Genomic DNA, 131,838 nt, shown 5'->3' on the forward strand with positions numbered 1-131,838 from the left:
CACCACAGTGAAATGGACACTACATCCCCACTGTGCTGTGAAGCTACAAGTATCAGTGAAGGCAGTGGGGAAAGGCTTCAGCAGCACTTTCAGTGCTAGAATAAAGGGTTCTGGCAGAGAGGGCAGCACCGCAAGCTTTGCCACACTGCCTTCTCCAGGCCAGAGCCTTTCCCTGATGCCAAATTCGGGGTCTCTCCTTGTTGTGCAGAGGTGCTCCAGCAGCAGGGAACTGGCAGAGGCTTTCCCTGCTAAAAATAGAAGTGTAGATGGGGAGCCACAGTTTGGGTAAACAGAGAGCTGTGTAAGATATGTATTCAGGTATCAGCCATATACCTATATCACCCTTCAGGTGTTTCTTTACTCCATGTGCCTAAGCCTTGCCTTATTATCTGCTCTGTTATTTATAGCTATACTGGGGATGCTATGTGTGTATGTACACTACATGCTGCAGAAAGAAAGGTGCTGTGTAGATGCATCCATAGTTGGAACATCCTCTGTATCAGAAGGGGGAACAGGGCGGCTCTCCTCCTCCTCTGCACTGCATTTACCTGTGAAGTGTGAAAGTGATTTCAAAGGCTCCTGGCTGATGCTGGTTGTAGCTGATCTCCTGTGATCCCTGCTGGTGCATGGAGGGGCATACACAGAGAGATGTATTCAGTTGAATACAGAACTCAATGATAGTTATCAGTCAGACATCAATCTGGTCCCTCTATTGTACAGAAATATACTGAAATTAAATTAGGAATAAGCTTGGTGTTACTTCATTTCCTATGTCAATGCCAACCAGTGATATTGTGAAACAATGCTGCTTTTTCCTCATTCAAATACTCACATTCTGTGTCAGAAACATCATATTATTAAAAGGTTTCACAGAATCAGTATTTATCAAGTGGTTGAAAACTTTTTTTGATCGAAAACATACAGATAAGATGGCCCCTCAAACAGTAAACAGCACTTCTTGCTCCCCTCAAATTATATATCAGTATAAATTGTTATGGATTTTATATAAGTTAATAATATGAGATGTCAAATAACAAGGCTCAATCAACTTTTATTCATCAAAAATATTAAGGAAAGATTAATACAGCAATATACAGCAAGGAAAAGTCAATTTGTTCCCAACCCATCCTGAAGACATTAGTGTAGCTGGTTAAACTTTCTCAAGATTGTATGCATACCCCACCTCTATTTATACCTGACTTGAAGATTGGTTATACAATTAGCACAGATATACTGGTATAATATAGAATTTTATTTGCTCACTCTTAGCTGCTAATACATGTAATCCAGATAACCTAGTAGTTAGCAATGAAAAAAATTATACTCCTAGTTAAAAGTTCTGTTTGTGAGAGCTCAATTTGATAGATTCCATTCAATTTCTTATATGGGGAGCCACCCCTGAAGCATTAGCACTGTATGTAACTATAATTTCACTGGCAATTTTTTCCCAGTTCACCTTTCTTCTGGCTGCAAAGCATTCTGTTACTTTCATTCAGTTGGGTCAACAGTGCCATGATGTATCATGGCGCTTTGGATTAGTTTGGTTAACAAAACTAAGCATCACTACCATTTTAAAATTATGAACAAATTCCCATTGTTGTTTCTTTCTGTGAATTTTTAAAGAATGGATAAAGGTCTACTGGGACTGACAAATCATTAAATGTGAACATCACAGACATGTCATTTACATTGAAAAAGGTCACCTCCCGCTGCTGGTAATTAAGGTAAACTCCAATTATCTTGGGCTTTTTCTGCACCATGACCCGGGTCCATGGATCAGTTTTTGCCCAGTAATCTTTACCACTCAGACCCAGAGCCCAGACTCCCTCTTTAGGGGACAAGGAAAGTTTTCCTTTTCTCTGTATGGATTTTCTGGCCACTCCCAGGTCCCAGTCAGTGCTACTCCCAACATCCACCTCCCAGTAGTGCTCTCCAGAGGAGAATCCTTCAGAGCCCAACACACAGACAGTTGAATCGAACCTCTGTGGATTTGTTGGAACTTGCCGAGGTTGGGCTTCATGTTTAAAACTCTTCTTATCCCCAGCAATGGAGAGATTGGGGTGGGCTGTTCCTGCATCAAGAGTGATGACATCTGCAAAGAAAGATTGGGTTTTCAAAAGCACTGGTGTAATGCCAATCTGAGCTGGGATAGGAAAAAGTTTACAGGGTGGCCCCCCATCCTGCACTCCTTTCTCAGGTGGGAGTTTTGCCTGATTGAATCCTGCTTGACAATGTTTCTGTTGTATCAAAATATTTCAGATATATGACAGTTGTTTCAGGTTAACACAAAAGTGAAAGTGATTCTGATTATTTGAGTGGCACTCACAAGGGGGCTATAACCACATAAGTCCAACATTTAGATGACACTGGCATTCACAAAACCCTTGCTCAGCTGCTACTGTGCAGGCTCATAAATTCTCTAGGCACCTAGGTTTCAAAAATTAAAGTTCCCAAGATGCCTAAACTTTGGCAGCTGGGCCTGCACTCAGCCACCTGAGTCTTGACATTGCCCAGCAGCTTTGCACCTAACTCATTCCCATACCCCAGCAGGATTCACAAACTAGGTGCTCCCCTGCCTAGTGTGCCTTTGGGGCCAGATTCAATAGATCTGCTCAGATGAGGCAGTGCCCCTCTTAAATAAGCTTAAAGTTTAGCCCTTGCTTAAGTACCCTTCTGAACTGGGGTCTTGGAAATCACCAAACAGAGACTCAGATTGTAGAAAAGAAAATTATTGCACCTGTCTGGTTTCATCACCATCTTAATGATCATCTCTAAGTACCGTATTCATTTTTTCCACCATCACCAAAATCAGCATTAATCACAAGTCAACACCACCACCACCAGAACTAACTTTTCACCACTGTCTTCATCATATCAAATGCCATCACGATCACACACATTTTACTCTTGACCACAACTACCCACCATCATAACCCCTGTCATCATTTCTCTCACTACTATAATCAGTGGAATCACCATCACTGCCACCACCTCTACTGTATTTTTATCCTGCTCCAAATCCTGAGGCCCCGACTTAGCATTTTCCTCAGTCCTTACTCAGATCTAATTCCCATTGTGGGCTGATTCTGATCTTACTTTGTGTAAATTAGGAGTGACTTCACATAGATCCATGAAATTACACTGTTGTGAAACTGATATGAAGTCAGATCAGATCCTGATATACATGCATGTTTTGCCTAAGTAAAAACTGTAAAAACTGAGCATGGCTCTCAGGATTTGTTCTCAGGAAAACAGTGTTCTATGGTATGTTTCTAGTTTGGTTACTGCATTAACACAGTGATTTCTTAATACCTGAAAAAATGTGTATTCTATTACCTCTTTTACAGCAAGCCTTTCTCCATGCTGAATCGGAGAGAGAAATAACAGACATTGAATTAAAAGAGGCTCATACTAAAGAGCTTCCTTCCTCTGGTAGTAGGATAAAATACACACAAAATTTACCTAAAATGCATGTACACATGGATGTAGTACACCATACCTACATGTGGTCTTTGCTGAACTCCTGTAATTTGAACCTGATCAGGGGTCTTAGTCAACATAAGAACTGCTTTGTCTGTCTCACTCCTCAAGCCAATACCTCATGTCATATGCTCTATTTTGGGCGTGGTATGTTTTTAACTTTATCTTACATAAACCAAACTCTCTCACACTTCCCCTTATCCATACACACACTCTGTCAAACCATTGGAGACTCTGTAAACAACAGTTCAGACCCTACTATTATTATTTACTTTGGTAGTGTGGCAGAGGCAGTACACCTCAAATGAGATAAGGAGTAGGTCCCAAAGCCACAAAACTACTTGGACATTGCAGTACTAAGCATTTCAGCATCTAACTTTTAGGCACCAAGCCACCTGATGGAATTCACAAGCCTGAGTTATGTTCCCACTATGCACTATCTTTGATTGTGTGCAGGAGGGGTTAGTGGGTTACAAATCCTTATAATAAGCCATAAATCCAGTGTCTATTCAAACCATAATTTTTAGTGTTTAGCAAAGTTATGAATTTAAGATCCCAGGATCTTATTTTGAAACTGTTGCACTGTTCCTTTGAGGATGAGGACTGAGAGGTCAGATATGGAGTGATCACTTTGTGAAAGGTCTTCACCCACAGATGATATGTAATTTTTTACTTTTACCATTTTCCTGTGTGAGTTCATCCATGAGCATAGTGGGTGTCTGACCAGAACACACCAACTAAAAGCAGCACCAGACCCAGCCAGAACAACAAATGCAAAACCTACAGAAATATCTACACTGCTACAATGATCAAGACACCCTCTCCCTCACACCTTTTAAGATCCAGAGGTCCTACACATGCCTATCACAGCATGTGATATCTGTGATAGCCTATCACAGGCTTTTGCGAACAGGGGCTGCTAACAGGGAGTTTCGCAAGGGAGTTTGGAGGGGGAGTGGGAAGGGGGCGAGGGTCCCTTGCCGGTTCTATCTGTTTTCCTTTTATTCCCCTTAAAACCTAAAAACCAACGACATTCAAAAATTCTTGCTTAAACAACCCTTTCAGCAGACAGGGGGCTGCAGATGGGAGTTTGAAAGGGAGTTTGACAGAGGGAGGCTTACGATGGTTAGGAAGACCCACAACACCTGTGCCAGCACTGCTTCTGTCTCCTCTACCTGTGCCTGTAGCCAGACAGAGTGCGTGAGCATGGATGCTTCTACCCAGAGCCTGGTGTGGTTTTGCAGAGACGGTAACTTGCAATTTCCACTTACTGATATCCAGGCTGGGGGGAAATCCAAAGTGAAAGGTGCCTGCTGGTGGAATCTCTCAGGCAGCAGGTGGGAGAGCTACAAGAGGAGGTGGCTAGGTTGAGGAGCATCCGAATCCACGAGCAATTCCTGGACAGTGTCCATGTGGAGACAGCTGAGGTAGCTGTCCCAGTACACAGGACTGCTGATACACCACTGGTGGAGGAGGAGATGGCTCAGGGTGGACACTGGCAGCTGGTTACTTCTGGCAGCAGGCAGGGCTCCACCCCTGCTCCGAACCCTCCCGCCATGGTAATAGGTAACCGTTATGCTCTTCTTGATACAGGAAAGAAGGAATCACCCCCTACAGTAAAGGAGGAGAAGCCTCGTACCCCTAAGGCTGGGAGGTCTGCTGCCACCACTGCGAATAGGAAACGTAGGGTAGTGGTGGTAGGAGACTCTCTGCTGAGGGGGACGGAGGCACCCATCTGTCGCCCTGACATTTCATTTCGGGAGGTATGCTGCCTGCCGGGAGCCCGTATCCAAAATGTTACGGAGGCATTGTCGAGGATTATCCAGCCCTCTGACTACTACCCCATGCTATTCATCCATGTGGGCACAAATGATACTGCGCGGTGTGACACTGAACGGATCAAGAGTGACTACAGGGCTCTGGGAGTACGCGTGAAGGAGTTTGGAGCACAGGTGGTATTCTCTTCGATTCTTCCTGTCAAAGGTAGGGGTCCGGGCAGAGACAGATGCATCATGGAGGTGAATGCCTGGCTGCAAAGATGGTGTCACCAGGGGGGCTTTGGCTTCCTAGACCATGGGATGCTATTCGAGGAAGGACTCCTAGGCAGAGATGGCGTTCACCTTTCGAGGAGTGGAAAGACCCTATTTGGACACAGACTGGCTAACCTAGTGAGGAGGACTTTAAACTAGGTTAGACTGGGACAGGTAAGCAAAGCCCACAGGTAAGTGGGGAACATGGAGACCTGGGAGATGGGTCGGAAACGAGAGGGAGTGTGGGCTATATTGGCAGAGAGAAAGGAGGGTCAGGACAAAACTGGGAGGAAAGATCAAACCAGTATCTTAGATCGCATACAAATGCGAGAAGTATGGGTAATAAGCAGGAAGAACTGGAAGTGCTAATAAATAAATACAACTATGACATTGTTGGCATCACTGAAACTTGGTGGGATAATACACATGATTGGAATGTTGGTGTGGATGGGTACAGCTTGCTCAGGAAGGATAGACAGGGGAAAAAGGGAGGAGGTGTTGCCTTATATATTAAAAATGTACACACTTGGACTGAGGTAGAGATGGACATAGGAGACGGAAGTGTTGAGAGCCTCTGGGTTAGGCTAAAAGGGGTAAAAAACAAGGGTGATGTCATGCTAGGAGTCTACTACAGGCTACCTAACCAGGTGGAAGAGGTGGATGAGGCTTTTTTTAAACAACTAACAAAATCATCCAAAGTCCAAGATTTGGTGGTGATGGGGGACTTCAACTATCCGGATATATGTTGGGAAAATAACACAGCGGGGCACAGACTATCCAACAAATTCTTGGACTGCATTGCAGACAACTTTTTATTTCAGAAGATTGAAAAAGCTACTAGGGGGAAGCTGTTCTAGACTTGATTTTAACAAATAGGGAGGAACTCGTTGAGAATTTGAAAGTAAAAGGCAGCTTGGGTGAAAGTGATCATGAAATCATAGAGTTTGCAATTCTAAGGAAGGGTAGAAGGGAGAACAGCAAAATAGAGACAATGGATTTCAGGAAGGCGGATTTTGGTAAGCTCAGAGAGCTGATAGGTAAGGTCCCATGGGAATCAAGACTGAGGGGAAAAACAACTGAGGAGAGTTGGCAGTTTTTCAAAGGGACACTATTAAGGGCCCAAAAGCAAGCTATTCCGCTGGTTAGGAAAGATAGAAAATGTGGCAAAAGACCACCTTGGCTTAACCATGAGATCTTGCATGATTTAAAAAATAAAAAAGGAGTCATATAAAAAATGGAAACTAGGACAGATTACAAAGGATGAATATAGGCAAACAACCAGGGCCGGCTCCAGGGTTTTGGCCGCCCCAAGCAGCCAAAAAAAAAAAAAAAAAGCCGCGATCGCGATCTGCGGTGGCAATTTGGCGGAAGGTCCTTTGCTCCCAGTGGGAGTGAAGGACCGTCCGCCGAATTGCCGCCGAATACCTGGACGTGTCACCCCTCTCTGGAGGGGCCGCCCCAAGCACCTGCTTGCCAGGCTGGTGCCTGGAGTCGGCCCTGCAAACAACACAGGAATGCAGGGGCAAGATTAGAAAGGCAAAGGCACAAAATAAGCTCAAACTAGCGACAGGAATAAAGGGAAACAAGAAGACTTTTTATCAATACATTAGAAGCAAGAGGAAGACCAAAGACAGGGTAGGCCCACTGCTTAATGAAGAGGGAGAAACAGTAACAGGAAACTTGGAAATGGCAGAGATGCTTAATGACTTCTTTGTTTCAGTCTTCACCGAGAAGTCTGAAGGAATGCCTAACATAGTGAATGCTAATAGGAAGGGGGTAGGTTTAGCAGATAAAATAAAAAAAGAACAAGTTAAAAATCACTTAGAAAGGTTAGATGCCTGCAAGTCACCAGGGCCTGATGAAATGCATCCTAGAATAGTCAAGGAGCTAATAGACGAGGTATCTGAGCCTCTAACTATTATCTTTGGAAAATCATGGGAGACGGGAGAGATTCCAGAAGACTGGAAAAGGGCAAATATAGCGCCCATCTATAAAAAGGGAAATAAAAACAACCCAGGAAACTACAGACCAGTTAGTTTAACTTCTGTGCCAGGGAAGATAATGGAGCAAGTAATTAAGGAAATCATCTGCAAACACTTGGAAGGTGGTAAGGTGATAGGGAACAACCAGCATGGATTTGTAAACAACAAATCATGCCAAACCAATCTGATAGCTTTCTTTGATAAGATAACAAGTCTTGTGGATAAGGGAGAAGCTGTGGATGTGGTATACCTAGACTTCAGTAAGGCATTTGATACGGTCTCGCATGATATTCTTATTGATATACTAGGCAAATACAATTTAGATGGGGCTACTATAACGTGGGTGCATAACTGGCTGGATAACCGTACTCAGAGAGTTGTTATTAATGGTTCCCAATCCTTCTGGAAAGGCGTAACAAGTGGGGTACCGCAGGGGTCTGTTTTGGGACCAGTGCTGTTCAATATCTTCATCAACGACTTAGATATTGGCATAGAAAGTACGCTTATTAAGTTTGCGGATGATACCAAACTGGGAGGGATTGCAACTACTTTGGAGGACAGGGTCATAATTCAAAATGATCTGGACAAATTGGAGAAATGGTCTGAGTTAAACAGGATGAAGTTTAACAAAGACAAATGCAAAGTGCTCCACTTAGGAAGAAAAAAATCAGTTTCACACATACAGAATGGGAAGAGACTGTCTAGGGAGGAGTATGGCAGAAAGGGATCTAGGGGTTATAGTGGACCACAAGCTAAATATGAGTCAATAGTGTGATGCTGTTGCAAAAAAAGCAAACATGATTCTGGGATGTATTAACAGGTGTGTTGTGAGCAAGATACGAGAAGTCATTCTTCCGCTCTACTCTGCTCTGGTTAGGCCTCAGCTGGAGTATTGTGTCCAGTTCTGGGCACCGCATTTCAAGAAAGATATGGAGAAATTGGAAAGGGTCCAGAGAAGAGCAACAAGAATGATTAAAGGTCTTGAGAACATGACCTATGAAGGAAGGCTGAAAGAATTGGGTTTGTTTAGTTTGAAAAGAGAAGACTGAGAGGGGACATGATAGCAGTTTTCAGGTATCTAAAAGGGTGTCATAAGGAGGAGGGAGAAAACTTGTTCACCTTAGCCTCTAAGGATAGAACAAGAAGCAATGGGCTTAAACTGCAGCAAGGGAGGTCTAGGTTGGACATTAAGAAAAAGTTCCTAACTGTCAGGGTGGTAAAACACTGGCATAAATTGCCTAGGGAGGTTGTGGAATCTCCATCTCTGGAGATATTTAAGAGTAGGTTAGATAAATGTCTATCAGGGATGGTCTAGACAGTATTTGGTCCTGCCATGCGGGCAGGGGACTGGACTCGATGACCTCTCAAGGTCCCTTCCAGTCCTAGAATCTATGAATCTATGTGGTGTACCTCATCCTGTACCCTAAATGCCCCAACAGTTATGTGGGGGAAACCAGACAAACACCATGCTCTAAAATGAAAAGCTGAGTGCTGCAGTTATACTGATGTGACCCCTGCTGTAGACAGCACTATGACGGGCTTCTCCAGTAGATACAGGTACTGCCTCTTGTGAAGGTGGAGCATCTATGCTGACAGGAGAAGCCCTCCCATCAGCATAGGTAGTATCTTCACTGAAGTGCTGTCGCAGTGCAACTGCACTGGTAGAGTTGTGCTGCTGCAGCAATTAAGTCTAGTTCTACCCTTGGCCTCAGGCTTAAGGAGGCTTGACAGAAGTAGGTAATCTAGGAATAGCCCTGTGCCAGGAAAGATACAAGATTACTGAAAAGAATGTACCAATAGATGAGGTTCAAGAAAATATGCCATAATGGACCCATCTAGACCCCAGGTTCTGTTCTGACTGCTGGTTACCATGGGGACATGATTATGTAAATGTTAATAAGATGCTAATAAGAATAAAGGGAACTAAGAAACAACCTCTGAGAAACAGGACCCCTCAAAATGTATGGTGTGTTGAAGTACTGATAAGGAAGAGGAGTTGGAACCCTCATGCATATGGATACGATGCTAGGTGTGGTCAAAATTCAGTGGTATGAATAAGAGCCCATTGGAAGACCCTAGCAGGTAAGAGCCTAGCAGGAATCATCCCTCTATTGATGACAACACATTGAGAGATCTACCAGACTCTGGAATATCTTTGGGGATTTGGGGATTTGCTTGGGCTCTCTCAGGTTTTACCTATTTGTTTGAGATTGTAACTTTAATCCCCTGCTTAGAAACTTAACATGCAGACAAGTTTCTTTACTTGTGACTGTATTTGTAGCCATGTCCTGGTTCTCCATGTGTTCCTAGAGACTGCCAACCTAAGAAAATCAATAACGGTAATTTTCACCCTGATGATCTTAAAACTGTAGCAACAGAGGAGACGGACTAACAACATAGAAATATCAATCAATTTAAATAAAGGCTATGATCAAATAAACGGAAGAGGACACATGGTACTATTGATTGTCTATCCTATACAGAGATACTTAAAATTAGACCATTAATTTTAGAGCAGACAAAAAGGTAATGGACACATTTCCTGTGAGAAAAAAGTCATTCACAGATCTGTTATGGGGTGAAAAGTAAAATGGATGGGTAAGAAACTCTCTTTGGATTGAGGAAAGACAATGAAATAAAGAAACATCTGTTTCCAGTTAAGTACATTCTTCTTACGAGTAGTAGCAGATGAGAAATTAAAAGAGAATTTACCATATTCCCTCCGGAGATTCTCTGCAAAAGAAGAGTGGGATTTCAATTAGAGTTTGGGTGAACAGGTCTTATCTTATCTCACTGAAGGAACTCTGCCTACAGACGTCACCAATCTCAGCTGCTAGTTTTGCGATTTGTCCCTTCTCCTACACACCGAATCTGATTCCTCACCCAGATTCAGTAACAACTCCGAATCTTGTGTTCCATAGCTAAAGAAAGTAAATGCCTGTGAACACACAAAACTGGAGACCCAGCCCACACCCTACAGACTCCTGCTTACAAATGTCCTTCTCTTAACCACCCATCACCGTAATTATCTTATTGACAGTGCCTTGAGATGTCCGTCTGTTGAAGGACCCCTACTAATCCCCACAACCTACAAGTCATTTGAGCTCAACCTGATTAGCATTAAACTCAAAATTCAAAGTATACCTACCATTCTCTTTCTCAAGCTTCTCTGAAAAAACATGGAAAAAATGAATTCAAACTAATGCAAGTCTTTCAATATGCAATACAGTAGACAAATTTAAAGTAATGGACTGATTCACTGCCTTGTTCCAGTTCCTTCATGACACTCACGGTATATTAACCCAGCAGCTGGGAGATGTGAATGACAGCTGGGTGGAGGTACATTCAACAGCTCTGCTCAAACTTGTACCCAACACAGGAGTGTGGTGGTAGTGGTCAGTGGCAAGGATTTGGACCAAGCACCTCCCCAAGGAGTCAACTGGTGATGTACTTGGGTGTCTAACTGAAGTTGCCACCTCTATCTCTACACTGCTCTTTTTAGGGTGGCAAAAGAAATAACTGGATACATGAACCGGCTCTCTGGGTTGTATGGGACATCTCAATAAAAGCCTTTTTTTTTTTGAAGGGCAGTAAGATGAATATATTAATGGCTCTCAGTTTGACACACAGCATGCTTCTGGCTGACTTCACAAATCAATCCTGACTTTCTCATTTTCTCAGGGAGTTCACAAATGTGAGAATCAAATCAGCCATGTTAAAAAATTCAAGTCATTTTAGCTCAATCTGATTAACACTGCACTGAAAAATTTAAGTAAACTTACAGTTCTGTAACCCAAGCTTGTGAACATACAAAACTGGGGTACCAGCCCACACCCCACCAACTCCTCAAACACACATCACCATAATTAACTTATTGACATGTGTTTCACAATAATGCAAGTCTTCCAATATTCACTATATTCTCCATATTTAAAGTCATGGACAGATTCCCTGCTTTGTGACTCTCAGGCTATGCCTACAGACAAGCTGGGACTTGTGAGTCCCAGATTGGGTAGATGTACCTGACACACCTGCTCATTGGGAGTGATGCTCTCTTCCCCTCTAGCTTTGGTTAGGACAACTAGAGACCGATGTGCTCAATCTGATTAGCGCTAAACTCAAAAATCAAAGTATACCTACCATTCTCTTTCTCAAGTGTCTCTGAAAAAACATGAAAATAAAATTTAATTCAAACTAATGCAAGTCTCCGGGAGATCACAAATGTTAGAATCAATCAGCCATATTAAAAAATTCAACTAAAAGTGACTAATGACACTCTTTTGTGGCGTGTGAATACTGTTACTGAGCAGTTAATAGTCAGGTGTGAGAAGTTCAAAGCCCAAATGTAACTTGATGTAACTTTCCAGGCAGCACTAGGAAATCCAGCATTAAGGCAAGCATTTAAGGCGCGACAAGGGCCCGTTTCAATAGTGCAGCTCTGCCGCTGCGGCCTTTAAGTGTAGGCCAACCCTAAGGCAAGTGTTTGAGGCATGACACAGGACTAAGTGCACCAATGATTCAACCTGAGATGGAAGGGAGTTATATTAAAATACATAAACATTGTAAAAATGAGAAGGTAACACTGAAAATGGATTTCATCCAGATGTTTACACTTCATTCCTTTTTTATGAGAAGTTTAAACCAAAAACATGGAGAGAGAGACTGTGGCACATTAATTAAAGGGAAATGATGAAGAAAATATTGTAATGTGAGAAACAATGGTATAAAAAGGCTTTTGCAAAAACATTTACAGAATTATCAAAGCTTACTTAAATGGAAAGGTCTTTGCCGAGCCTAAGCTGAGTTCCCCTCTATGTTTGCCTACCTAGGACATAATTTTTCAATAGTGACCAGTCATTTTCAGAGAGTAATTTGAGACCTCCTGTGGCCAGAGAACCTGTCTCTCCCGTTGACATATTTGCAGATGTGAGAGATCAACCATTCACCAGGTTAAGGGGAATCCCCTGCTGCTTATCTCAAGTCCTTTTTTTTTGGAGGGAGGGGAATTTCTACATTCAGAGACTCCTGAAGAAATGGCAGTGTCTCGTAGAGTATGAAACACAGTGTTGACTTTTATTTCTTAAATAAAAACTGGGACTATTTTCACAGCAGTGTACAACATTTAAAATACATATTATTTTGATCTTCTCGAAAGGATTTCCCCAATTTACAATAGAGATCATATCATGAAAAAATAACTCAACAGGAAAAAACAAAACAGCATATAACTCTTATGCTAGCTTCTGCATATACACAAAGGTAAAATTAATGTAAGAGTGGGCCTGGCATTATAGAATGCCTATACCGCATGGTGTTGTATGCCGTGCTGTTTTAGCTGTGTTGGTCCCAGGATACCAGAGAGACAAGGATGGGGAGGTAATATCTTTTATTGGACCAAATTCTTTTGAAGAGAGAGACAAGCTTTCAAGCTTACACAGGTCTGAAGAGAAGCTCTGTGTAAACTCAAAAGGTTGTCTCTCCAACAAGAGAAGTTGCTCCAATAAAAGATATTACCTCACCTAGGTTTTCTCTGTGCACTGCTCCGCGATACTTAAAATCAGTACTTCTGTTTAAGACCTGAGAGACAATAAGTAGAAAACCTGTACAGTAATGGCTCAACTTGCTGTAAGAGAAAGTCCTGTTGGGTACCAAACTCTCCTTGGATTTTGGAAAGGAAGAAATATCTCTTTTCATTCAAGAACATTTTCTTCGAGGGTAGCCGCAGTTGAGAAATAAAAAGAGAACTTGCCTTTTTCATTCTTGAATTGGTCTGCAAAACGAACAGTGGGATTTCTCTAAGAAATTGGGTAAATAGGCCTTATCTTACCTCACTGAACAAACTGTCCCTACAGAACTCCCCAATCATCAGCTGCCAGTTCTCTGATTCACCCCTTTTCCTACACACTGCATCAAATTCCGCACCCAGATTCAGTAACAACTCTGAATCTTGCATTCCATAGATTAAGAAAGCAGAAGCCTGTGAACACACAAAACTGGAGAACCAGCCCACACCCCAACGACTCCAGTTTACAAATGTCATTCTCTCAACCACACATCACCGTAATTAACTTATTGACAGTGGCTTGACTCCTCAGTCTGTTGAAGGACCCCTAGGAATCCCCACAGCCTACAACTCATTTGATCTCAATCTGATTAACACTATACTGAAAAATATAAGTAAACTTACCGTTCTGTAACCCAAGCTTGACTGAAAAATATAAAAATAACATGTGTTTCACAATAATGCAAGTCTTCTAATATTCACTACATTCTCCATATTTAAAGTCATGGACAGATTCCCTGCTTTGTGACTCTCAGGCTATTCCTACAGAGAAGCTGGGAGTTGTGAGTCCCAGATTGGGTAGATGTACCTGACACACCTGCTCATTGGGAGTGATGCTCTCTTCCCCTCTAGCTTTGGTTAGGCCAGCTAGAGACCGATGAGCCATCTGCAGCCGTGGCTACCAGAGACCTGTCTGGTCTTTTAGCTCATGCATTTAGTTCCAGAGGTCCCATGTACGATCCAGACTGCTAAAGCCCCCTTGTGGGCCAGCGTTACAAGGGGTGGCCCGTAGCAGGAATTCAGGCAATTCAACTGGGAATGTCTCGGAAGCTCGGGCACTTACATCGCTGCCCAGGGTGAGTATGGAAGCCCAGTTTGCTGGGAGTGCCACTCTGTTCCCCGCTAGGGGGGCTAGGCCCAACAGAGATTGATGAGCCATCTACAGCCTTAGCTAAGTAGGGGAGACAGAGTGCCACTCCCAGCAAGCAGGGGTTATGTACACATGACTGCTCTGCTCGAGCTTGTGCCTATAGATACCAATGCGGTGGCAGCGAAAACAGGCGGTGGTTTGGGCTATCTGCCCAAGTAAGTACCCAGCGGTTCAGGTGGCACTGTTCTTGTAAACCTACCGTTCTCTTTCTCCAGCTTGTCTGAAAAATATAACAATACATTTTATTTCATAATTACCTAAGTCTTTCCATGTGCAAAATTCACAGTAACATCCCAATTTAAAGTAATGGACAAAATTCCTTCGGGACACCCAGGGTGGGTCTACACAGCAGCTGGGAGGTGTGATCCTCAGCTTGTGTGGATGACATGTTACAGCTCTGCTTGAGCTTGTCTCGAAGAGTAGCAGTGTCCCTGGCGGAGACTTGCTCTATCTGCCCAAGTACGTACCCAGGGGTTTGGGTGGCTTTGCACTTTGGTGACGAGCCCAAGCCCCTGCCGCTGCATTTGTGTCCACATTGCTATTCGAGAGACAAGGAGGGGGAGGTAATATAATTTATTGGACCAAATTCTTTTGAAGAGAGAGACATGCTTTCCAGGTTACACGGGTCTGAAGAAGAGCTCCGTGCAAACTAGAAAGCTTGTCTCTCCAACAGGAGAACTTGGCCCAATAAAAGATATTACCTCAACCACCTTCTCTCTGTCTACTGCTCAGTGATCTTAAAATCAGTACTTCAGTTTTAGACGAGAGACAAAACATACAAATACACTAGGGTAATGACGAAATTTGCTGTGAGAGAAAGTCCTCAACAGTTCTGTTGTGGCTGAAATAGCAATCTGTTTGGTATTGAACTCTCCTTGTATTTCGGAAAGTAAGAAATAGCTCAGTTCATTGAAGAACATTTTCCTCAAAGATAGCAGCAGTTGAGAAATAAAAGAGAACTTACCTTTTTCATTCTTGAGTTGCTCTGCAAAAGAACAGTGGGATTTCAATTAGAAAGTGGGTTAACTGGTGTCGCCTTTCCTCACTGAAGGAACTGTCCCTACAGACCTCCCCAGTCATCAGTGGCCACTTTTCTCATTCATCCCATTCCCTACACACCACACCTAATTTATCACCTGAGAGAGAAAATAAATAAATATACTCTAAGGTAGCAAACCAATTTCCTGTCTGAGAACATCCTCCACACTTCCGTTATGGAGTTTAAAAAATCTGTGCTCAATCTGATTAGCGCTAAACTCAAAAATCAAAGTATACCTACCATTCTCTTTCTCAAGTGTCTCTAAAAAAACATGAAAATAAAATTTAATTCAAACTAATGCAAGTCTCCGGGAGATCACAAATGTTAGAATCAATCAGCCATATTAAAAAATTCAACTGAAAGTGACTAATGACACTCTTTTGTGGCGTGTGAATACTGTTACTGAACAGTGAATAGTCAGGTGTGAGAAGTTCAAAGCCCAAATGTAAGTTGATGTAACTTTCCAGGCAGCACTAGGAAATCCAGCATTAAGGCAAGCGTTTAAGGCGCGACAAGGGCCCGTTTCAATAGTGTGGCTCTGCCGCTGCGGCCTTTTAAGTAAGTAAACTTACCGTTCTGTAACCCAAGCTTGACTGAAAAATATAAAAATAACATGTGTTTCACAATAATGCAAGTCTTCTAATATTCACTATATTCTCCATATTTAAAGTCATGGACAGATTCCCTGCTTTGTGACTCTCAGGCTATTCCTACAGAGAAGCTGGGAGTTGTGAGTCCCAGATTGGGTAGATGTACCTGACACTTCTGATCATTGGGAGTGATGCTCTCTTCCCCTCTAGCTTTGGTTAGGCCAGCTAGAGACCGATGAGCCATCTGCAGCCGTGGCTACCAGAGACCTGTCTGGTCTTTTAGCTCATGCATTTAGTTCCAGAGGTCCCATGTACGATCCAGACTGCTAAAGCCCCCTTGTGGGCCAGCGTTACAAGGGGTGGCCCGTAGCAGGATTTCAGGCAATTCAACTGGGAATGTCTCGGAAGCTCGGGCACTTACATCGCTGCCCAGGGTGAGTATGGAAGCCCAGCTTGCTGGGAGTGCCACTCTGTTCCCCGCTAGGGGGGCTAGGCCCAACAGAGATTGATGAGCCATCTACAGCCTTAGCTAAGTAGGGGAGACAGAGTGCCACTCCCAGCAAGCAGGGGTTATGTACACATGACTGCTCTGCTCGAGCTTGTGCCTATAAATACCAATGCGGTGGCAGCGAAAACAGGCGGTGGTTTGGGCTATCTGCCCAAGAAAGTACCCAGCGGTTCAGGTGGCACTGTTCTTGTAAACCTACCGTTCTCTTTCTCCAGCTTGTCTGAAAAATATAACAATACATTTTATTTCAAAATTACCTAAGTCTTTCCATGTGCAAAATTCACAGTAACATCCCAATTTAAAGTAATGGACAAAATTCCTTCGGGACACCCAGGGTGGGTCTACACAGCAGCTGGGAGGTGTGATCCTCAGCTTGTGGGGATGACATTTTACAGCTCTGCTTGAGCTTGTCTCGAAGAGTAGCAGTGTCCCTGACGGAGACTTGCTCTATCTGCCCAAGTACGTACCCAGGGGTTTGGGTGGCTTTGCACATTGGTGACGAGCCAAGCCCCTGCCGCTGCACTTGTGTCCACATTGCTATTCGAGAGACAAGGAGGGGGAGGTAATATAATTTATTGGACCAAATTCTTTTGAAGAGAGAGACATGCTTTCCAGGTTACACGGGTCTGAAGAAGAGCTCCGTGCAAACTAGAAAGCTTGTCTCTCCAACAGGAGAACTTGGCCCAATAAAAGATATTACCTCAACCACCTTCTCTCTGTCTACTGCTCAGTGATCTTAAAATCAGTACTTCAGTTTTAGACGAGAGACAAAACATACAAATACACTAGGGTAATGACGAAATTTGCTGTGAGAGAAAGTCCTCAACAGTTCTGTTGTGGCTGAAATAGCAATCTGTTTGGTATTGAACTCTCCTTGGATTTCGGAAAGTAAGTAATATCTCAGTTCATTGAAGAACATTTTCCTCAAAGATAGCAGCAGTTGAGAAATAAAAGAGAACTTACCTTTTTCATTCTTGAGTTGCTCTGCAAAAGAACAGTGGGATTTGAATTAGAAAGTGGGTTAACTGGTGTCACCTTTCCTCACTGAAGGAACTGTCCCTAAAGACCTCCCCAGTCATCAGTGGCCACTTTTCTCATTCATCCCATTCCCTACACACCACACCTAATTTATCACCTGAGAGAGAAAATAAATAAATATACTCTAAGGTAGCAAACCAATTTCCTGTCTGAGAACATCCTCCACACTTCCGTTATGGAGTTTAAAAAATCTGTGCTCAATCTGATTAGCGCTAAACTCAAAAATCAAAGTATACCTATCATTCTCTTCTCAAGCTCCTCTGAAAAATATGGGACAAAATTAATTCAGTATGCAAGTCTGTCAATATACCATACAGTGTACAATTTTAAAGTAATGGACCGATTCCTTGCCTTGCTCCTATTCCTTTGTGACACTCATGGTACGTTAAGCCAGCGGCTGGGAGATGTGAATGACAGCTGGATGGAGGTACACTCAACAGCTCTGCTCAAACTTGTATCCAACACAGGACTGTCGTAGCAGTGGTCAATGGCAGGGGTTTGGACCAAGCACCTCCCCAAGGAGTCAACTGGTGATGTACTTGGGTATCTAACTGAAGTTGCCACCTCTATCTCTACACTGCTCTTTTTAGAGTGGAACCTCGAGCAAGAGAAATCATTTGATACATGAACCCCCTCTGTGGGTTGTATGAGACATCTCATTAAAAGCCTGTTTTTTGAAGGGTAGTAAGATGAATATATTAATGGCTTTCAGTTTGACACACAGTCTGCTTCTGAGTGACTTCACAAATCAATCCTAACTTTCTCATTTTCTCCGGGAGATCACAAATGTTAAGCCTGGTCTACACTACGGGTTTAGGTTGACTTTAGCAGCATTAAATCGAATTAAGCCTGGACACGTCCACACAACGAAGCCCTTTCTTTCGACTTAAAGGGCCCTTTAAACCATTTTTTTTATACCACCTTCGACGAGGGAATTAGCGATAAAATCGGCCTTTGCGGGTCGGAATTGGGGTAGTGTGGACGGAATTAGACGTTATTGGCCTCCGGGAGCTATCCCACAGTGCTTCATTGTGACCGCTCTGGAGAGCACTCTCAACTCAGATGCACTGACCAGGTAGACAGGAAAAGCCCCGCGAACTTTTGAATTTCATTTCCCGTTTGCCCAGCGTGTAGAGCACAGGTGACCACGCAGAGCTCATCAGCACAAGTAACCGTGATGGAGTCCCAGGATCGCAAAAGAGCTCCAGCATGGACCGAATGGGAGGTACGGGATCTGCTCGCCATATGGGGAGATGAATCAGTGCTAGCTGAACTCCGTAGCAGTAAAAGAAATGGCAAAGTATTAGAAAAGATCTCCAAGGCCATGAAGGACCGGGGCCATAACAGGGACACACAGCAGTGCCGCGTGAAAGTTAAGGAGCTACGGCAAGCCTACCACAAAGCCAGAGAAGCAAATGGAAAGTCCGGGGCAGAGCCGCAAACTTGCTGCTTCTACGCGGAGCTGCATGCCATTCTAGGGGGTGCAGCCACCACTACCCCAACCGCGTGCTATGACTCCGTCAATGGAGAAACACACAGGGAAGATGGTTCGGGGAACGAGGAAGATGAGGATGGAGGTACTGTAGGTAGCTCACAGCATCAAGGAAGCGGAGAAACCGGTTTCCCCAACAGCCAGGATCTGTTTGTGACCCTGGACCTGGAACCAGTAACCCCCGAACTCACCCAAGACCCTCAGGGCACACAGAAGACCTCTAGTGAGTGTACCTTTGTAAATATTTGTAAATATTACACATGGTTTAAAAGCAAGCATGTTTAATGATTAATTTGCCCTGGCAATCGCGGCCAGTACATCTACTGGAAAAGTCTGTTAACGGGTATGGGGATGGAGCGGAAATCGTCCAGGGACATCTCCAGAAAGCTCTCCTTCATGTACTCCCAAAGCCTTTGCAAAATTTTTCTGGGGAGGGCTGCCTTATCCCGTCCGCCATGGTAGGACACTTTACCATGCCAGGCCAGTAGCACGTAGTCTGGAATCATTGCATAACAAAGCATGGCAGCGTATGGTCCCAGTGTTTGCTGGCATGCAGACAACATCCATTCCTTATCTCTCTTTGTTATCCTCAGGAGAGTGATATCATTCATGGTCACCTGGTTGAAATGGGGTGATTTTATTAAGGGGACATTCAGAGGTGCCCGTTCCTGCTCTTCTGAACAGAAATGTTCCCCACTGTTAACCACGCGGTGGGGGGAGGGGTGAAGTGATCATCCCAGAGAATCGGGTGTGTGGGGGGGGGGCAGAGAATCGGGTGTGTGTGTGGGGGGGTGGTTTACTTGGGTTTGTGCCGCATGTTAACCCGGAAACCGCAGCCCCTCCTTTTACATTGAAAACCCATTTTAAATGGCCAACCCAATTCATCCTTGATATGGGAAATGCGCTGCTGTTTGAAACCTTTCCCGCATGTTAAGAAGGTTGAAAAAGCCAAAAGACTGTGGCTTACCATGGCTGCCTGCAAGCCGAAATATGTTGCCTTGGGCACTGCGTGAGTGATCTCTCATACCAAACCGGCAGGCAGAGGAAAAATGCGACCTTGTAATGAAAGAGTGTACCCATTGTTCTCTAAAATGTGTCTTTTTTAACCACCTCTCCCTTCTCCTCCAACAGCTGCAAATGTTTCTCCTTCGCAGAGGCTAGTGAACATTAGAAAGAGAAAACGGAGGACGCGGGACGATATGTTCACGGAGCTCCAGATGTCCTCCCACGCTGATAGAGCACAGCAGAATGCGTGGAAGCAGTCAATGTCAGACATGAGAAAAGCACAATATGAATGAGAGGAGAGGTGGCGGGCTGAATGGTGGGATGAAAAGAGTAAGTGGCAGGCTGAAGATGATAGGTGGCATCAGCTTGCAGGCAGATGGCAAGAGTCAATGTTCCGTCTGCTGGAGCATCAAACTGATATGCTCCAGTGTATGGTTGAGCTGCAGGAAAGGCAGCAGGAGCAGAGACTGCTGCTACAGCCCCTGTTTAACCAACAGCCCTCCTCCCCAAGTTCCATAGCCTCCTCACCCAGATGCCCAAGAACACGGTGGGGGGGCCTCCGGCCACCCAGTCACTCCACCCCAGATGATCGCCCAAGCATCAGAAGGCTGGCCTTCAATAAGAGTTAAAGTTTTAAAATACAGTCTGTCCTTTTCCATCCCTCCTCCCCCACCCATCCCAGGCCACCGTGGCAATTATCCCTCTACTTCTGTGAGGAATTAATAAAGAATGCATGAATGTGAAAAAACAATGACTTTATTGCCTCTGCAAGCGGTGCTCGAAGTGGGGAGGGGAGGGTGGGGTGGGGTGGTTGGTTTACAGGGAAGTAGAGTGAACCGGGTCGGGGGGGGGGTTGGAGGGTTCATCAAGGAGAAACAAACAGAAGTTTCACACAGTAGCCTGGCCAGTCACAAAACTCGTTTTCAAAGCTTCTCTGATGCGCACCGCGCCCTGCTGTGCTCCTCTAACCGCCCTGGTGTCTGGCTGCGCGTAATCAGCGGCCAGGCGAGTTGCCTCAACCTCCCACCCCGCCATAAATGTCTCCCCCTTACTCTCACAGAGAGCAATAAAAATGGGGATATTCTTTTCGCTGAGGTCTGAGCGAGTCAGTAAGCTGCGCCAGCGCGCTTTTAAACGTCCAAATGCACATTCCACCACCATTCGGCACTTGCTCAGCCTATAGTTGAACAGGTCCTGACTACTGTCCAGGCTGCCTGTGTACGGCTTCATGAACCATGGCATTAAGGGGTAGGCTGGGTCCCCAAGGATCACGATAGGCATTTCAACATCCCCAACGGTTACTTTCTGGTCTGGGAAGAAAGTCCCTTCCTCCAGCTTTCGAAACAGACCAGAGTTCCTGAAGACGCGAGCATCATGTACCTTTCCCGGCCATCCCATGTTGATGTTGGTGAAACGTCCCTTGTGATCCACCAGGGCTTGCAGCAGCATTGAAAATACCCCTTGCGGTTTATGTAGTCTGTGGCTTGGTGCTCCGGTGACAAGATAGGGATATGGGTTCCGTCTATGGCCCCACCAGTTTGGGAATCCCATTTCAGCAAAACCATCCACTATTGTCTGCACATTGCCCAGAGTCACTACCCTTGATATCACCAGATCTTTCATTGCCCTGGCAACTTGGATCACAGCAGCCCCCACCGTAGATTTGCCCACTCCAAATTGATTCCCGACTGACCGGTAGCTGTCTGGCGTTGCAAGCTTCCACAGGGCTATCGCCACTCGCTTCTCAACTGTGAGGGCTGCTCTCATCCTGGTATCCTGGCATTTCAGGGCAGGGGAAAGCAAGTCACAAATTTCCATGAAAGTGCCCTTACGTATGCGAAAGTTTCGCAGCCACTGGGAATCGTCCCACACCTGCAGCACGATGCGGTCCCACCAGTCTGTGCTTGTTTCCCGGGCCCAGAATCGGCGTTCCACGCCATGAACCTGCCCCAGTGACACCATGATTTCCACATTGCTGGGGCCTGTGCCTTGTGAGAGGTCTATGTCCATGTCAATTTCCTCATCACTCTCTTCGCCGTGCTGCAATCGCCTCCTCGGCTGGTCTGAGTTTCGCCTTGGCATGTCCTGGCTCTTCATATACTCCAGGACAATGCGCGTGGTGTTCATAGTGCTCATAATTGCCGCGGTGATCTGAGCGGGCTCCATGATCCCAGTGCTAGCTATGGCGCCTGGTCTGAAAAAAGGCACGAAACTAGTATCTGACGGACCAGGGGAAGGAGGGAGGGCGGGAGGGAGGGCGGGCCGAGTGACGACATGTCGTACAGGTACAGGGAATTAAAATCAAGAATGGTGGCTGTGCATCAGGGAGAAACACAAACAACTGTCACACAGAATGGTCCCCCCAAAGATTAAACTGAAAACCCTGCATTTGGCAGGCCGTTGATTTCACAGAGGGAGGGAGAAGCAAATGAATACAGAGCAAATCTATTTTTTACATCTTAAGACGATGGTGCAGCGTGACTGATAGCCCTCAGCATCTTTCTGGGTGCTTGGCAGCAAATACTGGGCGCTTGGTAGTTAGTGTATTACAATGGCCTTCAGGCCTATTACACAATCTGCTGCTCAGGGAAGATTCTGCTAATGTGCGATGATCCAACTTGTAATAGGACGGTTACCAGTCGTAATACACCATCTACTGCCAAAAGGCAAGGGGCTGGTGCAATGCAGCCCCATGGCTGCCAGCCCCACAGCTGCCAGCACCCAGATCGCTGATGAAGGCTACCAGTCTACTGCACCGTCTACCGCCAAAAGGCCGTTAGCTGCTGCTGCTGTGTAGCAATGCAGTCCCACATCTGCCGGCACCCAGATGACATATGGTGACGGTGAGCTGAGCGGGCTCCAGGCTTGCCGTGGTATGTTGTCTGCACAGGTAACCCAGGTAAAAAGGCGCGAATCTATTGTCTGCCGTTGCTGTGACGGAGGGGGAGGGGCCTGACGACATGTACCCAGAACCTCCCGCGACACTGTTTTGCATCATCCGGGCATTGGGATCTCAACCCAGAATTCCAATGGGCGGCGGAGACTGCGGGAACTGTGGGATAGCTGTGGGATAGCTACCCATAGTGCAATGCTCCGGAAGTCGACGCTAGCCTCGGTACTGTGGACGCGGTCCGCCGACTAGAGCACTTAGAGAATTTTATGTGGGGACACACACAATCGGCTGTATACAACCGATTTCTATAAAACCGGCTTCTATAAATTCGAACTAATTTCGTAGTGTAGACATACCCTTAGAATCAATCAGCCATATTAAAAAATTCAACTGAAAGTGACTAATGACACTCTTTTGTGGCGTGTGTGAATACTGTTACTGAGCAGTTAATAGTCAGGTGTGAGAAGTTTAAAGCCAAATTTAACTTGATGTAACTTTCCAGGCAGCACTAGGAAATCCAGCATTAAGGCAAGTATTTAAGGAACGACAAGGGCCCGTTTCAGTAGTGCAGCTCTACCGCTGCGGCCTTTTAAGTGTAGGCCAACCCTAAGGCAAGTGTTTGAGGCATAACACAGGACAAAGGGAACCAATGATTCAACCTGAGATGGAAGGGAGTTATATTAAAATACATAAACATTATAAAACTGAGAAGGTAACACTGAAAATGGATTCCATCCAGATGTTTACACTTCATTCCTTTTTTATGAGAAGTTTAAACCAGAAACATGGAGAGAGAGACTGTGGCACATTAATTAAAGGGAAATGATGAAGAAAATATTGTAATGTGAGAAACAATGGTATAAAAAGGCTTTTGCAAAAACATTTACAGAATTATCAAAGCTTACTTAAATGGAAAGGTCTTTGCCAAGCCTAAGCTGAGTTTCCCTCTATGTTTGCCTACCTAGGACATAATTTTTCAATAGTGACCAGTCATTTTCAGAGAGTAATTTGAGACCTCCTGTGGCCAGAGAACCTGTCTCTCCCGTTGACATATTTGCAGATGTGAGAGATCAACCATTCACCAGGTTAAGGGGAATCCCCTGCTGCTTATCTCAAGTCCTTTTTTTGGAGGGAGGGGAATTTCTACATTCAGAGACTCCTGAAGAAATGGCAGTGTATCGTAGAATATGAAACACAGTGTTGACTTTTATTTCTTAAATAAAAACTGGGACTATTTTCACAGCAGTGTACAACATTTAAAATACATATTATTTTGATCTTCTCAAGAGGATTTCCCCAATTTACAATAGAGATCATATCATGAAAAAATAACACAAAAGGAAAAAACAAAACAGCATATAACTCTTATGCTAGCTTCTGCATATACACAAAGGTAAAATTAACGGACGAGGGGGCCTGGCATTATTGAATGCCTATACTACACAGTGTTGTATGCAGGGATGTTGTAAGTGTGTTGGTCCCAGGATATTAGAGAGACAATGTGGGGGAGGTAATATCTTTTATTGGACCAAATTGTTTTGAAGGCAGAGACAAGCTTTCAAGCTTATGCAGATCTGATGAAGTGCTTTGTGTAAACTCGAAAGCTTGTCTCTCCCACCAAGAGAAGTTCATCCAATAAAATATATTACTTCACCCACCAACCTTCTCTCTGTCCACTGCACAGTGATACTTAAAATCAGTACTTCATTTTTAGACTTTATAGACAATAAGTACAAATACACTAGGGTAATGACTCAACTTGCTATAAGGGAAAATCCTCAATAATTCTGTTGTGGGTTAAAAAGAGAAATCTACTGGGTAATGAACTCTCCTTGGATTCTGGAAAAGAAGAAATATCTCTTTTCATAGAAGAACATGTTTCTCATGGATAGCAGCAGTTGAGAAATAAAAGGGAACTTACCTTTTTCATTCCTGAGTTGCTCTGCAAAAGAACAGTGGGATTTCAGTTAGAAAGTGTGTTAACTGGTGTCACCTTTTCTCACTGAAGGAACAGCCTGGCTAACTCAGTTGGTAAAGCATGAGACGCTTAATTTCAAGGTTGTGTGTCTGAGCCCTGCATTGGGCATTTTCTCTTTGGGGGGAGGGATAGCTCATTGGCTTGTTTAAACCCAGGGTCATGAGTTCAATTCTTGAGGGGGCCATTTAGGGATCGGGGGTAAAAATCTGGGGATTGGTCCTGCTTTGAGCAGAGGGTTGGACTAGATGATCTCCTGAGGTCCCTTCCAACCCTGATAGTGTACAAACTGTCCCTACAGACCTCCCCAATCATCAGCTACCACTTTTCTGATAATTATATGTACAACATTTAAAATAGATATAATTTTGATCTTCTCAAAATGATTTTCCCAATTACTAAAACATGCCATATCCTGAAAAATAAGCAAGATAAAAATAATTGAAAAGGAGATATGGCATTATTGAATATCCATACTGTATAGTGATACTTAAAATCAGTTCTTCACTTTTAGACCAGAGAGAAAATAAATACAAATATTCTAGAGCAAAGAACTAACTTCCTGTGAGAGAAAGTTATCCAGAGTTATGTAATTATGTTTAAAAGAAATCGGCTGAATAATGGACACTTCTTGGATTGAAAAAAGACAATGAAATGAAGAAATGTCAGTTTTTAGTTAAAGACATTTTTGTGAATTATAGTAGCTACTGAGAAATCAAAGAGAATTTACCATTTTCCCTCCTGAGATAGTCTGTAATAGAACAGTGTGATTTGAATTACAAATTGGGTGAACAGGTATTACTTCACTTTACTGAAGGAGCTGTCCCTGCATACCTCCGGGATCATCAGCTGCCAGTTTTCTCATTCATCCCCTCTGGTACACACTACCCCTTATCCATCACCCAGATTCAGTAACAGATCAGAGTCTTGCGTTCCATATCTAAATAAAATCAAGGCCACGTACTCTCACAAAGCTGGAGACCCAGCCCACACCCCACTGCCACATGTTTATAAATGCCATTTTCCCAGCCACCGATCACCACTGACATCTTATTGATAATGGATTGAATTCTCAGTCCGCTGAAGACACTATAATAAAACCAAGAATTTACAGGTAATTTGTGCTCAATCTGATTAATGCTAAACTCAAAAATCAAAGAACCTCCTGTTCTGTTTCCAAAGCTTGTCTGAAAAAACATAGAAATAAAATGTGTTTCAAAACAATACAAGTCTTTCAGTATGCAATATGTGCTGTAGCATCCCCATTTAATGTAATGGACAGATTCCCAGCTCTGCTGTACTTTCTTTGTGACACACATGATCTGTCTACATAGTAGCTGGGAGATGCGATTCCTAGTTTGGGTGGATGTACACAAAGCAGCTCATTTGAGCTAGCTACTAGTGCCTAAAACAGTGGTGTGGCTACAGTGGTCCAGGCGGTGGCTTGCGCTATCCCAAAGTACGAACCCAGGGGGACAGGCAGCATAAAACTTGAGTGACTACCCCGAGCTGCCCCCTCTGCCATAGTGTCCACACAGGTATTTTTTGAGTGCTCGGTCGAGTAAGAAAAAATAGTTAGATATATTAATTCTCTTTCTGGTTTCTGGGGGATTTTCTTCCACACATTTAAACAGAGAGCTATCTGAATCAACTACATTTTTTTTAAGGCCAGTGAAATTAATACCTCGATGGTTCCTGTTTTCAGGACAGTGCCTGCTTCTGCATGAGTGAAATTCTTTACAAAACAACTCTAGCTTACTTATTTTCTCCTGGAGATCACCATGGAACAAGAACAAATATTAGAGTCAAAGCAGACATGATACAAAATTCAGCTGAAAGTGATTAACATCACTGTTCTGTGGAATGTGAATACTAATACTGAGCAGTTAATTAGAGGTGTGAGAACTTCAAAGACCAAATTTAACTTGATGTAATTTGCGCTGCAGTACTGTGAAATCCAAACTTAAGGAAAGTGTTTGAGGCATGACACAGGAGAAAGTGCACCAGTGATCTGATCTGGGGTTGGAGATATTGGTAGATATAGATCAAGAATTTTATACTTCATTCATTATTACCTTATCGTTTAGGATGAGAAATGATAGGACTAAAACAGAGATGGAGAGAAAGGGAACATGGCACATAGATAAAAAGATTAAAGGGGAAAGATGAAGAAGAGAATGGAATGTGAGAAAAATGTAAAAAATGTTTTGTAGAAAAAATTAACCAGAGTAATAAAACTAAGTAAAATGAAAAGTTCTATTCAGAGTCACATGTAACCTCTGTGTGGCTATTGCACATCTAGAATTAAATTTTCAATAGTGGCCACTGATTTTCCATGTCCAGAGAACCAGTACACCCCGTTGAGTTAATTTGGAGAAGTGCTCTGCAGTTTTGAAAATCAGTCCAGTCCAGGCTCTCTGAAGTTACAGATGCAAAATCAATGGTAAGTATAAAAAAAAGTATTAAAAAATGTGATCCCTAGTCAGTAAAAGATATTTCTGAGCTGAGGGGGGAGGAAGGGAGAAGACAAAGTTCAAGACATTTTTTCCATTATATAGACTCTCTCTTATCTTTTTATTTAATTAGTTAATTAATTTCATTTTATTTTATTTTTATTTTTATGAAACCACCAGACAATCCATCAATACTTAGCATTTTTTCCTGACTTTTTTTTCTGAAAAAGATGAATATTTAAGCTTTCAAGAAAGATGTCAAATCCTCCCTTGGTTAAGCACAAATGAACCCTAGGAAATCAGTGGAGAGGCACACAGGGTTATTTTGAACAGAAGTTTTCTTTTTCTCAAAAATGGACACAGTATGTAAGTGTTCTCAGCTAAAACCCTCCTACATACACCCAAATCCATTTCTAACCAGGGCCATTCAGACTCTCACTTCTCCACACCAACCAATGGAGCTGGGTGGGTAGGAATTTGAGAACACCCTGAACTGCTCCAGCTTGGATTCCAGGACAAATGATAGATTTGCAACCACTAATTACATTTAAAAGTATGGTCCTTTGTGTTTTATGCCTACATTTTAAATATGGTACATAGTTGAAATGTTAGTGTTAACTGTGAAAATCAAGAGAGGAAACTTACAAGAAAATCAGTGTTGTGAACATCACTTATCAGCTGTGTCAATACTCCACAAACCACTGAATAAATAACAAAATTACCTTACTAATTTGTGAGATGCAGACTGGACAGAAAACACCGTAGCATTTAATATGTGTCTCCCTTCTACCTATCTTTTCTCTCATCCCTCCCCAGAAAGAAGCAGAGCTTGTTTGTAGAAGACAGTACAAAATGGAGATCAATCATTTTATGTGATCCCCTCCCTAGGTGGGGATATATTAATTAGGGATGGGTCTCGTGCCCTATGTATACAACAGTAGCTCTGATACAGCCAGCCTGAGTTAAGTCTGGAAGAGATGGATAACAGCTAACTGCTTGCTCCAGGCTAGCCAGTGATGTTTTTGTTTGTAGATTTATTTCATATAGCAATGGGTCCCAGTCACAAAATATGGATCAGAAACTCAAAGCCCCAAAACCTCAGGTAGGAGTAGGAAGGAGGAGATGCAGATCTGAGGTTTTAGTGTGGTCAATTACAGAGAAATGGGGCAGCAAAGAAATTCAGATCCAGCTTCATGTTTCAAACCTTACAGCTGTCTCTGGTGCAGTTCTGTCCAGTGTCATTAACTGAGATACACTGGAGGGAGCTGTGACCAACCACATGTGAGTTAGACCTTCAAACAGATGGTTGTAAGGCCACTGCTTCAGAAACCATTTCTTGAAACTAAATAAACTTGCTATTTATCACACAGTCTGCAACCCAGTATTTTAACAGATGGTTGAGAAGTGGTGTGTGATATACTTCAGTAACAACTTGATATCATGTGCTCACTCAATCCCTATAACTTCAGACAGTGGAACAGCAGACAGAGAGTGCTTTTATGTATGATTGATGACCTTCATCTCACCATGGATATAATATCCCTGTTTCATTTAAAAAATCTATCATTAGCATTTGATAGAAACCCAAGGATTGCTAGACTGGATCAGACCAGGGATCCATCCTGTGGCCAGCACCAGTTGCTTCAGTGGAAGGTGTAAGAAAGAAACCCTGCAGGAGGCAAAAGTGGAATACACATGCACATAAGGCAATCTTCTTCCCAGCATTATCTGTGAGCAGTTGGATTTTTCCCTGAAGTAAGAAGATTCATACCCTGTGTACACTTATATCCTGTTTAATATAACTATCAATATTTTTTATTAATCAGTGGTTCTAAAACTTTTTCGTAGTACAGATCACATCTTCATGGAGATATTGTCCCATGGACACCTCTCCTCCCAGTAGCAATGGGCATATGGTATTTTCAATTTTCTGATCCTGAGGTTACATAGTCACATCACTAATGATGGGGCACAATTTCTATTCTGTGAGTAGTCCCAGAGCTAGTATAACAGCCCAGACACATGAGTAAAGAAAATAAATCTCTGGGTAACACTTTTAGTCTCTGTTATGGAGGTGTAAATTTAAAGAAATGAATGCCTCTTTCTGTTCCCCCTATGGAGTAGGTCTGCAAAAGCTTTTTTCTTTTTTCTTTTTCTTTTTCTTTTTGGTTCTGTTTGTGTTTTTCTTTGCATAATGTGGATGATAATACTTGTCCACCTATATTATGGGAGGACTCTGCAGTTTAATTAGTTAATGTTTGTACAGTGATTTGAACACATAACATCCCATAAAAATGTTAAGTATTTTTATCATAGTTGCTAAGAGCTTAGGTATATGAACTAGCGGAAAATATGTCACACAGGTGTAATTCAAAGCTGAGAACTTAAAAATTGGATGGAAACAGACTGTGATCCCAGTGATGATTGTACTTGTTCATATCATTTCATACTGACTCAACAAATAATCTGGGTTTCAGAGTGACACACAAGTAGAGTGAAAATTCTGGAATCTTCTTATATAGGTAAAATATAATAGGCATTAAATAAACAAACAAACAAAAACAAACAAAAACATCCTTTCCCTCCCCTTGCCTAGTTTTTGACAACTATCGTTTACCAGAAAATCTATAAGTTTTAACTTCCCTAACTTCTTCAAGATTTGGCAATATTCCTTAATTTAAGTATAGGGTATATTGTTAAAACTAGAATGAATTTTTAAATGCTCCCACTGTAATCATGGAAGGGAAGAGTTCAGAATGGAAATTAAAATATTTCTTTTTTCTACAATTAAAGTGTGAATGAAACTGATGAAAAATAGGCACTGTGATGTGTGGGTTACCCACATCTCTCATTGAAAACAGTGGGAGCTAAGCACATACTGCATCTCAGGAAATGGAACCTTAAAATATATCTTCTCTGTATAGAGGTTTGTAACTTTGTTAGACACATTGTACCAAAAGATAAAGACTGAAAACATTTCTCAAGGAACAGGAACATCAATACCCTCTGATTGTAGAGTTGGTCTCAGATTTTCAGAAGTAAGCACACTTACCATATGGCTCCAGGAGTGGTCCTGCAAAAATTAGCAAATCTTTAATCAGACTAAATCATCTAAAGATGATGTTACAAAATTATCTGATACAAAGGAATGAATGAAAATACAAAATCAAGTCTCTAATCACCCAACATGCTGACACAAATATTCACTAACCACATTAATTGACGGAAATTACATTTAATAACAATTAGGGGGAGATTTTCATAGGCACGAGGAGCAGGTAGGTGCCCAACTCCCATTGAAAGTCATGGGAAGTTGGGTGACTGTCTCCTTCTTGTGCCTTTTAAAATATCACCCCTACTACGTCATGTTAGGTTTAAGTCTGTACGCAAACAACATCAGGCTTTAAAACTGTGCCTCACTCACAAACATAACTCAGGCCCTTAAGTTTACTTAGTATTTTGAATTACCCTAAACCGTATGAACTTTATTACTTTAGGTTGCAGCAATGCTGAGGATGACACAGGAATAGAAGGTTGTAAACTCGCTCACACCCCCACCTATTCCAGGGCTGCTGGTTCAGTCCCTTCAGCAGATTAGAACAGCCTTGAGTGCTGCTTTCACTTGCACCCTGACTGTAACACTTCTTATGCATGGTTGCACTATCTGAGAATAGCTAAATCATAGGAGTGCCCCAGCTGTGACTCCAACTGCTCTGGGGCAGCATAACCCCTGTGCTGGATAATTCTGAAGGGGGCTTAGAGCCAGCTGCACCACATCGTATCTGTCACAGAGACCCCCTAAACTAGCATATTCCTTTGCAGTTCTTTGTAGTAGGTGGCTGCACTGAAACTAGGACATTTCCCAGTGATGATTACTGAATCTAGCCCAAGAGTTTGACATTTTCTCCACCTCAACTGGAGATAAAAAGCCAAAATTTTGAAAATATTTACAAACTAAATAGCCAAAAAGAAACCAAAAAATTCAGTTCATGCCAACTGAAACATTTTGTTTCAATAATTTTGAAATGTTTCATTTCAATTTTGACCTTTTCTTCTTTTTAACCCCTTTTTCAGTGTATTTACCTCACATTTTGAAAGGAAAACTCATTTCAACTGGAATATTTTGTTTTGAAAATGTCAGAATGTTGTGACAACTTTGAAAGCGTTTTTCAATTTTTTTTAGTCTGGAGAGTCTTTGAATCTAAACTTGTTTCATGAACAGTTTTAGTTTCAAAAAATTGGCATATTTTCATGGAGGGGGCGGGGGGAAAGTACCACTGATGAAGTCCATTTTGTTTTGTGAAGGGCACTTCTGATTGTATCTCTCATTGTGGATTAGAGTATCCCTTTTGTAGCAGAGATTTAACACATAGTGGACACACTATACATGGAAAGCTGTGACAGAGCAATCAGCAGACATTAGGGTTGAGGGGCTTTGTTTCAGTGAAACAATGGTTCTGCTAGTAGCAAGCCCATTGACTTTAAATGACTCTGCCCAGAAACTTATTGGGGATGGACCCTGGCAACTCTCCAGTGAAAGCACAGAGGCAAAAAAAAGGTGCAGAGGCTGTTTTAAAAGAGGAATGCTGGAGAAAGTGAAGGCAGGAAGTACCTGAACACCCCGAGGGACACTGTCCAAGCTCAAGGACTCCTGAGGTAGTGAGGACCCTGCTGACATCAGCATTTCAGGTGTTTGTTGTTTTTCAAAGATCTGTAACTCTAAGGCTGCATTTAAGAGTAAAGTGGCCTGTGGTTAAGAAATTCCCTTTGCCTATTCCTGTGGTTCTTCTTTGCTGTCATGTTGTCCCCAAAGAGGTTAAAAAACAAGCCCAGTGGCTAGGTCCACAATGGGAGTTAGGCGCCTAACTGCCACTTTAGACACCTAGGTCCAAGATTTTGGTCCTCAAAACTTCTATTCAGGTGCTGTCTAACCAGGGGGTCATTTGCTATGGGGTAAAAGGGGCAGTTGCACACTCCCCGCGAGACTTTGGTTTGCCCCCACCCAGACTTTGCAGGTCAATATGCTCCAGTCTGTCTTCCACTTTTTCCCCTCCCCAGACTTTCCAAGATATAATATCATCACATATAATGTTCTTTATGCTAACACAACTTTGCCCTCCTCCCCCAATTTTTTTTTTCTGAAATGACGCCTCTGTGCCTAATTCTATAGATGTCTAAATTTCTGCCAGTGGGCTGGTGCAAAGTAGCCTAACACTTGATACCCTGCACCTAGTTCAAACCTCAGCCACAACAGGAAGCTTGAGCTAGGTGTCCCCCCAGCATATCTTACCTGTCGGGCCTGAGCGGGTGATCATTCTCAGAGATTGCCTGGGAGCACACCTACCAGATCACACCCCACACACAAAATGCAAGAGCAGTCAGCACACTCATTTAAGATGTGGTACAGGGATTTCGAGCAAGGATTTAATCACATGCCTTCCACCTCCCAGGCAAGTGCCTGAACCACTGGGCTACAGGGTATTATGTGGGAAACTCTTCTCTCAGTCTCTCCTCATTAACCGGTTTGACTTCATATGAAATATTTGAATAGTCGCTGCAGCAAGGAGAGTGATTCTAGAGCCCAGTGGTTGGGGCAATCACCTGGGAGGTTTGGGACCTAGGACAGTTGGAATGTGAAGTCCCTCCACTCAAGGAAAGGAATCAGACAAGAGGTCTGATTCTGGGACAACGCCTTACGAGACCCAGAACTACAAACAGCAGCTAGACACTGCCCAGAGCCAGTTGGCTTGTGACCCTTTGGGACCAAGAAAATGTATCAGGAAAAAGGACCTGCAGCAGAGCTAGTCTCCAGGCAACCTAACAAGTGAAGCTGGCCTGTAGTGGGCAGCTACACTGCCTGATTGGTCAGAAGGGTCAGCAGACCAGCTCTTAAGCATCAGCAGAAATTCAGAGTCATTCACTGATGGCTGAAATAGTTCCTGCAACTACTTTTTTCCCAGTCCTGCTCCAACCTTGCCTTGCTCCAGGTGACCTGATTCTGGTCCTCGGCTATGACTCCTGGCTTTTAACTACAGCTGTGACCCTTGGCTCTAGCTCCTGATATCTGACTCTGGTTCTGACCCTGGCTCCAATTCCAGGCTACTACGCTTGCTCTAACCACTAGGGATGACACCTGCTGGGCATAGAATCATAGATTCATAGAATATCAGGGTTGGAAGAGACCTCAGGAGGTCATCTAGTCCAACCCCCAGCTCAAAGCAGGACCAATTCCCAACTAAATCATGACTGCCCATGTCCCAGTCACTGACAGTTTGAGCAGCCTCAGCACAAACAATAAGGCAACTACAGCCGATACGGCGAGCATGGATTCTACAAAGGCCAATAACTTTCTGATGGAGATAATGGGAGCCCTACAGACCTTGCTGGCACAGAATGCTGTCCTGCAAGCTCAAGCCATGCCATCTTCAGGTCCAAACCCCACTCCCTGTGAGTCCAAGCTTCCCCTGCCTGATAAGATCAATGGAGATTGCAGAAATTTTGCGGGTTCCTAAAGCAGCATCAGCTCCCATTTCTGCTATGACCACAATTGTACCCTGCTGATGAAGGCAACGTGGGATGGATTGCCAACGGTGTTTACAAGGGAGGCCCTGGTTTGGGCTTCTCCACTCCTGGAAAAAGCAAGCCCACTTCTGGGACAATTTGAGGACTTTGTTTTAGCTATGGTGGTGATTGTCAATGACCCAATCACGAGCCTACAGCTAAAGCTGTACTTCAGGTGTTGCATCAGGAAAGCTGACCAGTTGCTAAATGTACAGAGGAGTTCTGATGCTTGGTAGTAGACACCAAGTGGAAGAAGGTCATCCAGCACTATAATTTCCAGTTTGGCCTAAATGATGATATTAAAGATGAACTGGCATGGGTGGACTCCCCGTCCAACCTGGATGCCTTAGTCCACCTATGCATCAAGATCAATGCCCAGCAGACCAAACACCACCAAGAAAAAAAGGTGGTCCTCCCAGCTCCTGCCATCCCTGCTGGGCCAAGCCCCCACATCACCAGTTCCTTCTTCATCACCCAAACCCATGCAAGTTGATCAGGTCCAGACCTGCCTCCCTGACATGAAGAAGAATTGATGCAGGGCATTGGGCCTATTCCTATACTGCAGGGCAACAAGACACTTTGATGATGCCATTTGGAATATCCAGGGCCCTGGCACCCTTTCAGCATTTCATAAATGACATATTTAGGGATATACTGGACCAATTTGTCATCCTTTACCTGGAAGACAGCCTCATTTTCTCTGAAAATCAGGACCTCCACAATAATCACCTGCACACTGTCTTGGAGAAACTCCAGAAATGCAAGTTCAATAAGGACACCCATGCAATTCTTTGGATTATATCATCTCATCCGAGGGATTCACTATGGATCCATGTAAGGTGGCAACAATGTCCAACAGAGCAACAACCAAGGATGTAGGTGGGGTGCAGCTATTCCTGGGGTTCCCCACTTTCTACAGACAATTTATTAAAGAGTCTCTAGGTTGGTTGCACCCATTACAGAGCTTCTGCAAAGGTTCGTCTGGTACCTGGAAGAGCAGTCAGTCTTTGACTGAAGAGGGCATTCAGCTTGCTCCTATCCTGATCCACACACATCCCACCAAACTGTTTATCATTGAAACCAATGCCTCAAACTTTGGTTTAGGTGCAGCACTATCTCAACATGTGCACCACTGCAACCAAGTCCACCTCTGTGCTTTTTATTCTCAGAAGCTAACCCCAGTTGGCAAAAGTTATGCTATTTGGGATGAAGAGCAACTAGTTAACAAGGTGGCTTTCAAGGTGTTGTACTGCCTCCTAGAAGGAGCCTGATTCCTGGTCCAAGGCTTGATGACCATAAGAACCCAGAATACTTATGGAAGACTTATTGATGACTCTGGTCCCTCTTCTTTGCTTGCTTTGATTTTGTTGTAACCTATCACCCAGGACAAGAAACAGGAAGGCAGATGCCCTATCCCACAGAGACAAATTTCTTGAACTTAGCAAAGAGCTCTCTGCCACCATGCTCAAGGCATCCAACTTTGTCAATCAGACGATCAACAGCACTCTGACATCCTCCATCTGTTCCCTGCTCCTGAATCATGTATTTATGATCCAGATCTGCCCGACTCTGAATGATCTGGGTATGTGACCTGACTCTGAGTTCTTACTACCGAATGGCCTCCTTTATCACAAGGGTTGTCTTTATATTCCGGGGGGACAACATAGGCTTCAGGTATTGAAACTATGCCACAATTTGCTGCTTGTGGACTATTTTGATCAATTCAAGACCCAGAATCTGATCTCAAGGAGTTTCTGGTGGACAGGCCTTTGAGTTTACATCAAGGATTATATACGGTCCTGCAACTGTTCCAGAAACCCAAGATCAAAGCCCTTAGGTGTCCTGCAGCCTCTCCGCATGCCTCCACAGACTTGGACTGTGATATCAATGGACTTCATTGTAAAACTGCCATACTCCCAGGGATACTCAGTAATTCTGTTTTTTCATAAATATCCTAAGAAAGATGGCACACTTCATCCGGTGCCATACAGTTCCTGCCACATGGAAGATGGCTTGGCTCTTCCTGGAAAATGCCTTCCGCCACCACGGGTTTCTGATGGGCATTGTATTGGACTGGAGTCCTCGGTTCATCTCCCAGTTCTGGTGGGAATTTCTCAGACTCCTTGGCATTAAGTCCCTCAACTATCACCCCACCCTAATTGGCAAACATAGAGAGTCAATCAAACCTTGGAGCAATATCTTTGTCGCTTTTTGAGCTACCAGTAGGATGACTGCCTTCCCCTGCTGTACTACAGTGAATTTGCATATAAAACCTCAACCCAACATAGTCCATTCTTTGCAAATGATGGCTTTCATGTCAACTTCCACCTAGATTTACCCTGAGTTCCCCACTATGGGCCACCATGGATTTAGTCTCCCATCAACAGTGGGTGAACCAGGAGTGTGTGGAACACTTGCAGTCCACCAAAGAAACCTATAAACACCATGAGGCTGCCCCCCATCTGGCGATAGAGGACAAGGTGCGGCTCTCTGCCCAGAACCTTAAGATGAGCCGTCCATCCACCTAACTAGTCTCCAGTATCTGGGCTCCTTGAAGATTACAGAACAAGTGAATGCAGTGACTTCAGTGAGTCCTTGAAGATCCATCCCATCTTTCAAATGTCACTTGTAAAGCCCTACACTGAGAACCCACGCCCAAACTAATCCAACCTGCCACTACTACCTGTAACACTCTGTGGACAGGAGGAGTTCTTGGCCCACCAAATCCTCAGATCTCAGTGAGTTAGGGGAAGACTCCAGTACTTGTTGGACTGGGAAGGCTATGATCCACAGGCTCAGTATTGTGGGCCCCTAAGGGGTTATGGTTATAAATGAGAGCTGAGGCTGAACCAGTCTCTCAGTAACCTAATTAGTGCAGCCTAATTGGCTACACTGCCTGATTCGTTGGAAGGGTTAGCTGACAAGCTCTTAAGCCCAGCAGCAGCAGTTCAGTGGCTGCTCAAAGCATTCACCTACAGCTGTGATAGCTCCTGCTCATTTTCAGCCTTGACCTTGCCTTGTTCCAGACTTGTCCCTGCCTTGGACCCAGCCCTGCTCCTGCCTTCCAGTTCTGACCCAGGGCTCTGACCCCTAACTCCTGACTCCAGCTATGACACTTGGCTCTGGCACCTGGCCTCTGACTTTGGCTCTGACCCTTAGCTCAGATTCCTGGCTATTGATGCCAGCTCTAAGCACTAGCCCTGATGTCTGCTCCAACCACTAGCCATGACCACCCACATCCCATTCACTGACAGACTGGGCCCCCATAGCAACAAACTGGTCACTATACAGAGATATAGTAGGCCATGCTGTAACAAAGGGGTCTTTAATCTAGCAGAGAAAGGCATAACAAGCACCAATTACTGGAATTTAAAGCCAGACACATTCAAATTAGAAATAAGGCACACATTTCTTAACATGAGGGTGATTAACTACTGGAGCAACTTCCCAAAGGAAGTGGTGGATTCATCATCTCTTGATGTCTTCAGATCAAGAGTAGATGCCTTTCTGATAGACTTTAAGGTCAGAAAGGACCATCTTGATCATCTGGAAGATGCTTTGGCGAGACACAAGCTGATGGGCTCAATACAGGGGTAACTGGGTGAAATTCTAAGGCCTGTGTTATATAGGGCATGAGATTATATGATCTAATGGTCCCCTTTGGCCTTAAAATGTATGAATCTGTTAATCTAGGCCCAGGTTCATAAAGGTATTTAGGCACATACCTCTCACTGCAATCAATGGTATTTAGGTGCCTAAATACCTAAAATCTTAGTCTTTACATGGCCTGCTTTCCTTCTCATGCAGTTGAATAGGAGCTTTTGAATCCTGGCATGCTTGAAATCTGGGTGGGGGAGGCAGCAGGCATGACTCATGGCTGTGTGTATGGATAAGTGAATTTCAAAACAAGTGAATCTTCCATTTAAACCTTTGTGCCTTGTGAGGGTAAATACTCAAAATTCAATGGTAACTTACTGTTTTCATGAGTGTTTGGCTCTGAAAAAGAACACATTTTATATTTTATTTTTTTTAATTGGGAAATAAAAAAAGATTGATTAGCTAAATATATTACCAAAGTATTCTATACATAATCAGAAAAAAAGCACTCAGAATACAAAACCTTAGGTCAGATTCTGGTCTGAGTTACACAAGTATAAAAAAAGTAAAACCACTGACTTCCACAGAATTATATGCACAATATTTTTTTCTGAAACAAACACTGAAAAATTGGGCGCTTTACTTTATGTGGTTCATGTTTTTGATATATGGAGGCAAAGGGACAGAATCAGCTCTCAGTAACAATTCTGTGAATCCAGAAACAAAGGCTTGCAGTCAGTGGAATAACTATGTATTTGAGCTTATGTATCTGAGGTCAGAAACTTGTCCAAGATTTTGGATTTTGAGTGATTTATTTCCAATTGTATATATGAGACAATCAGTGGAAGTTTTCCTTGAATGAGGACAGAAGGTACAGCCTCTTACTGCAGAAAAAAGATTACTCCTCTTCTGTTATTATTGCTGAGATTTTAGTGACCAAAAAATCAGGGAAATTTCAGTCTCGTGGATTTCACAGCAACCTCTACACCTTGCACATATATACTAGAAAATATTATTTATAGAGGGATCTGGCAGGGACTCTTAAGTTTAGATTGCCTAATTATATTATTTATTATTTATTAATGATTAATGATTAATTATTATTATTAATATTATTTACCTTTTTGAGAAGCTCTCACATCTCCATTTTTTTCATTACCCCTAAAATTCAGCAGGGGGATAACCCTGGGATTAGGGATGCACCTTTTCTTTCCCCCAGGTTTTGTTGAGATATAAACTGTTAGTAGATATTAAACCTCTGCAGTTCTTTTGTATAGCTAGTTAGATGGATAGCCATATAGATAGATATTAAAAGAAATCCTTTGTGTATACATAGAAGTGTTTTGTATCTACAAATTCAGTGCTCTGCACCTATTAAAAATGTTCTGTGGAGTTAGATTAAATGTTAGTGGGTGACAAAACATTGGAATATATGTAATCAATAATGGAGTGTGTGTTATACATTACTCAGACCCCACTGACCTGTAGTAACTGTGTGTAGAGGTAAAAAGAGAGCCTACTGTTCTGTGACTGATACCATAATAACCTATTGATTGATTGATAGGTCAATAAGAATTGCTTGCTGTCACAGATGGCTCAATTGCAGATGTCTTTAGATTACTGATTAGGTAAATTGAGATATCTGGAACAGAATTCACAGTTCGATCAATTTTGGAAAATGAAGTTTTTGTCCTGAACAGTGCTAAAGGAGTTGGCGGGTGAGATTGCAGAGCCATTAGCCATTATTTTTGAAAACTCATGGCGATCGGGGGAGGTCCCAGATGACTGGAAAAAGGCTAATGTAGTGCCCATCTTTAAAAAAGGGAAGAAGGAGGATCCGGGGAACTACAGGCCAGTCAGCCTCACCTCAGTCCCTGGAAAAATTATGGAGCAGGTCCTCAAGGAATCAATTATGAAACATTTAGAGGAGAGGAAAGTGATCAGGAACAGTCAGCATGGATTCACGAAGGGGAAGTCGTGCCTCACTAACCTAATTGCCTTCTATGATGAGATAACTGGCTCTGTGGATGAGGGGAAAGCAGTGGATGTGTTATTCCTTGACTTTAGCAAAGCTTTTGATACGGTCTCCCACAGTATTCTTGCCGCCAAGTTAAAGAAGTATGAGCTGGATGAATGGACTGTAAGGTGGATAGAAAGCTGGCTAGACCGTCGGGCTCAATGGGTAGTGATCAATGGCTCCATGTCTAGTTGGCAGCGAGTTTCAAGCGGAGTGCCCCAAGGGTCGGTCCTGGGATCGGTTTTGTTTAATATCTTTATTAATGATCTGGAGGATGGTGTGGACTGCACTCTCAGCAAGTTTGCAGATGACACTAAACTAGGAGGCGTGGTAGATACACTAGAGGGTAGGGATCGGATACAGAGGGACCTAGACAAATTAGATGATTGGGCCAAAAAAAACCTGATGAGGTTCAACAAGGACAAGTGCAGAGTCCTGCACTTAGGACGGAAGAATCCCATGCACTGCTACAGACTGGGGACCAAATGGCTAGGTAGCAGTTCTGCAGAAAAGGACCTAGGGGTCACAGTGGATGAGAAGCTGGATATGAGTCAACAGTGTGCTCTTGTTGCCAAGAAGGCTAACAGCATTTTGGGCTGTATAAGTAGGGGCATTGCCAGCAGATCGAGGAACTTGATCATTCCCCTTTATTCGACATTGGTGAGGCCTCATCTGGAATACTGTGTCCAGTTTTGGGCCCCACACTACAAGAAGGATGTGGAAAAATTGGAAAGAGTCCAACGGAGGGCAACAAAAATGATTAGGGGTCTGGAGCATATGACTTATGAGGAGAGGCTGAGGGAACTGGGATTGTTTAGTCTCCAGAAGAGAAGAATGAGGGGGGATTTGATAGCAGCCTTCAACTACCTGAAGTGGGGTTCCAAAGAGGATGGAGCTCGGCTGTTCTCAGTGGTGGCAGATGACAGAACAAGAAGCAATGGTCTCAAGTTGCAGTGGGGGAGGTCCAGGTTGGATATTAGGAAAAACTATTTCACTAGGAGGGTGGTGAAACACTGGAATGCGTTACCTAGGGAGGTGGTGGAGTCTCCTCCCTTGGAGGTTTTTAAGGCCCGGCTTGACAAAGCCCTGGCTGGGATGATTTAGTTAGGAATTGGTCCTGCTTTGAGCAGGGGGTTGGACTAGATGACCTCCTGAGGTTCCTTCCAACCCTGATATTCTATGATTCTATGATAAGACAAGGGCTTTGGGGATTTAGTTAGGAGTGAATCAAGCCCCAGTCTTCAGATTGGTTGCAATGTATAAAACCTTCCTTTCTGTACTCTGTATTGTTCTGGGTTAATCTTTAACTAAATAAATTCTACTTGAGCCTGATATTTGACATGTTATATTATTATTATTAAAATTTCAAACATGTAACAAAACTGTTAAAAAATCACCATTTCCTTTTCTCTCACATTCCTTCTGCAGGAACATTTTGCCGGACCCCAAAACAAATGCTAAACAGAAATATTCTAAGGCCAAAACCATGCTGCTGCCACTTCAGCAGCAGCACACCCTAAGCTGGGTATACTGGGAGCTGCCAGAGCAGCTCTAACTATGGGAGGAGTGAGCTGGGCCGGCCAGTACCCACCCTGACCTGCACATATCCCAAGTGCTTCATATTCTCTCTGGAAGCAGCATATGAGGTAGGAACTACCACAGTTAGTGAATGAGTGGAAGGCAACAGGTTTTGCTCACACTCCACTAATACACCAAATTCACCGCATGGCCCCAGTGGTCCCATCCACCCACTCGGCTCTCTGGCATAACAGGCTTTTCCTGCTGCCAGCTAGCAGAGTTAATCCAATAGCTCAAACAGTCATATTCTGTGCTGCAGTGCTGAAGATTCAGCATTGAAACATGCTGATCATGGAGGAGTTGTTACACTTGCACATCACAGAAGTTGCTTGAACTTGTTCTCTTTAAAACAACAACCTTAGAAAGTTATATGCACAAAAACTCTACATTAAATGAATGTTATTTAAGGGCCCAAATCAAGCCATTTAATGTTAGGAAATACCAGATTTGCAGTCGCCTGTGCACACACAGGTTCATAGATTCCAAGGCCAGAAGGGACCATTATGATCATCTAGTCTGACTTCCACAAAATAATTCCCAGAGCTCATCTTTTTAGAAAGAAGACTCAATCTTGATTTAACAATTGTGTGTGATAGATAATCCCTTCACGACCCTTACTAAATTGTTCCAATGCTTAATAACAATTTTGTTATATTCTATTTTATTCTTGGTTAATTACCCTCACTGGTAAAAATTTATGCTTTTTTTTTTTTTCAGTATGAATTTTTCTAGCTTCACATTCCAGCCATTGGATTGTGTTATAGTTTCTTTGCTGAATTGAAGAGCCCATTCTTAAATTTTTTTTTTCCATACAGAGACTTATAAACTATAATAAACATATAAACCTGTTAAACTTCTTTGTAAAGCTTTGTAAAGATTGAGCTGTTTGAGGCTATCGCTTTCACGTGTTATGATACAGTCTTTAATATTATGATCAAATACTATTTTTTCCATAGGAACCCTGTGTCATTCAGTGCACAGGATGGATACCAAAGTGGACAGAATTAAGGTTGCACTGACAACTGTATATCTGGCACTGTCTAACTTTCAAGCACTTGACTTTGCAGCCTAAATAACTGCCTTTTAGTATAGCTTTTCTATGTACTTTCCAGTATTGTTTAAATACAGTTGCACTCCCTGTCCAACCAAAGTTTAGGGGTGTGTAGACTGAGAAACCTCATTTCAGGAAGAACTTTTAGCACAGGCCTAAATTTAAGTACATGAATAGTCCCTTTGGCTTCAATGCTTATGTATAAATTCTCCACTGACTGTGCAACCCAATTGTCCTCGGTATATATAACACCAGTTATATTGCAGAGGAGGTGAGTCTGGGAAGACTTGTATCATTAGGATTGCCCTTTTATGAAAATATGATGAAACAAAAATATTATACTTGGCATGAGTTAAAATGAGTTAAAACTTACTAAAGGTTTAGATTAGTATACAGTATTTCTTACCTGTTTCATGATCACCCAATCCCCTGGGATGTCCTGAAATAGAAAACACATATAAGGTATTTAATCAAGCAAAGAAGATAATTTTCCAGTACTGCTCTGCATTTGAACCACAAAGGATCTTCTTATCCAATTTACCAAACACAAGATGCAGAGAAAGAGAGCAATCTGCCAGTCAGTAAAGGTTACCTTTTTTTCTTCCTTCTGAAATAACTTATACAGTCCTTAACAAGAACACACCACATTTCATGGTAATTTCACCTTGCTCTTAAAAAGCAAGTTTGTTACCCTCAAGTTGATAGTTTCAGTGTTCTTTGGAATATCATGCAAGTCACTAAGAACTCAACCTCCAAGACACTGAGAACTGTTATCTTGCTCCAGAGGACACTTAAACACCTACTTACAGTTAAGCATGGGAGCAGTCCCATTGACTAAAGTGTACTACTCAAGTTTAAAGTTAAGGCTCATGTGTAAGTGCTTTGCTGGATTGAAAGCAGAGTGCTCACTACTTTGCAGGTGTGAGCCTAACTCAGATAATAATAATTAAATATTTATAGTATGGTTAAGATACCATACACGTACCATTCTGTACTCTCCACTACCCTTGACTGTAAAAAGTGCACAGAGAGTCCTGTGGCACCTTTAAGACTAACAGATGTATTGGAGCATAAGCTTTCGTGGGTGAATACCCACTTCATCAGACGCATGTGACCCTTGACTGGTTTAGTCCATTTTGACACTGCTGTCAGCAACTCTAGGCGCTGAATCAAGAAAACATTCCTATTCATGACAGCACTGAGCTACATGCTTAAATTCAAGTACATGCTTAAGTTTAATTCAATCCAGTAGAATTGGAGCATGTGTTTAAAGTGAAATATGTAGTTAAGAACTCTTCTGAATCAGGGCCTTAAACTCCCCGTTTTGCTCTCACTGGGTATTTCATTTTTGTTCTCATATTTTGTTCTCAGTACCTCCAGAGTGTCTCACAACAATGGTCACTTTGTAGGCCTGGGACTTAATCAACCCCTCCCATGTTAAACCAGCCTTGGGTGAAACTCAGGGAGTTCACCACTAAAATTAAAAAAAAAAAAAAAGAAAGCTCTGCTGCTGATAAAGCACCGCACCTCAGCAATGCCCCTAACAAGAGTTATAACCACCAGGGTTGTAAAGTAGAGACACCCAAGCGCTGGGAAATTAGGGAGGATACAGGGAGACTCAATAAATGGCAAGATAAGCTCTGGTCAGCGTTTTTATGCTGATCATCTGTATAAACAGAGAAGGTCACAAATAAGTTACAATTTGGGCAAGAAAGATAAAATGTAAAAAACTTGGGCAGGAAGGAGGACAGATAGGTGCCACTGTGTAATTGGTTAATTTTTTTGTTATTTGAGGGTATGGGATAGTAAATTTGAAGAAGGTAGTTAGCTTTATCTGTATTATGTAAATGAAGAACAAATCTCCAGACTGGGAATCAACTCCAGACTGCAGTACAACAACAAGCTGCAAGACATCATTCCCCATGACATGTACGGGTGCTGGGAACCCGCAGATGAGTGGATCCTGACTGGCCATCCAGTGAAATTTGTATGTATATTGGGAGTGGTAAGCATAATAGACTTGCTTGGCATATATATTCCATGTGTATTACTAATAAATAGATGTTTAGAGCCCAGCTGTGCAAGGCTCTTTCACTGGGAAAAGATCCCACAAACCCATAGAGCCCTGAGCCCTGTGAGTAAGGGTGGGTACTTAAATTGACCAGATTTCTCACTGAGCCCTGTGGGTAAGAGTAGGTGCTTGTGATGGGGTGTACCAACCCCACACTGGACAAGAAGGGCCTAACTGTATATTGTGGGCAGAGGAAGCCACGCCTCCTCGCCACTGTTGGGCATGCTCCAACTGGAGCCTCAGTATAAAAGGGAGCAGCCCAGCTCAGTCCGAGCTGACTGCAGAGGTGAGAGAATACACATTGCAGGGGCTGCTGGAGCCCCAGATTGCAGAGGCCAAGTGCGCCGAGACCCTGCCAGATATCTGGCTGCCTGTGGAAGCCCAAGAGGGGACAGAGTCATCTGGAGCTTCACAAGCCAAAGACCCAAGAGGCCCAGGAGCCCTATGGACAGCAAGTAACCCTGGGGAACTGGACATTGGTCCAGCTGTGGAACTGGGATACAGGCAGCGTGTTTCTGATGGATCTCTGCTGAGCTAGTCACTAATCCATTCACTGCTATTAAGGCTCTGCGTTCGGACCTGGTTGAGCAGGAAGGTCCAGGGCTCCCCTACGCCAACCCCATACATCCCTGGGTGGCGGCCGACTTCCCCCTCGGCCAGTAGGCCACACAGCCCTGCAGAGGGGGGCAGACATAATGACTCTGGCTGCTAGGCCCCTCAGCCCTGCAGAGGAGGGCTGCCTTATTAACTCTGGCCCTTAGGCCATACTTCCCTGGGGCTAAGGGTGGTCATTAGGACAGAGCCGTGAGGTGATAACACCCCTCACTCCTCCCCCAAATGGTGACCAGTCCCACAACAGTGCCTTACACCCTGATACTTCAGAAGGGAAAGGGTGGGGGTACTTAAATTGACCTTGAGCCTTCAGTAGGATATAGGCAGAGTGCCCTAGATTGTGTGCGTAACAACTTCCTTCTGCTTAAAGTGTTGTCTGCATACAAATTTACACTGGTTCAATGAAACCCATTCTGTTAAATCAGAGCAACCCTACCAAGTGCTAGTGATATTATTTCTGTTGAAGAACAGCTTCTGTGGTTTAATTTAAACCTGTTCCTAACTGATGTAAGATAAACTGAAATAAGCCAATTTTACACTGAAACATGAGTTTCCACACAGACTTTTGTACCAATTAAAAAACAAGCTTGTCTACATGAGAAAGTGGCACCACTTTAATTTAAGCAATGATTTTAATCTGATATAGTTAAACCAATAACAGACACTGTATGGACACTCTTATTTTGGTATGAGTGATTTGCTTTGAGTTAGATTAAACCTATTCTGAATCCAGCTAATCAGAGATAAACCTGGTAAAATAAAACATGGCTTTTTGCACTGATTAAACTAAATGGATTTAAAAATCACACCTTATGTTAAACAGGGCAAGTCTCCACATAGCCCTAACTCCATTTTCTCATAAATCAACTCAGCTTTCTTCCTTTCCAAACAGTTTTCTTTTCTTCCATACGTGCTTCTCATACAACCTGCCCCCCCCCCCACCTCTTCTTTTCCTTCAATTCCCTTCTATAATCCTCTTTAAAGTCTCGTCCCTGTAGAATTATAGGAACGTTGGGCTGGAAGGGACCTCAGGAAGTCATCAAGTCCAACCCCCTGCACTGAGGCAGGACCAAGTAAACCTTGACCATCCCCAACATGGGTTTTTTCCAGCTTGTTCAGAAAAGCCTCTGATGATGGGGATTCCACAACCTCCCTTGGAAGCCTAGTCCAGAGCTTAGCTACCCTTATCGTTAGAAAGTTTTTCCTACTATCTAACCTGAATCTCCCTTGCTGCACATTAAGCCCATTACTTCCTCTCCTACCGTTAGTGAATATTGATCACAATCCTCTTTATAACAGCTCTCATATTTGAAGACTGTTATGTGCTCCCCCCTAAGTCTTCTTTTCTCAAGGCTAAACATGCTCAACTTTTTTACCCTTTCTTCATAGGTCAGGTTTTCTAAACCTTTGATCATTTTTGGTGCTCTGCTCTTGACTCTCTCCAATTTCTCCACATCTTTCCTAAAGTGTGGCATCCAGAATTGGAGCCAGTACTCCACCTGATGTCTCACCATTGCCAAACAGAATGGCACAGTGACATCCCATGTCTTACACACAACACTCCTGATAATACACTGCAGCATATTAGCCTTTTTCACAGCAGTATCACACTGATGATTCATATTCCATTTGTCATCCACTATAACCACCAGATTCTTTTCAGCAATACTACTGTCTAGCCAGTTATTTCACATTTTGTAGTTGTGCATTTGATTTTTACTTTCTAAGTCTAGTTCTTTCCACTTGGCTTTATTTAATGTATATCCTTTGCTCAACATCTTTCCCACTTTTCCACAAGTGAAACTGACAATGTCTGGCAAGATGTCTCCTCCTCCCTCTTACTTTAATCTCCAGCCCCATCCCACCCCTCTGCCCCCACATCCTCCCACCCACTCCAATGAAACAAAATAAAGGCCATGTTGTGCCTCATCCTTATGTGGTCATAGAGGGTGCAACAAGCCATCTCCCTCTCGCATCACTCATGTAAGGACAAGACACAAATTCAGGCTCTGGGCCATCCCCCCCTCCTACCTCACCAGCCTGTGAGTGGAACTGGTGCATTGGGGAGTATATTGAACCCAGTGGACTGGTCTTGCATTCCTCCAGCAGCCCAAGCACTGCACTGAGCAACTTAATGTAGGAAACGGAGCTATTCCACTGTTTTATCATCATTCAAGTTTTTAACTTAGGAGCATTAAAGTATGGCATTTTAGAAATGAGAGTTATTTACTTGTAACTGGAGTTGTTTGAAATGAGCCTCTGCATATTCAGACTCATAGTATCAAGGTCCCTGAGGCATGAGCCATCAGGATGTTCTGGGGAGCAGTGTACACGGGGGCTACTCGCCCCTGTCTTTTCTTCACATCCTGGAAGGTTCTGAGGGTATCAGAGGGGAAGTGGCCCAAACACCTTTCATTTCCTTCCCCTAACCTGAGACTGCAAAGAAATGGGGAAGGTGGGAAGGGGGGTGTGAATATGCAGAGGCTCATCTTGGAGAACAAGAATTATGGGTAATAATTTATTCTTCAAGTAGCCAACTGAGGGTCAAGTTTAGAGAGACACCTACCCAGACACACCAGAAGAATGGCCATAACACCCAATCATTTAACTGAACACTTGCTGGCCTAGGGTGCAGTTTTGGTAGAGGCTTCCAGTCTGGGAGGTATGTATAGAGAGGCAGATCAATATATGATAATGATTGTCTTTCAAGACTGTCTCATTATGCTTGCTGCTTGTAGTTTTGAAGCAACCATGGCATAGAGAAGGGAGTGCCTCAAGAACAGTTCTAGAAATCATACAGAGCTCTGTCCCTGGACCCTAGAACTGAGTACAGCGTTCCTGAGGGTGTTAGTACAGCCAGACAGCATTTTGTGCTGTGCCACCTACCCCTATTACTCACCCTGGCAAGCCTCATTTGTATTGTGGGTCAGAAGTAAACCTCACACACCAATAAGTGTAGGCAATGGGTGTCTCAACCCTTAGGTGTGAGTGCAAGAGCTCCAGCTTAGTTAGTTAGTACTTTTTCAAAGACTTGATACAGGCTGACATAGGGCACCTCTGTCACTACCAGGTGCACCTCACTGCCTGGCCAGCCCAGATGGCTTCACAGTCACAAGCACACACGAGACTGTTTATCTAACACCAAGGGGTGTATTTATTTCCCTCTTACATCACAACACAGGCTTACACTCCCCATCCCAGGCTCGTTCTCTGAGCTTCCTTCCAAACTCCTCCTGAGTTTCCCCTTGGCTTCCTGCTTCCTCCCTTTATATTCTCCCCAATTACCTTGTTAACTCAGGGATTGTCAGCCAAGTGCTCACAATCCCTGTGATAGCACCCCGGCACACAGGCCTTTCATTCTCTTCCAAGGTGAGTGAATGGATCCTTAAATGGATACTGGACTTACAGATGATCAGACTTAAACTGACTGGACCTGCAGGGTGTGCGAGGTATCCCTCCCACTACCGAGGGTACAGAAAAAGCCCATGCTGGTTGGGCATCTCCTTTTCTCTTCCTTTCTTATAGGAAATCAAACCAAGTGACCATTGATCTACTATAAATAACATTTGCCTCCCAAGGGCTGAAAGAAAGAAAGCCGATGAGAGAAGCATTGTGGATTCTGTGTGCAACTGAACCAAGCTCCCTGCACTTTCCATGGTAGAAAAGAACTGAAGGCTGGTTGGGGCTGCTCCCTTTTTACACCCTCCAAGCACCCAAGAGACGCTGCCCTCCAGAACATTATGGTATCTCCTGGCATAGGTTCCTTGGTCCTTCAAGTGAAAATATGCAGAGGCCACTTGAAGAAGAAGGACGGTTAAAACAATGTCTTTGGCATTTAATATGCCAAATCTATTTCTCATTATAGCAATATTAGAACTCAGCAACTGTAACAATGTTAAGACAAAATTACCACTCATATCCCAAATCTATTCAAAATATAATATAAATCAATAGTTTTTAAAGTACAAATTCTTACCAAGAAGTTCCCATCTGCATTTGATGAACAGGATGATGATGGATATGAAGAAAGTAAGGGCAACTCCTGTCAAAATTTGTATCTGCATCAAGTCTGTAGTAGAAGAAGTATCATTCAAGAATTATTACAAATTCCAGTTACTGTACTATATTGTTGGAAATATATTCCCATTGCCGATATAAAAAATTGCTCAGACAGTTCACATTAGAGTTATTTCTGTGATTTTGTTTGATGCAAGATAGAAAAACAACATGGAGAATCGTTTGTTCTTTTCTGGAGAAAAAGGAAATAATTCATAGTGAAAACCAAGGCTTTAGTCTTTGATTCACAACAGACCGGAAGCTTTAACATCACCTTATGGAGCAGCACACACGTTTTTTAAAAGAAACTATTTCATCTGGCTTAGGCTATTTCTACATGACAGCCCTTACAGCAGCAAAGTTTTTATCAGTGAAACTTATGTCCATCCAAATATACAATAGACTACTTGGAAAATATCAGCTGTCATTCTGAAGCCCCTGGTACTGCGAGCATGTTTAACTTTATTATTTTGAGTATTCCTACTGAAATCAAGTGAAGTTAAGCACATGCAGAAGTCTTTGTAAGATTTGCTTAACTTCACTTGATTTCAATGGGACTACTCATGGTAATAAAGTTAAACAACCTCACAGGTCCTGGAGCTTCAGAATGACAGCTGATTCTTTCAAACTAGCCTAAATGTATGTTTGAACCATCTTAAAAAGTGTTCTTTAAAATATGCTGGCTAATGAATTAATTAAAAGGTGTTAAAAAACAAAGTTATAAAGAATCTAAAAAAATCCCTTTCCCTCTCAACTCAGTGTGTGCTTTCTTATCTTTTCTTATCTTTTTATCTACTTCACTAATTCACCACAAACAGCCTAGTGTTCCAGCCTAGACAGAACAGAGTTTTAATATAAAAAATAAGCAGAAGAAAGGAAAAGAAAAAAACAAGCCATTTGAAACCTACTTTCTCTATCATGAAAAAGCTAAAAAAGGGAACAAGCCCTATTTTTTCCCTTTGCAGCTGTCATAACTATAAAGGGAAGGGTAACAGCTGTCCTGTGTACAGTACTATAAAATCCCTCCTGGCCAGAGACTCCAAAATCCTTTTCCCTGTAAAGGGTTAAGAAGCTCAGGTAACCTGGCTGGCATCTGACCTAAAGGACCAATAAGGGGACAAGATACTTTCAAATCTTGGGGGGGGGGGAGGTTTTTGTTTGTGTTCTTTGTTTGGGAGTGTGTTCATTCTCGGGACTGAGAGGGACCAGACATCAATCCAGGTTCTCCACGTCTTTCTAAACAAGTCTCTCCTATTTCAAACTTGTAAGTAAATAGCCAGGCAAGGCGTGTTAGTTTTCCTTTGTTTTTCTCAACTTGTAAATGTACCTTTTACTAGAGTGTTTATCTTTGTTTGCTGTACTTTGAACCTGAGACTAGAGGGGAGTCCTCTGAGCTCTTTAAGTTTGATTACCCTGTAAGGTTAATTTCCATACTGATTTTACAGAGATGATTTTTTACTTTTGTCTTTAATTAAAGCCTTCTTTTTAAGAACCTGATTGATTTTTCCTTGTTTAAGATCCAAGGGGTTTGGATCTTGATTCACCAGGAGTTGGTGGGAGGAAGGAGGGGAATGGTTAATTTTTCCTTGTTTTAGATCCAAGGGGGTTGGATCTTGATTCACCAGGAGTTGGTGGGAGGAAGGAGGGGAATGGTTAATTTCTCCTTGTTTCAGATCCAAGGGGTTTGGATCTTGATTCACCAGCAGTTGGTGGGAGGAAGGAGGGGAATGGTTAATTTCTCCTTGTTTTAGATCCAAGGGGTTTGGATCTGTATTCACCAGGGAATTGGTGAAGGTCTCTCAAGGCTACCCAGGGAAGGAAATTAGCCTTGGGATGGTGGCAGCGGAACCAGAGCTAAGCTGGTAGTTAAGCTTAGAAGTTTTCATGCAGGCCCCTACATTTGTACCCTAAAGTTCAAAGTGGGGATACAGCCTTGACAGCAGCTCACCTTAGAAAAAAGCACTTCCTGTTAATGAAAGAAAAACTACAACATATACCACATGTGAAAAGGTCAGATTGGGAACAGGTGGAGAGACAGCTCTCAGCAGCCTGAGGACAGGAACAATAAAATCAAATCAAATAAAAACCCTTCTCTTTATCATTAAGGACACCCCCTTCTTCCTCCAGGACCCCCCTGCCCCGATTGAGGACATCCCTCTCTGCACCATCACACACTATGGGATGAGGCATGGACCCTCTGGTGCTGCATGACAGACAATACATGCTCCCTATCAAAGAGAAGGGGTCTCTGATGGGCACTCCCACTCCTGCATCTGCTTCTCTTGGGGAAGCTGCTGGTATTTTCTATCTCCACCCCAGTCCTGTGCTAACCATTGCGCCTCCTCCAGCCGGAGATGGCCTCTCTCCCCTACTTAGGCATGGTGCTCAGGGTGTTACTATATCATGTGGTAGCTGCATGTTGCATATAATCCATCATCAGAACCTGTGCAGACCTCCAGACGGAAAAGGTGCCAGGTAAGGAAACAATTGCACCTGCCACTTTAATGAATCAGAGTCATACAATGCAGTAATATTTCCTTTGCCTACACCTTCTTCTCTCCTCCCCCTTTTCATCATCCTCCAAATACCTGTTCAACTTCTCCCTGTCCCTTCCAGAGACGCTATCTTCCCTCTCCTCTGCTCAGTGCTCCACTTCTCCCCCACTCTAAACTCTCCCAGTATTAGAATTTTAAAATCCCTTATTCTCTGTTTCTGCTTTCATGAACAAGCGGTAATTGCAGATTTTGAAATGGAAAATTCAATTCTAGCTGTGAGGAGAGGGGATGAAAAATGAGAAACTAGACCAGTATGAAAGAGAGAAATTTTCAGTTTTGCCAAATATTTCAGTATGCAGTGCAAAATTGTTTTGCAGTGTGACTACACTAATAATTTTCATAGATTCTAATAGGAAATGTACTATATCTCCATCCACAAACTCTCAATTCTGAGATTTGTAGCACACACCATGGTATTTTTCACAGATTGAAGTTTCACATACCAGGAGCATTGGAATTTGCATTTGTAGGATTTGGAACAGGATCTAGAAAACAAAGGAGAGGAAGGTTGGCAAAATGTAGATGAAGTGCATAGTTTATCATACTGTATTACAGTAGATGATGATGATGGATTCTCCCGTTGCTTTGACGGGTGAGTGATATTACAACTGATAATTTCTATCACAGTAGATTACAATTTTGTACAGGACATACAGGTTTACAAGAGAAATTTCACATCAATATCTAACATTTACAGGAATGGACACCAGAGATGCACAAAATTTCCAATATATTTAGAGGACGGTTCTCTCCTTTTTGGGGCTGCTGCCATGCCATAGCAGCACACGGTTGTAATACAAGCCTGGACTGTGTGTGGCATAAGTCAGGACCAAAAAACCAGAAGTGGGGTCCAGACCTACCTCTGCTTTGGCTACAGCTCTGCCTTAGAAATGTCTGCTCCACACATAGGTCTTTACTCCATTGGGGACTTTGCTTACATTTGGTGCTGTGTTCCCCTCAGAAAACAGAAATGGAGGAAGGCCCATGTCCAATGAAGTGGAAGAGGGAGTAGCCACAGATAGGGCCAGCAACACAGTGTGGGCTTGGAGAAAGATCCCAACAGCAGCCCAAAGGGGGGCGGGGGGAATGGGAAAAGTAAAGTTGTTTGTTGTTTGAAAGTTCCCATAAATTAAGTGCTCTCACTCTCCCCCAAAAAAAATCACAGACAAAACATGGGTAGGGAAACACAGGGCTGAAGGAATCCCTCCTCCTGCACACTTCCCCAAGAAGCCATCTTTACGTATAATTTTATTATTATTTTAAAGAGAAGAGTTTCGGGGTGGGGTGGGGGCAGCCTTAACTCCCTTCCTCCAGCAGAAGAAGGCCTGTTCATGAGAAGTTAGGTCCTTCTCCTGCTGGGTAACCTCCCTCTCCTCCAGGACCACAAGTTGATCTCAAAAGGACATTCTCTCCTCCTTGTGCTTCTCGGCTCCTCAGTTGTCCACACACACTGAAAACTCAGCACCAACAGCCTCTGGTCTTGTTCTTTGTAGAAGGGGCCAGAGCTCATTGGTGGCAATTGCTACTTTGCTGTTCCTTCCTCTCCTGCTGCTGGGTTGGCCTGAAGCTGAGGTATTCGTCTCCAAAACCTAGGAAGCTGGGGCTTCTGCTGTACCCAACCACAACTTACAGCTGCTACACAGGCTGTATTCTTGGCATGAACTTGTTCATGAGGTGGTTGAAAGGCCAAAGGACCTGCTTAGACCTAATCCCGACTCCCCAGTTGCCACCACATGTCAAACTACTCCTGAGTGTGTCTTTCCCCTTCTTTTCATGCACTGGGAGAACACTCTATGCCCCCATCCTCCCAAAACTTTTATCACTTCCTCTGCTGCTCTCTGCAGATACTTTTCTTCCTCCATGGGATCCCCTTCCTCTGTCAGAGCAGCAAGGATGCACCCAACCTCAGTGTGTGCTTTCTAACTTTTGTGATGTAGCTATTTCACAAGTTTGCCACACACAACTGAGTCTTCCAGCTAGACAGGAAAGAGTTTTAATATAAAACATAAGCAGAAGAAAGGAAAAGAAAAATTAAGCCATTTGAAACCTATTTTCTTCATCATGAGAAAGCTAAAAAGGAAACAATCCCTACTTTGTCCCTTTGCAGCTCATATTAGAAAAAGGACTTCCTGTTAATGATAGAAAAACTACAACATATACCACCTGTGACAGGATCAGATTGGGAACAGTTGGAGAGAAAGCTCTCAGCAGCCTGAGGACAGGTACAAGAAAAGAAAAGAAAAACCCTTCTCTCTATCGTTAAGGGCACACCCTTCTTCCTCCAGGGCTCAGCTGGACCCCTTCAGGGAATCTCTCTCCGCATCATCACACACTATGAAGCGTGGCCAAAATCCATGCTCCCTATCAAAGAGAAGGGGTCTCTGAGGGGCACTCCCACTCCTGCCTCTGCTTCTCCTGGGGGACCTGCTGGTATTTGCCATCTCCAGCCCAGTCCTGTGCCAACCACTGCGCCTCCTCCAGCCGGAGATGGACTATCTCCCCTACTCAGGCATGGTGCTCAGGGTGTTACTATATCATGTGGTAGCTGCATGTTGCATATAATCCATCATCAGAACCTGTGCAGACCTCCAGATGGAAAAGGTGCCAGGTAAGAAAACAATTTCACCTGCCACTTCCATGAATCAGAGTCACGCAATGAACTAACATCTCCTTTGCCTCCTTGTTTTCTCTACTCCCGCTTTTCAGCATCCTCCAAATACCTGTCCAAATTGTCCTTGTCCCTTCCAGAGATGCTATATTCCCTCTCCTCTGCACACTACTCCACCTCTCCCCCACTCTAAACTCTCACAGTATCAGAATTTTAAAATCCCTTATTCTCTGTTTCTGCTTTCATGAACAAGTGGTAATTGCAGATTTTGAAATGGAAAATTCAATTCCAGCTGTGAAAAATGAGAAACTAGACCAGTATGAAAGAGAAAAACTTTCAGTTTTGCCAAATATTTCAGTGTGCAGTGCAATATTGTTTTGCAGGGTGACTACACTGTAATAATTTTCATAGATTCTAATTGGAAATGTATTATATCTCCATCCAGAACCTCCAAATTCTGAGATTTGTTGCACAAACTATGGTATTTTTCACAGATTGAAGTCTCACTTACCAGGAGCATTGGAAATTGCATTTGTAGGATTTGGAACAGGACCTAGAAAACAAAGGAGAGGAAGGTGGGCAAAATGTAGATGAAGTGCATAGTTTATCACTACTGTGTTAGAGTTGATTCTGATGATGGATTCTCCTGTTGCTTTGACGGGTGAGTGATATTACAACTGATAATTTCTATCACAATAGATTACAATTTTGTACAGGACATAAAGGTTTACAAGAGAAATTTCACATCAATATCTAACATTTACAGGGATGGACACCAGAGATGCACACAATTTCCAACATATTTAGAGGACGGTTCTCTCCTTTTTGGGGCTGCTGCCATACCATAGCAGCACTCGGTTGTAATACAAGCCTGGACTCTGTGTGGCCCAAGTCAGAACCAAAAACCAGAAGTGGGGTCCAGGCCTACCTCTGCTTTGGCTACAGCTCTGCCTTAGTATTGTCTGCTCCACACATAGGTCTTTACTCCGTTGTCGACTTTGCTTACATTTGGTGCTGTGTTCCCCTCAGAAAACAGAAATGGAGGAAGGCCCATGTCCAATGAAGTGGAAGAGGGAGTAGCCACAGATAGGGCCAGCAACACAGTGTGGGCTTGGAGAAAGACCCCAACAGCAACCCAAAGGAGAGAGGGCTGGGGAAAGTAAAGTTGTTTGTTGTTTGAAAGCTCCCATAAATTAAGTGCTCTCACTCTCCCCCCAGAAAATCACAGACAAAACATGGGTAGGGAAACACAGGGCTGAAGGAATCCCTCCTCCTGCACACTTCCCCAAGAAGCCATCTTTACGTATAATTTTATTATTATTTTAAAGAGAAGAGTTTCGGGGTGGGGTGGGGGCAGCCTTAACTCCCTTCTTCCAGCCGAAGAAGGCCTATTCATGAGAAGTTAGGTTCTTCTCCTGCTGGGTAACCTCCCTCTCCTCCAGGACCACAAGTTGATCTCAAAAGGACATTTTCTCCTTCTTGTGCTTCTCGGCTCCTCAGTTGTCCACACACACAGAAAACTCAGCACCAACAGCCTCTGGTCTTGTTCTTTGTAGAAGGGGCCAGAGCTCATTGGTGGCAATTGCTACTTTGCTGTTCCTTCCTCTCCTGCTGCTGGGTTGGCCTGAAGCTGAGGTCCTCATCTCCAAAACCTAGGAAGCTGGGGCTTCTGCTGTACCCAACCACAACTTACAACTGCTACACAGGCTGTATTCTTGGCATGAACTTGTTCATGAGTTGGTTCGAAGGCCAAAGTACCTGCTTAGACTTAATCCCAACACTTCAGTTGCCACCACATGTCAAACCTACTCCTGAGTGTGTCTTTCCATTTCTTTTCACGCACTGGGAGGACACTCTGTGCCCCCATTCTCCCATTTCCTCAGCTGCTCTCTACAGTTGCTCTTCTCCCTCCATGGGACCCACTTCCTCTGACAGAGCAGCCAGGATGCACCCAACCTCAGTGTGTGCTTTCTAACTTTTGTGATGTAGCTATTGCACTAGTTTGCCACACACAACTGAGTGTTCCAGCCTAGGCAGGAGAGAGTTTTAATATAAAACATAAGCAGAAGAAAGGAAAAGAAAAAAAACAAGCCATTTGAAACCTACTTCCTTTATCATGAAAAAAAAATGGAGGTATCTTATCTCCTAGAACTGGAAGGGACCTTGAAAGGTCATCGAGTCCAGCCCCTGCCTTCACTAGCAAGACCAAGTACTGATTTTGCCCCAGATCCCTAAGTGGCCCCCTCAAGGATTGAGCTCACAACCTTGGGTTTAGCAGGCCAATGCTCAAACCACTGAGCTATCCCTCCCCCTCAGAATTGAAAAAGCTAAAAAGGGAACAAGCCCTACTTCGTCCCTTTGCAGCTCACCCTAGAAAAAGCACTTCCTGTTAATGAAAGAAAAACTACAACATATACCACATGTGAAAATGTCAGATTGGGAACAAGTGGAGAGACAGCTCTCAGCAGCCTCAGGACAGGAACAATAAAATAAAATAAAATAAAAACCCTTCTCTCTATCTTTAAGGACACCCCCTTCTTCCTCCAGGGCTCCCCTGGATCCCTTGAGGACATCCCTCTTTGCATCATCACACAATATGGATAGAGGCATGGACCCTGTGATGCTGCATGGTAGAAAATACATTCTCCCTATCAAAGAGAAGGGGTCTCTGAGGGGCATACCACTCCTGTCTCTGCTTCTCTTGGGGGAGTTGCTGGTATTTGCCATCTCCACCCCAGTCCTGTGCCAACCATTGCGCCTCCTCTAGCCAGAGCTGGCCTCTCTCCCCTATTCAGGCATGATGCTCAGGGTGTTACTATATCATGTGGTAGTTGCATGTTGCATATAATCCATCATCAGAACCTGTGCAGGCCTCCAGATGGAAAAGGTGCCAGGTAAGGAAACAATTGCACCTGCCACTTCCATAAATCAGAGTCACGCAATGAACTAACATCTCCTTTGCCTCCTCGTTTTCTCTACTCCCGCTTTTCTGCATCCTCCAAATACCTGTCCAAATTGTCCTTGTCCCTTCCAGAGATTCTATATTCCCTCTCCTCTCCTCAGTACTCCACCTCTCCCCCACTCTAAACTCTCGCAGTATCAGAATTTTAAAATCCCTTATTCTCTGTTTCTGCTTTCATGAACAAATGGTAATTGAAGATTTTGAAATGGAAAATTCAATTCTAGCTGTGAGGAGAGGGGATGAAAATGAGAAACTAGACCAGTATGAAAGAGAAAAACTTTCAGTTTTGCCAATATTTCAGTGTGCAGTGCAAAATTGTTTTGCAGTGTGACTACACTGTAATAATTTTCATAGATTCTAATTGGAAATGTATTATATCTCCATCCAGAACCTCCAAATTCTGAGATTTGTTGCACAAACCATGGTATTTTTCACAGATTGAAATCTCACTTACCAGGAGCATTGGAAATTGCATTTCTACGTTTTCGAACGGGACCTAGGAAAAAAAGGAGAGGAAGGTGGGCAAAATGTAGATGAAGTGCATAGTTTATCAGGTGTGTTAGAGTTGATGATGATGATGGATTCTCCTTTTGATTTCACGGGTGAGTGACATTACAACTGATAATTTCTATCACAGTATATTACAATTTTGGACAGAACATACAGGTTTACAAGAGAACTTCCACATCAATATCTAACATTTACAGGGATGGACACTAGAGATGCACAAAATTTCCAACATATTTAGAGGACGGTTCTCTCCTTTTTGGGGGTGCTGCCATGCCGTAGCAGCACACGGTTGTAATACAAGCCTGGACTCTGTGTGGCCCAAGTCAGAAATTCCCTGAAGGAGTCCAGCGGAGCCCTGGAGGAAGAAGGGGGTGCCCCTCAGAAAACAGAAATGGAGGAAGGCCCATGTCCAATGAAGTGGAAGAGGGAGTAGCCACAGATAGGGCCAGCAACACAGTGTGGGCTTGGAGAAAGATCCCAACAGCAGCCCAAAGGAGAGAGGCCTGGGGAAAGTTTGATGTTTGAACGGTCCCATAAATTAAGTGCTCTCAGTTGGGGGGGAGGGATAGCTTAGTGGTTTGAGCATTGGCCTGTTAAACACAGGGTTGGGAGATCAATCCTTGAGGGGGCCATTTAGGGAACTGGGGTAAATATCTGTCTGGGGATTGATCCTTCTTTGAGCAGGGGGATAGACAAGATGACCTCCTGAGGTCCCTTCCAACCCTTGTCTTCTGTGATTCACTCTCCCCCGAAAAAATCACAGACAAAACATGGGTAGGGAAACACAGGGCTGAAGGTATCCCTCCTCCTGCACACTTCCCCAAGAAGCCATCTTTACATATAATTTTATTATTATTTTAAAGAGAAGAGTTTCAGGGTGGGGTGGGGGCAGCCTTAACTCCCTTCCTCCAGCCGAAGAAGGCCTATTCATGGGAAGTTAGGTTCTTCTCCTGCTGGGTAACCTCCCTCTCCTCCAGGACCACAAGTTGATCTCAAAAGGACGTTCTCTCCTTCTTGTGCTTCTCGGCTCCTCAGTTGTCCACACGCACAGAAAACTCAGCACCAACAGCCTCTGGTCTAATTCTTTGTAGAAGGGGCCAGGGCTCATTGGTGGCAATTGCTACTTTGCTGTTCCTTCCTCTCCTGCTGCTGGGTTGGCCTGAAGCTGAGGTCCTCATCTCCAAAACCTAGGAAGCTGGGGCTTCTGGTGCACCCAACCACAACTTACATCTGCAACACAGGCTGTATTCTTGGCATGAACATGTTCATGAGTTGGTTCGAAGGCCAAAGGACCTGCTTAGACTTCATCCCGACTCCCCAGTTGCCACCACATGTCAAACCTACTCCTGAGTGTGTCTTTCCCCTTCTTTTCACTCACTGGGAGAACACTCTGTGCCCCCATCCTCCCAAAACTTTTATCACTTCCTCTGCTGCTCTCTGCAGCTGCCCTTCTCCCTCCATGGGACCCACTTCCTCTGACAGAGGAGCCAGGATGCAGTCACCCTTTTTCAACAGCTACTGTTCCCCACCTCTCCTAATGGCTGAAATTCTATTCTCTATTCCTGTCATTTTTGGAGATGAACATTTGTTCAAAATATGAAAAGTATTCAGAAAAAATAAATGTTCATTTTCTAAACCAGGAGATTAAAATTATTAGAATAATTTTTCAAATTATTATGTTCCTTCCCTTTTTACCATCTTCATTTAATATATTTCAAACAGCAGTTTAATAAAAATTTAGTGGTTTGAGGAACTAAATTTAAAGCCAGTCAAGTAAAATAACGGATAAAAATGCAGTAGAAATTTTATAGAAGTGTAAAGCTTCATAAAGGACTTTAGATAAATAGTTACAGGATTCATAAGTGAGAAACTTAAGAGTGACCTTCAAAGGACTTCGGGGAAAAAGTAGATGCATATTCCCCCGCACAAATGTTTCATGCTTCACATACAAATGCAGGCCCATTTTATCCATCATACAGAAGCTAAAATGGGAAGAAAAGACAGATTTTTTCCATTTGTAGGGCCTGGTGTACACTAGGAGGTTATGTCAAATTTAGCACCCATCCACACAACAAAACTATTTAGTTCGACATAGAGGTCTCCTAAATTCGACTTCTGTACTCCTCCCCAACGAGGGGAGTAGCGCTAAATTCGACATGGCCATGTCGAATTAGGGTAGGTGTGGATGGAAATCGACGCTAATAGCTCCTGGAGCTATCCCACAGTGCACCACTCTGTTGACGCTCTGGACAGCAGTCCGAGCTCGGATGCTCTGACCAGACACACAGGAAAAGCCCCGGGAAAATTTGAATTCCTTTTCCTGTCTGGGCAGTTTGAATCTCATTTCCTGTTTGGACATTGTGGCGAGCTCAGCAGCACTGGCAACGATGCAGAGCTCTCCAGCAGAGATGGCCATGCAATCTCAGAATAGAAAGAGGGCCCCGGCATGGACTGATCGGGAAGTCTTGGATCTGATCGCTGTGTGGGGCGATGAGTCCGTGCTTTCGGAGCTGCGATCGAAAAGACGGAATGCAAAGATCTACGAGAAGATCTCCAAAGCCATGACAGAGAGAGGATACAGCCGGGATGCAACGCAGTGCCGCGTGAAAATTAAGGAGCTGAGACAAGGCTACCAGAAGACCAAAGAGGCAAATGGACGCTCCGGATCCCAGCCGCAGACATGCCATTTCTACGAGGCACTGCATTCCATCCTAGGTGCGGCCACCACCACTACCCCACCACTGACCATGGACTCTAAGGATGGGATATTGTCCACGCCCGCTTCCTCTGAGATGGTAGTGGATGGGGAAGATGAGGAGGACGAGGCAGTCGACAGCGCTTACAACGCTGATTTCCCAGACAGCCAGGATCTCTTCATCACCCTCACAGAGATCCCGTACCAACCGTCCCCAGGCGTTAACCCGGACCCAGAATCAGGGGAAGGATCAGCCGGTAAGTGGTTTAAACATGTAAACATTTATTTTGAAAAGAACATTAATATTAACTGTGGGTTTTTCATGATTAGATTGTCCTAGGCACTTAAAGTTCTAGTCTTTGGCAGTGCAACTGCTGCAAAAAAATCTAACAATGTCCGGTATATCTTGATTGGTTTGCCCTAGGCGCTCTACTGTTTAGCCCTTGCCAGTGCAGCTACAGTAAAATTCGGTCAATATGTCCAGGGATAGAGCAGAAATCCTCATGGGACATCTCCATGAAGCTCTCCTGAAGGTAATTGGAAAGCCTTTGCATGAGGTTCCTTGGGAGAGCGGCCTTCTTGTTTCCTCCATAGTATGAAATGTTTCCGCACCAGGTTACCATCAAGTACTCCGGTATCATTGCCTTGCACGGCATGGCGGCATACGGCCCTGGTCTTTGCAGGCTTTCCCAAAGCATGCCTTCCTTGTCGCTGTCTGAAATACGCATCAGAGTGATGTTGCTCATGGAGACCTGCTTTGAATTAGGGGAATGTTAGTATTGGGACTGCTTCCCTGTTCCTTTACAGAACTGTAACCACCGGTTTACAGCCATGCGGTGGAGGCGGGAGAGGGGCAGCATAGAGGGATCTTTCCCAGCCGCAAGGGGGTGGGACAGGGGCAGAGTTCATGCTTGCCAGATTGCTGGCAGCAGGAACTGGCCAAGGCTAGGAGCATTGCTTTGAACGTGAAAGGAGGCCAGTGCTATTATTAAAGTTTTAAGCTGCCACAAGTCTATGGCTTACCATGTCAGCCTGCTACCCAAATTCCGCTGTTCTGTTCCGATTCTGTGATCTGCACTGCAAGACCCCAGGGACTGAATGCGAAGGCCGAAAATTCGACCTTGTCCCGAGTGCGCATGTGATAGGTGCTGTGAATGGTCTTTTTCACAGAGAAAGACTATTTTCTTTGTTCACCCAAAAACTTATCTTTCTGAGGAATTCACTCCCTTTTTCCCATCCCACAGCTGTGGCTGTCTCCCGACCTACCCTGTCATCAGACTCCCAGAGGCTGGTGCAGATTAGGCATAGAAAGAAAAGGACACGGGACGACATGTTCTCAGAATTTATGGGCTGCTCCCGAGCCGAGGCAACCCTGCAGACTCAGTGGAGGGAGAACATGTCTCAATACCAGCGAACACACAGCGAACGGGAGGAGAGGTGGCGGCAGGAAGACCAGCAGGCGACTCAAACACTGCTTGGACTAATGAGGGAGCAAACGGACATGCTCCGGCGCCTTGTGGATGTTCTGCAGGACCAGAGGCAGGAGGACAGAGCCCCGCTGCAGTCTATCTGTAACCACCGTCCCCTGCCACAAAGTCCCACACCCCCCTCACCCAAAGTACCAAGAAGGAGGGGCTGCAGAGCCCGTGAAAACTGTCACTTTACCCCTGCAGACTGCTCAAGTGGCAGAAGGCTGTCATTCCCCAAAATTTGATAAGTCCTTTCTTTCCCGCCTCACCCAAGCCCCCATCCCAGTTTCATCCCCTAACTGTCCATTTGCTAATAAAAAATACGTTTCTGTTAATTGCTGTTTCCATCATGTTTTTTTAGAGGACAGTCTGTTTTAAGGGGGGGAAAGGTGGTTGGTACAGACACGGGGGCAGGTTCAGCAGCAGGTCACACACACAGTGCAGTCACTAGGCACCCTGGTCAGTCTGGGAGGTGGTTTTCATTGTCTGGGGGGGGTGGGGGCTAGGTGACTTTGTGGCGGGGGAGGGCGGTTACAGATCTTATGCAGCGGTCCTTATCCTGGATCACAGAGCCATGCAGCAGGGAATCTGTAACCGTCCTCCCCCTGCCACAAAGTCACATAGCCCCCACACACAGAGTCCCGAACAGGAGGGGTGGCAGGCTCCGTTCAAACAATCAGTCCGCCAGTGTGGACCACTGTAGAAGCAGGAGCCTGGCATTCCTCGAGTTTAGAAGCGTCCTTTGCATCAGTACACTACAACCGCTCCCCACCACAGTCTGCGTCCCAGTTTCAACACTTTCCCGCGAAAACAGTAATAAAGAAAACATTGTTCATTAACAAATTTTCAGTGATTTTATTTTTAAGCGTGGGTTGGAAGGGGGTGAACGGGGTATGAAACTGGAGAGGATAGTGAACAGTCACTGGGTAAAGAAATGGGGGCAGGTTCAGCTTCTCTGTAAACAAACAAAATTGTCACAGGTTACCCTGCTCACTCAGGAACCTAGCTTTCAAAGCCTACCAGATGCACAGCGCGTCCTGCTGGGCTCTTCTAATCGCACGGCTGTCTGGCTGGGCGTAATCAGCAGCCAGGCGACTTGCCTCAACCTCCCACCCCGCCATAAAGGTCTCCCCCTTGCTCTCACAGAGATTGTGGAGCACACAGCAAGCTACAATAACAATGGGGATATTGGTTTCGCTGAGATCGGAGTGAGTCAATAAGCTTCTCCATCTCCCCTTGAGACGTCCAAAAGCACACTCCACCACCATTCTGCACTTGCTCAGACGGTAGTTGAAGAGTTCCTTTTCACTGTCCAGGGTGCCTGTATAGGGCTTCATGAGCCATGGCATTAGCGGGTAGGCTGGGTCCCCGAGGATCACTATAGGCATCTCCACATCCCCAACAGTTATTTTGTGGTCCGGGAAGTAAGTACCTTCCTGCAGCCATCTAAACAGACCAGAGTTCCTGAAAACACGAGCGTCATGAACTTTGCCCAGCCATCCGACTTAGATGTTGGTAAAACGTCCCCTGTGGTCCACCGGTGCTTGCAGCACCATGGAAAAGTAGCCCTTTCGATTAATGTACTGGCTGGCCTGGTGGTCCGGTCCCAGGATAGGGATGTGAGTTCCATCTATAGCCCCACCGCAGTTTGGGAATCCCATCGCTGCGAAGCCATCTATGATCACCTCCACGTTTCCCAGGGTCACTACCTTTGACAGCAGTACATCAATGATTGCCTTGGCTACTTGCATCACAACAACCCCCACGGTAGATTTGCCCACGCCAAAGTGGTTCGTGACTGACCGGTAGCTGTCTGGCGTGGCAAGTTTCCAGAGGGCTATGGCCACTCGCTTCTGGACAGTCAGGACTGCTCGCATCCGGGTGTCCTTGCACTTCAGGGCAGGGGACAGCAACTCATAAAGTTCAAGGAAAGTTCCCTTCCACATGCGAAAGTTTCTCAGCCACTGGGATTCATCCCAGACCTGCAGCACTATGCGGTCCCACCAGTCAGTGCTTGTTTCATGTGCCCAGAATCGCCGTTCCACGGCATCAACATGACCCAGTGCCACCATGATGTCCACGGCACGGGGTCCCGTGCTTTGTGACAGGTCTGTGCATCTCTCAGACTTCATGTCCTCATCGTGCTGCCGTAGCCTCCTTGCCCGATTTTTCACCATCTGCCTCTGGAAAAGGTGGCTGATAAGGTGTGAGGTGTTGACAACGGCCATAACTGCAGCAATGGTCGCAGCGGGCTCCATGCTCGCAGTGCTGTGGTGTCCGCGCTGTCAATCACCAGAAAAGTGCGCGAACTGATTGCCTGCCGGCGCTTTCAGGGAGGGAGGGCGGGAGTGACGGTTGAATGACGACAGTTACCCAAAACCACCCTCAACACATTTTTTCCCCCAGCAGGCATTAGGGGCTCAACCCAGAATTCCAATGGGCAGCGGTGACTGTGGGAACTGTGGGATAGCTACCCACAGTGCACCGCTTCCAATGTCGACGCTTGCCCCGTTAGTGTGGACTCACACAGTCGAATTACTGTCCTTAGTGTGGAAACACACGTTCGACTTTGTAATATCTATTCCACATATTCGATTTAAGTGACATCGAAGTACTCTCGTAGTGTAGACATACCCTAGGTCTCCTTTAAGACATCCCTTCGCTAGGATATTCAAACCTCAAAATATCCTGTATGTGGCAAGGCCAGAGTTAAAACAAATGGAGAGGCAGCTAACAGGGGACTCTGATCAAGAAATACAAAATCTCTCTCCTTTAGAAACACCTTTCCCCTTTCCAGGGCCTTCGTGTCCCCTAGAAAGCATCCCTCTCTACTCTCTCAGCTTTGGACTGAGGCATGGATCCTTTGGTTCTGCATGGCAGAAAATAGATGCCTGTCAAAACAGATGGGATCTCCATGAGTCACACTCACTCCTGCCTCTGCTTTTCCTCAGGGAGATTCTGCATCTCTGAATGTCAGTATTTCCCTTATTATTATTTGTTTGTGTTACTGTAGTACCTAGGAGCCCTAATCACAGGACAGGACCCAATTGTGCTAGGCACTGTACAATGCAGCCCGTTCTAGAGCTTGCCATTATCCCTCCTCTGGTAGAGGACAGTTTCTCTCTTCCCAGCAGGCAGGCACATTGCTCAGGGCATTGCTGCATCACATGGTAGCTACATGTTGCATAAGGTCCATCATCAGAACCTCCGCAGACCTCCATACTGAAGAGATGTCAGGTGAGGACACACTTGCACCTGCAACCTCCTTGCACTGGGGTCATGCAGTGCAGTAACATCTTTTTCGTCTGCAGTTCCAGCCCTTTCCCCTCTTCTCTCTTCTCACCTACCCTCAATTTTTCAGTGGACATTCCTTTTTTGTTTTTTTGTTCCAGTTCTAATCAGTGGTTCTCATCACACCCCCATCACATTTTGGAAATGAAGCCCTGAATACTCAGCTAGATAGGACTTCCTATTTTCAGATAATGATAAGCACAGCACTTCTAAATCCTCTTCACTTACCTCCTGTGACTGGATAAAAGAATATGTGACCTGAATTGATTATTATGTTCTTCCCCCATCCTCTGTCTTCCTTTTATCCCCAACCACCTCATTTTAAACACTGGAGGAGGATAATGCTATGCTGGGTGTGTGCATGTTAGCAATGTCCTTTTATATTCTGTGCAGGTGCATAATCCAGATTTTGGTCTCAAACCACTTATTCCCTCCACTGGCACCCTGATTAACTCTCTTGTTTATTTTGGAGGAGATTTTCAAAAGCACTGAAAGCATTTAGGCTCCCAACTCCCATTGGAAGTCAATGACAGGTGGGTGCTTAACTCCCTTTTGTGTCTTTGAAAGTCTACTGCTATGTGTATGGTATTGATTAGACTTCAGGTTGTTTTGGTTTGTTAGAATCCAGATAAAAATAATTATGTTGTATTTACTCTATTTTTACTCCTACTGAGGTCCCTTCAAGTTCTACACTTCTATGATTTTTCACATATTAAAATTTCACTTACCAGTAATTATCAGGTGTATAGTAACACTGTTTTCTGTGGGTGAAATTCACCCTAATGCAGATTTAATTCCCAAACTATATACATCTGTTTGTGACAAAATGCAGATGATATACATATATCACAAAGGAAATTCTGAGATTACTTACCAGAAGAATCCCCGATCTCAACTGGTGCAGCACGAGCTTAAAAATATAATCAGAAGGTAGATTATGTATATTTTAGTAATTTTGCATGTGTATGAGTTAATCACACCATATTCCTGCAATATTAAGGTCATTAGACTGGAGGCATATGTAGTGCCAGATTCTGCCTCGCTCTCACATAGGGGCACAGTGGGGAGAGATGGCTAAGAAACTTCCCTCTTGCATGGTGTGCTAAGGAGCTGAGAAGGACCCACATCCCCATGTGCAGACTGTAGTCAGTGCACTTTTATATCTACTACCCAGGACTGAATGGTGTCAAGAGAGTTGGGGAGAGACAGGGAATGAGGAAAGCCCTGGTTACACCCATGGGGAGGTGGGTGCAGGAGAAAGAGTGACTATGTCTCACCCCTAAAAGGGATGCTGCAGTATCTGGGCTTACTATGCACCTGAGGATTCTGTGAAGTTATGCACCTGGGAGGTCACTGCCCCTTCCCACAGGCTACATCCTAAGTGTTTCAGCTGATCATATATAGAAAGGTTATTATTCACCATCTGTGTCTTCTGTCATGTAAGACTTAGAGATTCTTTCTCTTGCTGCAAGTTCATTCATTTTGTTTCCTTATTAGAGTCTGACTCCCCACCCCAATTTTATTTTTTGTAGTCATGTGGCTGCATTGGGAGCAAGTCACTAATTAGTGTGTCCGACCATACTCAGTCATTAAGTTTCTGTAGCTGGAGTTATCCTCTGTGGCACTGTCTATCTGTCTAATTTGGTGTCACTTATTTTCCATATATATTTTTCATTTGAGAGGATTTTTCTAAAGTTGTACATGTTCACAGTGCTCTAAAGAGCTATGCTATGTATGTGTAGGAGATTACAAGAAAATACATTGTAACATTCATAAACATCTTTTTCAGTTTTTAAATTGACTTTCACAAATTAGAAAGGCTTTAAATGAGCTTGAATCTCTCAATCTCACTGCACAGGCTCAAACTGAACTTCAGTCTATTCAGAAGCACATGTCCAAATTTGAATGCATTCTGATGTCATCCTTTTGGATGAAGCTACTTACAATGATCCACCAAACTAATCTGGTAATTGAAGCACACAATGCTACACTTGATGTTGAGAGGGATAACATTGAAAGTCTTATCAAGGACATTCAACAGATTCATGAACAATGGGATGTGATCCTAACTGAGTCCAAATTAGTAGCACAGAATATTGGCATTTTGTCTGAGTTCTCCACCAATCGCAACTTACCTACTGAATCTGATGTCGAGAAGCATTATAGGGTCAATTTCTTCCTTGTCATCATTGACTCTATTCAATCAGGTCTTACAGGTCGATTTGAGTCACTGAGACTAATTTGTACCCTTTTTGGGTTTCTTTTGCAGTTCAATAGACTGAGTAATGATGATCTACTTTCTGCAGCTGAACAATTTCAACAACAGTACAACAAAGAAATCTCAAAAGATCTCAGTGATGAGGTCATCTTCCTCAAACAAATATATTCCACAAACTTTAACTTGGATTGCAAGCCAAAGGAACTGCTTCAAGAAATACTTGAACTTGGATTCTCTGGGGTGTTGCATTGCATATTTTTGTCAGTTTGCCTGCATCAGTGGCTTCAGGTGAATGTACCTTCAACGTGCTGAAGCAGGTAAAGAACTATCACTGTTCGACTATGGAACAAGAACGTTTGAATGGGCTCACCAGGCTTAATATCAACTGTGACATTGCACAAAAGCTAGATTTTTCCTCAACAAGTTCTGATATTTGTTTCACTTACAAGTAGCATTGGTATTTAGGTATCATCGGAACTTCTCTGGGCCTCCATACTGAAGACATGTCAGGTGAGGAAACACTTGCAACTGTCACCTCCATGAACTGGAGTCATGCAGTGCAGTAACATCTTCTTTCTCTGCACTGCCAGCCTCTCTCATTCTTCCCTCCTCTCACCAACCTTCCATTTTTTAGTAGATAGATATTCCTTTTCCCCCGTCTATTTCTAATCAGTGGTTCTCATCACACCTCCTCCCATTTTAGAAATGAAGACCTGAATATTCAGCTGGATAGAGAAAAGAATTTGAACTCTGTAATGGTCATTATGTTCTTCACCCACCCCCCATCTTCCTTTTAATCCCAGCCACCTTGGTGGAGGAGACAGGAGGAGGACAATGCTATGCTGGGTGTGTGCATGTTAGAAATGTCCTCTTATTTTCTGCGCAGGAGCATAATTGTGATTTTGGTCTCAGACCACTGCCTGCCACCACTGGTTCTCTGATTAACTCTCTTGTTCATTTTGGAGGAGATTTTCAAAAGCACTAAAGGGTTTAGGCTCCCAACTCCCACTGAAAGTCAATGAGAGTTGGGTACTGAACTCCCTTTTGTGTCTTTGAACATCTCCAGCTATGCGTATGCTGTTGATTAGACTGGAGGATGTTTTGGTTTGTTTAGAATGCAGATAAATTAATTATGTTGCATTTACAGTATATTTCCTCCAAAGTTACACTTTTTCATACATTTTGTGGTAGGTGTGTATATTTCAAAATAAAACTACAAAGTAACTGTGGTGTGGGAAAAAAAAACAACAACAGTGTATTTAAAGAACCTGGACTCTAAAATGAAATGTATTAATTACTATCTTTATTCTGACCTGCCAGCTTCTGGCATTCGTCCCACACATCATGATTTGATTCACAGATTACAATTTCATTTACCAGTATTTATCATGTTTATAGTAGCACAGTTCTCTGTCGGTGAAATTCACCCTAGTGCAGATTTTATTCTCCAAACTAAATGAATCTGTTATAAAGTGCAGCTAAGACACATGTACATAAGAACATAAGAACGGCCGTACTGGGTCGGACCAAAGGTCCATCTAGCCCAGTATCCTGTCTACCGACAGTGGCCAATGCCAGGTGCCCCAGAGGGAGTGAACCTAACAGGTAATGATCAAGTGATCTCTCTCCTGCCATCCATCTCCACCCTCTGACAAACAGAGGCTAGGGACACCATTCCTTACCCATCCTGGCTAATAGCCATTAATGGACTTAACCTCCATGAATTTATCAAGTTCTCTTTTAAACACTGTTATAGTCCTAGCCTTCACAATCTCCTCAGGTAAGGAGTTCCACAAGTTGACTGTGCGCTGTGTGAAGAAGAACTTCCTTGTATTTGTTTTAAACCTGCTGCCTATTAATTTCATTTGGTGACCCCTAGTTCTTGTATTATGGGAATAAGTAAATAACTTTTCCTTATCTACTTTCTCCGCATCACTCATAATTTTATATACCTCTATCATATCCCCCCTTTGTCTCCTCTTTTCCAAGCTGAAAAGTCCTAGTCTCTTTAATCTCTCCTCATATGGGACCCTCTCCAATCCCCTAATCATTTTAGTTGCCCTTCTCTGAACCTTTTCTAGTGCCAGTATATCTTTTTTGAGATGAGAAGACCACATCTGTACGCAGCATTCAAGATGTGGGTGTACCATCGATTTATATAAGGGCAATAATATATATTCCATCTTACTCTCTATCCCCTTTTTAATGATTCCTAACATCCTGTTTGCTTTTTTGACCGCCTCTGCACACTGCGTGGACATCTTCAGGGAACTATCTTTTTCCTGATTTGTTGTAGCTAAATTAGCCCCCATCATATTGTATGTATAGTTGGGGTTATTTTTTCCAATGTGCATTACTTTACATTTATGCACATTAAATTTCATGTGCCATTTTGTTGCCCAATCACTTGGTTTTGTGAGATCTTTTTGAAGTTCTTCACAGTCTGCTTTGGTCTTAACTATCTTGAGCAGCTTAGTATCATCTGCAAACTTTGCCACTTCATTTTTTACCCCTTCCCTTTCTCCAGCTCTTTTATGAATAAGTTGAATAGGATTGGTCCTAATACTGACCCTTGGGGAACACCACTAGTTACCCCTCTCCAGTCTGAGAATTTACCATTTATTCCTACCCTTTGTTCCCTGTCTTTTAACCAGTTCTCAATCCATGAAAGGACCTTCCCTTTTATCCCATGACAGCTTAATTTACGTAAGACCTTTGGTGAGGGACCTTGTCAAAGGCTTTTTGGAAATCTAAGTACACTATGTCCACTGGATCCCCCTTGTCCACATGTTTGTTGACCCCTTCAAAGAACTCTAATAGATTAGTAAGACACAATTTCCCTTTAGAGAAACCATGTTGACTTTTGCCCAACAATTTATGTTCTTCTATGTGTCTGACAATTTTATTCTTTACTATTGTTTCAACTAATTTGCCCAGTACCGATGTTAGACTTACCAGTCTGTAATTGCTGGGATCACCTCTAGAGCCCTTTTTAAATATTGGCGTTACATTAGCTATCTTCCAGTTGTTGGGTACAGAAACCGATTTAAAGGACAGGTTACAAACCATATTTAATAGTTCCGCAATTTCACATTTGAGTTCTTTCAGAACTCTTGGGTGAATGCCATCTGGTCCCGGTGACTTGTTACTGTTAAGTTTATCAATTAATTCCAAAACCTCCTCTTGTGACACTTTAATCTGTGACAGTTCCTCAGATTTGTCACCTACAAAAGCCGGCTCAGGTTTGGGAATCTCCCTAACATCCTCAGCTATGAAGACTGAAGCAAAGAATTTGTTTAGTTTCTCTGCAATGACTTTATCGTCTTTAAGTGCTCCTTTTCTATCTCTATCATCGAGGGGCCTCACTGGTTGTTTAGCAGGCTTCCTGCTTCTGATGTACTTAAAAAATATTTTTTTGGGAGTTTTTGGCTAGCCGTTCTTCAAACTCCTCTTTGCCTTTTCTTATTACATTTTTACACTTAATTTGGCAGTGTTTATGCTCCTTTCTATTTACCTTGCTAGGATTTGACTTCCACTTTTTAAAGGAAGTCTTTTTATCTCTTACTGCTTCTTTTACATGGTTGTTAAGCCACGGTGGATCTTTTTTTAGTTTTTTTACCGTGTTTCTTAATTTGGGGTATACATTTATTATGGTGCCTCTATTATGGTGTCTTTAAAAAGCACCCATGCAGCTTGCAGGGATTTCACTTTAGTCACTGTACCTTTTAATTTCTGTTTAACTAACCCCCTCATTTTTGCATAGTTCCCCTTTTTGAAATTAAATGCCACAGTGTTGGGCTGTTGAGATGTTCTTCCCACCACAGGGATGTTAAATGTTGTTATATTATGGTCACTATTTCCAAACGGTCCTGTTATTTTTACCTCTTGGACCAGCTCCTGCGCTCCACTCAAGACTAAATCTAGAGTTGCCTCTCCCCTTGTGGGTTCCCGTAACAGCTGCTCCAAGAAGCAGTCATTTAAAGTATCGAGAAATTTTGTCTCTGCATTTCGTCCGGAGGTGACATGATCCCAGTCAATATGGGGATAATTGAAATCCCCCACTATTATTGAGTTCTTAATTTTGATAGCATCTCTAATTTCCCTTAGCATTTCATCATCACTATCACTGTCCTGGTCAGGTGGTCGATAATAGATCCCTAATATTATATTCTTATTAGAGCATGCAATTACTATCCATAGAGATTCTATGGAACATGTGGGTTCACTTAAGATTTTTACTTCATTTGATTCTACATTTTCTTTCACATATAGTGCCACTCCCCTCCCCCCACCCCGCACGACTTGTTCTGTCCTTCCGATATATTTTGTACCCAGGAATGATTGTGTCCCATTGATTGTCCTCAGTCCACCAGGTTTCTGTGATGCCTATTATATCAATATCCTCCTCTATCACGAGACACTCAAGTTCACCCATCTTATTATTTAGACTTCTAGCATTTGTGTATAAGCACTTTAAAAACTTGTCACTGTTTATTTGTCTGCCCTTTTCTGATGTATCAGATTCTTTATGTGAATGTTTCTCATCTGATCTGGCCCTTACATTATCTTCTTCCATCCTCTGTTCCTGACTATAACCTAAAGAATCTCTATCAATAGACTCTCCTCTAAGAGAAGTCTGTGTCCGACCCACATGCTCCTCTGCAGCAGTCGGCTTTCCCCCATCTCCTAGTTTCAAAACTGCTCTACAACCTTTTTAATGTTTAGTGCCAGCAGTCTGGTTCCACTTTGGTTTAGGTGGAGACCATCTCTCCTGTATAGGCTCCCCCCATCCCAAAAGTTTCCCCAGTTCCTAATGAATGTGTAAGCAGAGTCAGGATGAGCTCTACCCTGACATCTGGTGGTGAATTATGGCGAGTGTGGAAAAGAACTCCAGGGGCTGATCTTGTTTGCATAGGCACACCCACTCGCCTGGCATGAAACAACAGCAACTCAAAGTGGTTACTTTGGCTGGTGTGGGATCCCCAGTTTCTCTGTTATTGGGGCAGGAAGAATAAAGTTTTGTTACCCTGATTCTGTGAATCAAGGCCAGTGGAACTGTTGTATGACAGAAGGACTGAGGGAGTCCTTCACCATTACCTAAGTAGCACTTGCTTGACAAGGGGCATGGGTTACAAAACCCAATGAATGGAGAGAGGATGGGGACAGGTATTTGTACCTGATGGGATGGGCCCCTCTCTGAGGGGTTGAAACACCAATTGCACTATGCCCTCTCTCCACTGTTGAATATCAGAGCTAACTTTGATTCTATTAGAAGCCTAGTTACTGACTGCTGAGCTGAATTCACTTTGGGCCAATGGTGCACTAGCACTGGGGCTCCCCTACTACTATGAGCTGAAATCACAAAAGAGCTGAGATCACTGAGGCTGTGTTAGCTAGTGGGGGAGCCTGAAACTGTATTGCTAAGCGGCTGGCGGAGCAGCGAGCAGAGTGGAGCCTTGCGAGCGGAGCGGAGCAGAGTGGCTGGAGGAGCAGCTAGCAGAGCAGAGCCTTGTGGGAGCGGCCCAAGGGACAGCTGAAGTAGAGCAGAGCAGAGCTGAGCGGCTCACAGATCGGTGAGCAGAGTGGAGCAGCTGCCAGAGCAGTTCATGGGACGGCGGGAGTAGCTCACAGGGCAGCGGAGCGGTTCGTGGTGAAGGCTGCGGTGGAACCCCGTTGGCCTCGGATCACGTAAGGTGCCCCTTAACACCCTGCGTGCCCCCCCCCCCGAACTCTGGGGCTGCACTGACCAGGGACAGAGACTTGGGGGGTTGTTGGACTTTTGGGACTTTGGTGAACCTTGGGTTGCTGGTTTCAAGAACCCAAGGGAAAGGACACAGCCCAACTTGCTGGGGTGGGTTTTTTGCTCATGGTTTGTGTTATGAATCCTGTTTGTGGTGTTTTTTCCAATTTAATGCTGATGTCATTTACCTCATGTTATTAAACATTTTCTGTTACACTCAGACTCCGTGCTTGCGAGAGGGGAAGTATTGCCTCTTAGGGGCGCCCAGGGGGTGGTATGTAATTGTCCCAGGTCACTGGGCGGGGGCTCGAGCCGGTTTTGCATTGTGTTATTGAAACGGAACCCCTAGATACAGAACCCGGCCCTTGTTGCTGCCAACTTAGATGGGCAGAAGGGTTACAGATGTAACCCCTCCTCTCTACACCATCGTCTCATCCACGCATTGAGACTCTGAAGCTCTGCCTGCCTACCTGGCCCTGCACGTGGAACTGGGAGCATTTCTGAGAATGCCACCATAGAGGTCCTGGATTTCAGGTTCTTCCCTAGTAGCCTAAATTTGGCCTCCAGGACATCTCTCCTACCCTTCCCTATGTCATTGGTACCTACATGTACCACAACCACCGGCTCCTCCCCAGCACTACACATAAGTCTGTCTAGATGCCTCAAGAGATCCGCAAACTTCGCACCAGGCAAGCAAGTCACAATACAGTTCTCCCAGTCATCACAAACCCAGCTATGTATGTTTCTAATGATCGAAACTCCCATTACTAACACCTGCCTTTTCCTAGTAACTGGAGTTCCCTCCCCCGGAGAGGTAATCTCAGTGCTAGAGGATACCCCAACACCATCTGGAAGGAGGGTCCCAACTATGGGCAGGTTTCCCTCAGCTCCCGTAGACTGCTCTGCTTCCCTGGGCCTTTCATCCTCCTCAACAGCGCAGGGGCTGTCTGACCAGAGGTGGGACAATTCTACAGTGTCCCGGAAAGCCTCATCAACATACCTCTCTGCCTCCCTTAGCTCCTCAAGTTCCGCCACCCTGGCCTCCAAAGTCCGTACGCGGTCTCTGAGGGCCAGGAGCTCCTTGCACCGAATGCACACATACGCCACCCGCCCACAGGGCAGGTAGTCATACATGCCGCACTCAGCGCAATAAACTGGATAGCCCCCACTCTGTTGCTGGGCTTCTGCCTGCATTGTCTCCTAGTTAATGAAAGGGTTGTTTAAAGCAAGAAGTTTTGACTGTAGTTTAGTTTATAGGTTTTAAAGCACAAACAACAGCAAGGGTCCCTTGCCCCCTTCCCAACTCCCTTGCGAAACTCCCTGTTAGCAGCCCCTGGTCGCAAAGCTCCCTGGTCGCTTGCGCACTGCTTTATAAAGCCCTGGCTTGCTTGATAGCCCCGCCCACTAACTAAGGCTCAGCCAATTAACAGAGGCTTCTAGCTTTCAAACCTTCCTTTGAAGCTCACAGCTTCCAACTGCCAGCCACAGCACACGGTCTTTCAAACAACCAACCAAACAAGCAGACGGACAAACAGAAGCTCAGCACACAGCAAGTAACCCCCAAACACAAACAAACACACACTACAGACAGTCACTTACCCCAAGGGTGTTGTCTTTGCTCCTCCTTCACCTGGAGAACTCCCTTGCGAAACTCCCTGTTAGCAGCCCCAGGGAATGTAACCCAAAGAGAATTCTCAGATTACTTACCATAGTGATCGCTGATCTCAGCTGGTGCAGTCTGAGCTTAAAATTTAATCAGCATATATATTATGAACACTTTAGTAATGTTGCATGTTTACAAATTAATCACACTGTATTTGTGCAATATCCCCTACTTAGTCATGGTACTCAGTGTTATTAAATAATTTGTTAGCTGCATGTTGCATATAATCCATCATCAGAACATCTGCAGATCTCCATATGGAAACGATGCCAAGTAAGGAAACAATTGCACCTGCTACCTCCATCAATCGGAGTCATGCACAACAATAACTTCTCCTTTTCCTTCTCCTTCTTCTTCCCTCCTCCCCTTTTTCTATTCCAGAGTGGAATTTTCTGATTTTGAAATGGGAAATACAATTCTAGCTGTCAGGGGAGGGGATGAACAATGAGAAACAAGAGCAGTATGAAAAATAAATACTTTTCGTGTTGCCAAACATTGCAGTGCTTGTTATGCTGTATGACTACAGTGTATTAATATACATGGATTTTAATAGGAAATGTATTAATCTCTTTTCAGACCCTTCAAGTTCTGATATTTGTAGCACAAACCATGCTATTTTTCTCAAATTAATGTTTCACTTACCAGTAGCATTGGGATCTACATTTGTAGGATTTGGAACAGTTGGTTCCAAGAGGCCAAAGTGCCTGCTTAGGCTTCATCCCGGCTCCCCAACTGCCTCCACATGTCAAACCTGCTCTTGAATGTGTCTTACCGCCTCCCTTCAGGCAGTGGGAGAACCCTGCATGCCCCACCCCCCACTTCCTTGCTTACTTCCCCTGCAGCTCCCTGCAGATGCTCCCCTCCCTCCATGGGACCCACTTCCTCTGTCAGAGCACTTAAGGGTGACCTTGAAAGGACTTTGGAAAACAACATAGATAGATCTTCCTCCCACACATATTTCATGCTGCATACACAGGGCCTGAAAGTATACTGTATTGTATTGTATTCCTGCTTGCTTTTTATTTTAGGAATATCAGATTAACAGGAATATCAACTCTGATCTCTCTAGTTTTCTATAAGATTTGATGAGGGTCTTAGAATATGCATGTGGTTAACTACACATGCTGTAATCAAGGGAATTAGGGTATTTGCTCTTTAACAAAGAGGTTTTTTCCCTCCAAAATGTTAGTCATTGAAGTTAAGTAGCAACAATAACAAACAAACACCAATCTATTTTAAATGGTCTTAATAAAAATCCCTTTCTTTCTCAACTGCTTGACTTTCACAGTCTTGGCTCTTTCGATGTCATAATTACAATTCTTCGTCAGTTACCATAGAATCTTTTAGTTTAGACAGGGCTGGAATTTGTCATGTAAAAATGCAAGTATAAGAAGAAATACGTGAAAATGCAGGCTTACTTCAACCATTATATAGAAGCTAAAAGGGGCAGAAAAGCCAACTTTCCCTCTGCCCCCTTTTTAGGTCACTTTAAGAAGACATACCTTTGCTAGGATATTAAAACCACAAAGGATCAGGGATGTGGCAAAGCCAAGTTAAAAGAGAGGGAGAGACAGCTAACAGGGGGCTCACATCATGAAATACGAAATCTCTCTCCTTGAGAAAACTCTTTCCCCTTTCCAGAGCCTTCCTGTCCCCCTAGAGGGCATCTCTCTCTCCTCCCTCCCTCAGCTATGGCCAGAGGAACAGTCCTTGTGGTTCTGCATATATAGCTGCCAGTCAAAAGACAAGGGATCTCTGTGGGTCACACTCACTCCTGCCTCTGCTTCTCCTCAGGTAGATGACCTGTCTCTGATAATTAGTATTTCCCTTATTATTATTTGTTTGTGTTTCTACAGTACCTTGGAGCCCTAGTCACAGACCAGGACCCCATTGTGCTAAGTGCTGTACAATCCAACCCATTCCAGAGCCTGCCATTGTCTTTGCTCTGGTAGAGGACGGACTCTTTCTCTCCCAAGCAGCTGCACTGCTCAGGGTGATGCTGCATCACATGGTAGCTGCATGTTTCATAGGGTCCATCATCGGAACCTCTGTAGGCCTCCATATTGAAGATATATCAGGTGAGGAAACACTTGCAACTGCCACTTCCATGAACTGGAGTCATGCAGTGGGGTAACATCTTATTTCCCTGCAGTGCCAGCCTTTCCCCTTCTTCCCACCTCTCACCAACCCTCCATTTTTTAGTGGATAGATATTCCTTTTTCCCCCTGTCTATTTCTAATCAGTGGTTCTCATCACACCTCCTCCCATTTTAGAAATGAAGACCTGAATATTCAGCTGGATAGGGCTTTCTATTTTCAGAGAATAAGAAGCACAGAATGTGTGAATCCTCTTCACTTACTTCTTGTGACTGGACAAAAGAATTTGTACCATTTATTGGTCATTATGTTCTTCCCCCATCCCCCATCTTCCTTTTAATCCCTGCCACCTTGGTGAAAACACAGGAGGAGGAAAATGCTATGCTGGGTGTGTGCATGTTAGGAATGTCCTCTTATCTTTGGTGCAGGAGCATAACTATGCTTTTGGTCTCAGACCTCTGCCTCCCACCACTAGTTCTCCGATTAACTATTTTGTTCATTTTGGCGGAGATTTTCAAAAGCACTAAAGGGTTTAGGCTCCCAACTCCCACTGAAAGTCAATGAGAGTTGGGTACTGAACTCCCTTTTGTGTCTTTGAAAGTCTTCAGCTAGGCATATGCTGTTGATTAGAATGGAGGATGATTAGGTTTGTTAGAATGCAGATACATCAATTATGTTGCATTTACAATATATTTACTCCAAAATTACACTTTTTGATACTTTTTGTTGTAGGTGTGTATATTTCAAAATAAAACTACAAAGTAACTGTGGTGTGGGGAAAAACAACAACAGTGTATTTAAAGTACCTGGACTCTAAAATGAAATGTATAATTTACTATCTTTGTTCTGACCTTCCAGCTTCTGACATTTGTCCCACAAACCATAATATTATTCACAGATTACAATTTCATTTACCAGTAATTATCATGTTTATAGTAACACTGTTCTCTGTGGGTGAAATTCACTCTAGTTCAGATTTTATTCTCCAAACTAAATGAATCTGTTATAAGGTATGGCTAAGACACACGTAGCTCAAATGGAATTTTTCAGATTACTTACCAGAGTAATCTCTGATCTTAACTGGTGCAGCCCGAGCTTAAAAATATAATCAGCAGATATATTATGTACATTTTAGTACTTTTGCATGTTCACAAGTTAATTACACTGTATTTCTGCAATATTAAGGTCATTAGAATGGAGTCACATTTAGTGCTAGACTCTGTCTTGCTGTCACACAGGTGCACAGAGGGGAAAGAGGGCTAAGAAACTTCCCTCTTACATGGCCTGGTAAAGGGCCTAGAAGGATTAATATCCCCATGTTCAGGCCATAGTCCTTGCACTTTTCTATCTACTACCCAGGACTGAATGGTGTCAAGAGAGTTGGGGAGAGACAGGGAGTGAGGAAAGCTCTGATTTCACCTACACGGAGGTGGGTGTAGTTGAAAGAGAGACTATGTGTCACCCCTTAAAGGGATGTTGCAGTATCTGGGCTTACCTATTCTCCTGAGCATTCTGTGAGGTTATGCACCTGGGAGGTCATTGCCCTTCCCACAGGCTGCATCCCATGGGTTGCAGCTGATAGTGTGGAGACACATTATTATTTACCATCTGTGTCTGCTATCACACAAGGCCTAGAGATTCTTTGCTTTGCTGCAGATTCAGTCATGTTGTTTCCTTGCCAGAGTCTGACTCCATCCTAACATTACTTTGTGTAATCGTTTTGCTTTATTGGAAGCTGGTCACTAATTAGTGTGTCTGACCATATTCAGCCATTTAGTTTCTGCAGCTGGGGAGTTATCATCAATGGTGCTGTCTAGCTACCTAATTTGGTGTCACTTATTTTCCTTATGTATTTTTCACTTGAGAGGACTTTTCTAAAGGTTTACATGTTCACAGTGCACTAAAGTGCTATGCTATGTATGTGTAAGAGATTACAAGAAACTACATTGTAAGATTCAGAAACATCTTTATCAGTTTTTAAATTGACTTCCACCAATTATGATGAAATAAGCAGTAAGGAAGCTAACCTGAAAGAAAAAAAAGTCCAAAAATCAAAAATAAAATCATAAAACCAGGTCCTCTTTTAACAGGATACACAGAACCTATGCAGTTCTCCTTCAGTTTTGTCCAATTTATATTTTTCATCCATGGATGACCTGAAAAAAAAGATTAAAATATAGTAAGTAATTTTAATAATTTAAAATAATTTAAATAGATTCAGGGTCAGAACTTGTTCAATGCTATTGCGCACTTTTAAATAGATTTTGTTAGTTAGTTACTTCCTAAAACCCTTTAAGAATGCAGGTAATTGGTTTGTTTATCACAGGTTCTGACTACCTGCCCTTGCCCCCACCCCCACATAAACAAAGCTATATTTTGTCTTGTGTTTTTTATGGCACGTGATCTATGCTGTGCCCTTTTACGTGATGAATTTCTAGTTTTCCTAGCACTGGTTCCTACAAGATGTGAAGCCCTCTGCTCCAGCAAAACATTTTAAGTATGAGATTAACTTAAGGACACGAGTAGTCCCAATGAGATCAGTTTACCTATTTCAATTTAGGCATGCACTGAAATACTTTGCCGTATCAGAGCATTTTGCAGGATCCTTATTATTATTTTTTATTATTTATTGGTATTTTCATAGTGCCTAGGAGCCTATGGTATGGACCAGGACCCCATCGTGCTAGGTGCTTTACAAGCATGGAACAAAAAGCCAGTCCCTGCCCCAAAGAGTTTACAACATAAATATGAGACAAGAGACAGAGGCAGACAGATGGGGAAATACATGGAAATGAGACACAATCATCATTGCGCTGGGTATCATTAAACAATCCTAAAACACCTTAACATTTACAATTAAATATTGTGAACTAAATCCTTTTCACCTAACTCCCAAACCTGGTCCCATTAAAGTCAGTGAGCAAGCCTAGGTCTACAGCAGGAATATTAAATGTGAAAGTTTGTTATTTATTATTGTCTTAGGCCTGGTTCCAAAAAGGGACTTAGGTGTTGCTGACAGTTTTCTTTTTCTGTGGCTGAGATTAGAATGTTGTTTTTGCCTTTTTGGAACTTGTGTCAAAGAGGTCATCACTGGGTCTGTTACCCCAGATAAAATCCTTTGCGGTATCTAGTCAGCCTTAAAGAGAAAGGATAAGGCAACAGTGTCCTTTCCCCTCTCCACTACTCCCAAAAAGAGTGAATGCAAGAGGACTTTTAGTAATATATCAGACTTATATTCCTGCTCTAAGTTCATCTCTGATGGGTCTCTTCCTAGGAACAAATGATCTGCACCAAAGATATTACATTTAGGAAGTTAGAAACCAATGAAGATCCTGTAAAAACAATTCAGTTAAGAGAATAACTAGATAATTTTGATGCATGGAGTGGAAATATAGAGGCAGGCCTTACCAACTCCTATCTTTTCATGTGCTCTGTATTTATACCTCCCTCTGTATTTTCCACTCCATGCATCTGATGAATGGAGTTTTAGCCCACGAAAGCTTATGTCCAAATAAATTCGTTAGTCTCTAAGGTGCCACAAGAATTCCTCATCGTTTCTGCTGATACAGACTAACATGGCTACCACTCTGAAACCTAGATAATTTGAATGTCTACTTCAGGTAACTGACTTTAATTTTCAAAGACCTGGAGAGGTCCCAGTGAATTCAAGAAAGGAAATACGTCACCTGTGAATTGTATCAGCATTTTTTCTAGGTCATTGATAAAGATATTGAGAAGCATTTGGCTGAGAACAGATCACGGTGAGAGCCCACTCGGAACACTCCCCTGGACGATGATTCTAGATGTTCTGGATTGGTTTTACTTAGTGCTATTTTTTTTAATCAGAATATTGTGTGGGATTAAGTCAAATCCTTATATTTAAGTATATTATGTCAACACATTTATTTTAATCAACCAAACTTGAAATCTCTTTTAAAAAAATCCAATTTTCTTGACAAGATCTATTTTCCATAAAACCATGAAGGATGGCATTAACTATCCTTTAAATATTTACTTATTGCATCCAATATCTGACTTTGCATGTTTTTGCCAGGACTGATGTCAGACTACCCAGCCTATAGTACCCTGGGTCATCTCATTTACCCTTTTTAAACATAGGAAGAGCATTAGGTTTTCTCCTGTGTTCTGGAACTTCCTCAGTATCCCAAGATTGGTAGAATATTAACACAAATAGCTCAGGAGATCCTTGGCCAATTCTTTGAAAACTCCTAAGTGAACATTATCTGGTCCTGGAGAGTTGAAAAAGTTTACCTTTAGCAGTTACTAATTAATATCTCCCTAAACACTGTTGGTATAGAACATATTTAATTTTCTGTATAAGATGAGAATATATCACCCACCTTCTTTCCAAGTACAGAAACAAAATATTAATTGAACACTTCTGCTTTTTCTGCATCTGTCAAGGCTGGATCCCCACTTTGAACTTTAGGGTACAAATGTAGGGGCCTGCATGAAAACTTCTAAGCTTAACTACCAGCTTAGCTCTGGTTCCGCTGCCACCATTTCCCAATTAGATTCCCTCCCTGGGAAGCCCTGAGAAACCTTTCACCAATTCCCTGGTGAATACAGATCCAAACCCCTTGGATCTTAAAACAAGGAGAAATTAACCATCCCCCCTCTTTCCTCCCACCAACTCCTGGTGAACACAGATCCAATCCCCTTGGGATCTAAAACAAGGAGAAATTAACCATCCCCCCTCCTTCCTCCCACCAACTCCTGGTGAATCAAGATCCAGACCCCTTGGATCTTAAAAACAAGGAAAAATCAATCAGGTTCTTAAAAAGAAGGCTTTTAATTAAAGAAAAAAAGTAAAAATCATCTCTGAAAATCAGTATGGAAATTAACCTTACAGGGTAATCAAACTTAAAGAGCTCAGAGGACTCCCCTCTAGTCTCAGGTTCAAAGTACAGCAAACAAAGATAAACACTCTAGTAAAAGGTACATTTACAAGTTGAGAAAACAAAGGAAAACTAACACGCCTTGCCTGGCTATTTACTTACAAGTTTGAAATAGGAGAGACTTGTTTAGAAAGATGTGGAGAACCTGGATTGATGTCTGGTCCCTCTCAGTCCCGAGAATGAACACACTCCCAAACAAAGAACACAAACAAAAGCCTCCCCCCTCCCAAGATTTGAAAGTATCTTGTCCCCTTATTGGTCCTTTAGGTCAGATGCCAGCCAAGTTACCTGAGCTTCTTAACCCTTTACAGGGAAAAGGATTTTGGAGTCTCTGGCCAGGAGGGATTTTATAGTACTGTACACAGGACAGCTGTTACCCTTCCCTTTATAGTTATGACAGCATCATAATTAACATTTCTTCCATTGTGATCTAGAATGGCCCTATATCATTATTAGAAATCCTTCTGTTCCAGATATGTTAAAAATCCTTCTTATTATACTTAACTCTACTGTCCATACATATTGCATCAAAAACTAGCTTCAGTTATTTGAATTTCCTGACTGCTACTTTATATCATTGCTTTCCATTTCTCCTTTTCCATTTGGTTTATATCTATATAGTTGTTTTCCTTCCTTTCTTAAAGAGGATATATTTATATATTTTAAAAACTAATAAAGTTTTTGTGTGCGTGTGATTCTGGAATTGTGGTTTTTGGGACATCAGGTAAAGTTTCCTTAAGCAACTGTTTCCACTAGAAAAAGGGCAGAAAGGTTCAAAACAAACAAAAAACCAGAAAACTTGTATGACCAAAGTGAGAGAAAATATATTACCCCACCATTTATAACGGCTTTCTAACTGCCAAAAGGTGGAAAACAATCAGAAAGTGCGTTGAAATGCACAGTTTCAAAGGGGAAAAAATGAAAAATGGAGGCAATTGTTTGAGTTTTTTTGTTTAAAAAAATTCAGATAATGAAAAGATTTCATCACATGTCTGAACCCCCAGAGAATATACACTACATTCCTCTCTACTTGCCCAAGCAGTGCCTCAATGTCCATCCTGCTATTTTTAGCAGTGTAATGCCTTGCCGCCTCCCCCCGGTAGAATGCTGAGTATGGGATAATTTAATCTCTGTCATCCACTTCTGCCACTTTCTCAGTCCTACCATATACTCCACTTAATCCCAAAGGACCTTTACTCTGTTGTTTGACTCTCATTCATTTTCCATCCTTTGTCCTTAGTCAATCAATATTCTGCCCCACTTTCATCCAATTCAATGCTCCCAATCTCTCAGCTTCCTCCTTTATATATTGACAGGTCTCCAGTCCACTCTCTGACTTTTCTTCTACCTCCTTGAACCTACCCTAACAGTTCATTTTCAATCCTCCACAAATTTACAATCCATTTTCCACCGGAACACCTCTAGGCACCTACACGAACACAATTCATCTTCTGATCCCAAGCCATTCCCAGTCACTGAAGTGACTGATTGCAACCCCAGACCTCAGTAATTCATCTCGCTCATCAATTCATTCTCAGCCTTCCCTACCCCTCCAATCCATCTTCTAGTGCAGTCTCCAGGCACACACACAAATACACAATGAATCCTGTGATTCCCAGTTAATAACTGATACTGTGCAACCCCAGAAATGCATCCTCTACTCCCATAGCTTCTCTGATCCAGCTGATCTTTTGCCTCTAGCTCCATAATACCAATTTGCTGTCCCAGTCAACGTCACTCGAATTGTCCTTTGCTTCCCCCGTTTCAAACCATAAACTGATCTTCTGCCCTCCCCAGCCATTTGACTATCTTCCTCCCCCCAGACAATGCATCCTCTGCGTCCCCATGCCTCCTACAAACTGCCCCCTTACTCCCAGTTTTCATATCAATGGTCATGTCCATTGCTGATTTGACAATGGACTCTGCTCTTTACCTCTGACAGCATGTGAGCAGCAGCACTTGGGATTACAATTCACCCCTATGGGCCCTTTTCCCAAATTCCATGGTTTTCTGATGAATCTCCCACACCCTCACCTAGGCCAATAAGGAATCCTGCTATAAGAAAAATACATGAGGCAATCAGGATAAGTGGCAACCTCCTCCAAGGCACAGCTTCCTTGCACACATCCATGTGCAAGTCCTTTAGAGCCATCTCTTTCCTGCCTGGACACTCTCTGATAAAGGGAATTATATATACACCCTTGGCACATTGCACAGGTCCTTACAATTCTTTTGCCTACAGCTAACCCAGGGGAAACATGCCTGGAATATTTCAGATATTGGGATGTGTGTGGTCTACAGTATTCAGTGATTGAACCAAATACTTGTTGCAGAGTATTTGTGCTTGTCCTATCTTCATGTGCATGGTTCCATATATCTGATTACACATGGAATGCCTGGTTTTGTTCTGTATCAGACTAGATAAGCACAATCACTTTGCATCTAAACATCTGACTCAATCACCAAATACCATACACCACACACAATCTAATGTCTCAAATATTCTGGGCATGCTTCCCCACAGTTAACTGTAGGCAAAGGAATTGTAAGAACCTGTCTAATGTGCCAAGGGGGTCCTGCACCAAATGGTCTTCTTGGATACTGTCTTAGCACAGTACATATACTTTTAGTAACAAAACATTGTTATCTCATAAATCCTAATAAAAATAAAAAACAGAAATGTGTTATTTTCCCATTAAAATTATGTGTCAAGTCATAATTTACCACAATATTCTGATATCAATCCAGTCCTCAAGCCGTACAGAAAGAGAAATTAATTCTGTGAGTTAACCTTTCTTCTCTAATTACATTCCACATCCAAAACTGGGTTCCACATACCACTTTTATAGCTAGAACAGTCAGGGGGCAGGGCGGAAATCAATCAAGGTCCTAATAATATGGAAAATAAAATTTAGTGGAAATATTTGGAAATTAATGTGTACTTACTTAGTGGCATCTTTCGTTTTTTCTGAAAGAGAAAAATCAATACTCATTATTAAATTCATAACTAGAATGTTTATCTAAGCAACAATACAATTTGCTAATGTGTTAGAGAATGGCCATATTACATACATCTTGATGTGCTTCCTTCTTTTATTTTTAATTTAGAGGTCAGAGGCTTTCATAAATCTCAGACATGCTTGACTGGGAGATTAATATAGTACACACTGAAAATATATTAAGAATGTTAAGGTTCCAAAGCCAAACACTCAAAAGTTAATAAATGCCTGCATTATGGTTGCCCATACAACCTTAACTCAGCCCTCTCGCTGTATGCATTGTGATACCATCTTTAGTTACATGATCTCATACTATTTTTTTCCACAGAATCCTTCCCTCATTCAATGAACAGGATGGACCATGCTCTGTCTATGAATCAGGGTTGTGTAGTGAAGAAGGCTGTTGTCTATATGTTCCCTGCTTCATTTGTTGCAGAAGTTGAAGGATGTGTAGTGAATGAGGCAGGGGGCTGCAAGAAAATAAAGGAGGGTCTCATGGTTAGGGCAGCTGATTGCTGCCCTGGATAACTGAATTCTATCTCTGCCACAGAGTTTCTATTTGATACTGGGCAAACTTTTATAGTGAACTAACCAATTGCCATGGTTTTTCCACTCAGTAAATTGTCTCTTCAGGGCTGCTTCCAAGGCCTTCTTCAGAGATTTGGGTCCCCTCAGGTTCACCTGCCCCTACATATTGGAATCATTTAGCCCATCCACAAACTGCTGCAGCATCCTCTCCTCGAACATTTCCCCAGAAGCCATAAATAAACCACTCACACCCACTGCTGCAAACTCCCAGGAACACTTGAGCACTTCTCCGCTGTGTCCCTCCATCATAACCAGACTTGGATACGGCCATATCTGTCTGCTTCTCCACCCCAAACCTGACAGCAAAGGACTCATGTGGGGCCTGATAATTGCCACATTCCTCCTCCATGCCTACAGACCTAAGAACTGTCAGGGCTTCTCCAGTCAGGCCTATGGCCAAATAAATTCTTTTCTCCTACTCTGACGAGCAGTTCAGCTTACTTGTGAGTTTAAATTGCATCAGGGATGCCTCCCAGTTCATTTGGCCATCAAATTTGTGTGCTTTCTGCCCCTGGTGTTTCCCACTATCTTTATCTGGCTCTGAAGCAGGCAATCCCTTTTCCAGTTCTTCCCTGGGTTCCCTGGCCCTCTCAGTTGGTGGGAGATCTCTGCAACTTCTCCATCCATCTCTGCGTCATCTCCACTGGTTTACAGCCCCGTGTGGCCCAGCCTGCTCCATCTTGGCTCCTTCTTGTCATACCTGTGCCAGTGGTTTGGTATGCCTTGCTTTTATTTGTCATCACCATTCCACAGTTCTTATACCAATATGACATCATGGGAAGCCAAAGAAATCATGCGAGACAACATTGTCTAAAATCCAACAAAAGTTAATGCAGCCAGAGCCTAGCACAATAGGTTGGTACAGGCTGCTCTGTCCACTGAAAGAATGTTTTGTTTCAATTTCCATTCTCCCAGCCTGTCTCTCAAACCACACACACACACCGGTAATGCAGCTAGGGAGGTAAGGGAAAGCCCATTATACTATACAAGTGGCACAATGGTATCTCCCAGAATTAAAGTTGCCTATAATTTTCTTAAGAAAACCCTGTTTGCAGTTGCTTGTAATAGTGCCATTACTTTTCCCCTTTCAGGATAGACTTTTCCATGACTGGTGACAGATTCTTCAAATTTTTAATTAAAGTTTGATTAGCTCAGACATTTTCAAGCACAAACTTAGTGGGAAAAAAATGTTCATTTGTTTTCTCCAATATTCCATTAATCTTTAACAGCTTAAGGTCTGAGGCTACTGAATTAGGAACTTGAAACTAGGGCCAATTGAAATATGGATTTCTGAGTTCACTAGTAATTCAAAAAAAAATTTTTTTAATTAAAATAATAATTTGGGATTGAATGAAACATTTAGTTCAACCAATAAATGAATGTTTCATATTGATTCTGAGCATTTTAAAATTTTAAATTAAATAGAATTAAAGGAAATTTCAAAACAAAAAGTCATTTTGAATAGAATAATCAAAATATTTGATTTAAAAATGTTGAAACAACATACTTCATTTTTTTCAGATTTTTTTTTCTTGTTGGCCAAAAAAACAACCAACCCAAAATCTATATAAATTCATGAAATTTATGTGATTGCAGAGCCATTGGTCATTATCTTTGAAAACTCATGACGATCCAGGGAGGTCCCGGATGATTGGAAAAAGGCTAATGTAGTGTCCATCTCTAAAAAAGGGAAGAAGGAGGATCTGGGGAACTACAGGCCGGCCAGCCTCACTTCAGTCCCTGGAAAAATCATGGAGCAGGTCCTCAAGTAATCAATTCTGAAGCACTTAGAGGAGAGGAAAGTGATCAGGAACAGTCAGCATGGATTCACCAGGGGCAAGTCATGCCTGACTAACCTAACTGCCTTCTATGAGGAGATAACTGGCTCTGTGGATGAGGAGAAAGCAGTGGATGTGTTATTCCTTGACTTTAGCAAGTCTCCCTTGATACGGTCTCCCACGGTATTCTTGCCGGGAAGTTAAAGAAGTATGGGATGGAAGAATGAACTATAAGGTGGATATAAAGCTGACTAGGTCATCGGGCTCAATGGGTAGTGATCAATGACTCTATGTCTAGTTGGCAGCTGGTATCAAGCGGAGTGCCCCAAGGGTCTGTCCTGGGGCCGGTTTTGTTCAATATCTTCATTAATGATCTGGAGGATGGTGTGGACTGCACCCTCAGAAAGTTTGCAAATGACACTAAACTGGGAGGAGTGGTAGATATGCTGGAGGGTAGGGATAGGATACAGAGGGACCTAGACAAATTGGAGGATTGGGGCGAAAGAAATCTGATGAGGTTCAACAAGGACAAGTGCAGAGTCCTGCACTTAGGATGGAAGAATCCCATGTACTGCTACAGACTAGGGACCGAGTGGCTAGGCAGCAGTTCTGCAGAAAAGGACCTAGGGGTTACAGTGGACGAGAAGCTGGATATGAGTCAACAGTGTGCCCTTGTTGCCAAGAAGGCTAATGGTATTTTGGGCTGTATAAGTAGGGGCATTGCCAGCAGATCGAGGGACGTGATCATTCCCCTCTATTCGACATTGGTGAGGCCTCATCTGGAGTACTGTGTCCAGTTTTGGGCCCCACACTACAAGAAGGATGTGGAAAAATTGGAAAGAGTCCAGCGGAGGGCGCATGATTTATGAGGAGAGGCTGAGGGAACTGGGATTATTAAGGCTGCAGAAGAGAAGAATGAGGGGGGATTTGATAGCTGCTTTCAACTACCTGAAACGGGGTTCCAAAGAGGATGGATCTAGACTGTTCTCAGTGGTAGCAGATGACAGAACAAGGAGTAATGGTCTCAAGTCGCAGTGGGGGAGGTTTAGGTTGGATATTAGGAAAACCTTTTTCACTAGGAGTGTGGTGAAGCACTGGAATGGGTTACCTAGGGAGGTGGTGGAATATCCTTCCTTAGAGGTTTTTAAGGTCAGCCTTGACAAAGCCTGGCTGAGATGATTTAGTTGGGGATTGGTCCTTCTTTGAGCAGGGGATTGGACTAGATGACCTCCTGAGGTCCCTTCCAACCCTGATATTCTGTGATTCTATGACACTGGTCTGGGAGTTAGAAGGCCATGATTTCTAGTCTAACCACTTCCACTGACTGACTTTAGTAATCCTCAGCATTTCATAATCCTTGTTATTGAAGAAAGCCTCAGTACTCTGCCATATATGTAAGCAAATATCAGTCTTTCCCCCAGCACACACATACAATATTTTATGGAAGGACCAACTGATGATTGGAAAGGCTACACAAAGTTTTTTTCTGACGGAGCTGGGACTACAGCCCACGGTAATGACACCCAGCATTCTTACTGTCCAGAAAATGGGTGCACATAGTGGAATTTAGGAAAGAAATTTTTTTTTATAACAGTAAGGTTGCAATGTTATCCACTGAAAAGTTAGGACGTATCAGAATTAAGACAGTCTGTGCAACCTCAGTTTGCCCCCCTTTTGTGTATGTGTTATGATAGACTTTATTTACATAATCACTATTATGCTTACAACATATAAGCAGTGCAATTAAAAAAAAAAACATTAAATTCTTTTCCTGGAAGGTTGCAGTGCAACACTACTTTATTTCTTAGAATCCAGATCTTTAACATACAGGAACCAAAAACAGAGAGAGAGACAAAGCAGACTGCTCCCTTAGGTAGAGACACAAATCACCCCAGATTCCTCTAGGCTCGCTCTTTCCAAATTGGCTGCTGAAGACACAGATCACACACTTCCCTGCAGAGCCCCCTAGCCTGCAAGCAGGAGTAGGAATAACTTCTGACAATTTAAAGTGATTGCCTATCATTTTAACAGTTTTCAATACACCATAATCACATATTAGTTTCCCCTAACCTAATTCTCAGAAATGAATGGAGCATTTTTACTTAAACCTTCGATAAATAGTTAAATGTGGAGCTTAGACCAACTAGGAAAATTTCAGTCCAAACAGTTAAAGTTTGAGAAAAATAAAAGCCACTGGGGGGAAAAAACCAAACAAACAGGATTTGTAAAGGAAAGTTTGGCAACCTTACATAAGTGTCAATGCCAGCTCTTCCTGTAATTGCAAATGTTGCTGCATTAAATATTTTCTCATGTGATAAGGAGATGTGAATCTTTAAATTGACACTGACTGCAGGGTAGGGTGTAAGATTTCAGCATACCCTTTTCCCTAACAGCTAAAACAGTTGAGTGACATCTGACCTATCAGTCCTCATCCTCTGAGGAAACCTGTACAACACTTTCAAAAAACAAGCCTGAGAGCTCAAATTTGTAACTAAAACCCTCCCTCAGCTGCTTTCCCTCCTCTCCCTTCCTTTCCTTCCTATGACTGAAGGAGTGTTAGTGGACCACACCACCCTGAATGGTCCTGTGAAATATGAATTAACTACTTATGCTAAACAATTTGTTCCATCTTGTATTTAGGTGTGACACTCTGAGTTAGTTTCCCAGACCCGAAGAAGAGCTCTGTGTAAGCTTGAAAGTTTGTCTGTCTCTCCAACAGAATTTGTTCCAATAAAGGACATTACCTCACCCACTTTGTCTCTCTAATGTCCTGGGACCAACGTGGCTACAAAACAGTTAATACAGTTGTCACACAACACTACAGGAAACTTAAGCTGTGATTTTCAAAGGGGCTAGCTGAAAAATCAGTGTGAATTAGTTGTCCAGCTCCCTTAACAACCTCATTGGAAAAATCCTGGCCATAGGCAGTAAAACAGGATGATTCTATAGTTAAACATTAAATCCTGCCATACAGCATTTCTTGCAGATAAGAGCACAATGCAGGTGGAATTCTAAAGCCCAGGGTCCACAGGATAATTCACAAATCATCCAAGTGTGGAAGTAGTTCCTCAGGGGCAATACCTGTTTTATCTCCTTTGGAAACTGGTGCCTGCAGAAGCACTTGTTGAGTTCCACTGTTCTAGGCAGAGCTGGCCAAAACTCAGGATATCCAGTTCATTCAGTTTCACTCTCCATTCTGGGATTCCCAAGGGCTGCACCTCCAGCTGACCCAGAAGCCCTGGGTCTCCAGATCAGCTTGCATGGCTGGCTGTCCCAGAGTTGCAGATCCTGGGAGCCTGTCCCAGGACCTGCAGGCTCCCAGATCTCTGGCAATGAGCTTGGAAACCTTGGCAGTCCCCTAAATTACCAGGATCCCTGATGCTGAGTTGGGAGACTAAACTCTGAGAGCCCTAGAGTTTCTACTATTTCCAGTGCAGCTCAATCTATAAATATTAACTTTTCCTCTTACATTTAAGGGCAATATGTCAGTACATGGAGCAGCACCAAGTAGGGCAAGACCTATCATTGTGATGCCATCAGCTGAATACAGGGAGACCCTTCAGACGCTAAAGCCTATTGCCCTACAAATAACTATTATTCCACTAAAATACTGTAGGTACCAGCAGGGAGTAAAAACCAACTGAAGAATGTAGGAATACACAAAGTTTTTTTGTCAAAATAATATTTTTCATTAAATTATTGATTTAGTTGAAACAACTCTTTTGTTGTTTAAATTTAGCTTTGATCAAAAATATTCAACTAGCTCTTTTACATGGCAGGAACACTGTGAATCAAACAATCATGAGACAAGGCACTGATATATTAATTATAATGCATTATAATCACCAGTACCACATACTGAAAGACTCTGGGACATCCCCTTATAAATGGCCGTCTATAATTCCACAACTGAAGTCACAGACAGTAGTAGTTCAGATGCGCCAAGTGTACCTCTGGACAGGACAGATAGAAACTAGACAAACTGCAGGGGAAAACTGAGAGGAAGAAGCTACTGATCATACATCTTAACAGTTCCTGCTAATCTCAAATAGAGCAGAAATAGAATAATCATAATGAGTATCGCTAATACTCAGACTCACATTTCCTGGAATTTCCATCTGCCTGTGGGCCTTACTGAATCCCCTCGAGTGTAACAGACCCAACCAAAGCTCTCTATTCTGTCTCATTCTTTCTCATAGAAAATGGTTAGCACTTTTATTGCAGTATTGATTGATGAATAACTACGGGCTGGATGATGAATCGTGGTGCAAAGGTGCCCAACAGCTTAAGGTTTTTAATTCTTCCCTTCTGCCAATGCTCCTGCAAAGCCATCTGAACATTTGATCTGGGTTTGCAGACTTAAGCAGCTGCTTTGCACCTGCTATTCTTGTCTGAGCAGGTGAGCAGGGGGTGGGCAGACCTTTGACATTGAACAGCGCACATGAGCCAGTGACAAGATTAGGGTAGTCATAGAATCATAGAATCATAGAATATCAGGGTTGGAAGGGACCTCAGGAGGTCATCTAGTCCAACCCCCTGCTCAAAGCAGGACCAATTCCCAACTAAATCATCCCAGACAGGGCTTTGTCAAGCCGGGCCTTAAAAACCTCCAAGGAAGGAGACTCCACCACCTCCCTAGGTAACGCATTCCAGTGCTTCACCACCCTCCTAGTGAAATAGTGTTTCCTAATATCCAACCTAGACATCCCCCACTGCAACTTGAGACCATTGCTCCTTGTTCTGTCATCTACCACCATTGAGAACAGCCGAGTTCCATCCTCTTTGGAATAGTAATACTTTGCTATTGGTAAAAGAGCAATCACCAGGCATTAATATTATGTTCATGGCATACACACAGAGAAGTTAGATAAAAACATAATATTCTTGTAACCTAACATTGTTTATTGCTTAGAATCCAGAACCCTACCAGACAAGAACCCCAAAACAGAGAAGGACAGAGCAGGCTACTCCCTAAAACAAAGAGGTATATCTCACCACACCTTGCCCGAGGCTGGCTCTATGAAGACTGAGTGGATTGCATGCCTTTCTATAGAGACACCTAGCATGTAAGCAGGACCAAGAAACACCTTACAAACTGAAAGTGATAGCTGTAATTTAAACACAGTATTCAACACAGGATAATTAGTCCCTGGAGGAAGTATGGGCAGGGATGGTATTTCTCCTTTGTCACATGATTTCTTCCATACGCTGACTCCACTGAGTAGTTTGTCAACCAGAAACAAGAACAAGATAAATACAGAAGAGTAAAGGACAAAGTTCCATAGCCATAAAACGTATCTGTAACAGGAGAAAGGTTGGTCCCAGCCCTAAACCCTGCAGAATATGCATTGAGTGTCCCACATTCTGCTATTAAGTTTACAAAAAATCAGATTTTAGCTAAAACAGAAATACAACTCATTGTGTTTACAAGGATATTCAGATGGATGTTGGGTGTTGGCCCAGTGATCTTGTAAAAATAAAGCCCAATTGGCTGACTGATTTTGAGAATTAAAATTAGACTCTTCCAGCTCTGAAACTTTATGACAGAGAAGCATTACTGCCATTTGCAGGTAAGAGTGAATTTGCTCAGAACAATTTATGTCCCTCCTTAAGACACTAACCTCAGGAACAAAGTGAACTAGCCAACAGACATGAAGAAAGTTGAAAAATTTGAGGTTATTTCTCTATGGCAGAGTTTTCTGAGAGCTCCTTATATTAATAGTGGGGTGTGAGCACTGGGCTTTTGTTATAAACCAGTAACGCTGCTTAAAAGAGCAGTGCTGTCAAAGCAGCCATGACAAAGAAGACTGTGTTGGTTTACTCACAAGTGCACACAGAAAAAGGTTTTCCATTCACTTAGTACTTTTGTATTGAAAAATTAAATATGTCCAGTGTTTTCCAGACAGTTTATACATAAAATTATGGCTGTCCAACCTTGTTGTGTATGTATCTGTATCAGTCTTTGCATGGGATTTTAAAAAGAGTCTATGGGTGTTAGGCACTCTGTCATAATTATAAAGGGAAAGGTAACAACCCTCCTGTATACAATACTATAAAATCCCTCCTGGCCAGAGGCACAAAAATCCTTTTACCTGTAAAGGGCTAAGAAGCTAAGGTACCCTGGCTGACACCTGACCCAAAGGACCAATAAGGGGACAAGATACTTTCAAATCTTGGTGGGGGGAAGACTTTTGTTTGTGCTCTTTGTTTTGGTGGTGTTCACTCTTGGGACTAAGAGGGACTGGACATCAATCTATGTTCTCCAAATCTTTCTGAACAAGTCCCTCATATTTCAAACTTGTAAGTAACAGCCAGGCAAGGCGTATTAGTTTATCTTTGTTTTCTCAACTTGTGAATTTCACCTTTGCTAGAGGGAGGTTTATCCCTCTTTTGTTGTAACTTTGAAGCTAAGGCTAGAGGGGGTTCCTGTGGGCTCTTTGAATGTGATTACTCTGTAAAGTTATTTTCCATCTTGATTTAACAGAGATGATTTTTACATTTTCTTTTTTAATAAAATCCTTCTTTTAAGAACCTGACTGATTTTTCCATTGTCCAAAAACCCAGGGGTTTGGGTCTTTGATCACTTTGTAACTAATTGGTTAGGATATTATTCTCAAGCCTCCCCAGGAAAGGGGGTGTAAGGGTTTGGGGGGATATTTTGGGGGAAGAGGAACTCCAAGTGGTCCTTTCCCTGTTTCTTGTTAAATCACTTGGTGGTGGCAGTGTACCAGGTTTTAACCTAAGCTCGTAGAATAAGCTTAGGGGGTTCTCATGCAGGTCCCCACATCTGTACACTAGAGTTCAGAGTGGGGAAGAAACCCTGACACACTCAGATGCTATTGAATGTTAATGAGCCTTTCTTTTTGAGCATTCTGTTTCTGTATGAGTAATCCCCTTTCTGGTTTATGTGGCAAAGGGGAACTGGAGAAAATGATAGTTTCTGATTTCTTTTGAAAAAGGGAATGAAATAGTCTGAAAGTTGAGATGGAAACGTTGAGCCTTTTAAAAAACACCTGGTTCTGCTTTTACACAGGTATAAATCTGGAGTAACTCTATCTTCTTCTTCCTTCCAGACCTGGGGAAAAGCAAACTCTGATCTTAACTTTACTGCTCTGGCATAAAGAGTGTATAAACTGATCGACAGAAAGATGCATCAATAAGATTGAGAAGTACAGTATTGGGAGCTGATGTGTAGTTCCATTTTGTTCTGCAGGAGATCTGGACTCCATTTGAGCTCTGATCTTTCATTTCCCTTTGTTGGGTGAATGCTGGAGTGCATATACTCACCCTTACAGAGGACTGAGTGCCTAATCTGCTCTGCAGGGCACCCATATGTCTATCCAGGAGCATTGCTGGACTTCAAAGAGAATCTAGTCCCATTCCAACCTGATCTGGGCAGGGCTGAGTTTTAAAACATCAAAAGGATTATGTGGAATTTACAATTAGATATAGGAGAGATTGAGGTGATGGACAGAGATGATATTCAAATTCTACAGTGAGCAATCTTTCCTGTGTGACTTGATTATGGGGATGACTGATGAGAGTGGAGGAAATGAGAGATCAGTGTACCGGGGCCCTGAGCTCAGCGTGGGTGCTAAAAACATCCTTAATATCTGCATAGGTAAAGTGAAATAGGAGAGGGTAGAGTCACACATTTCTCTCAACATGCCTTTTAGCAGATAGAAAATTAGCAAAAAATCTCTTAGGACCTGGTCCAAAAGCCCTAATAAAAAATGCAATGACTTCAGTGAGCTCTGGGTTAGGCCGTCTATGAGGAATTGTGGTCCACTGGTCAGTGTGTGTGTGTGTGTGTGTGTGTGTGTGTGTGTGTGTGTGTGAGAGAGAGAGAGAGAGAGAGAGAGATGAATTCCCTTTTGTGATCACTTCACAGTTGATATAGATCTGTTACATTTCTTAATTTAAATGACTCTATTTAGCTCAAGCAATAGCAGCTTCTGTTTTAAGTTCTATAGATCCCTAGTTCAATCTCCAATATCAGCCAAGATGGCAGTCATCCCACTATCACTTTTTAATGCTCACATACAGGTTTTTTAATTAAAAATATGTATCTGACAAAATCCCTTTTATATCCCCTCTCGAGACCGTAGATGCAAGTGTTTTAAATAAAATGTTGGTTGAAAATGACAGTGTGAAGTGTGTTTTTATTAAGCCTGGGGAGTTTGCAGTCTTTGACTGTCAAAAGGGAAGTAGGTTGCACATGTAGTATATTTGTTGTTAACAATAATAAAAGGTGTATGAACAGCCTGTTCCTCTAACAAGGGCCTCTGGATGTTTGTACAAACTCCTCAGCCTTCATAAAAACACACTTCACACTGTCATTTTCAACCAACATTTTATTTAAAACACACACACACACACACACACACACACACATACATATATATATAGTTATTTTTACCCTTTTTTATTCCCAAACAGCACTCTAACTTTTAGTGTCTTTTTCTCAGCAGGATTTTGTAAGACTACCTCCCTACAGCCCCCTCTGCTTCTAAGTTCCTGGCTTTATCTATATAATCATATTTATTCCTCCATAGGTGAGCTTCCCCTAATTAGGGCTTTCCTCCCTGGTTTAATTCTCCCAGTTTGCCATCTAACTGACTGATTGGGCCTGTCTGGCCTACCTCAATTCACTCAGAGCCAGTGTGGGGAAGACACCCCATCACACAGATCCATGAGGGTCATTTAGGAATTGAGAAGTGCAAACAGCGAGCATGAAAGGTGATGTATTGGCTCTGGATCAAACACAGCATTGCTAATATGGTAGGAAACTGCTGCTGAGAGACCCAGTTCCACGAAGGCCTTATGAGAAAGTCGGCACTGACTGATTTACCCGGAAATCAAAGGATTATTTAATAGTCACAGAATATAATCCTCTGTATCCAGAAATGTGCACACTACACAGTACTAATAGTAAGTCTGTGATAGCTAGCATGAAGACAATCTTCCAGATGAAGTATTTAGTGAGAATGGACCACAATTTCCCAGTGCAGATTTTAGACAATTTGCCATCGATTGGGATTTTCATCACAAAATATCAAGTCCAAATTACCCCCAGTCGAATGGACTTGAAGAAAGACCTATTGAGACGGTAAAGAACCTTATGAAAAAAGACTTTTGACAGTGGGGGTGGTTTGAATAAAGCTTTAGTGGTTTTCAGAATTACAACACTGGAGTATGTCTCTTCTCCAGCTCAGCTGTTAATGGGAAGAAGGATCGGCTCTAATTTACCAATCACTAATAATTTACTGAAATCTCATCATAATGAAACTACACAGAAGATGAAAGAAAATTAGAATTAGAAGCAGACATGTTATTTTGACAAAAGGGCCCATGATCTCCCATCTCTTAACCCAGGTGAGAAAGTGTGCCTGAGGAATCACATCTCTAGTACTTGGTTCCAAAAGGGTGCCATTAAAGAACAGCTGCATCAAAGGTCTTATGTAGTCCAGACAGACGGAGAGGACACATTTTGGCATAACTGAAGGAATCTAAGGCCTGGTCTACACTACGAGTTTAGGTCGAATTTAACAGCGTTAAATCGAATTAAGCCTGGACACTTCCACACGACGAAGCCCTTTTTTTTTACTTAAAGGGCCCTTTAAACCGGTTTCTTTGCTCCACCTCCGACGAGGGGATTAGCGCTAAAATCGGCCTTTGTGGGTCGAAATTGGGGTAGTGTGGACGGAATTCGATGTTATTGGCCTCCGGGAGCTATCCCACAGTGCTTCATTGTGACCGCTCTGGCCAGCACTCTCAACTCAGAGGCACTGACAAGGTAGACAGGAAAAGCCCCGCAAACTTTTGAATTTCATTTCCTGTTTGCTCAGTGTGGAGAGCACAGGTGACCACGCAGAGCTCATCAGCACAGGTAACCATGATGGAGTCCCAGGATCGCAAAAGAGCTCCAGCATGGACCGAATGGGAGTTACGGGATCTGCTCGCCATATGAGGAGATGAATCAGTGCTAGCTGAACTCCGTAGCAGTAAACGAAATGGCAAAATATTAGAAAAAGTCTCAAAGGCTATGAAGGACAGAGGCCATAACAGGGACGCACAGCAGAACCACGTGAAAATTAAGGAGCTAAGGCAAGTCTACCACAAAGCCAGAGAGGCAAACGGAAGGTCCGGGGCAGAGCCGCAAACAGGCCACTTTTACGCAGAGCTGCATGCGATGCTAGGGGGTGCAGCCACCACTACCCCAACCGTGTGCTTTGACTTCATCAATGGAGAATCATGCAACAGGGAAGCAGGTTCGGGGTACGAGGAAGATGATGATGAAGACAATTAAGATAGCTCACAGCAAGGAAGCGGAGAAACCGGTTTTCCCAACAGCCAGGATATGTTTATCACCTTGGACCTGGAACAAGTAACCCCCGAACTCACCCAAGGTGTGCTCCCAGACTCTGAGGGCACACAAGGGACCTCTGGTGAGTGCACTTTTGTAAATATTACACATGGTTTAAAAGCAAGCGTGTTTAATGATTAATGATTAATTTGTCCTGGCAATCGCGGCCAGTACAGCTACTGGAAAAGTCTGTTAACATGTATGGGGATGGAGCGGAAATCCTCCAGGGACATCTCCAGAAAGCTCTCCTTCATGTACTCCCAAAGCCTTAGCAAAAGGTTTCTGGGGAGGGCTGCCTTATCCCGTCCGCCATGGTAGGACACTTTACCACGCCAGGCCAGTAGCATGTAGTCTGGAATCATTGCATAACAAAGCATGGCAGTGTATGGTCCCAGTGTTTGCTGGCATGAAGACAACATCCATTCCTTATCGCTCTTTGTTATCCTCAGGAGAGTGTTATCATTCATGGTCACCTGGTTGAAATGGGGTGATTTTATTAAGGGAACATTCAGAGGTGCCCGTTCCTGCTCAGCTGAACAGAAATGCTCCTCGCTGTTAGCCACGCGGTGGGGGGAGGGGTGAAGTGATCATCCCAGAGAATTGGGTGTGTGGGGGGGTAGTTGGGTTTGTGCTGCATGTTAACCCGGAAACCACAGCCCCTCTTTTTACATTGCAAACCCATTTTAAATGGCCAACCCAACGAGTGCTTGGTATGGGACATGAGGGTGCTACTGTTTGAAACCATTCCCACATGTTAAGAAGGTTAAAAAAGCCAAAAGACTGTGGCTTACCATGGCTGCCTGCAAGCCGAAATCTGTTGCCTGGCACTGCGTGAGTGATCTCTCACACCAAACCAGGAAGCCCTCAATATAAGAGGAAAAATGCGACCTTGTAACGAAAGCACATGTGCTGTGTAATGTGAACAGCAAAATTTAATGTGAAAGAGTGTACCCATTGTTCTCTAAAATGTGTCTTTTTAACCACCTCTCCCTTCTCCTCCACCAACTGCAAATGTTTCTCTTTCACAGAGGCTAGTGAAGATTAGAAGGAGAAAACAGCGGACTCAGGATGATATGTTCTTGGAGCTATAGATGTCCTCCCACGCTGACAGAGCACAGTAGAATGCGTGGAGGCAGTCAATGTCAGAGTGCCAGAAAGCACAATATGAATGAGAGGAGAGGTGGTGGGCTGAATCGCGGGCTGAAGAGAGCAAGTGGTGGGCTGAAGAGGATAGGTGGCATCAGCTTGCTGACAGAAGAGTCGATGCTTCGGCTGCTGGAGCATCAAATTGATATGCTCCATCATATGGTTAAGCTGCAGGAAAGGCAGCAGGAGCAGAGACCGCCACTACAGCCACTGTGTAACCAACAGCCCTCCTCCCCAAGTCCCATTGCCTCCTTACCTAGACGCCCAAGAACACGGTGGGGGGGCCTCCTGCCACCCAGTCACTCCACCCCAGATGATTGCCTGAACATCAGAAGGCTGGCCTTCAATAAGTGTTAAAGTTTTAAACTGCAGTGTGTCCTTTTCCTTCCCTCCTCCCCCACCCATCCCAGGCTACCTTGACAATTATCCCCCTAGTTGTGTGATGAATTAATAAAGAATGCATGAATGTGAAGTAACAATGACTTTATTGCCTCTGCAAGTGGTGCTCGAAGGGGGGAGGGGAGGGTGGGGTGGTTAGTTTACAGGGAAGTAGAGTGAACTGGGTGGGGGGGGCGGAGGGTTCATCAAGGAGAAACAAACAGAAGTTTCACACCGTAGCCTGGCCAGTCACAAAACTGGTTTTCAAACCTTCTCTGATGTGCACCGTGCCCTGCTGTACTCTTCTAACTGCCCTGGTGTCTGGCTGGGCGTAATCAGTGGCCAGGTGAGTTGCCTCAACCTCCCACCCCGCCATAAATGTCTCCCCCTTACTCTCACAGATATTGTGGAGCGCACAGCAAGCAGCAATAACAATTGGAATATTGGCTTCACTGAGGTTTATCTGAGACAGTAAGCTGCGCCAGCGTGCTTTTAAATGTCCACATGCACATTCCAGCACCATTCGGCACTTGCTTAGCCTATAGTTGAACAGGTCCTGACTACTGTCCAGGCTGCCTGTGTACGGCTTCATGAGCCATGGCATTAAGGGGTAGGCTGGGTCCCCAAGGATAACGATAGGCATTTCAACATCCCCAACGGTTATTTTCTGGTCCAGGAAGAAAGTTCCTTCCTCCAGCTTTCGAAACAGACCAGGGTGCCTGAAGATGCGAGTATCATGTACCTTTCCCGGCCATCCCACATTGATGTTGGTGAAACGTCCCTTGTGATCCACCAGGGCTTGCAGCAGCATTGCAAAGTACCCCTTGCGGTTTATGTACTCGGTGGCTTGGTGCTCCGGTGACAAGATAGGGATATGGGTTCTGTCTATCGCCCCACCACAGTTTGGGAATCCCATTGCAGCAAAGCCATCCACTATGACCTGCAGGTTTCCCAGAGTCACTACCCTTGATATCAGCAGGTCTTTGATTGCCCTGGCAACTTGGATCACAGCAGCCCCCACAGTAGATTGCCCACTCTAAATTGATTCCCGACTGACCGATAGCTGTCTGGCATTGCAAGCTTCCACAGGGCTATCGCCACTCGCTTCTCAACTGTGAGGGCTGCTCTCATCCTGGTATTCTGGCGCTTCAGGGCAGGGGAAAGCAAGTCACAAAGTTCCATGAAAGTGCCCTTACGCATGTGAAAGTTTCGCAGCCACTGGGAATCGTCCCACACTTGCAACACTATGCGGTCCCACCTGTCTGTGCTTGTTTCCCAGGCCCAGAATCGGCATTCCACGGCATGAACCTACCCCAGTAACACCATGATTTGCACATTGCTGGGGCCTGTACCTTGTGAAAGGTCTATGTCCATGTCAATTTCCTCATCACACTCGTTGTCGCGCTGCAATCGCTGCAATCGCCTCCTCGCCTGGTTTTGCTTTGGCATGTTCTGGCTCTGCATATACTCCAGGACAATGTGTGTGGTGTTCATAGTGCTCATAATTGCTGTGGTGATCTGAGCGGGCTCCATGATCCCAGTGTTATGGCGTCTGGGCTGAAAAAAGGCACGAAACTACTGTCTGACGGAGAGAGGGAGGGGCAAGTGACGACATGGCTTACAGGTACAGGGAATTAAAATCAACAAAGGTGGCTGTGCATCAGGGAGAAACACAAACAACTGTCACACAGAATGGCCCCCCCAAAGATTGACCTCAAAACCCTGTGTTTAGCAGGCCATTGATTTCACAGAGGGAGAGGGAAGCAAATGAATACAGAACAAATCTGGTCCTTCTATTTTTTACATCTTAAGCTGGCAGCAGATGGTGCAGCATGACTGATAGCCATTGGCATCTTCTGGGTGCTTGGCAGAAGATGCTGTACTACAACTGCTAGCCATCATCGTCAAGACAGTTCAATAGAACTGCCGGCAGGACTGAGTCTCCAGGAGACAAAACATGTCTGCCCAGGTGCCTCTGATCGAACTCACTGAGGAATACGACGACGATGGATACCAATCGTAATACACCATCTACTGCCAAAAGGCAAGGAGTTGATGCTGTCTAGCAATGCAGCCCCACGTCTGCCAGCTCCCAGATAGCCGATGACGGCTACCAGTCATACTGCACCGTCTACTGCCAAAAGGCAATTAGCTGCTGCTGTGTAGCAATGCAGTACCACGTCTGCTGGCACCCAGATGACATATAGTGACGGTGAGCTGAGCTGAGCTGAGCTGAGTGGGCTCCATGCTTGCCGTGGTATATTGTCTGCACAGGTAACACAGGTAAAAAGGCGTGAATCGATTGTCTGCCGTTGCTCTGACGGAGGGAGAGGGGCCTGACTAGATGTACCCAGAACCCCTCACGACACTGTTTTTGCATCATTCAGGCATTGGGATCTCAACTCAGAATTCCAATGGGCGGCGGAGACTGCGGGAACTGTGGGATAGCTACCCACAGTGCAACGCTCCAGAAGTCGACGCTAGCCTCGGTACTGTGGACGCAGTCCGCCGACTTAATGCACTTAGAGCATTTTATGTGGGGACACACACAATCGACTGTATAAAACCGATTTCTATAAAACTGGCTTCTATAAATTCGACCTAATTTCGTAGTGTAGACATACCCTCAGAGTAATCACCGAAAGTTCCAAAACACTGACAACAGATGTGGACTTTTGCCTGTCCTAACTGACTGATTGTTTATCAGCAATGGACAAAGGAGAAACTGACAAGGAACAAGAGAACAACTCAGACTGTAATAAAAGACTGATACAGAGAAGATCAGAGAGGGAGATAACATCTAGAAAGACTCAGAGACTTGCTAACCTGCCTGAAGAAGGGGTGTTTGAGGAATGTGAGTGGTAAAGACTCACTCCAGAGTGATGTGCTGGTAATTTCTCACGAGGTACTTGACACTTTGGGTTTATGGAAATGTATTAGAAGGGTGAAGAATTTAATATATGTGTCATTAGATAGTTGTTAACTGTTTATATATGTATATAAGAGCTAATGGGTTTTTTGTGGAGGGAAGATGTAGAGATTTGTTTGTACAAAATTATAATTTAGAGAGGCTTCCTCCTAAGGGACAGTGTTATGCATTTAGGAATTCTCAGCTGTGCCTGGTAGCAGGGTGGAGAACAGTGCACAGCAGTTCCCACTGAAGCTCTCAAGTTTTGTTTGTTTGTTTATACAAGATTTATTCCTTTTTCATTCACTGGTTTGTTGTTTAATGAACCCCATGATTATTACAGTGGTGCTTGGTGGTGGGGCTGGGTCCCCAGGGTTCTTCCCCCGTCACATACACACTCATCAGCTGTGTTGTCCCAGGTGGAGGCAGGCACAGAGCCAGGCCCCCTCTGCAGGGGGGACAGTGGTGTGGGTACCACTGGGGTAATCTGAAGTGGCCCTGCTCTGCTGCAGGCTTCCCCTGAACTGGTATCAGGGGACACCTGCACCAGTGGATGGTCAGAGAACCGACAAGGGGAGGAAATGGGGGTGGATACACGTCACATTCTGGTGGTGAAATTTCTAGTGCTAAGCCTGGGCAGGAGGAAGAGCAGCGTGGGAGAGGTTAAATCCTCTCCTGTCTCTGGGGAGATGCTCTGCCTGAGAACAGGGTGGGTCAGGTCAGATGATGGATGGGGTATGTTTCCTGCACTGCAGGCCCCCTCATGCAGTCTGGGGAGGTGGTAACCATCCCTGCTCTCACCTTACAGGTCCCTGCCTGGGGTGTCTTCATGGTGACATGGTGGCAGCTTTGTCATACATCATGGGGATCCTCCTCTTGGTGCCTTGTTCTCTCTCTGTTAAAAATGTTTTAATCTCAATTATTTCCCTCCCTGTCCCCCATGTACACTCTCCCTTGCAGGGCTGGGCTAGGGGGATCTGAGTCCCAGTGACCCCTCTCCCCCAGAACTCAGTCCTGCAGAGTAAAAGGACCAGGTCCAGGAGCCTGTGGGTCAGGGATGACATTAGGGTAACCACAGTGTGTCCTATCTCCGGGTGATAGGATTGTTGGATCTTGCAGCAAGTCACTCAGCTCCTGCTGCCCCTGAGAGAGGCTCCCAAAGCCCCCCGATATTGATCCCTTCTTGTCCTGCCATGGGACCCAAAGGCACCATGATGCTAGACCTGCCCCACAGGGGACCTGGATTCTCATGGTCTGCAAGGCTGAGATCTATGCTGTTGCCCACATCCCATTAAGATGAATGGGGGCTGCACTGTCACCAACCCCAAGCCTTCAGACAACATGACTCAGGCCTCAAAAATTGGGAGATTGGCTAAAAAATCATCAGATTTTAAAACCAAACCAAACCCAAATCACCTTTCAGGTTCTTATTTCCTTGCTTTTTGAGCCTTCAGTCACATTCAGGTCACATTTTCAAGCTTTTCTCAGCAACCATTAGAGCTAGAAACTGACTTTTGTTTTAAATGAAATCTGAGAGTCCCATAGGATCACATGCCTCCAGGAGCTGGGACTTTATGAAAACACATGAAAAGCCCAAGGCTTTTCAATGCTGCTTTCAAAATCTCCTTGCTGGCTTTGAAAAGTTCACCTTTATCCCTCCACACTTGTAGCCACAAGTGTCAGATGCTGCAGCTGGGCAGTAATTGCTCTATATGTCCCATGGTGGCACAGTCAAGCCTGGAGACCCTTCAGACACAGCTATTGTGTAGACATAAATCACCTTCAGATGCTTAATTAACCCCAGACACCAATCCCCAGAACAGTGACTCCCCATCTGAGCCAGTTTCTGGTTTTGGTATTGAATGTAGGGAAGGGACATGCATGGGACCAAAGATCCATCAAAAACTTGATACCCTTAGGCCAGGCAGAAGCCCTCTTAGGTGGCTTCTCAGCAACCCTTGTGCATCTATGTGGATCTGAAACCGATTCATCAAAGAAGTTGTTCGCAGTAGAAAGAGTTCGTAACTGGGTGCCATGGGGCTGTGCAGGGCGCTATGAACAGGCAGGTAGCATCCAACTGGGGCCATCCCTTGCCAATTGAGTGTAGTAGATTGCAAGACAGGCATTTTTGGAGGAGGTTCCAGGGGACTGTGGGACAGCACTGGAGGACCAGGTTGAGTCAGCTGTGGTATGGTTGCACTGCCCTGCATCCACACTGAGGATGTCTACAGTACAAAATTAATTCGAACTTATTCTATTCAAATTTTTGGAAGCGATTTTATACATTCGGTGTTGTGTGTCCCCACTAAAGCGCGTGAATTCGGCAGAGTGCTTCCACAGTACTGAGGCTAGCATAGAATGTCGGAGCTGTGCATTGTGGGAAGCTATCCCACAGTTACCGCAGTCCCCACTGCCCATTGGAATTGTGGGTATGATGGGGCAAAAACATTCTTGCGAGTGTTCTGGGTGTGTGCCGTCACTCGCTCCTCCCTCTGTGAAAGCTACAGCAGACGCCATATTGCCAGCAGACAGTGCAGTATGGTGCACCGCCTGTCTCCTCGTACTATGAATCCACCTTGCATGTTCTCTCATCTTTCTATCTACTCTTTTATCTAACCATTTCTCGCCTTTTTTTGGCTACCGTGAACCAAGCAGCACAGCTTCCGCCGCAAACTCTGCTCTCCCGCTATTGCATCGCTAGCTAATTTTTCCATGCTGTCTGTCCTGGGCTCGTGTGCAAGCTACAGAAGGCAACAATTCCCCACCGTTTTTCGGCCACCATGAACTGAGCTGCACAGCTTCCGCCGCTTTTTCCATGTTGTCGGTCCTGGACTCCCATGGAAGCTACAGACGGCAACAATTCCCCGCCTTTTTTCGACCATCATGACGTGAGCCGCACAGCTTCCCCCGCAAACTCTGCTCACGCTTCCACCACAAACTCTGCTCTCCTGCTCTTGCAGCTCTAGCGAGCTTTCTTACTCCGTGAAAGCTACAGAAGACAACCATTTACCACCTTTTATCGGCCATCTTGAACCAAACAGGCCTCCTACGTTTTGCACCCTTTTCCCTGGATTACCTGTGTAGGCACCATAGCGTGGCAAGCATGAAGCCTGCTCAGATCTCCGCTGCAGTTTTGACCATTGTAAATACCTTGCACATTATCCAGCAGTTTGTGCAGTACCTGCAAAACTGGGCGAGGAAGCGACGACAGTGCGATTACTATACTGATGAGGACATGGACACAGACGTTCCTAGAAGCCTGGCATGTGGTGATTGGGAGATCATGGTGGCATTGGGCCAGTTTCATGCCGTGGAACGCCGATTCTGGTCCAGGAAACAATCACAGACTGGTGTGACCGCATAGTGTTGTAGGTCTGGGATGATTCCCAGTGGCTGTGAAACTTTCGTATGCGTAGGGACACTTTCATGGAACTTTGTGACTTGCTGTCCCCTGCCCTGAAGCGCAAAGACACCAAAATGAGAGCAGCCCTCACAGTTGAGAAGCGAGTGGCCATAGCACTCTGAAAGCTTGCAACACCCGACAGCTACCGGTCAGTCGGGAATCAGTTTGGAGTGGGCAAATCTACTGTAGGGGCTGCTGTGCTGCAAGTAGCCAACGCAATCATTGACCAACTGCTATCAAGGGTAATGACATTGGGAAATGTGCAGACCATTGTGGATGGCTTTAATGCACTGGGGTTCCCTAACTGCAGCGGGGTGATAGATGGAACACATATCCCTATCTTGGCCCTGGCACACCGGGGCAGCCAGTACATAAACCGCAAGGAGTACTGCAAGCACTGGTGGATCACAAGGGATGTTTCACGGACATCAACGTGGAATGGCCGGGAATGGTGCATGATGCTCGCCTCTTCAGGAACTCTGGTCTGTTTGAACAGCTGCAGGAAGGGACTTATTTCCCAGACCAGAAAATTACTGTTGGGGATGTTGAAATGCCTATAGTTATCCTCGGGGACCCAGCCTACCCCTTAATGCCATGACTCATGAAGCCATACACAGGCACCCTGGACAGTAGTAAGGAGCAGTTCAATTATAGGCTGAGCAAGTGCAGAATGGTGGTAGAATGTGCTTTTGGACATTTGAAAGCATGCTGGTGCAGTTTACTGACTCGGTTGTAATTGCTGCATTTTGTGTACTCCACAATATCTGTGAGAGTAAGGGGGAGACATTTATGGTGGGTTGGGAGGTTGAGGCAACCTGCCTGGTTGCCAATTTCACACAGCCAGACAACAGGGTGATTAGAAGAGTGCAGCAGGGCGCGCTGCGCATCAGAGAAGCTTTGAAAGCCAGTTTCATGACTGGCCAGGGTACGGTGTGACAGTTGTCTTTGTTTCTCTTTAAGTTACCCGCCCTCTATATATATGAAAGGAAATAAAGTCAAAATTGTTTAAAAACTGTTCTTTATTATTTGTTGCACAACACATTGAGAGAAATCCGAAGGTAGACTGGGGCGGGGGGTATTGGATTAGGAAGGAGGAGGAGGGAAGGACAAGTCCAGAAACCAAATTAAAAGTTTGCATATGCCAGCTTTCTGGTGCTTGGGCGGTCCTCTGGGGTTGAGTGTGTGGGTCCCCATAGCCTCCCCCCTCGTGTTATTGGACGTCTGGGTGAGGAAGCTATGGAACTTGGGGAGGAGGGAGAGCGGTTATACACGGGCTGCAGCGGAAGTCTGTGGTCTTGCTGCCTTTCCCGCATTAGATCCACCATACAGCGGAGCATGTCAGTTTGCTCCCCCATGAGCTTGACCATAGCGTCCTGCCTGCTCTCATCACCCGCGTCCCTCCTCTCTTCGTGTTTCTGTAATGCCTTACAGGACTCCGCAATTGTTTGCCTCCACACATTCAGCTGGGCCCTATCAGTGCAGGAGGACTGCATGAGCTCGGCGAACATCTCATCCCAAGTTTGTTTTTTCCACCTTCTAATCTGGACCAGCCTCTGGGATGGAGTAGATAGGGGCTGCGTTGAAACCTGCAGGAGGAGAAAAAGGGAGGGTAGTATTTTAAAAGATACATTTCAGTGAACAAAGGGGACACTTTGGTGTGAGTAAGCCATCACACACGGCCAGGCAACAGAATTCAGCTTGCAGGTAGCCTAGGGGCATGCGGGGTACTGCTTCTTCTTCATTCATTTCAATGCTTTGAAACTGCAATGCCTGGTGGGTTTGCCATATAAAAGGAGGGCCTGCGGGCTCTCTGGGATGATCACTTCACACAACACGCCCCCCGCACACACCTACCGCGTGGCTCCGATGAGGCTCTGAGCAGGGATGAGCCCTTTAAACTAAACGCAAACAGCCCAGTGTGGCCTCCACTGCATGGCTCCTGTGGAAGCAGAGAAAGAACTGACAGGAAGGGGATGCAATGCATGACAGTTCGTTAGCAAGAGTTAGGCTAACTGTAACCCTAATAACATGAGATTTGTAGAAGCGAGGAATGTGTGAGGTGAGTGGGAAAGAACTGTGTGAGAAGTTGTTGCGACCTTGTGTAGATAATATGGAATGTAGACTAAGAGTCTACATTAGTGAGCAAAACAAGATATCAGAATGACCTATGTATAAATAAAATGCAACTGTTGCTCATTATTGTCTGTAACAAAAGGTATAAATGCTTGCTGTAATTGTTTACCTGTTGAGAGACCTGCTTAGCTCTCTCCCTCTGCGCAATTGTGAGAGTTAATAAAGCATCTGACTTGCTGTACCTAAACAAATAGTGAGAACTCTGTTTTTCTCCAACAATTTGGGGGCTCGTCCGGGATGGCAACACCCGCAGAGGCACCGGCAGCTGCTACGGATCGTTCCCCTTCGAACCCCATGGCGCCACAATAGAGGTAGGAGACCTTTTGAAATCTCTATTGGGGTGTCGGAGGAGGACTGTCCGTGGGGCCATCTGTCCCTGTTGGGCTCACGCCATCCGAACTTATTGACTGTGCAGCAAGGTCAGATGCTGAGCGGCTTAGGGGAATTGTTGCCGCCCCCTGTATGCATATGCGAGGTGCATAGGGTATGCACCGGTGTTGAGGGGTTGTTACCGCCTCAGGAGGGGTTTTTACCGCCTCAAGTGATGCAGCGAGGTACTGGGGAATAGTACCTGGAGGTACTTGGGAACAGTACCTGGAATAAGGCCTTGGTGTGTGTGTGGTGTGTGTGTGTGTACACCAGTGTGAATTGAGTGTTACCGGAAGACGCCCAGAGTACTCTGTGAAGTCTTTTGGCTCGTGACCAGAACTACTCTAATGCAAGCCTGATAACTAGAGGATCTTTTAGGAGATCCAACCCACGGTGGGCTAACTCGGCCTGGCATCGTCCGGCGAGGAGGCTACCTGGGTCTAGGAGTGTGTGAACCCATCTTCCCTCCCCTTTTCCTCTCCATGTGAGCCACTGACAGTCTGATCATCTCACTGGATGCAACAGAGTAAGTGGCGCCATCTCTCTGAGACTAGCCGACGCTCTTTGCTGAAGGGAGGTGTAGGAGGGTCGTGGCCATCCTCGTTAGTCTCTCCTGTGTGAATACCCTCTAGGGAGAGATCCTTAGTTTATGTGCCGCTAGCGTGGACAGGGCATTCTCCTCCCTGTGTGTGTGATTGGAAAATGGGTGGGGGACAGTCTAAGGATACCCTCTCACCCACTAAGGGTACCCCAGCTTATTTCATGTACGTACATTATGGTACTAAAACCTGCAGGTATTTAGAGAATTGGAATCATTACACATGTGAAAATTCATCTAAACAATGCCCACTAGAAGGTACCTTCAATCTAGATAAGATCATACATCTCAGAGGAGCTTTTAATCACAAAAAAGCCTCTGACACACAATGGGAGCAATTTGTCTATTGAGGAAAGGAACGGGTTAATTTGAAATTCAGCTTGGTCCAGAGATTAAAGAGAAAGTTAATCTGCATTCAAGGTCAAGAATCAATGCAGACCAGGCTAAGTACAAAGAAAAACTGCTTTCGGCCCCAGCTGACTGTGAAAAAATATAGACATAGTCAAAGGCAATACAAGTTACAGTGCTGAGATTACATTTGCAAAGCTTAACTGTCCAGTGAGATCCAACAGTCTGCCTTTGCGACCCTGGAGCCGGCGTGGTTTGGGGACGCTGAAGAAGCCACAGGCAGCCGGCCTGGACAGGAATCACTGAAAAGACGCCCCAGGAGACCTCAGGGTGTAAAAGAACTGCCCTCCCAAGAGAGGAAGCAAGTTGGAGATTGCACAGCACCTTCTCTGAACGTTATACACAGATATGGCCAGTCTGGATGTACATGTGTGAGTATGAAAGTGTGCCTACTCTCAGCCGCAGTAAGTCTGAGAACCGGAGAGGGATTTAGCATTCCTCTTTCCACTCCGGTTGACCGGGAAGGGTGTCAGGTGGATCTACCCCAGTCGTAGCAGGACTGGGCAATAGAGAAGTTGGAGAAAAGGGAAGAGTTGTGTACTTGATAACTAGAATTGAGCAATTAAGAGCATAGATCATGAACCAGGCAGCAACTCAAACCTACGCCCAGGGGAAGTTGCAAGCCTTGAGACAGGACTTCCAGGCAGAAAAGGAAGCACTGGCTAAGCATGTACCAGTCCTTCAGGGACTTGTCAGAATTTAACCATTTGTGTTTGCATATGCTGTAAGAGCAGTGTGTTTGCCACACGAGAAAATTGAACAGTTAAACGCCAATGGGCCATGCGTTTTGCCCAGGTGGCAAGCTTCACGAGGGAGGACTCGGGTAGCCTTGTGAGTAAGAATGTTTAAGAGAAGAGACCAGGAAGGGTGGGGGCTAGTTGAGAAGCCCACCTTCCATTCTAAATTGGTAGTGAAAAAGCCGGTGCCCATAGAAGGGACGGTTCAGCGAGAAAAGCAGGATCGGGCCCAAGCGGGCAGGCAATAGATAGAGAGATTGGAGAACAGGTTGGAAACATTGAGGGCATAGTGGAAGGAAAGGAGTAAGTAATTATAAGCTTGGGGATTTCAAATCCCCAGGATAATAATTGAAATGGTAAAATGTGTGTAAGACAGAGTCTTTGTACCAAGGTGCAAGGCTCTCCTTTCTTCTGCTGAATAAAGCAACTCTTTCTTATCCCTGTCTGGCTGTTATTGGCTCTCAGCTAGGTGGACCCGATATTTTGGTGACAGTTACTGGCGATTCCAGTTAATGAATTTCTGTCTTATACATTTAGGCGTTAGGGGTGTGTGGACGGAACTGAGCCTCTCATTCGTAATTCCTCAGAGTGGAAGCCATCGCGTGCGATGAAGCTCTGAGGTTGAATTGGGATCCTTCTGTCCCGTCCCCTGTAGTGGTCAGTATTAGTAGAAATTCCTGTAATAGGATCCTATTAGGCCATAATTCCCTCTGTTCTCTGTGTAATTCTCTGTTAGAGTGTCAGCAGGCAGATGGGTGGGTCTCTGGTAAAACCCTCTAAGGATAGCCCTTTGAATTATATGTTAAGTAAATGGCCTTTACCCGGTGTTCAGGAAAGAATAAAGATTTGAATTTGTTTTTGGGTAACAAAATAGCAGATAAAAGATCTGGTAAAAAGAGAGAGAAGGACAGTGCCCCTGGCTCTGTGTGGTTGAGCTGTCACTTTGCTGTGGATGCATGGAGATTTTGTAAGCACAAAAGAAACAGTTACACCTTGTGTAGAAATTGATGTAGCTAGTGTTGTGGAAATTGAATTGTGGATAGGATGTGCATTTTCCCCAGAACATGTGCAGTGTATATTGTAGCAGAGGTAAAAGAAATGCAAACCTACCAATATAGGTTGTGTTGTCTCTTTCAGATCACTGGGTGTTTGAAAGCAGGAGTTAGAAGTAAAAGGCAATCAAAAGTCTGGGAAAGTTAATTGTGACTTCTTAAGTAAGAATCTTTAAGCTGTGGACAGCTTTGGATCTGGAAGCAAGCCAGAAAGCATCTGTATTAATGCAATTTTCTAACTAATAAGGTAGAAGCCACTGAAACCTGGGCTGCCTATGAAACAAATACAAGGAAATATGGGGTAATTCCTCTGTTTTGTCTAAAATGAACAAGAGTATGTGTATATAAAGGAAATATTTTAAGCAATGACTGACTACCCAGAAGGGGTAGACCTCTGTTCTTTTGTCTTTCAGATCATCAGAGAAAACAGATGCCAGCATTCAATGTACCATGCATTTACTGGTACAATAGGAATTATTTTTGTGTTCTTTGTCCTGTCTTGTGGTGTTTGTCTTGTGGCCAGAATTGTTGGGTTTAATATTTTCATAAGACAGTCTAGTTCAAAATTAAATAGAAGGGTTAAATCAAAAAGCAGATACTTGTTTTATTCAACTTGGAATACAAAAAGTGTTTGGATAAATCAGGAAAATGTGATATACTAAAGTCTAATACAGTTGCTTAAGTAAGAAAAAGAAACTTCATTGGCCAGATTTTTTTAATTGAAAAAATTGTTGTTAAAATTTGCATACCAACAGTCTTTGGAAGCAAGGACATGGAAGGTTAACCCACTCCCCATATTGCCCATGGGATCCTTCTGGCTACCTCAGATTTCTAGCCAGAGGGCTGGGGAGGGAGGAAAGCTATTGGACACCTGAGGTTGTACTGAGTGGACTCCTCAAAAGTGGGTGTGCTTGTCCCGGTTTGTTGCTCCAAAGCTCTGTAATAAAGTTATTTTACTGGAAGGGTGTACATGGCATACATTGAATAATAAGACTAATGTACTGTATAATGGCAATGTGTATGTGTTCATTGTTGGGAAAAGGTGTATGAGTGAAGAGTGGAAGTTTCCTTTGTAGGTTAAAAGAAGCCAAGAAGGGGAGAAGGAAAAAGAACATAATGAGTTAACTGAGGAAAAAATAGCTAGCAAGCTCAGTCCAAAGATAAGACGCTGGCCCCATCCAAGGATACTACCCACAGCTAAGACTTGGCTGACAGCCAAGAAAAGGGGGGCCTGAATGTGCCCAAGCAACTATGAGATCTGCAAAACACTGCCAGGCATTAATGAAATGTGTTAGGTTTCTTTTCTCAAAGATAAAAGAAGTGCTACCTGAAGACCCTAGCAACCCTGCCATTCATTGAAACAAGGAGACTGAGTCTACGTAAAGTCCATCAATGAAAGACTGCTTTGGCTCCACACTGGAAAGGCCCTTTCCAAGTCCTGTTAACCACCACCACCACTGTGAAGTGCCAAGGACTACCTGCCTGGACCCAAGCTTCTCACTGTAAAAAGACCCCTCCACCTTGGGAGGACTCTCCGACTGATGATAAGCCTATTTCTCCTTCTAGCTCTGCTGTGTCTTCTGGACAGCAGGAAAAAAAAAAAAGACAAGGTGAAGTGCTAGTAACCTCTTCCTTGTCCACTGACAGACCTACTGTGCCTCTGGATTTTTCTAGAAGAAGCAAAACCATTACAGGGTGATGTGCTAGTAACCTCTCCCCTGTATGATGCTAAACCACACTGTTTCAGGAAAAGAGAAGAAGGAACACTTGCTTCATTGAAACCACAAAGTCCAGGGATTCCTGACTACAAGAGACATTAAGAACTGACCCTGGTGAAGAAACAAAGAATTATACACTGGCAGGAAGAAACTTGTGGGACCCATGCTTGGGAACGTGGTATTGATTGGATTTTGGGGTTTATTCTACAGGCTGCACCCTGTGTTTTAGATAAGTCCTTCAGCATGTATTGCCCTCCCTAATTGGATTTTAAATGATAAGTACCAAAGGCACCTTGTTGCCATTGCCCCTGCCATCTCCTCCATTACACGATTACCCCTGTAACACATCCAAATACAGACAATGCCATATATTTGATAAAACCAATGACTAAGGCCTTCACACTTTAGTGATTTATTTAAATATTGTTTGAAAAAATATATTTTTAAGGTTCAGGATATCCCATATAAGCAAACAATTGAATGGATCAGTGGAGATAAAAGTATATGATATCACTACCAGTGAACCCCAAGAATCTGTAATTGCAATTGATGGGTTCTATAGCGAATGTTCCTGGAATTTGCACTGTGTTAAATGAGAGAGGCCTTTATTGTTATTTGGTCACCCAATTAGTGAACAATTAAACGAATACCCAGAGTTTGTTTTGCCACTGGAAATTTTACCTGCATAGAAATTATTCCAGTGACTAATAATGTGACCTGTACCTTATTGCAATACATCCCTTCTTATGCCATTAATATCAATGCCTCCCGGAAGTACATAAAGGTGTTCAACCAACAGATGTGGTATAGTACTACACCAAAGAGAGATGTATTAGGATATCAATGGACTGTGATTAACACTACGCTAGGGACTGTTAAATTTTCATTGCCCTTATCCAGTTTCCAGATTACCTCTACATACCCAAATTGCTCACAGGGGGCTGCCATTAGATTAGCACAACAGAGGGCTTGGGTTATTTCCTCTAGAAAGAGGAGAGACTTGACCAGATCCCTTTGGGATGGGGCCAATAATGCAGCAGCAGTTTGGAATATTTTTAAGAACCAAGAACATGATGAGAAATTGGGGCAACTAGAGAAGGCCATTGGCCTTGTTTCTGGAGTACAACTAACCCAGGTACAGGCTGGAGTTGGTGAGTTACATGTTATTTCCGCCCTTAGTTCAATGACCCAGAAGTTGCTGACAGTGATGGTATTGAATATCACTGAGGCTGGGAAGGCATTGCAGTGGGATCTAGCATGTTCAGAAATTCAGGATTTCCTGAATGACCAGCTAATGGTCATTCGGAATGATCTAGACCATCAAGCTTGGCCCACTGCCCTTACAGACACATCAGGAGTACCATCTGATCTGTGGCCATGGAGACATACTTGGAGACTTTCTGGATGGAAGTGCAGACATTCTCAGTGCTCCTTCCAAGCATATGGACCGGTTGGGGCAGGGGGGTGTGGGCTCCCACATACCGAATCCTGCCGGGTCCATGGGGAGGATGCATGTGGGATTGGGTAATTCACCGAGACATCTGGGAAATTAGACCTCCTGGTATGCCCAATCGATTTTTAGTCAGTGCTCCTGGGATTACATCTGACATTTGGATGGGGTTAGGGAGTCACTGGACATTTTGGCCGTTACAACCCCCACAGCTTCAGTGTATCCATAAACTGAAGCCAGGAGAAGTTGTTACTCTTCATGACTACGTTTGCTGGGAGGGTAGGGGACAAGGAACTACCCTGACAGGACACTTATTTTTCAAGCTAATGATAGCTGTGTGTATGTTAAAGCCACCACATTGCAAGACATACATTTTAATCTCATTACCACTGCAGGCAATCATATTATTTACTGGCCTGCAGATAGAATTTTGCAAGTAGTCCTTAGGTTCCAGATACCCTTTAATTGGACTAGTTTAGTACCTGATGGATTTCAAAATTTGCTTTCACTGTTACCAGAGGTTCAGAAAATCTCTGAAGTACAAGGCAAATTCACATGCTTCAAAATATGTATCAAGTTAAAAAGTATGCCTTTCAGACAGCTTATAGAGTATCCACCTTATGTACTAAGTATGATGTATTGTGTTATATGACTAAGATTGTACAACAACCCCATCATATTATCACTATGGGAATGTTATTGCATGTGTTGTGCAGGAGTATGTTATTGTTGTTGTAAAGGATGTAATAATAGTAATACCTTTCATGTCCATGCTCATCATGCATTGTCATTACATCCAATCAAAACCCCTAAGGTTGAAGCATCTGATGTAGAATCTGAATTCCGAGATTTAATGCAAATAGAGATTTGAAAATGTTTGTTGTACTAGTAGTACAAAAGGGGGGGTTGTGGAAGCAGAGAAAGAACTGACAGGAAGGGGATGCAATGCATGACAGTTCGTTAGCAAGAGTTAGGCTAGCTGTAACCCTAATAACGCGAGATTTGTAGAAGCGAGGAATGTGTGAGGTGAGTGGGAAAGAACTGTGTGAGAAGTTGTTGCGACCTTGTGTAGATAATATGGAATGTAGACTAAGAGTCTACATTAGTGAGCAAAACAAGATATCAGAATGACCTATGTATAAATAAAATAGATTCATAGATTCATAGATTATAGGACTGGAAGGGACCTCGAGAGGTCATCGAGTCCAGTCCCCTGCCCACACGGCAGGACCAAATACTGTCTAGACCATCCCTGATAGACATTTATCTAACCTACTCTTAAATATCTCCAGAGACGGAGATTCCACAACCTCCCTAGGCAATTTGTTCCAGTGTTTAACCACCCTGACAGTTAGGAACTTTTTCCTAATGTCCAACCTAGACCTCCCTTGCTGCAGTTTAAACCCACTGTTTCTGGTTCTATCCTTAGAGGCTAAGGTGAACAAGTTCTCTCCCTCCTCCTTATGACACCCTTTTAGATACCTGAAAACTGCTATCATGTCCCCTCTCAGTCTTCTCTTTTCCAAACTAAACAAACCCAATTTTTTCAGCCTTCCTTCATAGGTCATGTTCTCAAGACCTTTAATCATTCTTGTTGCTCTTCTTTGGACCCTTTCCAATTTCTCCACATCTTTTTTAAAATGCGGCGCCCAGAACTGGACACAATAATCCAGCTGAGGCCTAACCAGAGCAGAGTAGAGCGGAAGAATGACTTCTCGTGTCTTGCTCACAACACACCTGTTAATGCATCCCAGAATCATGTTTGCTTTTTTAGCAACAGCATCACACTGTTGACTCATATTTAGCTTGTGGTCCACTATAACCCCTAGATCCCTTTCTGCCGTACTCCTTCCTAGACAGTCTTTTCCCATTCTGTATGTGTGAAATTGATTTTTCCTTCCTAAGTGGAGCACTTTGCATTTGTCTTTGTTAAACTTCATCCTGTTTAACACAGACCATTTCTCCAATTTGTCCAGATCATTTTGAATTATGACCCGGTCCTCCAAAGTAGTTGCAATCCCTCCCAGTTTGGTATCATCCGCAAACTTAATAAGCGTACTTTCTATGCCAATATCTAAGTCGTTGATGAAGATATTGAACAGAGCCGGTCCCAAAACAGACCCCTGCGGTACCCCACTCGTTACGCCTTTCCAGCAGGATTGGGAACCATTAATAACAACTCTCTGAGTACGGTTATCCAGCCAGTTATGCACCCACCTTATAGTAGCCCCATCTAAATTGTATTTGCCTAGTTTATCGATAAGAATATCATGCGAGACTGTATCAAATGCCTTACTAAAGTCTAGGTATACCATATCCACCGCTTCACCCTTATCCACAAGGCTCGTTATCCTATCAAAGAAAGCTATCAGATTGGTTTGACATGATTTGTTCTTTACAAATCCATGCTGGCTGTTCCCTATCACCTTACCACCTTCCAACTGTTTGCAGATGATTTCCTTAATTACTTGCTCCATTATCTTCCCTGGCACAGAAGTTAAACTAACTGGTCTGTAGTTTCCTGGGTTGTTTTTATTTCCCTTTTTATAGATGGGCACTATATTTGCCCTTTTCCAGTCTTCTGGAATCTCTCCCGTCTCCCATGACTTTCCAAAGATAATAGCTAGAGGCTCAGATACCTCCTCTATTAGCTCCTTGAGTATTCTAGGATGCATTTCATCAGGCCCAGGTGACTTGCAGGCATCTAACTTTTCTAAGTGATTTTTAACTTGTTCTTTTTTTATTTTATCCGCTAAACCTAACCCCTTCCCATTAGTGTTCACTATGTTAGGCATTCCTTCAGACTTCTCGGTGAAGACCGAAACAAAGAAGTCATTAAGCATCTCTGCCATTTCCAAGTTTCCTGTTACTGTTTCTCCCTCTTCACTAAGCAGTGGGCCTACCCTGTCTTTGGTCTTCCTCTTGCTTCTAATGTATTGATAAAAAGTCTTCTTGTTTCCTTTTATTCCCGTAGCTAGTTTGAGCTCATTTTGTGCCTTTGCCTTTCTAATCTTGCCCCTGCATTCCTGTGTTGTTTGCCTATATTCATCCGTTGTAATCTGTCCTAGTTTCCATTTTTTATATGACTCCATTTTATTTTTTAGATCGTGCAAGATCTCGTGGTTAAGCCAAGGTGGTCTTTTGCCACATTTTCTATCTTTCCTAACCAGCGGAATAGCTTGCTTTTGGGCCCTTAATAGTGTCCCTTTGAAAAACTGCCAACTCTCCTCAGTTGTTTTTCCCCTCAGTCTTGATTCCCATGGGACCTTACCTATCAGCTCTCTGAGCTTCCCAAAATCTGCCTTCCTGAAATCCATTGTCTCTATTTTGCTGTTCTCCCTTCTACCCTTCCTTAGAACTGCAAACTCTATGATTTCATGATCACTTTCACCCAGGCTGCCTTCTACTTTCACATTCTCAACGAGTTCCTCCCTATTTGTTAAAATCAAGTCTAGAACAGCTTCCCCCCTAGTAGCTTTTTCAACCTTCTGAAATAAAAAGTTGTCTCCAATGCAGTCCAAGAATTTGTTGGATAGTCTGTTCCCCGCTGTGTTATTTTCCCAACATATATCCGGATAGTTGAAGTCCCCCATCACCACCAAATCTTGGGCTTTGGATGATTTTGTTAGTTGCTTGAAAAAAGCCTCATCCACCTCTTCCACCTGGTTAGGTGGCCTGTAGTAGACTCCTAGCATGACATCTCCCTTGTTTTTTACCCCTTTTAGCCTAACCCAGAGACTCTCAACACTTCCGTCTCCTATGTCCATCTCTACCTCAGTCCAAGTGTGTACATTTTTAATATATAAGGCAACACCTCCTCCCTTTTTTCCCTGTCTATCCTTCCTGAGCAAGCTGTACCCATCCACACCAACATTCCAATCATGTGTATTATCCCACCAAGTTTCAGTGATGCCAACAATGTCATAGCTGTATTTATTTATTAGCACTTCCAGTTCTTCCTGCTTATTCCCCATACTTCTCGCATTTGTATATAGGCATCTAAGATACTGGTTTGATCTTTCCTCCCAGTTTTGTCCTGACTCTCCTTTCTCTCTGCCAATATAGCCCACACTCCCTCCCGTTTCTGACCCATCTCCCCGGTCTCCATGTTCCCCACTTACCTGTGGGCTTTGCTCACCTGTCCCCGTCGAACCTAGTTTAAAGCCCTCCTCACTAGGTTAGCCAGTCTGTGTCCGAACAGGGTCTTTCCTCTCCTCGAAAGGTGAACGCCATCTCTGCCTAGCAGTCCTTCCTCGAATAGCATCCCGTGATCTAGGAAGCCAAAGCCCTCCTGGCGACACCATCTTCGCAGCCAGGCATTCACCTCCATGATGCATCTGTCTCTGCCTGGGCCCCTACCTTTGACAGGAAGAATCGAAGAGAATACCACCTGCGCTCCAAACTCCTTCACCCGTACTCCCAGAGCCCTGTAGTCACTCTTGATCCGCTCAGTGTCACACCGTGCAGTATCATTTGTGCCCACATGGATGAGTAGCATGGGGTAGTAGTCAGAGGGCTGGATAATCCTCGACAATGCCTCCGTAACGTCTTGGATACGGGCCCCCGGCAGGCAGCATACCTCCCGAGATGAAATGTCAGGGCGACAGATGGGTTCCTCCGTCCCCCTCAGCAGATAGTCTCCGACCACCACTACCCTACGTTTCCTATTCGCAGTGGTGGCAGCAGACTCTCCAGCCTTAGGGGTACGAGGCTTCTCCTCCTTTACTGTAGGGAGTGATTCCTTCTTTCCTGTATCAAGGAGAGCATAACGGTTACCTATAACCTCGGCAGGAGGGTTCGGAGCAAGGGTGGAGCACTGCCTGCTGCCAGAAGTAACCAGCTGCCAGCATCCACCCTGAGCCATCTCCTCCTCCACCAGTGGTGTATCAGCAGTCCTGTGTACTGGGACAGCTACCTCAGCTGTCTCCACATGGACACTGTCGAGGAATTGCTCGTGGATTCGGATGCTCCTCAACCTAGCCACCTCCTCCTGTAGCTCTCCCACCTGCTGCCTGAGAAATTCCACCAGCAGGCACCTCTCACATTGGATGGTCCCCGCAGCCTGGATATCAGTAAGTGGAAATTGCAAGTTACAGTCTTTGCAAAACCACACCAGGATCTGGGTAGAGGCATCCATGCTCAGGCGCTCTGTCTGGCTACAGGCACAGGTGGAGGAGACAGTAGCAGTGCTGGCACAGGTGTTGCGGGTCTTCCTAACCATCGTAAGCCTCCCTCTGTCAAACTCCCGTCTGCAGCCCCCTGTCAGCAGAGGCTTCTAGCTTTCAAACCTGCCAACTGCCAGCCACAGCACACTGTTGCTCATTATTGTCTGTAACAAAAGGTATAAATGCTTGCTGTAATTGTTTACCTGCTGAGAGACCTGCTTAGCTCTCTCCCTCTGTGCAATTGTGAGAGTTAATAAAGCATCTGACTTGCTGTACCTAAACAAATAGTGAGAACTCTGTTTTTCTCCGACACTCCGATCAGGCTCTAACTCACCAAAAGTACCTTCTTCAGGGTCATGGTCCGGGAGCCCGCCTTGGGAGTGGGGGGAGGCTATTGGCTCCAGCATTAAGAATAGTTCCTGGCTAGGGGGGAAAATGGATTCCCCACTTGCCGCCTGTGCACTGTCCTCCTCCTCCTCCTATTCGTCCTCCAATGACTCTTCCTCCTCGCTCCGTGCAACTCCCCGCTTGCAGGTGTCCATGGATTGCATGCAGCTCACAGTAGAAGCAGAATGTATGCGGCTGTGACCCAGAGCACCCATTCACCTCCCTGGCTTTTTGGTACGCTTGCCTGAGCTCCTTGATTTTTGTATGACACTGCTCTGTGTCTCTGGAGTAGCCTCTTTCTGTCATGGCCCTGGAGACTTTAGCATACGTATTTGCGTTCCTTTTTTTGGAACGTATTTCTGCCATAACAGACTTGTCTCCCCAACATGTGATGAGATCCAGTACCTCCTGTTTGGACCATGCTGGAGCTTGTCTGCGAATCCGGGACTGCGTGATCTCCTGTGATGGTGGACTCTGCATGGTCGCCTGTGATGGTGGACTGTGCTGATTCCCACCTGTGCTGATGGTGACCAAACAGGAAATGAAATTCAAAAGTTCCCGGGCTTTTCCTGCCCACTTGGCTAGTGCATCAGAGTTGAGAGTGTTGTCCAGAGTGGTCACAAGAGAGCATTCTGGGATAGCTCCCGGAGGCCAATAAAGTCGAATTGTGTCCACAATGCCTTTAACCCGGGATTGCAATCTCGATTTAAGCGCTACTCCACTTGCCGAGGTGAAGTACAGAAATCGGATTAAAGAGCCCTTTAAATCGAAAAAACGGTTTCGTCGTGTGGACGGAATCATTTTTTTGTATTAACTTGGCTAATTCCAAAATAACCAACTAGTGTAGACCAGGCCTGAGAGTAATTCAATAGAGATACACATGACTCAGCCTCGGAACCTTCTGCTATGAGCAATGCACAACTGAGGGAATTTTGTTTAGCTCAGTGACGCCGTCTCCTCTGACTGACTGTATGTCTGTAACTGCTCGACCCTGGCTCAGTGACGCCCTCTCCTCTTTCTTCTCACTCAGGCAGCTCCTGGCATTTTCTGTTCCAGAGAAGTTCTCCCTGGCTGGCTACCCACGCCCCGTGGTGGGGGTAGTTGGCCAAAAAGTGGTGTTACCCTGCCAGCTCTCACCCCGATCCAACTGCCCAGCATGGAAATGCTGTGGAGGAAAATTTGAACAGGATTTATCCCGGGTCATGAGTATGCAGACAAGGGCAGACAGGACCTGCTAGGGGAGAGTTACCAGAACCAAACACAGCTGTTCCTACAGGAATTCAGCAGCAGAAACGTCCCAGTGAAGCTGAAACAGCTCCAACTGGTAGGTGATGGGAAATACCATTGCTTTGTGAGGAACCTAGAGTGGAGCCGCTAAACCAACACTGAGCTACGAATCACAGATGAGATGTGGCACAAGGGGGTTTTGTATCTAGGCAGCTGGAGCCGCCTCTGCCACTGGGGATTCCCCAACACTGAGCCTAGCATGGCAGTAGTGTCCAGTGCTGCAGGGAGCTGTGTGCAGGACTCAGTAGGGGGCGCTCTCCCTTTGCACTCAGCATTGACCCCACTGTGGTGCTACCAGGGTCAGTGCTGGATTAAATGACCTATTTTCAATGAGACATAAAGCTACTGTCCTCGGCTCTCATGCTCACTGCAGTGCTGTCTGAGTGAGTGGGACCTTTACCCCCATGTTCTGCCCAGATCCCAGCTCAAGTGACAATTATATTTGGCCTCCCTGAAACTCTCCCTGCAGTGTCCAAGGGCTGGGATATTATTTTTTATTCCCTGGGCACTGACCCTGTGTTCAGTGCTGCACAAGGGCAGTGGAAGGGATGGTCTCTGCCCATTGAGCTCCCTGAGTAACATAGCCCCAGACAGTACAGTTCAGTAACATCAAGCCCCTGATGAGGGGCCCTCCTATGATAATGCAGAGCATTGAGATTGTTTTAAATCATCTCCCATCTTTGGTGGCTCCTAGTCCAAAGGCTCCGCAGGAGACATGTGCTATTAGGGAGAGATTTATATGAGGGGAGGGTGGTTATGTGCATTACTGAGAGAGGGAAGTCCAAGCATGAGGTGTCATGGCCTGGGCACTGTCACCAGTGCAGGAGAAGGACACCAAAGGGGACTGTATTTAGGAAGGTGGCACAGGTGGAGTGCGAGCAGAGATGTGGGCAGGATCACCATCCATTATTTCCTGGTTTGTACTTAAGTACAGTTATCCTGCTTGGGTCTATCCCAGAAATGGCTGCATTTCAGCAGCAGGTGCAGCGACCTCTGTGTGGCAGTTAAAGCCTTCTTCTATGAGCCTGCAGGGCACAGTGCTCTATGGAAATGCAAGACAATATTATTTAATTTTCCCAATTGTCAGGATGACGGATTCCAGGAAGGCTTTGCACACAAGGAATGGAGCTTTCCAGTCACAGCCCCCTATATCCAGCGGTAGCTGGGGAATCACATGGTGCTACCAAAGACACGATTTCCTGATACACACACTCCCCATCTCTGCCTGCAGCTGTGGATCCAGTGGTCTTTGATGTTCTGGGCCCCCAGGATCAGGGGATTGGACTGGCCTGTAGATCTGCAGCCTGATTCTCCAAACCTGAACTCCAGTGGGTTGGAAAGAACTGGCAGAACCTGGCGATGGAGGTTGTAACCAACGTGACTCAGAACAGGGAGAACCTGTATAGTGTTGTGAGTCATGTCACTGTCACAGAAGGAGAAGACAATGGAGACATCAGCTGCACAGTGCAGAATGGCCTGCTGGAAACCGAGCAACAATCTGCCATTCACCTCTCAGGTGAGTCTCCCTGTGCAGAAGCGGTCACCATGGGAGTGGAGGGGGCAAGGAGGGGCTGGGTCACTTGGGAATTGCACTCGGCTAGGGCCTGTTTTTGGTTCCAAAACAGGAAATGTCCTTCTAACCTGTGCTGCGGGGCTGTTGGTGATGGAGGTTTCTGTTATCTGGACAAACTGCCTGTTAGGAGCTGGGCTGAGTCTTGTGAAATGAACTTGATATCATTCTTTGAGGAGATGACACATTTGGGTGATAAACTGGGCTGATGTAATAGACTCAGGGTGTGTCTACACTAGAAATACTACAGGAGCAGAGCTGTACTGTAAACACTTACCACCACGAAGGGGTTCTTCCATGGCTGTATTAAATTTACCTCTCAGGAGGTGGAAGCTAGAATGACAGAAGAATTCTTCCATTGAGTTAGGGGTGTCTACACCGGTGCTTGGGTTGGTTTAAATATATCATAGAGGGCATAACATTTTTCACAGCCCTGAAAGATGCAACTAAGCCAATCTATCCTGTAGTGTGGACCAGGTCTCAGACTCTGACAGAGGTTTGACTCAGTACCACATGAAACTCCAATAAAACATTACAATTTTCTCCTAAGAATGAACAACTGTTAAATGTGAAGAACACAGATATGGCAGTTACTCTGAAAAATGTCACCCGCCCGTCTGGTAACTAAGGTAAACTCCAATTTTCTTGGCCTTTTTCTCCACCATGACCCAGGTTCATGGATCTGTTTTTGCCCAGTAATCTCTCCCACTCGGACCCAAAGCCCAGAATCCCTCTTTAGGGGACAGGGAAATCTTTACTTTTCTCTCTATGGATTTTCTGGCCTCTCCTAGGTCCCAGTCAGTGCTGCTCCCAACATCCACCTCCCAGTAGTGCTTTCCAGAGGAGAATCCTTCAGAGCCCAGCACACAGACAGTCAAATCAATCCTCTCTGGATTTGGCAGAACTTTTCAAGGTTGGGCTTCATGTTTAAAACTTTTCTTATCTCCAGAAATAGACAGGTTGTGGTGGGCTGTGTCTGCATTGAGAGTGATGTTATCTGCAAAGAGACATTGGGTTTTCAAAAACATTGTTCTAAGTTTACAGGTGGGCCCCATCCTGCACTTCCTTCTCAGGTGAGCATTTTGCCTGATTGAAGCTAAGAGTGATTCTGAATTATTTGGATGACATTCTCAAGGGGATTATAACCACATAAGTCCAACATTTAGATGACACTGGCATTCACAAAACCCTTGCTCAGCTGCTGTGTAACCCTTCAGGCACATAATTTCCCTATGCACCTAGGTTTCCACCATTAAAGTTCCCAAAGTGCCTAAACTTTGGCAGTTGGGCAGGCACTTGGCCACCTGCTTCCTTACATTGCCTAGCAGCTTGGCACCTAACTCATGCCCAAGCACCAAGAGGATTCACAAACTAAGTGCTCTGCTGTCTAGCTTGCCTTTGGGGCCTGATCCAGTAGATGTGCTTATACAATGATGGTGCTATCCTTAAATATGCTTAAAGGTTAGTCCTGGGTTAACCGCTGAACTGGGGCTTTGGAAAAGACATTAATCTCCAAAGATACAATCAGATTGTAGGGAAGCAAATTATTGCACCTATTATATTAGATTGCTATATTTCCTTATTGAACTATACATTTTATAATGGTCTATCTTAGTAATGAAAATAATGTTTTCTATAGAAGCTAGTGGTGGTGATTGAGAATCAGGACTCAAGTTCTATTCCCTTCTTTGACACTGACTCATTGAATGAACTTGTTCAAATATTTTAAACAGGATGTATGAACTGTGTATAATACAAACTTCACTGAGGGAAGATCCAGCTGGACTAATATTTTCAAACAGCTTTGAGATGATCAGAAGAAAATTGCAATAAAATGCAAATTACCGTCAACACTGTCATACCCATCAGTCATAAATCACCATGATTACAGCTGTCTTTTATCATCCCCTTAATGATCATCACTCAATATCATTGCTTTCCACCATCATCATAAACAGTATCAATCATAAATCAACACCACCACTGCCAGAGCTAACTTTTCACCACTGTCTTCATCATATTATCAAATGACATCATGATCCCATACATTTTACTCCTAGTCACCATCACTGCCACCACCTCACCTATGCTTTTACCCTGCCCTGATTTAGTGTTTCTTCAGATAAAACTCTCATTTAGGGCTGATTCTGATCTCACATCAGTGTAAATAAGGAGTCTTCTTCTTCAATGCTTAGTCGAATGGTTGGCTGTAGTGATCATTCACCATTTGGTCCATTACTGCGTGGCTGCAAGTGCTTGATGGCCCCCAAGAGTCTAACACGGGAACAGACTTGATGAACCCATATAATGGGGGTCTGCCTCTGGGACGCCTCCACCCCTTGGTTGGTGGAATTTTATCCCGGATGTTACAAGCCACCTGGAGAACGGTGTTAGCTGGAACATCTTGTGGCATTCTAGCGACATGTCTGAAAAGCATAAGGTGCCATCTGCGAACAATGGCCCCGATAGTCTGTAGACCAGAGTGCCCATAAACATCTGCATTAGAAATGAATTCATTCCATTTATGCCCAATATACAACATTGGCATTTTATGTGGAAAGCCTCCAGCTTTGCCTGGTCTAAGCAGCAGTGTCCATGTTTCGCAGCCATACAACAGTATGGGGAGGATACAGCTCAAATAGATCCTGAATTTGGTTGTTGTGCTGAGATGATGTTGATTGCATATTTGTTGTAAACGACCCATGGCAGATGCTGTGATGCCAATCTGATGGAGAACCTTCATGTGAGAGTTGGAGGAACTGGTGAGTATTGAACCCAGACAGCAAAAGCTGGAGACTCCTTCAACAGTTGTGTTATTCAAAGAGATTGGAGTCGCTTATGGATCTGGATTTTGCAGCTTTGTCTTTGACCGCAAAACTTGGAGGCCAACCTTAGATGACTACTGCTCCATTTGCTGGTGTTCCTCACAAAACATGTTGGGGCTCAGTACTAGAAGAGCAACATCAGCAGTGTCGTCAAGGTCTGAGAGTGAGAGATCACCAATCTTAATATCTACAGACCTGAGAGAATGATGCATTATGAAATCCAGTGTCTGACAAATGAGTGCAGGGGCCAAGATGCAGCCCTGCCTGACACCAGAAGCTGATATAAAAGGTGCTGATATCTGATTACCCAGACCAACAAAGGAAATGGTTCCATTATGCAGCCCTCTAATCAAGTCCAGCAGAGTGGTAGGGACACCTAACTCCTTTAAGGCCTTCCATAGTGTGACACAGTCAACTGAATCACTCCGCATAAATCCATGACATTACACAGATGTGAAATTGGTATGAGGTCTGAATCAGGTCCTAATATAAATGTGATTTTTGCCCAAGAAAATGCTGTGTACAAACTTAACATGGCTCTCAGGATTTGTTCTCAGGATAACAGCATGTATCTTCCTAGTTTGGTTGCTGTATTAACACAATGATTTCTTAATCCTGGAAGAAATGTGTTTTGTGTTACCTGTGTTATTGCGAGCCCTCCTCCAGTCTGAAATCAGAGTGAGAAATAATAGTACGATGTTCCAGACTGAAGAAGACTTAAAGGGTCATTTAATTGTGCAGCAGAAAGTGTAGATATTAATATGCACAAAAATTCTCCCTAGAATGTACAAACAGACAGACATAGTATACCACACCTACATGTAGGCTTTGCTAAACGGGTATGATTAGAACCTAAGATGAGTTGTGGTCTGCCTAAGAACTGCTTTGTCTGTCTTGTACTTCAAGACAATGTCTCATTTTATGATGTAACTTACTCATTTCTTTGTGTCGTATATTTTCAGCTTTTTCTTACATAAACCAAACTCTCTCGTGCTCCTTCTGACACCATACACATAATGAATCAGACTATCCTACGCTCTGTTAACAACAATTCAGGCCCCACTATTATTATTTGTTTTGGTAGTTTGGGTGTGGCAAATGAGATAGGGACTAGGGCCCAGAGCCCCAAAGGAAACTGGGCATTGCAATGCTCAGCATTGCAGCCTCTGACTTTTATGCACTCTGCCACACAATGGAATTCACGAGGCCTGAGTTAGGTGCCCAGGCTCTCTATTCACAGCATGGTGTAGCGTATAATTAATAAATTAATTTATTATAAGAACTGGATATAAAAACCTAATATCTGATAGGGAATTGGTAAAAAAAATAGCATAAGGTTTAAAGTTAAAATGTAAGAAACCTACAGGCTTAGTAGGGTTACCATATTTCAACAATCAAAAAAGAGGACATGGGGTGCCGCCCTAGCCCCACCCCAGCCCCACCCCAGCCCCACCCCCTCCCACTTCCCCCCCCCCTCAGAATCCCCCTACCCCCTATCAGACCCCCCCACCCTAACTGCCCCCAGGACCCCACCCCCTATCTAAGTCTCCCTGCTCCCTGTCCCCTGACTGCCCCAACCGCTCTCTACACCCCCTTCTCCCGACAGCCCCCCCAGAACCCCAGACCAATCTAACCCCCTGTTCCCTGTCCCTTGCCTGCCCCAACCACTCTCTACACCCCCTTCTCCTGACAGCCCCCTCAGAACCCCCGACCAATCTAACCCCCGTTCCCTGTCCTTTGCCAGCCCCCCCCACCAGGCCAAGGGAGAGCTGCGGGCTCCAGGTACAGCCAAACAAATAAGGCGCTGCTCTGCGGAGGGATGAGGGAGTGGGGGAGGGGGAGGGACTCTGGCTGCTAGAGACCCCAGTGGCTGCTAGCGGCTTTCAATCTGGCTCAGCCATCCAATCAGCCGCGCCGCACTCTGCATGAGGGAAAGGGGGAAATCCCGGACATTTCTACTTTATTAGAAATCCCCCCCGGATGGCCAATTAAACCTGAAAAAGACGGACATGTCCGGGGAAACCCGGACGGATGGTAACCCTAGCTTAGGCTCGTAAGATATTTAGCTTAGCCAAATTAGGCCTTAGGCTATTGGATAAATTTGACATAGTATAAAGATAAATTGGCACAGGTAAGTTAATAATAAAATTGTTAAGCTTGTGTTTATGTTTGTATGGCAATGTTTTTAAAAATAACCACTGAGTTTGGATAGTAATTTTATGAGAGTTTAACAGAAACGACTACTGGTAGCTGTGGTGAAATGTTAGAGATTTCCTTAAGGTTACTATGTTACTATGGTGATAAGGAGACATAAACATTAAGAAGTTAAAAGAAGAACTATCCTATCAGGTGAAAAGCCTCCCGACAATATTGCGGTGACACTCCCAAAGATGGACATGAGGGGTTCAACCCTCATGTGTATGTAACTTACCTGACAGTTGGTGGGCATATGCATAACTTATTATGAATAGGGCCTGGCAGATGGCTGGAGGTCATTGTTTCCTGGAGGTTGTCATTTCCTGACCCTCAACAGGAGCTGGACACCTCCACTCATCTTCAGGATTCCATGTGAGTATGAAAGAATTGGAAATACTGGTGCTGGACACTTTGTTTTTTTCTAATCATTGTGATGTATGAAGTATCAGGGGGTAGCCGTGTTAGTCTGTATCTACAAAAACAACAAGGAGTCTGGTGGCACCTTAAAGACTAATAGATTTATTTGGGCATAAGCTTTCGTGAGTAAAAACCTCACTTCTTCGGATGCATCCGAGACACCACCAGACTCCTTGTTGTTTTTGTGATGTATGAGACAGTCATATTAATTGGGGTTTTCTATTTGGGAAGACTTTAAATAAAGGAACATCTGATTAAATGTGATCATTGTTTCTTGCATGCTCCTCAGACCTCCAACAATGATGCTACCCTACATGGTGGAGAGATAGAAGCCTAACATTGGGCTCCACAAAAGCCAGTGCATGGGGCAGGGTGCCACATAATTTAGTGAATGGGAAATGCTAAGCCCTGCCCTCTCAGGGAGTTCAGCACCTAAGTCTGGTCTGGAGGGAGGTCTCTATCTTCACTTGGGATTCTCAGCCATGAACTATGTTGTGGGGTCAGGAGCCTAAGCTGTATCTCACAAGAAAAGCACCAGTTAGCTCCACATAAAATTGCTGGGGAGGAAGACAACCTGCCTTGTAACCTTTAGTCCAGTGGTTACTGCACTCACCCAGGATGGGGGAGACCCAGTTCTCACCCTCTGCCTGAGGTGGAGCAAGGATTTGAACTTGGGTTTCCCACCTCTAATCACTGGCTGAAGGTTATAAGGTGGGTCCAGAGCACAGTTCCCAACTTTCAAGCAGTAAATAAGCACCCCGACTTTCACAATAAGCCAAAAATCAAGCTAATCCCATTTCAAAACGCCAAAGCAAGCCAATCCCTAAGAACCCCAACACTCTATGTTACTAGTCCCCCCAGTGTGCAGTCTGGGACTGTGGTGGGTCAGCTGTACACCTCTGACTCTCTCCCCCGCTTGCCCCTTGCCCCTGCTTGCTGGGAGCTGATAAAAAAAGAAGCAACAAGCTACAATAAGCAACAAGCTACAAGCCAAAAACTAGCCAACAAGCAACTCACAAGCCAATTAAGCCAAAAATAAGTCTGATTTCTGTTTTTTTTTTTTCCATGTGTTTGGCGTGTCTGGTCCAGAGATGTGGCTAAATAACATTCAGTGATGTGTGGCTTCAAGACTACATCCCAACTCTGTCACTCTGAGTGCAGAAGTGGGGCCCACAAGGATTTTAAAAATTATTACTTGCCACTCCAGGGTTGTATTAAACTCCCAAGGTTACAGCTTCTCTCTGACCTTGGCTTGGTAAACGCTGCCACCACCCAAATGCAAACTCCCCCCCCCCCCCCCGCCGCCCAAAAAACCCTTTGAACCAAGGAAGGAGCACTTGGGACTTCCTCCCTGTGGAAAGAGCCCACATCATCAGATGCATGCAGTGGAAAAGACAGTAGGAAGATAGATATATATACACAGAGAACATGAAACAATGGGTGTTACCATACACACTCTATTGACAGTGATCAGTTAAGGTGAGCTATTACCAGCAGGAGAGAAAAAAACTTTTTGTAGTGGTAAACAAAATGGTCCATTTGCAGCAGTTGACAAGAAGTTGTGAGGAACAGTGTGTGTGTGTGGGGGGGGAAATAAACATGGGGAAATAGTTTTACTTTGTGTAATGACCCATCCTCTCCCAGTCTTTATTTAAGCCTAATTTAATGGTTTCCATTTTGCAAATTAATTCCAATTCAGCAGTCTCTCGTTGGAGTCTGTTTTTGAAGTTTTGTTGTTGTAATATTGTGACTTTTAGGTCTGTAATTGAGTGACCAGGGAGATTGAAGTGTTCTCCGACTGGTTTTTGAATGTTATAATTCTTGATGTCTTACGTAGAGACTGTCTGGTTTGGCCAATGTACATGGCAGAGGGGTATTGTTGGCACATGATGGCATATATCACATTGGTAGATGTGCAGGTGAATGAGCCTCTGATAGTGTGATTAGGTCCTATGATGGTGTCCCCTGAATAGATATGTGGACAGAGTTAGCAACGGGCTTTGTTGCAAGGATAGGTTCCTGGGTTAGTGTTTTTGTTGTGTGGTCTGTGGTTGCTGGTGAGAATTTGCTTCAGGTTGGGGGACTGTCTGTAAGCAAGGACTGGCCTGTCTCCCAAGATCTGTGAGAGTGATGGATCGTCCTTCAGGATAGGTTGTAGATCCTTGATGATGCACTGGACAGGTTTTAGTTGGGGGCTGAAGGTGACAGCTATTGGCATTCTGTTACTTTCTTTGTTGAGTCTGTCCTGTAGTAGGTGACTTCTGGGTACTCTTCTGGCTCTGTCAATCTGTTTCTTCACTTCAGCAGGTGGGTATTGTAGTTGTAAGAATACTTGATATCAATACATCAATATCAACTACAATACCCACCTGCTGAAGTGAAGAAACAGATTGACAGAGTCAGCAATGCCCCTCTGCCATGTAGATTGGCCAAATCGGACAGTCTCTACGTAAAAGAATAAATGGACACAAATAAATGGACACTCCCCCACACACATTGTTCCTCACAACTTCTTGTCAACTGCTGCAAATGGGCCATTTTGTTTACCAATACAAAAAGTTTTTTTCTCTCCTGCTGGTAATAGCTCATCTTAACTGATCACTCTTGTTAGAGTGTGTATGGTAGTATTATACTTCTTGCTTCCTTAAGAGTGGCCTTGTTTTATTACAGCTCATTCAATACTGCTTTTTCATGTTAAACTTTAAAAAAGCAAACAAAGATAATGCTTCAAATAGGCCTCACTGCATACAGAATATCCTTTAAAAAGGTCATGTTATGTTACATCTCAGTCAATGCTGTATTTTCATGTTAAATGTTTAAAAAACCTTTATTTTCATGTTACATGTTAAAAAACCCTTTATATAATGAAACACTGCATGTTTAGCAAGTGTTAAAAGTATGGAGGAAAAGTTGAGGGGTGGGGTGTTCTTCAGATAGCCTATCTCTGAGCTTCATGCAGTCACAAAGCGATGGTTTTTGGCTTTTACAATCAGTAAATGGAATAAAATACTTGTTATAATTTTCACAAAGTGTCTTTCAATGTAATCTCACCATTTGTTAAAACTTTAAAAGCATTTAAAAAGTTAGGAAAGAAGTCTGTGTAAAAAACCCAGCAGACTGAAGGGCATTGCTAAGGCAGACTATAGTGCATGGATCGCTAGCTAGCCTAATTACCGTATATACTCGTTCATAAGCCGAATATTTTTGGTAAAAAAGTGACGCATCAAAGAGCGGGGATCAGTTTATAAATGGATCTACACCAAAATTTGATGATTTAAAACTCTATGGAATCATTGAATTGAATATCTAACACATTGTCTTTTGGTTTACCTGGAGCGTCTGTAGGCACGGAACCTCTCAGCACCCTGTGGCCGTGGTTCACCGTTCCCAGCCACTTCCCACAGCTCCCATTGGCAGGGAACACGGCGAACCACCGCCACAGGGAGCTGAGGGGCTCCATGCCTGCAGACGCTCCAAGTAAACAAAATGTCCTGACCTGCCAGCTGCTTACCCTGATGGCTGGGAGCCAAAGTTTGCCAACCCGTGAAATATAGGGTCGGTTTATGAAAGGGTCATACAGTTTTTGCTATTTTTACCTAACCATCTTGGGGGGGGGGGGGGGTCAGCTTATAAACGAACGAGCTAATGAACGAGTATAATAGTCCTATCTGTTTTTAAAATGTAGAGAAAGCCACAGCTCCAGACTGTGATGTATTATTTTAATAAAATCTATGGACCCAAAACAAACACAGGAGCTTGTACCTGTGTTTCAGCACATGGGTTGCAAACATTTAAAAACAAGGACATTCTGATCGTGCAACAGAAAAATTCATACTTAAATCTAAAAGTCCTAAGAAAATGAAAGCTTAATATAACTTTCACATGAATTTGGAAAAAAAAGGGGGGAGGAAAATAAACTTCTCTCTGATCCACTGGATTACAGAATAAGGGGAATATAAACCAGCTGTTACTAAGGTTCTGTGGTTTTAACTCTGGCGTGTTTCTGCATACTCATTTTTTTTTATTGAAACACACATGTAAAAGTGTTAATAAAGGGCTCTGTCTTCAGATAGGTTTGTCTTTAAAAGTGTTTATTCCTTTACAAAACTTAATATAACTTTCACTTGTATTTGTTAAAAAGTGAGCAAAGAAGCAGCCTTCTTCTCTCCGATCCACTGTTTTACAGAATAAGGGGAATATAAACTGGCTGTTACTAAGGACCTGTGGTTTTAAACCTGGGGTGTTTCTGCATGCTCTATTTTATTGAAACACACCTGTAAAAATGTTAAATAAAGGGATGTAGCTTCATATAGGTTTGTCTTTTAAAGTGTTTATTCTTTTACAAAACTTTCACTTGTATTTGTTAAAAAGTGAGCAAAGAAGCAGCCTTCTTATCTCTTATCCACTGCCTCACAGACACTTCAATCTCCCTGGTCATTCTATTACAGATTTAAAAGTCACTATCATTGAAGAAAAAAACTTCAGAAACAGAC

General features: G+C 44.0%; 1 protein-coding gene across 3 annotated transcripts; it reads right to left on the bottom strand.

The window, feature by feature from the left end:
• Positions 1-1,031: 1,031 nt before the first annotated feature.
• LOC135976326 (E3 ubiquitin-protein ligase TRIM39-like) lies at positions 1,032-91,923 on the bottom strand. Of its 3 annotated transcripts, XM_065571460.1 has the most exons (20): positions 90,933-91,123; positions 84,414-84,435; positions 78,576-78,704; positions 77,608-77,643; positions 74,497-74,532; positions 65,706-65,741; positions 57,321-57,362; positions 54,416-54,457; positions 51,740-51,781; positions 48,662-48,754; positions 42,409-42,441; positions 37,735-37,755; positions 30,251-30,271; positions 24,692-24,712; positions 17,306-17,326; positions 11,633-11,653; positions 10,641-10,661; positions 10,205-10,225; positions 3,337-3,363; positions 1,032-2,092 (listed from the first exon to the last, which is right to left on the bottom strand). In XM_065571460.1, exons 1-20 carry the CDS (start codon positions 91,017-91,019, stop codon positions 1,578-1,580), a joined length of 1,287 nt encoding a protein of 428 aa, XP_065427532.1. In that variant the 5' UTR covers positions 91,020-91,123; the 3' UTR covers positions 1,032-1,577. The 3 variants fall into 3 exon arrangements, with proteins under 3 accessions (XP_065427532.1, XP_065427534.1, XP_065427533.1); XM_065571462.1 differs by lacking the exon at positions 77,608-77,643 and having other exon boundaries at positions 90,933-91,016; XM_065571461.1 differs by lacking the exons at positions 51,740-51,781; positions 77,608-77,643; positions 90,933-91,123 and adding an exon at positions 91,833-91,923.
• Positions 91,924-131,838: the final 39,915 nt, after the last annotated feature.

This window comes from Chrysemys picta, chromosome 17, assembly GCF_011386835.1.
Source record: "Chrysemys picta bellii isolate R12L10 chromosome 17, ASM1138683v2, whole genome shotgun sequence".
Lineage (NCBI taxonomy): Eukaryota > Metazoa > Chordata > Testudines > Emydidae > Chrysemys > Chrysemys picta.

Bases quoted from the DNA above. Each gene is read 5' to 3' on its own strand.
- LOC135976326 (XM_065571460.1), bottom strand. From the start codon at position 91,019: ATGAGACAGAATAGAGAGCTTTGGTTGGGTCTGTTACACTCGAGGGGA. The intron at 77,644-78,575 runs GTTAGCTTCCTT...TATATTTTTAAG, and splicing joins TGGACTTTTTTTTCTTTCAG to CTCGGGCTGCACCAGTTAAG. The intron at 51,782-54,415 runs GTAAGTGAGACT...TTTGTTTTCTAG, and splicing joins TGCAATTTCCAATGCTCCTG to ATCCTGTTCCAAATCCTACA.